At 38.1% G+C, this 116,603-nt stretch overlaps 1 protein-coding gene and 1 long non-coding RNA gene across 3 annotated transcripts in view; one reads left to right on the top strand and one right to left on the bottom strand.

The window, feature by feature from the left end:
- LOC125255144 overlaps window positions 1–9,017 on the top strand; it is a 10,931-nt gene extending 1,914 nt beyond the window's left edge. Inside the window, exon 2 of the long non-coding RNA XR_007181842.1 lies at window positions 7,792–9,017. This is a non-coding gene — a long non-coding RNA (uncharacterized LOC125255144). The remainder of the gene's footprint in view (window positions 1–7,791) is intronic.
- Window positions 9,018–51,980: 42,963 nt separating this feature from the next.
- Window positions 51,981–115,864, bottom strand: tbkbp1 (TBK1 binding protein 1). Of its 2 annotated transcripts, XM_048170736.1 has the most exons (11): window positions 115,587–115,864; window positions 95,853–95,949; window positions 83,431–83,672; window positions 75,169–75,294; window positions 72,177–72,281; window positions 71,372–71,516; window positions 66,166–66,365; window positions 65,111–65,172; window positions 61,288–61,403; window positions 56,839–57,632; window positions 51,981–54,395 (listed from the first exon to the last, which is right to left on the bottom strand). In XM_048170736.1, the coding sequence occupies exons 3-11, from the start codon at window positions 83,653–83,655 to the stop codon at window positions 54,264–54,266; spliced, it is 1,905 nt and encodes a 634-aa protein (XP_048026693.1). In that variant the 5' UTR covers window positions 83,656–83,672; window positions 95,853–95,949; window positions 115,587–115,864; the 3' UTR covers window positions 51,981–54,263. The 2 variants fall into 2 exon arrangements, with proteins under 2 accessions (XP_048026693.1, XP_048026694.1); XM_048170737.1 differs by lacking the exon at window positions 95,853–95,949 and having other exon boundaries at window positions 115,587–115,863.
- Window positions 115,865–116,603: the final 739 nt, after the last annotated feature.

Raw genomic sequence — 116,603 nt, 5'->3', positions numbered from 1 at the left:
CTAACCTCAATACATTTGTTACCATAATCTTTGTTAACATTAGTTAATGAAAATACAGTTATTCATTGTTTGTTCATATTAGATCACAGTGCAATGCATTAAATAATGTTAAAACAAGGTTTTGACAATGTTTTTGGTAAATGTTGAAATTAACATTAAAAAAAAGATTAATAAATGCCGTACAAGTGCAGTTCATTATGTTAATAATGAACCTTATTGTTAAGTATTACCATAATCGCAATACCACGTTCTGCCAACATACAAACATACATTACACCCACAATCACACCCACACCCACACACACACCCACACCCACACCCACACACACATACACACACACACACACACACACACACACACACACACACACACACACACACACACACACACACACACACACACACACACACACAGGTTCACTATCCATGTAGGGACTCTCCATAGACGTAATGGTTTCTATTCCGTACAAACTGTATATTCTATACCCTAACCGTACCCCTAAACCTACCCATCACAGAAAACTTTCGGCACTTTTACATTTTCAAAAAAAAAAAAAACCCATTATTTAGTATGTTTATTAATCCATCTCCCCCATGGGGACTGCGGCTGGTCCCCACAATGTAGGTGATCTCAGGTTTTACTATCCTTGTGGAGACCATGTGGTCCCCACAATGTAATATAAACCTGTACACACACACTCAGTATCCCCCCCAGTGCAGGTATGACACAATTGCCTCTCCGCACTGTCATTCCTGTAATTCCACTTCCTGTGTCTCTCCTAGCAAGGTGAATTCACAAGGTCACCAGCTAAACTCATTTATGTTGACACCTCGGATGATAGCGTATTGTCCCCAGTGACGCGTTCACCAGGCCGGGCTGGTATACTCTCCACCTGCCCTGTGGGAGCAACCGCCACCTTTTAGGCCTTAGTTAAGCTGATCTCCCGCAGGCGACGTTCACCACGAAAGTACAGAACACAAATGGTGTGCAGAAACAGCCCTCATCTACTGTATCAGCAATTAAACAAATCACACTACGCACACAACACACTGCCCTGCAGTCTTTTAAGCATTTACACAAAGTTGGCCAAAGTTGGCGCAGTTGTCACAGATGGCAGTTCTCTGTTCACAGTGTGTGGGAGGAGAGACTATATACGTATGCACAACTTTCTCTATGTAGCTGTGTATGCAAAAGTTGTAGCAATAACATGAGAGTATAAGACAATCAAATTATCCACTTGTTATTTGCTGAATATTGCACTTCAGTATTGTATTGTACAAGACCAGCAGCAAAGATTTTTATGAGGTCATATTCGTATCTGTGGTCAGAGAGTGTTACGATGTAAATGATATGACCCGGATCTGACTTAATTTTAGGGGAGATTTGACGAGATACGTTAAGATAATCAAATCTCTCTTGAAATCATGTCTTTTCAGTTGATGCTCAATCAGAGAGAAAGATTGCTAGATTTCTTTATCACACTTCTTCTTCCTGCAGTTTCAGGGTTAGAGAGTTTTCATGTGGTGGGGTAATGTAGTGAAGTGTAATTCTGACTCATCCTGTGCTAATGCTTTTTCTATACATCTGAGATTTTCCATCAGTAAAGTTGATCTTTGAAGCAATATACCTTCATCTAAATGCACCTGTGATCAGTTTCTGTCTGTGGTCTTTCTTTCCACAACAGCGTATGACTCTCGTCTCAGTGTTACGGAGGGGAGAGTAGGGTGTAGGGACTAGTCGGACGCCCCATGGAAACTTGAGTGTGCCTAATGCGCTTATGAACCCAGACCATGACTGCACTTCATCAGTCATGTTATACAGTCGGTACCCATGTTGTCAAACTAGCACTTGTTAAATGTCAAATCTCACTTCCTTTTCCTATTTACTTCATTTTGGACTTACTCTAAGTCATAACAACAAATACTTTAGATACCTAACCCTAAATAGTAATTTTTGGTCTTTAGGAAAAAAAAAAAAAAAAAAAAAAAAAAAAAAAAAAAATATATATATATATATATATATATATATATATATATATATATATATATATATATTCTCTTCTTCTTTTATAATTGTGTTGAATAGTAAAGAACATTTTGTTTATTTGGGCCAATGACATGACGTGCATATTATTATTATTTTTTTTGTGTGTGTCCAAGTGCGTTATTTCCTTTTAAAATAATTTGATAAATTCATGACATATCACTTTATTCTATAAAACCTATTTAGTTTGAAGTCATTTTTAGTACATTTAGTACATTTTATGTTTTGTTATCTTAAACCCCCAAAATGTCAGGTGGTGCAACTGTCGAAACAAATTAAGATTAAGAAAACTATTTAAAACTGTGTCTTAATAATAATAAAAATAATTAAAAACTATATACTATGACATCATTTTAGGTTTAAAAACTTTCATATAAGGAAATTTTATAAATATCAGTAGTTTTAAAGCTGTTGGGATACTTGAAAACTAGCAATTTACATTCTCAAATGTCAGGGTGGCACAACTGCAAACATGGCACTTTTATTATGAATTGACAAGGTAATAACAGTAAACATAAAAATGCATCATCCAGAACTGCTAATTTCAAGCATGGATAGGTACATTTTCCATGTCAGGTGGTAAAACTACTAATTTGGTTATACCACCTGACATGAAAACAGTCAAAAAATGAATTTAAACACTTTAAAAATGTTATTTAACAACTGAAACTTACTTAAACACATTGTTCATAACTCAAAAATATGCATTACATCAGTTTTGAAAAGTTTTTTTAAAAAAAAACACCTTTTTTGAAGTTTTATTTGTCAATGACCCATTTAGAAATTTGTAAAATTTGTAAATTCTCTTTTTGATAAATAAATAAATAATGATTTCTTATTCTTATGTTTCTTCATTTGTTGGATAGCAAAGAACAAACATTTTGTTTATAAACATTAAAATATCAATTAAAGTGGTATTTTAGGAATTTAAAGTAAAATAAAATAAAGTAAATGACCTTGCAGTGTGACTGTCAACTTTATGAACTCTGACATATCAAAATGTATCAAAATGACGAATGTGGTTAGAACTTTTTCATTTATTAGTATCTAATGTGGGCCTGTTTTATAAAATTAGTCATCATTAATTTACATATTACCCTATAAATGTAAAAAAAGACAACATTGTTGTTACAATTTTTTTAATCTTGTGGAGTTACCGAAAACATATATTTCTAAATTGGTAATTATGTGGGGATCCTTGAAAAAAAAAAAAAAAAAAAAAAATTACTAATCAGGACCCCAACAGGAAGTACTGTAAGTAAAATACATTCAAACTTGAGCTTTACATCCTACTACTAATTAATTCTGTAATATGTATGTTTAAATACTTTCAGTCTTGCAGTATGACACATCCACATAATAGAAAGAGGTATTTTCCTATTAATAACCACAAAATAAAACCAGTAAAAAACTTGTTTTTTTGTAGCATGTAGGAAACAATGTGTCAAAATTGTCATGTGGTGTGACAAAACTATAAACAACATTTTAAAAAACTATAATAATATTATAATTATTGTGCCTGCAATTTTACGAGTTCACATTTTTTAGCTGACAGACTATATTAAAGATTTTTAATTTTAAAATTTAATTGGTCACACTGCAGGACTATTTAAACGAACTAATACAGTCAAAAAGTTGCTTTAAATGATGAACCGTTACAGCATCTAAAATGCTTTCCTTAAACAAAAACATTAATTTTAGCTTAAATCTTTTTAGCTTAAAAAACAGTTGATTTCCCATTAGCAATGTTGAATGATACTCTATTGCACTTTCAGATGGTGATACTTAATTCATTTGTGATTTTATCATGAACTCCAAAGAGAATACATTGTCTAAATGGTGTTCTTTGTGCGTGAATATGTGGAGGTGGATGAGGACATGAGTACAACATGTCTAATAATCACTGTGTGAATAGTTCTGATTAGAGAGACTTAGCAGCATATGTTTCTTCAAGTCAGGCCTTCCTGTCAGGCACGGGGACCTAATTAACGCAACATATGCTTATTTGAATCCCCACTTTGGGTGTGAAAGAAGGCTTTTGGGAGGCACCACCGCTGTGAACGCGGGCAGGGGGATCGTTGGAACGGTGAGGAAAGGTGGCAGAATTAAAAGGTGTAGAGAGAGAGCGTTAGAGGAGTGAGAGACAGACAACTAGAGTGAAGTAGAAGAAGAGAGCGAAGAAGGTAGCACTTAGTGCTCTGCGGAATTCTCACCCGATATCACATGATCTCCCAGAGAAGTGCAAATGTATTCCACTGCAACCCTAGAAACAAACAAGCTGCCACTTCCTTCGTTTATAATTAGCTGGTAATCAATGCTGAGTCTCTTGGAAAGGGGAGAAGACTTGTCCATAAGGTCTTTCAATCAGCAATTTTGCGAATTATGTCCCTAAGTCTTACCCCACACGTGTGGAGAATCATTCTGTTAAACACCTACTTTTGTAACATCACAATAAAGGCGGATGCATCCATCAAAAGGGATTTTCCGCATGTACATTCATTTTTGAATGTGCATCTGCTGTTGTTGTGGGGTTTGCTTTCCCCAACCAGCCTCTGAACCCTGTGTCACCTCCATAAACGCAGAGACTGCGTGCAAGCTTGAGGCGCTAAGTTGTAGATTGTTAAACATGGAGAGACCCACATGCAGACGTATCCAGGGCTCCAGACGTGACCTTTATACTGAAAGTGTTCTTGGAGACAAAAAAATAAATAAATAAAAAAAGAGACATCTTAGTAAAAATATTGTTTGTGTGTGCATCAGTTCTGATACTCAAGAACTGAGTTCTGCTTTCTGTTATTTTCAAATAATTCCATTCTTTCTTTTTTAAATGATAATGATTTCACCTTTTATGATGCTGAAATATATATATATATATAAATTGTACAATTTGTAGTCAGTTACTGATTCCAAATTACATGACAAAAATTGTAGTTAGTAACATAATCCATTACATTACAGATTTAAGGTAATATAATCAGAGTACTTTTTGATTACTTTTAGATTACTTGTAACTTATCACATTGATTTGAATAGGATAATCTTGTGCCATATTGATATAAAAATACAAGAAGAAAGAAAATATATTCCATTCCAACAACATGAAGTGCATTAAACATCACATTATGTCAGGGTTTCCCAGACTGGGGTTCGTGATCATAAATCATAAACATTTAAGATTAAAATAATAATTTTAAAATAAAAACAAAACACTTACTAAAAAAGATTTAAAAAATGATTTGTTTACCTGCTTGTAGTAGGGAGAATCAGTGAATTATGAATAATTTACTGCCATTGTGAGAATAACCTGTAATCAAGTAATTAGTTAAAAAAAAAAGTAACTGTATAGTCTGATTATAAGTATTTTAAAATGTAATATAATGTAATTACAAATACTTCATTTTTGGAATCTGATTACGTATTCCAGATTACATGTAATCAGTTACTACTCAGAACTGTATACTGTATATATATTTTTTGTGTTAACTAAGCCCTTAATGCATTTTCTTTGTGTTGTTGGGTCAGTCCTAGAGCTCTTCCTGGCTGATTTTAGGAGAAAAATTGGACGTCTCCAACATATTACTTAGACGCCGAGAGAAAACCACAGCCAAATATGGGGAAGAGACAAATTAAAAATTACATTGAAAATTATACTAAAGATTTGGGAAAAAGGGATAAACATAGTGGTTGAGACAGCCCTGTGGTGAACCCGAGGTCGAGGACCAAATTAACTGAGTGCGGACTGGAGGGTCAGTCCTGGAGCTCTTCCTGGCCGATTTTAGGTGAAAGTGACATCCAACCGATTATTTAGGCACCGATGGGTGGTAATGCCAATGATCCACTGCATGTTTCTGGCTATTGTTATGCAAGGGTACTGTTTAAACGCACAACTGCAATGTAAACCCTAACATTCAAAATAATTGGTTTGAGTAGGACAAACTTGAATTGAGTTGTCAAATTAACTTTTATGAGTATTTAGCACTTTCTTTTACTTTCAAGTTCACAGAACTGATATATTTTAAGTAAACCAAAATGTTTAATTGTTTAGAGTTTATGAACTTATTTCTTTTAAAGGTCCCGTTCTTCGTGATCCCATGTTTCAAACTTTAGTTAGTGTGTAATGTTGTTGTTAGAGTATAAATAAAATCTGTAAAATTTTAAAGCTCAAAGTTCAATGCCAAGTGAGATATTTTATTTAAAAGAAGTCGCCTACATCGAACGGCCAGTTTGGACTACATCCCTCTACTTCCTTCTTTAATGACGTCACTAAAACAGTTTTTTGACTAACCTCCGCCCACAGGAATACACAAGAGTTGCGTTTGTAGAGTGTGTTTGTCGCCATGTCGTCGAAACGCTGTTATTTTCATCCCGCAGTCCAATCACCGGGTCTGATTCCGGCTCAAATTGATAGGGTAAAATTAAAGACATGTTTACAATAACACTGAGCGCATGCATCTCCACGTTATGGTAAGAGGCGTGACCTTTCTGGGCAAGGTTCGCTAAGCTGCTGTCGAATCACAACACAGGAACCGCTGGCACAATCAGAACTCGTTACGTATTTCTGAAGGAGGGACTTCATAAGGAAGTCATCAGCCCGTTTTTATGACAGTGGAAACAGCGGTATACAGATAAGTAAATTATGTGAAAAATACTGTGTTTTTTTACACGCGAAACATGAACACATGTTATATTGCACACTATAAACACAATCAAAGCTTAAAAAAACCACGAAAAATGGGACCTTTAATTTAGACGAACTTAAGTTTAACTGGAACTGGGCTGGGATTTCTATTTCCCAGCATGCAAAAGGAAGAGTAAATGCTAAAATTAAGTGTTATATATATATATATATATATATATATATATATATATTTTTTTTTTTTTTTTTTTTTTTTTTTTTTGTGGAACATTAATGGTAAGTGGGAGATTTAGCAGTGATTAATGTTTTGTTATGCTAATTTAGAAGAATTTCTGTTAATGTGGGTTTTTGGAGTTATGGTGACAAGTGGTGCATGTGGCTTGGTTTGAGAGCAAATATGTTAAATGCTTTACATTGCTGTATTCATTCAACAAGTGCTATACCATGCTATTGTTAACATGTTAGCAAATTAGCATTTTCTGAATTAGCTAGCTAAGTTTACACTAATAAAAATGTTTACATTGAGATTACATGACAGTTTCAAGTTAAATGTATGAATTAGTGTACTCAAACATTTCAAGTTAAGAACAATTAAAACACATGAGTACAAAATAAAAACCTACAATTTCTGCTTACTTAAACTTTGAATTTCTTCTTCAACTGAATTTTTTGGAGTTTAGCCTACAATTCAGGTTTACAGTGTACCTGACAAATATTCTGACTGAAACTCTCTGACTCTTCCATCCAGATTTTATTGTCTTTTATTGTTATTTTTATTTCTTATGCATTCCATTTTTATTCTTATGTATTTGTTTCCTTTCATGTAAAGCAGTATGAAATGTGCTATATAAATAAACTTGCCTTATTGTGAATGATTCATTGTTACTTGCATAATTTTTAATCAAAATACAATAACTTGCTCTGAAACCAATTTTCTCTCCCTTTGACAACATAAACCATGCAGGCTACGGGATAATGTTAAGCAATAGCCAAATAACTGTTTAGCAGACACACATTGAATCTGGCTCCACTTCACTTAAAATTAAGCTATTATGGAAGGCAAATTGCATTAACTTAAAAAAAATAACTGCACATTTTCATGTCATTTCAGCATTTCATCAGGAATGCTGACGCAGTGAATGATGGGGAAGGAGCAGCACACCCTGAACATGTAGTATGAGGTCCACCGGTCTGGACTGAGAAGGTGAGGAGGGGTCCTGCAGACGAAATGCCAAGCTTATCTATTCTTCAGACAGTTTAGGACCTGCGTTTGACAGAAGAAGACAGCTGTGCTCTTCCACATTCCTCTGGCTTGCTCTGCAGGCCCCAAATGATCGGCCCCCCAAAGCATGGCTTTCTCTTATTGGCAGAAGGAGCGTACAGTCCGCTTTCCCTTCCATCACTCCCCAATGTCAGAAACGGGCCCCCCACTGTCGCCCACTTGGCGAACATTAAGAAATCATCACCGCTGTCAGGACTACTGTCAGACAGGGGTCATCGCATGTAATGCAGAATCAGCAGCCTCTTGGGAACCGACCAGCAGGACCGTTTGGAGAAAGCTGACTCTTAAAGATGTTAAAAACCGCATGAGATCTGACGTGCCCCACCGCATCTGCTCTGACTGAAATCATGAATGAGCAATAGTGTGTGTCTCTGTCTGTATCTGTTGGCACATAGCCTGGAAAAAGTATGTGGGCCAGTGTCAAGTCTCATTTTCGTTGGTGAGCCGTGACACCCATAAATCACTGCAAAAGCCCATTAAATCCACTTTTGTATATGGTCTGTAACAAGGCAATACGAGCAGGAGTTTTGTATCTTAATACATGTGGGGAGGGACTGACAGGAGGAAAACAGGACAGAGAGATAGTGTGGAAAAAGACATCAGCCCTTATAGAAACGGATTGTTGCTGGGCAATGTGCAAGCAAATGACTGTAAGGATAGAACTAAAGACACGTAAAATTTGAGTAACACAAACTCCTAGGCAGAAAAAAAACACTTCTGATGCAGTTTCATGCATTTTTTTTTCAACTGCTTACACACAATTACTGAAACCTGACACTCAAACACCAGAACCACACGCCAAATCTGCAAAACCATACACTAATTCTTGGCCTTTGACTCAGTTTTCAATTTCATAAATCACTTTTTTGCAAAACACAACACACAATTCGCTAAAACACAAAAATCTAACAGGAAGTATCTTGATTTCCTTTTTCAAACACAATCATTGTTTCTGTCCAACTACACATGGTTGATGTATTTCTTCTTCCTTCGTACTGTGTGATACTATATTCACAACCACAAATGCTTACAGTAAAAAAATAAGTTTGGTTTCATTCTTGTTTACCGTGAATTTTTCAACATCTCTCTGCCAATTACTTTCAATCTTGTATAGAAATGTACATAGGAGCTCATGAGAGCTTTAGGTTTTGAATAACTGTGTATATGATATATCCAAAAATAGAATATCATGTGATATTTTGAATGCAGTGTTTCATTTTGCAAGAGATGTGAGGCATTCTGAGATATTCTGAGGAATTTATATATATATATAATTTTAATAAATATTATATTATATTGGTATTGTATTGTATAATATTATACATATTGTATAATATTGATTTTCTAATAATAATTATATCACATAATATGGATATATAATATCCATATAGGAAGATTTACTGAGCTAGCACTGAGCGGACAACACAGATGGTGAGCTGAAGTGAAATACATCTTACTCTCTGTTTTGACAGGCTTATGACAGGTTAAAGGGAAGTCGTAAGTGGTATGGAAAATTCACAGGAATGATTTGACCAATCAAAACTGTTTACTGTTAACCGGCACATACTGTGCATAACATTTGTTTATTTATTTATTTATTTAAAGGCTGATAAAGAGTTATGCTATAAGATTTTATGAAAAAAACCCCAAATCTGTAAAAAAAATTGTATTTAAAAATATCTTTCCAACCATTTAACTTGATTGTACAAGTCTTAAAAGTTTCAGTTGTGCAGTTGTGTTAGCAACATGTTTCTTCAAGTCAGCCATTTTTGTCATTCGTTTAACTCCCAGCACAACATATTTATCACTACAGGTTGTGACTTAATTTCACTTCAATATTTAAGGTTTAATGTGTTCAATTTCATTGGGTTGGATTTTCTTTATAGAGTACAACATTTTTTACATGCAGTCAGTGTAGATAGCATATTTCCCCCTCAAAATCATTACAAATTTTGACAGATTTATGAGCAACTGAGGGTGTGGTTGTTTTTTTCCTGTTGTGACCCTGGACTTCGGTTTCAATGTAGCCTCTGATATTGACCCTTCAGTCCTGCATGGTGACACACTTGGCACAGGTTTGAATCCTACCACATTTGGACTGGATCAGACACCCTTTGGCAGAGCAAGTGCAGGATATTTAGTCCACATCCAGGAAGGATCACTGTGGGAAAACAGACCTTCAGAGAACACAGTGATGCATTTAGGGCTTCAGAAAAAGGAGCATATCCTGTAGTGACACATGCATCTTCATCTGCCTTTGTCTTTTGTGTTGCTTTTTGTGATTTGTTCAACACATTATTCAAATATACAGTATATATGTGAAAATCTAAAATAATTAATACTAATATATTATGTTTTAATATTAATAGTCCACCTAGAAAATGTAAATTCACAAAAGAAGATATTTTGAAGAATGCTGGTAAACCAGTTTCGATTCCCATTGACTTTCAACAAAAAAAATACCATGGAAGTCAATGGAAACCAAAACTGTTTTCTCCAAAACAGAAGAGGTAATTTGCAAAAACCGCCACAAACGCACAGTATTCAGGCCAGATGACAAGGCTGCTAGTCACTTCAAAAAGACCCACTAGCTGAGGGGAGTTTCGTCTAAGCTGACTAAAAAGTGATAGAGGATTTATAATTTTGACTCCTGCAAGTCCTTGTACACCATGCTGAACCCTTGGTTGTCCTAATTCATTTTTAAGGCAAATGAAACCCAGTTAAAACCCAGTTGTTCTACGCAAGTAAAAGTAAAAATATTTTATAATAAAAAAACAAAAAACAAACAAAAATAGAATATATATCATATTAAAAATAATACTATTCACAAAAAGTTTCAAAGTTTCTTTCATCTCGTTTTACTTTCTGTGCTGGAGGGCCTGATTCTTAAATTACTGTAATAATGTTCCGATTGATTGAATGATTGACAGACCGAGACATGCACAATGATGAATGACTTAATTTAGGGATGATGAGCAAAACGAGTGATGGACAGGTGCCCTTTCTGCCTGTGAAGCCATATAAAGTGCAAAGGACTTAGGCATAAAGACCAGGGCAGGACCTTCATGATGGCGTATGCTCCGAGTACGAAGGCAAAAGCGTGCGGAGGGGGTGTGTTACTCAATTCACCCTCTAGGATTTGGCCATGGTCATTCCTGCTTTTAAACTGTGGCATGAAGCAGACATTGATGTGTGTGTGTGTGTGTGTGTGTAGGCGTGCATAATTTACAGTATTTGTGTGCCTGTGAGTGGCAGCAGGAAGAGGGGGCTCAGCTTGAGGCTGGCCGACACCAGCGCTAAGAGGTTGGGGGTGGTGGGTGTCATGGAGGCTTTAAGCGGCCTTCCATGTGACAACAGCTTGCCAACCAGAGGTCTTGCCTGAGCTCTCTTCTATTTCTAATTCATCTGGTTTTATCAGAACCAATCATTTGAATCATTTATTTTTAGTGGGATATGGTCTCTCTGCGCTGCTTCCCCAGGGAATGGCTCTCAGCGGCCTGCTAATGAGTGTCAATCTGCTGGCTTCGCCAATTTTATGACAGACACCTCGTCTGACAAACGCAGGGCTACAGTCAACATGCATCATTCCTTCTGACACCGAGCTGAGTTGTGGTGTCACGCTCTTTCAGATGCTCTGAGAGAGCGTTTCACTTTTGTTGTGAGGATGTTTGTGAAGCGCGTTGAGGTCAGAGCGTCTTTTAGATTCCTTGTGTCAAAATGTACTTTCAAAGAAACTGTGAAAGATTAGTGTTTATCAGACAGTCTGTCGAGATGTTTTTGTAGGTCTTGTGCTTTATAAGTAACTTACAAAGATGGTTTGTAATGATGTTTTAAGATATACATGAAAGGATTATGGGTGGTTTGGCATGTGTGTGTAGTCTGTGCACCTACTTAACCATATTTTGGGGACAGATCTGTACCCCGAAGTGAGCTAAATCTGACAAAACCTCATTTTGGGGACGTCCTCATTTGTAAAAACATTATAAAAATAAACCAAATAAACTTTTTTTGGCTACACTTTATTTTAAGGTGTCTTTGTTACACTGTAATTATACATTTAAGTACTGAGCAATATTAAGTAACTAAATGTACTTACTATAGGATTAGGATTAGGGTTTGGTTTGGTTTAGGGTTAGTTGTTATATATATATATATATATATATATATATATATATATATATATATGTATAAAGGTTAGGTTAAAGGTACAATATGTAAGATTTTTTTTATTAAAATGTCCAAAAACCACTAGAACAGTGTTATATATTTTGTTGACTTGTGTACTTACATTATCCCAGATGTTTCCAAGAATGTTTAAATCCAGAGAAATAAGCAATTTTAACCAGAACACGAGCTGTGTCCGTGCGTCGCCTATCACTGACATCATACCTGCGTTACCCACGATTTCCGTGGAAACCAACACCAAAGATGCTTTTAATATATTATATGTTTTATTAGACAAGGGAACAACTGTTTGGATCAACCTGATCTCACAGCAATTTGTACGTATTTTACGAGGTGGCTAATTCGTACGAATTCATGCGACCTCACTCGTACAATTTCTTACGTTTTTTGCTAAATCGTACGTATTTTACGAGTTACCAAATTCGTATGAATTCGTACGAATGACCTACTCCTAACCCCGCCCCTCAACCTACCCGTCAATGGGGTTTAGACAAATCGTATGAATTCGTACGAATGAAGTCGTACGAATTCGTATTAATTTGCCACCTCGCAAAATACATACAAATTGGTCGTGAGATAGTGTAAACTAATCATTGTTATATAGCTAAACACTGTTAGTCTTATTGTTTGAATCTCATTTCCTTGATTTTCCAATACCATGTTTTATTTTAACTAATGTTAATAATCTCATCCATGAACATGATTTCTGCCCAAGCGAGTCCCGTCGGATTCTTTTCCGTGGCTGTGAGTTGAAGACGACATCTCCCATGATTCCACACTCAATCTCAGCGTTATCAAGCTACGCCTTTGTTTTGAATGGGCGACCTCTAGTGGCGAAAATTTACATATTGTGCCTTTAAGTAATCTATTTTCTATGAATAAGACTTACGATTAATTAGCTGCTATAAATAACTAGAAGAATACCAAAGTGCCATAAATGGTAAAATTCTTTGCGTTAAAACCAGCGTGCTTATGATTTTGAAAATACATTAATATACAGTAATATGATAAGAAATACCAGTAAATAACAATACATTTACATTTACATTTATTCATTTGGCAGACGCTTTTATCCAAAGCGACTTACAAGTGAGGAATACAACAAGCGAGTCGTCATGACGAGGCAAATAGACAAGAAGTGCTCATAATACAAGTTATAGGCAGTGCTCAGATTATCCTAAGCTACAATAGAGAGGGATTAGAGGAAGTGAAAGGATAGGAGTAAGAAGTTTTTTTTTTTTTTTTTTTAAGATGAGGTTAAGTGCTCACGAAAGAGATGGGTTTTCAGCTGTCTTTTGAATATTGCCAGGGATTCCGCATTCCGGATGGAGGCAGGAAGATCGTTCCACCAGCAAGGAACAGTGAACGAGAACGTTCTGGAAAGTGTTATATAGGTGTTATATATAAGTGTTATATAAGTGTTATATACAATACCATTATCAAGCAGTAAAACAAGCTTTGTACAGCTAAAAATAAATGGAAATGATTGACACCGGAAGCTTCGCACATTCATGTTGCAAATGGCCAAGACAGCCATCTTGAAGAGATCATTTCATTTTGAGCTGTTCAGTAATTGGTGACCTGCTGTCATTACACTGACAAAAAGCTTCAATACTGCTTATGATTTCCTGAACCAGACAGCAAGGCTTGAGACAAACTGTGATAACTTTTCTCATGTGGTTTTGCTGGTAAAGTAAACAAGACGCTTGTTGGAGGCTGCACCTGTCAGTTTACTTTACATAAGTTCACGCAAAGACCTATATCAGAGGAACAGCTAGCGTTTAGCGATTGAATCAATCAATCAATCAATCAATCAATCAATCAATCAATCAATCAATCTTGTCAGTTTACTTTACATTATGTTCATGCAAAGACCTATATCAGAGGAACAGCTAGCGTTTAGCGATTGAATCAATCAATCAATGAATCAATCAATGAATCAATCAATGAATCAATCAATGAATCAATCAATTAATTAATCAATCAATCAATCTTGTCAGTTTACTTTACATTATGTTCACGCAAAGACCTATATCAGAGGAACAGCTAGTGTTTAGCGATTGAATCAATGAATCAATCAATGAATCAATCAATGAATCAATCAATGAATCAATCAATGAATCAATCAATTAATTAATCAATCAATCAATCAATCAATCAATCAATCAATCAATCAACCAATCAACCAATCTTGTCAGTTTACTTTACATTATGTTCACGCAAAGACCTATATCAGAGGAACAGCTAGCGTTTAGCGATTGATTGAATCAATCAATCAATCAATCAATCAATCAATCAATCAATCAATCTTGTCAGTTTACTTTACATTATGTTCACGCAAAGACATATATCAGAGGAACAGCTAGCGTTTAGCGATTGAATCAATCAATCAATCAATCAATCAATCAATTAATCAATCAATCTTGTCAGTTTACTTTACATTATGTTCACGCAAAGACCTATATCAGAGGAACAGCTAGCGTTTAGCGATTGAATCAATCAATCAATCAATCAATCAATCAATCAATCAATCAATCAATCAATCAATCAATCAATCAATCAATGAATCAATCAATCAACCAATCTTGTCAGTTTACTTTACATTATGTTCACACAAAGACCTATATCAGAGGAACAGCTAGCGTTTAGCGATTGAATCAATCAATCAATCAATCAACCAATCTTGTCAGTTTACTTTACATTATGTTCACACAAAGACCTATATCAAAGGAACAGCTAGCGTTTAGTGATTGAATCAATCAATCAATCAATCAATCAATCAATTAATCAATCAATCAATCAATCAATCAATCAATCAATCAATCAATCAATCTTGTCAGTTTACTTTACATTATGTTCACGCAAAGACCTATATCAGAGGAACAGCTATCGTTTAGCGATTGAATCAATCAATCAATCAATCTTGTCAGTTTACTTTACATTATGTTCACACAAAGACCTATATCAGAGGAACAGCTAGCGTTTAGCGATTGAATCAATCAGTCAGTCAGTCAGTCAATTAAATGCTCTGATATTGTTTTCATATTGGAAAGAGTTTACATGCAGTTAATATAATATAATATACTTATTTATGCAATATTATTTATGCAATATGATTCATATTATCATTTTTATAATATACATATATTTTATTTTTCAGACAATTTTATTTGAACAATAAAACAGACATAGAGAAAAAGCATATATCAGTTTTATATATGTATTTTTGTATGTTCATGTATTATTATTAGAAAACCAGACCAGTTTCACATATAGTGTGTATTTTTCATATTTGTCAATTTGGGAATTGCAAACTTTATATTTTTGTTTTATATTTTGGTATTTCTATTATCCTCTTGTTAAAAAATGGCATCACATGCATTTTGTAGTCATACACAAGGTGACATTTAAGGTGCCCCACTAAAAGCACAACCGTCTCCCCCAATTAAAATAATCCAGAACCGCTACTGAATCATCATGTAACACTGTGCATGTGCGTCTCTCTGCATGTATTTTGACCCTGGTGCACCTGGGCAGCTGTGTCTGTGTCAGAGTCTGCATGGCCACAAGTGGACGGATACATTTTGTCCGTTTACATATCCTTGTTCCCGGGGTTCTTGGGAGAGTTCAATTTTCTAGTAACTCAGCAGACGTCACAGAGCTATTCTGGCCGGCCAGTTGTGACAGCCGGCCAGCAACAGCAACGCCAGGGCAGGAATGCTGCTGGGGGGAGGGTGGTTGCTGATCTTGTCAGAGGAAGTGGAGACGAGGGCTCTCCCATTTCAGGGGGTGGGGTGTAGAGTTTGGGAGAAGGAGTGTAGCAGTGGCTCTCTGGAGAGACGAGGAAGAAAGGGAACAGGCACAGGAAGAGGGGTGGGCAAGGAATTTGAGTTTGGTGCCAGCCGAGCCAGGCCTCTGGCATGCTGCATTCCTAAAGATCAACACAACGGTGTTTCCTTTCAGCTCCCCTGCCTGCGAACCCCTTCAGCTACTCTACAACACAACCTCACACACAAACACACACACTTGCCTTTCTTGTCTTGTAAGCCTAATTAGGGTCGTTATATGCTGCAGCCAATTTTCCATGGACGTCTCACCGCATGTTATGATTAATAACCACGTACACACATTTTTTTTGAGGGTTTTATATGTGTTCAATTTTTATAGTGTCCTTGCATTAAATGAAATTCATAAAAAAGTATTATTATTTATTATAATCAGTGAAGTTATTTCAGATGAGGTGTCATTCCTGCATATTTAGCAGATTCAGTATTTTATTTGTTTATTATAATAATTTTGTTTGTTGCATATGATTGTGACTAAGAAATCTCTGGTCATGTATTTCTTGCAATGCGGGGTTCAAGAGGTTAAAATGCTTGCTGCTGGCAGACTGTTTGGCAGCGGGTGTAAATTAAGAGGGTCAAGACCCTGTTAAGGGATCCTACAGGGTAGTGATAAGTGCAGGCATGCTGGGTCAATATTCAGTGCCGAAGCTTGACTCGTCAAGTCAACTGGTCTGATTTTACTTTTGAATCACACAATAGAGCAGCCTCTCCCAAGAACTCAACTGTCCTTAATGAGAATAAAATGTCATATAATCATGAAATTAGCTATGGCTTGTATTGCTGATGTACCATCAAACAGAATGACCTTTGATCGCAGGTTTGGCCAGTAATCACAAGAAACACTGTCAACTCAATTTCAGCCTGCAACACAGTGCAAAAATTCACCAAGCACACACATTATATTGTTATTATTATAGTAACAATAATAATAATACATATTATTATTATTATTATTATTATTACTATATTTACAGGCAGGAAAGGCAACCCTCATATATCTGCTATTATTTTGCCATTAATTTTCTCCAGGCTTTTTAAATAATTCTTCAGATGAGAGTTTTGACTCTCAGAGGTGAATCACATTACAAACTTTGATTTGAAGCAAAACAGTATAGAGTGCAAAAGTCGGGTTCCAGAAAAAAAACATTAATTTTCTCCATAGGGAAATTGATTTTTAATGATAACTTATAAACGTATAAAGACTGCCTTACTGTGAGCTACGAGGTTGTTAATTAATAGTGTAAAATAAGTTATGTAGTTATTATTTAGTTTTAAAATAATTGTGTTTAACAGTGGGATTTGTGGTGAACACCATTACTCATTATGCTGTACAGAAAATTCCACCAATTAAAACAAGGTAAATGCGCCAAAAGATCTCTTTAGCTCCGCCCACTCTCACGAACCACTGCAAATGATGTAATCGAGTCAGTCTCCCTACAAAATGTATCCCTACAATACCTTTATCAGCTTTATTTACAAATTTTGCCTTACAACATCAAAGTAATGAAAGAAAAAGGCAAGTTCTGAAAATGAATAAAAAACTGAAAAACTAGAATTACAAGGTTGGAAAAGTCATCAGTCCCCTGATTTAATACTTTGTAGAACCACCTTTTGCTTTAATTACAGCTATTAATTTTTGGATATGTCTGTACTAGCTTTGCACACATCCTCTTCGAGTCCATCCACAGATTTTCTATCGGATTTAAGTCACACATGGACATTCACCTTCCTTTCCTTAAGCCATTGCATTGTTCTTTTGGCGGTATGCTTAGGATCATTGTCATGTTGGAAGGTGAATGACTTGCCCATCTTCAGCTGTCTAGCAGAGCGATGCAGGTTTTCCTCAGGAATTTGGATGTACCTGGCAGCATCCATTTTCCCTTCAATCCTGATCAATTGCCCAGTCCCCGCTGAAGAGAAACACCCCAGCAACATAATGCTGCCACAGTAAGGTATGGTGTGTTTTGGGTGCTGTGCTGTGTTTGCTTTTTGCCAAATATAGAGCTGAAAGAAAGAAGCCTTTCCTGAAAAGGTGCCACACTCAGTCTTGATTTTGCTGTGCAAAAACACACCTGGAAGACTCTGATGCCATCTGAGACCATCTAAATTTACTTTTTTGGACTGACCTCCAAGCGCTATGTTTGGCAAAAAGCAAACACAGCACAGCACCCAAACACACCATACCTTACTGTGAAGCATGGTGGTGGCAGCATTATGTTGCTGGGGTGTTTCTCTTCAGCAGGGACTGGGCGATTGGTTAGGATAATGGATGCAGCCAAGTACATCCAAATTCTTGAGGAAAACCTGTGTCCCTCTTCTAGACAGCTGAAGATTGGCAGGTCATTCACCTTCCAACACAACAATGTTCCTAAGTATACTACCAAAAGAACAATGCAATGGCTTAAGGAAAGGAAGGTGAATGTCCATGTGTGGCCAAGTCAGAGCCCTGACTTAAATCCGATAGAAAATATGTAGATGGACTTGAAGAGAGCAGTCCATTGCCGCTCACCACGGAATTTGACTGAACTTGAGCAATTCTGCGAGGAAGAATGGGCAAATATTCCCCAATCTAGGTGTGCAAAGCTAGTACAGACATATTCAAAAAGATTAATTGCTATAATTAAAGCAAAAGGTAACTCTCAAAGTATTAAATCAGGGGACTGATGACTTTTCCAACCCTGTTATTCTAGTTTTTCAGTTTTTTGTAAATTTTGTAAATAAAGATGAAAACATTTTTGGAATGGATTTTGATTTCAGGCTGTACACTGTAAAAAATGACCGTGATTTTAACAGTAAAAGACTGTAAAAATGCTGCGGTGAAAAACTGTCAATTGGTTTACAGAAAGTTTCCGTACTATATACGGTGAATAACTGTAATAGATCTAACGGTACATTTAATGTAATTTTACGGTAAAATACCGTTAAATTCACCATTTTTGGAAGTGAAAAATAACAATTCATTGTAAAATTTACAGTGAAAAACCGTAAATTGACATTCCCATAATTCCCTGCGTGACACTTCACATTTGATATATTTTCGTTGAAATAACTCTTCTTAGTTTTTCTCATTTTTTTCTAATCAGTTATGTACATTAGGGTTTTATGTTACATCTAATGTTGTTAAATTAATGATTATTGCATTTTTAAAATTTCATGCATGTTACCATGATGGTGTTTAGTGTGTGTGTGAATGACACTGTGTGCACCTTCTATATATTAGTATTGTCCTCCTCAGCTTGTGGAAAAGCTGCTTGTGATGAACTTTGATTCATCATGTGACTCTTATCTCCACTGTGTTTGGTGATTGTCAGTGTATTATAAAGGTACAAAACAGATATTAGTACTTCATTAGGTTGGTAAATTAACATTATATCAGTTAATGAAATACGTTATTTTACCGTAAATTTAACAGATTTATTTTTTACGGTAAAGTTCTGGCAACCACAGCTGCCGTTTTTTTACCGTAAATTTTACTGGGATTTTTTTTACAGTGTACAACAAATATAGTAACTATTTCAAAGGGGTATGATGATTTTCTATAGGCACTGTATATAATCAACATTTTTAAATGCGTACAGATTTTCAAATACTTTTTTGCTATCAAAGTTTGTAATGTTATGATTCACCTTGTAGCTGGTTGGCTTGGTTCATGTCATAACGTTTTAACGAAGACTTTTCTGAAAGCCCTATGGGAGAAACGAATGGAAAAAATTCAATTTGAGAATCATAAATATACTTTTTGTATTTTGTTGTTTTACCTCATGAGGTATTTTAAGTGATGCTACATCACAAAACAATTGACTGTGCATCATTGATTCTAATAACATATATTTGAAGTTTGCTAAAAAATATTCCAGTATAAAAATATAGAAGTTATTTGGGAGTTATTTAACCATAATCCCATCTGAAGAATTTTCTATCCATTCGCCGTGAGCTTTGATTGCAACCGCCCTTGACAAATGGAGGTTATCAAGATGTAAAACAAACAAAAACAAATGTATTATTAAAGTCAATGTCAGTTATGTGCACAATGCCTAATCACACTTGATGAGCTTATCAGTCTAATTAAGTCTTCTGTTGCTGTTTTGACATATTTACAGACCCTCATGGGAATTCTGACTGAGGTGTGTTTTGCAGCACCTCAGATGTACAACACACCTGAAGAAGGTGCTGACAGGAGTTTGCATCCTTCTGCATAACACACGGCAGCTGTGCTGAGGGAAGGTGAGGAAAGACTGTGCTAATTTGAGGGCTGTTAGTCTGCATGAGACCAGACTGCAAGCTGCATGGCCATGTTCACAGACACTGGTGACAAGAGCATGAGTGAATAAGTCTTGCTTATGATGAACATGGTCTTTTAGCTTGTGCCTCGGTGACAAACTTTTTGTATCTACATTACCAGTTAAAAGTTGAATTTATCTTTCTCATGAATTCTGAAATTAGTATATTATAAAATGTATTATTACTGTACAGATTTCTTTAAAAAGAATATATATATACATTTACATATAATTTTTGAAACGTATAGTAATAATTAAAATATTAAAAAATATTATATATGATAATATATATTATAATATATAAAATATACAATATATAATATATAATAAAAATATATAATATATTTTTTATATAAATTTTATTAGTAATAATTAAAATATTAAAAAATAATGATTCATTTTAATCAATATTTATTATTTTTTGTTATTATATGTACAAAATTGTAATAATAATAATAATGGATAAAGATTTCTTCTTATGCTTTGAGAATCTAAAATATAATGTAATTATTTAAATTTGTTTAACATTTTTGGTCATTATAAAATTCTCATACTTTCATGTATTCTGTATTAGTTTACTATTATTCTAAATGTGGAATAGGTACGGAAGAGGATTAGGGCCAAGCAATAATAAAAAAATAAAACCATCTCGAGATTAAAGTTGTTAAATTTCAAGAAAAAACTCGTTAAATTTCGAGAAAAAAGTCGAAATAAAATGTTGAGAATAAACTCATTAAATTACGAGAAAAAACTCGATAAATTTCAAGAAAAAAGTCGAGATAAAATGTTGAGAATAAACTCATTAAATTTCGAGAAAAAACTCGTTAAATTTCAAGAAAAAAGTCGAAATAAAATGTTGAGAATAAACTCATTAAATTTCGAGAAAAAACTCGTTAAATTTCAAGAAAAAAGTCGAGATAAAATGTTGAGAATAAACTCGTTAAATTACGAGAAAAAAGTCGTTCAATTATGAGAACAAATTCGTTAAATTATGAGAAAAATGTTGTTAAATTTCGAGAAAAAAGTCAAGATAAAATGTTGAGAATAAACTTGTTAAAATATGAGAAAAAAGTCGTTAAATTACGAGAACAAATTCGTTAAATTACGAATTTGTTCTATAATTTAACGACTTTTTTCTCGTAATTTAATGACTTTATTCTCAACATTTTATCTCAACTTTTTTTCTCGAAATTTAACGACTTTTTTTCTCATAATTTAACGAATTTGTTCTCATAATCTAACGACTTTTTTCTTGTAATTTAATGACTTTATTCTCAACATTTTATCTCAACTTTTTTCTCGAAATTTAATGACTTTTTTTCTCATAATTTAACGAATTTGTTCTCATAATCTAACGACTTTTTTCTCGTAATTTAATGACTTTATTCTCAACATTTTATCTTGACTTTTTTCTTGAAATTTAACGAGTTTTTTCCTCATAATTTAATTACTTTATTCCCAACATTTTATTTCGACTTTTTTCTCAAAATGTAATGAGTTTTTTCTCGAAACTTAACAACTTTAATCTCGAGATGGTTTTATTTTTTTATTATTGCTTGGCCCTAACCCTCTTCCGTAAATAGGGGTCACTTTGACTGGTAATGTTTGACTGTGACTGTGTGTGTGTGTGTGTGTGTGTGTGTGTGTGTGTGTGGTCCCCAAATGTCCCCACAAAGTGTATGGTAAAGGATACATTACTAGTCAAAGTGACTCCTACTGATTATTAATTTTTGACCTTGTCATGTTTTTGGTCCCCAAGAGGAAAACACCTTATAAATCATACTAAATTATGTTTTTTGAAAATGAAAAAATGCAGAAAGCTTTCTGGGAGGGTTGTATTTGGGTAGGGCTATGGTTAGGGGATGTACAGTATAAAAATCATTATGTCTATGGAAAGTCCCCATAAAACATGGAAACCCAACATGTGTGTGATCATAAAATGCAATTTCAAAGTGTACTTTCCTGTGTGTGCAACATGAATCCCATTGTGCTCCTGTGCATGAGTGGAGTTTCTTTAGTGAGAAACCTGTGTGTTTATGTGTCATGTAATATTGGACTTGTCTTGCAATACGTGTTTTGATATGTGTGTGTCTTTGTGCTTGTGTGTCTGCATGTGTCAGATTCCTGTCCTGTGTGTATGTGAGTGTACATGTTCTTGCTTTTGTGTGTGTGTTTGCTCTGTCGGCTCAGGTTATGTTGATGCTGAATGCCCACTCCTCGAGGGACTGCAGGCCTGCAGGGCGGTCTTTCTCTCATCAGCAGCATTAGGGTCCGGTGCATGATGGGTGCTGACCCCTGGGAGGGCCATAACCAACCTAAGCTCTCCTCCTGGCACCACTCACTCACACTGTGCGTTACATAGATGGCAAGCAGGCTTCTTTTTAAGCTGTTTTGAAACTGGCTCCATACACTAGTTGAGGTGGAGAGCTGAGAGAGGTCTGAGCAGAAAAGGCCTTATAGTGACCAAGCTGTTGGTAAATATTTTAGTGATTTCATAACATTTCTATAGCCACAGTAGTGTACCATGGAGGCCCTTTTTGATTTTTATCTTGTACTAAATAGTAACAAAAATACTTTCTTAAATGCCTGTTTGTCAGAATTGAGGTTGATTTAAGGTAATATTGTGTAATGTTTGGAGTCAGGAAGATTTTTTGGTAACACTTTACAAAGGTCCCAATACTTAAGGTTAGTTAATGCATTAACTAACATCAGCTAACAATGAGGAATACACTTGTTAGAATATTTATTTATCTTTGTTAAAGTGATAGTTCACCCAAAAATGAAAACTCTGTTATCATTTGCTCACCCTCAAGTTGTTCCAAACCTGTATAAATTTTTCTTTTTCAACAAAAAAGAAGATATTTTGAAGAATGTCAGTAAAAAAAACAGTTGATTGGCCTCATTGACTTCCATAGTATTTTTTTCCATACTATGGAAATTACTAACTAAATCAATACTTAACTTAACTTAGCTGTATAATGACACTACTGGCTTGATAGAGTGGCTTTACAGCAGAATTTGAATTTGTTACAATTGTGAAGCTGCCGTGAAACAATCTATATTGTATAAAGCGCTTTAGAAATACAGATGACTTTCTGATTTGGCTTGTATGCACATTCAGTATGTGTGTGTATATGTATGTATGTATGAAAGAGAGAGCGCGAGAACTGTGTTTAGAAATTCAAACTGAGTTTGTGCTGGCAGTTTTGCAGACTTGATCTAAAGATTAGGCATATGAGTGAATGGTTTCACTGCGTGGGCCTCAAGTACCACTTTTACTGTCTAAGCAATTTTAAAAATCTGTAATAAACAAAGTTACATTATAGATAACAGTTATTTTAAACTGTAATAATAATTCACACTATATTATTAAGTTCTGACTCAAAACTGAGATAACAGAACTGCAGTACAAGTGACAAATTTGAACGCTTACACCTATAATATACACAGAAATGTAATATTTGGATATAAATGGATCTTTTTAGATCATTTCAGAAAAAGAACAATTTATTTCCTTTTGAACAAAGATTACAAAAACTAATGAGTACTAATAAATCGTCCACAATAAGACCACACTATAAACCCGAACACTCAAATATTACTGAAAGTTCATTGTACTTAATAGAAAAAATGTTTGAGTTCCCAGCATGCTTTTTGCATTAGACTGAAGAGAATAAATGTTGAAATTAAGTGCTATTTTGTGTGTTTTTGCACAAGATTAATGTAGGGAGAGATGTTTTGCATTTGATCTTATGTTGTTATGTTGGCATATAGAGGTTTCTGCTATGTTGCAGTTTTACAAGGGTTACCAATGTGGTGAACAGTAGAACATGTGGTTAGGTGGACTGCAACATTTGAAGACTATATACGGCATGTTGAGTACATGCAAATGTATAGTGATAGTCTCTTTGCTAGTTATATTGACACAAGTGCCTTGTGTAATTGTAAAAGATTTGAGTTAACATGATGTTTATGCAATCAAATTTTATGAATTAGCTTAGTCAACATTTCAATTAATTTACATGTTTGTAGTACAAAATCAAAATTTTAAGTTCTACTTACTTAATCTTGGCGTTTGTAAGCTTAAAATATTAGAGGCAACTGATCAGTTGCCTCAATTTTTTTTAGTTCGGCCAACTTGAATGTGCATTAAGATTTGAATTAGCGCACACGTCTTAAATTTCATATTTTTTAAATCTTATTTGACTGATGCGTTTGAGATGATTTCCTTACCTGTGCTTGGGCCTAAGGTGAGACTTAAGGCCTGATGGCAGAGTGACCATTACAATGGAACCGACAGTAAAGCAAGGAAAGCCTGGAAATGTGAAGTGACAAAGGGTGCCCTTTGTGTATGAACTGATGGGGTGGAGGGCTGACAAGGTGCTCCCTCTAGGGGTTAACCTTCCAGTCCGGATCAACTGCTAAATCTAGGTCAGAAAAAAGAGGGGGAGGGTGTGTTACAGGGATGGTGAAGAGCAAAGAGGGACGTGTTGAGGAAACGGTGATTAAGATGAGGGCGAATAGGGCATGTTAAGTATTTGGGTTGCCTTAAAGTGCCTCTATTATGCTTTTTCGAATATTACCTTTCATGCATTGTGTAATATAGCTGTTTGTGAATGTAAAATATCTACAAAGTTTTAAAGATCAAAGTGCCTGGTTATTGTCTCCTAAAAGAAAGCATCGATTCTAAACTGCCGAAATGAGTCGTCAGCAATTCCAGTCTCACTTTCTGTTACATAACTATGTAACAATGTTACAAGATTGCATAATACCAGCTTATGGTCCTTATTGGCTGCCCACTAACAACGTCTACTTTGACCCGCCCTAGTTGTAGCTAAGGTCTGGAAGAGTTTGGTCCCTATTGTCGACATGTCAAGAAGACGCTGTTTTCAACGAAAGCAAATCTGCATGCGCTTCAAAATGGAACTCGTGCTGGCATCGATACAGTAACACCGACGCCATTGTTACTGTTTGTATCACCGTGAATACAAGTGTTCCGGAAGCCTCCGGAGCTGAAATTCAGATATTGTAATATGCGTTTTGTGTCCGACATGCACTGTAAACGGTCGACCAATCACAACAGATGTGCCGTCTGACCAATCAGAGCAGAGTAGGCTCTCAGAAAGGAGTTTAGAGAGACTAAATATTCAAGCAAACCATTTCCAGACTCTTTGACAAATGAGGTGATGTCCAATGCATATTATGAGAAAACTAAAGTGTTTTTTGACCTTGTATGCATGTAAAACTGTTGTAGACCGCCAAAACAAAATTAGGAACCTTTAAAATAGTGTAATAGGGGCACTTTGCAGGAGGTGTTAATGGTCAGTTGAAGGTTGACCTTCACCCTTCATGACATATTTTATTTTCTGTTACACTAAATATACACAAATTAATGTCACTATAAGTTCTAAAGCCTAAATTACTTTGCAGTAGGTGTGCAGTATCAATTGCAGCTCTGCTGTAGCCTATGGAGCATCTCGGCTCATACTGAGAAAGCAGATGAGGCAGAAGACAAAACAATACCACTATTAGTTTAAGGGCCCTATTTGGCATCACTCAGACAGAAGTTATGGTAGAGCACTAGAGGAAGCCACAGCTGGGTTCCTCCACACACAGTGACAGTCATCTGGCTCTTACACTCATTACACTGGCTCTGATAGGGACACACTAACAGTCTTCTCACATTCATCACAAATGAGCTAAACCACTATGCTTAAAAGAATTGTTCACCAAAAAAAGGGGTATTTTCTTAAAAAAAAAATTATTTTTGTGTACCACGGAAATAACAATAGCAGGTTTGAAATAGAGTAAATAATGACAAATTAAGTTGTTGGGTGAACTGTTCCTTTAAATGTTCAGCATGAGCTGGGATAGTTCACCTAAAAATGAAAATGCTGTCATCATTTACTCATCATTCACTTCAAAATCTTGACATTTGTCATAGTTTTCATTGGCTGTTCTTAAGGTGTGGTCACATTCACTGTTGTTCAGCAAATTTTCACAGCCGAAATTGAGTTGTTTCAATAGGAATCTGTTCAATAGGAATCTGGATTTGCTTGACGGTAAAAGACAGATTTTACATCAGGTTGAAGTTAGTCACATGAATTTGCTGTATTGACACACAGAAAGCTGCTTGCTTTGAATGTGACTTCTGTGTGAGATGAGCTTCATTCATTGAGAATAGACAATGGATCTTTTTTGCAAGCGAATTTTCGCTAATGTGGCTGCACCTTTAAGAGTTTGAGACATTTTGAAAAAGGTATCACTACTTGAAAACAGTAATGTTTGCATGCCCATTCTTGTCATGGATATCATGTGAGCAGAGGAGAACAATAGCTTTGTTTCCATCCAAAGTTGTGAATATTGTAAAATTGGAATATCGCATCAAACATTTGCGAATAAAGAAGCATTTCCATCCCACGTGTTCAAGGGAAAAAAATCACCACTTCCTGGGAAACAGGCATAAAATATCTGTAATAAAAATGGAAGTTGCTGCAATTGGGAAAGCCACTGTGCCTTTTTTCCCCCACTACATCATAAGTGACTTGAGTCTCAGAGCGCCCAGACGAAATGCAATAATTCGGGATGCAATATTTGGGAATGCAATCATGTGAGACACTTCTGGGAGGTCATTATACCAAATCATTCTGATGACAGACGGTTCAGGCATTTCAGAATGATGAAACCAACATTTGAGATGCTGTGCAATGAAACAAGTCCAGTTATCCAATCACATCCACTGTTGAGACAAAGTCAGGTGAGTTCCTTCTTGGCCATCGAGGGATTAATTCGGCAAAAGTGTTTCCAACGTAGTTTATGCACGTCTTAACGGATAAAAAAAATTATTTATAATTTTGGAATAGATTTATAGGTTATATTTCTATAATTTCATGACATGTTTGTGGTTCTCTGATGTTGATTAATGGCAATAGTTAAAAAGAGAAGAGAAGCTGTAGTGTCAGTAGGAAATATCAGTTTACATTTCCAAACATTCCTTTTGCCATTAATTGTAATAATCTAGTGAGATTTTTGTATACACAAGAAGTCTGACAACAGCTGTTATGCTCCACATGAAGGTATACTGTTTATGCACAGAAAACTCATTGAAAGAAAGAATTATGAAAAACATCAACAGGTTCTACCAAGACTCATGGTGACAAGAGGTCACAAATTCCAGGACTGATGCATTTTGCTCTCTGTTCTGGGCATTTAATTTTGATGGTGATTGTTGTTGTGGTTTACCTCTTGGTAATGTGTTCTCTATGCTTTCCACTAGCATTTTAGCACAAACTGACCCTTACATTCTATTAATTAAAATTAGCATCCATCCCCTTAGCATTGACTTGTTACGTCAGATAGAATCAACTTTGTGTCAGCAGGCCTGAGGGTCTCTGGCCCTAACGAGCCCAAGATCCTAATTAGGGACAGAAGAACTGAAGGGGGGCAGAGGGCCAGAGAGGGTCCTGCTGGGATGAGCATGGCCACGAGGCTCGCGGTATTTATACTTCACGCACCTATGGTACACATGGTGTGGGTGAGACCAGAATGGAACTGGACCCAGGCAGTGCCTCACACCCCAGCCATCACAACCACTATCAGTCCAGATGGGAGGACAGAGAGAGAGAGGACAAGAGAGAAAGAGAGAGGGGGAGAGAATGGTGGGAGGATGTTTTAAAATGAGAACAAAGAAAAAACACTGGGGTCACAGAGGAAGTGAGACAAAAACTGGACCAAGAAACAGACAAACTTAAGAAATAGACCAAAGGTTGCTGTTTTGGAATAGACGTGTCTATTGATATCAGTGTGGCTAGGCAGAGGAAACAAACTTTTTAGTTCCTTCCTTCATTTATAATGTGTTCATCTCTTTAAATGGTCAAATTAAAAATCAAGAAATCAAATAAAGTTTCACCCCCAAATTCACTTATTGTTGACTTTCTTCTGTGAAACACAATAGTTTATCAAAATGTCTGACCTACTCTTTATTCATGCAATGAATGTAGATGTCAATTCATACAACCAGAAGCTGTCAAGCTCCAAAATAAATAAATAAATAAATAAATAAATACCACAACCACCAAAAGTCTTATTTAACTGCATTTGTAGCAATGTTACTTTACATCATAATATAAATAATAATTAATAATAATAATCTTTACAAACAAATACCTTGGTTATAAGCACATATAATATATGTGATTGAGACTAAATTTTGAAGATCATATGATCAGCCATCAAACACTGAACTGGACTACATCCAAAAAGCAACAGTGTGAACACAAAGAGGTCTGAGACCACATTCCTACTTAAAAGGGACCTATTATGCCCCTTTAGATGTAAAATAAGTCTCTGATGTCCCCAGAGTGTGTATTTGAAGTTTTAGCTCAAAATACAGCACAGATAATTTTTTTATAACATGTTAAAATTGCCACTTTTTGGAGTTGAGCAAAAACACGCCATTTTAGTGTGTGTCCCTTTAAATGCAAATGAGCTGTTTCTCCTGGCTTAAGAGGGTGGAGCTTCAAGAGCTGATGCTCCGAGCTCCGGTGACAGTACAATCTCACGCACTAATAATGTAAGAAACTCTCCGTAGTCTGAAAATGATGCCTAAAGAGCCAGAGAATATATGCTGCGTAGAGATATACACTTAATTGCGGTTACAACTCATGTTGTCATCTTGCTTTTATCCACTAGTACAAGCCTGTTGTATCGGACCCCGTTTGAATAATAGCCAAACTTTACTGATGAGCTTTATGAAGTTTATTGTACATCACACAAAACAAATCACCATAAGAGCTGAATAAAACAGTACAAGAAGGGCGCATTAAAGTCTTTTATCTATAAACTCACTCTCCCTTGTATTATCATCAACATACACAGCGAATTACACAAAAACAAATATATACAGACCTTATGCCTTTTCGTGGTGCTTAACAAACCAGTAATCACTATATGTGTAAAACAATGCTGATGGACCATAATAAAGTGCGCGCTCTCCCTTTCTGCCATGACCAGTATCGCTCCGGAGAGGATCACAAACAGTTTGTACTGATCCATCCTTGAGTAATAACTTCAACCACTGTGTTCTCAGTGACTCAGATGGTGGGAGTCTATGGAGCCTCGTATGTTCATTGGTACATCCAACAACAGAAACATTTGTAATGTTTTTTTGGCACAGACATTGTATATCTCTAGCTGATACAGCGAGTCAACAGAAATGGCGGACTCTGTGCTTCTCACTTATGGTGTCTATGCTAACAGGGCAGATCATCACCAGTCATAGGCGGGGTTTCCCTACTCTTACGTATGAGTAGGGGGAAATATAAAACAGCATGTTTTGAGACATTGAAAATGATAAATGGGGATTATAAAAAACGTATTGGGTGGATTTTTACCATTATAGGCTGGTTGTTTACACACTGTGAACACACATCTGTGTTCAAACCAAGTGTGACACACGAGTCCTGAAAAGTGAAGCCAAAGCGTCTTGATCGCCCCAAGGTAGCTGGAAGTAGTATAGGTCATAAACCCCACCCCTCCTTGTATTCCAATGGGACATGAGACAAACTAAACAATTAAATTACACTTCAAATATTTTTTTCCAGAGACAATTTCTGTCATTTTAGGCAGTTATTTTTTATCATGCTGGTGTTAGTTCAAGCGTTCGTTCTTTAATAAAGTTTGGTTTTAGGTAGGGTGTGAAGTCATGATTGACAGCTGAGGTTGACAGCTTCTCTGAGTGAAGTAGTCACTGAGAATTTTCACGAGGTGATTGGAGTTTTAACTTTAGTTTCTACATTTCCATAACTGTTTATTTCACACCAACATAATGAGTTGTTGTGAGTTTGGGTATCGTGGCTCCACTTCATGCTCACTACTGCGCAGACTCAGGCTCCAAGTTCACTATGCGCAGACTCGAGACACAAGATATCAGCGCCATATTGGCACACTGATGGCTTCAGTTACTACAATAGAAGAAAGTGAAAGTGCGTCGTCCATCTTTTTTTTTTACAGTCTATTATTCAAACACCTTATAAAAGTGAATTTTGCATAATAGGTCCCCTTTAAGTAGACCCAAAAATCTGAGTCCTCTTTCAGGGACAGTGTGATCGTGGAGAGAACTGGGTCCTTTTTCACTTGGTTCACCTCTTGGTCCACTTAAAGGAGTGTTTTTCTTTTAAAGAGGACTCAAGTACGTAAACACATGCGATTAGTGCTTAATATTCTTTGTCTTTTGAAGTCCCATAATTGTTTTGTTTGAGGAACAGACTAAACAGACTTTATCTGCTGAAAATATTGCCTGAAAAATCCTTCTTTTCATGCATTTATATGTATTTACATATGTATATTCTATTTTTGTTTTATATAATATATATAAACTACTGTATCTCCTGTGTGTGTTTCTAAGAATTTGTAATATTAATTAAAAATAGTGAATATATAAGTATTTTTTCTTACTTGTTTGCAGCTCATTCATTTTGTTGCAGCAACATTTCTCTGTGTATCCCTATCTGTGATGTTGAATGAGGCCTTTAATGTGTTCGTGTCATCTCATCTTTTAATATGCGCAGGCAAGTGTTAACTCTGAATGTGACAAATCCTTTTGCCTCAGCTGAGTGGCTCTCGGCCCAGGCAATAGGATGGCTGGTGATGTGGGTTCTTCCAACAGGAGCAGACGGGCCAGATGAAGCAGGGAATATGAGCCTAGGACCTGAAAAGACATGTGTCAGTAACACGGGGGGTGACATGAGGCGACACCCTCTGGTCCAGTAGATGTTAAGCCTCTATGAAGGTCTCAGCCTGAATGAATGAGGCTGAGGGATCTTTTGGACATTGCAGCTGATGGCAGAAGACATCTCTAAATCTCCCTTGCTGGTGTTTTCTGACTCAATCAGGCATGTAAGAGGCACCAATGTGGCAGGGTTTGGTGTAGAAGCTTGCTTTCAGGGGAAGGAAAGAAAAGTTTTTACCACCCAATTTCTTATGAACTCTCTTCCCTTCACCCGTCCCTTTTTTGGCACCCTTTTATTGTCTTTCTTGTTTCATTTAATGTCACTCCTTCCTGTCCTTGTTCTCTCTCATCTATTGTGACTCATTCTATATAGTTTTTTTTCTAATTAAATGCAACATTCATTACAAATGAAAATATTAATCATACCAATTAAAGTCTAAATAGCATTAATTACAGTAACTTTCCATAATGACCAAATTAAAAAGATATTTCAGTTAATAATAGTGGAGCGTCATGCTCACATGCTGCTGTTATTTCTAAATTGTTGTTTGTCCAGATATTTGGAATGAGGAGGTTATTGTTTAATAAAACTTTGTAGAATTTAAATATTAAAAGATAATGCTGAACTTGTGTAGTTATTGTATTCCTGAATTCAAAACCAATTAGTAATATGTCACCCTAGCAAAGGCTGATCAATTGGTAATGACAGAGATGGAACATTGCCTGTTCAGTCAGTCATTTTGAAGTTTCATTTGTTAATAAACAACTATGGAAAGTGGAGGAAGACGCAATGGGGGCTGCTATCATTCTAGAGACCCTATTTGGGTGGAGGTGGTGCAAAAGCCCCTTCTGTGGTGGCAAAATTAACTTCCACAATAACACATCCATCACCACCTTTACTCAGTGTTTCCAGAGATCACACCCACCCTTACCGTTAGTAAATGACCAGCACCGCCTCTGTAGGTCCAGCGGATTAGAAATTATATAGACATTTTATAAAGTCAATTCAAATGCATAATCTGCCTTCATGTACTTATCAGTGAATGACAAATGAGAAATAAATCACATGAAATTATAAGCTTTGACACAAAGTTGTGTGAAAACACCAGAAAATATACGATGGATTGATTGATAAGTGTGAAAAAAAGAGAGAGCTAACAGTTACATGGTGAATTTGAATATTATATGATAGACATTATTAAAGCTTAGATGGATAATCTATCTATCTATCTATCTATCTAAAAACGGAACTGGTGTAGGACATACAGCGTAAGCTTTTTGAAGAATACGGAATGGCGGAACCACTTGCAAGGCGATCGTTTGTGTTTATAAAGCATATAGTTGTATTTTTTTTAGAAAATGACAGATCGTTTAGCTAGATAAGCCCCTAATTCCTCGTCTGGTATCATTTAAAGCCATTTGAAGATGCACTGAAACTGTAATTTTGACCTTCAACAGTGGAGTCCATTGAAGTCCACTATAAGGAGAATAATCCTGGAATGTTTTCATCAAAACCCTTAATTTCTTTTCGAGTGAAGAAAGAATGACATAGACATCTTGGATGACACGGGGGTGAGTAAATTGTCAGGAAATTTTCATTTGAAAGTGGACTAATCCTTTAAATTCAAGCTATTTTAAAGGGGACCTATGCCCATTTTTACAAGATTTAATTTAAGTCTCAGGTGTCCCCAGAATGTGTCTGTGACGTTTCAGCTTAAAATATCTCACAGATCATTTATAAATCCATGTTGTAAATACCCATTTCTGACTACAGTCAAGGACAGGCTGTTTTCGTGCATGTGCCTTTAAATGCAAATGAGCTTCTGTGCCCCGCCCCCTCTCTACTATCACAGTTCCTGCCTCAATCGGATTCTCTGCCAAATATCAACAAGACATCTGCTTGGTTTTGATTAACATCTATATCGCGATCGCTCTCACATATGGCATATTTCTTTCATCATTAAAGTTTATTATTTCCACGCGTTTTAAAGCTAAATCAGTGTGTTCATCTGTGTGTTCACGGTTCACGCGGAGAGCGGCGCGGCGCGTCTTGGACGGTGAGAGCGTCGAGGAGAGTTGAAATCAGGTTAACTTTATGGTAATGAGCTATGACGCGGTTCGGCGGCAACCAATTGGAATGTAGTGGTCCTCGCTTGAGAGGCTTCCGATTGGTTGACGCGACTTGTCATTGACCCTCCCGTCGGCGGCGGTTTGAACGAACAGTACAGCGTTGTTGGCAGGGCGGCCAAGGCGATTGTTGACGCTCTCGCCGGCGGCGGTGTGAACGCACGGTAATGGATCGTTTTCTGAGCGCACTTATCTGAAGCGCACACACACAGACAGCTGTCAGACGTCAAGTCTCGTGAGTGACTTCTCTTTCACATATTTTGTTTTGTTTAAACTGTCAAATACACACAAGGTTCTGTCAAAAAGACACACATTCACATAAACACAGTCAGTTATGTCGTGTATGAACGTAAATAGCAGGCACAGAAATCGTATGTGTATATTAGATCTGTGGCTCATTCCCTTCAAAAATAAAACTAATCCACTGCGTTCAGCGGCTCAGATGTCAGTAAATGAAGACTGTTATGTTCACTCTTACATCTAACAACAAAACATCTCAATTACTTACCAGACATTGTTGTCGCTACAGCTGCTCAAGCGCGGAGAAAATGGCGGACAGCGTACAGCTCTCTGAGGGCGGAAACTATGGTAATGCAGGACTGTAGGCGTTTCTCAATGTCAAGGATACTTCCTTGGCAGGACTGGTCCTTCCAAGTCACTTCCTTCAGAGGCTAGGCGAGGCTCCTCTTTAGCATTCGGAGAACACGTAAATGGAACAGACTAGCAAGTGCACGTCATTGCGTCATTACGTCAGTGAAAAGGTCTAAAAAAGACGAGAAAGTTATGAATAACGCTGTGAATGGTATAATGGTATAACATCAACGTTAAATTACTTTGGACAACTTAACTAGTTATTTATAAAAGAAATGCCGGTGACGGCAACCAAGCTAACAATTGTTAAATGACGGTCCGGTTCAGTTAGCCATCAATAACGTAATTTGTATTTGTATCATTTATAATATCAATACGGTAGTAATTTGTACTGGCATTTAAACTTTAAACTTTATTTATCTGACATATTTACTACAGATATAACAAATGTTTAGTAATGTAAATATACTTACATTTGAAAGCATATTGCCCGCTAACGTTCGACATTTTTTTTTAAAATTTTTTTGAACAAGATCACAAAGCTGCGTGCATAGGATTGTGGGTGATTTGAGAGCGCGAAGAGCGCGAAGGCTACACATATGCATCCTTTCCTGTATATGAGATATTTTTCAAACGAAGGACTCAGTCCTTGTTTGAAATTCCGAGGATCCTCGACATTGGAACAGGCTTCGACGGATGTCGATGACGTAGCATCCTCGAAATTCTGGCTTCCGAGGATCCTTCCTTGACATTGAGAAACGCCTTGTCAGTCAGCGGTCTTGGGTGGGGCCTGTGGCTAATATGACGTCACATTAGCACCATGGCTGAAAACAAGTCACTGGGAGACACTGCTTATGATTTATTTATTTTTTTAAAAAAAGGAGTGGGTGGATTTTTATCACTATAATGTGGTTGTGTACACACACTTCCAACACACATTTATGTCCAAACTCCATGCAAAAGTGAATTTTGCATAATAGGTCCTCTTTAAGACATGAATAAAAAAATTTGACAGGAAAAAAAAGCATTTAAATATGTCATTTTGGCAATCAAAGATGAGTTTTAAGGGATAAAATGATTGACTACAGGGGGACTTTAAGAATGTAAATTTTTCTTTTAGGTGTTGGTATTCAAGGGGTGTTAAGTTTCATGTCCAGTCATTCTGATCTGCTAAAAAATCATACGCTTAAAAAAATAGATGTCTATGTCACATCTTCAAATAGATATCTAAGTAAATATGTGTGTCTGGCATGTGTTACTGCCTGAATGGCTGCTATAGGACCTCCTGTTTGCCAGCCAGATCTCTCAACATAAGTGCTCTAATTGCTCAGAAAATTACATCCAATGCTAATTACAACTGACATAGCCTGGCAGTACAGTGACATTGTGATGCCTCCTATCTTCCCTCCCTCCGTTTCTCCTCTCCTTCTCCAGATCCCTTTCCTACACCGTGTCATTCCCTGGTGACCGCAGCAATGCCCCTGGTGACCGCCTGCTGCCCTCTTCTTGTTGAAGCTGTCGAGTGCTGAGATGTCCCAAAGTTCAATCTTGTCATGCTCAGGCATCGCTTTCTGCCACCCTCTATCCATCAACCGAGCTGTTTGTGAACCATTATGATATGTGTGTGTCTGTGTGTACTCTCTGATGTGAATGCAATGTGCTCACAGCCCCAGCTGCATCACCCACCTGTTTTTTTTTACTCGCATTTCTGTGTGAATGAGTTTAAGACTTTGAATGTGTCCAGTTAGGGTCAATTTAATTGATTCAGTTCATCACAATAAATCATGAATCACAAATGAACTGAAATTGACCCCCCGAACCCTGGAGGGCCTATAGGAATATTTATGTGGATTGTGTGTGCGCTCGTGTCTGTGTGGAGGTCTCGCGTGCGTATGTGTATGCTCCGGCCCCTGCGGGCTGGGACGTGTCACCCCTTTGTCTCGTCACCGCTAATATGAACTTGAGCATCCAGGCGTGGAGCTGTGACAGATCGGCAGACAGCCCTGCCCCCTCACGCCTCTGCTCCCAGCATCCCTGCTACCACTGGCTCGCTTAATCTTAAATTAATTTCAGGTCAAAAACCAACCGTTCCCTGGCACCAGGCTATGATACCTCACCTGCCCACTGGGGATCACTGGAAGGAAGTGGAACGTCAGATTAACAAGATAACACATTGAGGACATGCGTGGGGATTATTTACAGCTGCGAGTCACGTTATCACCACATATGACTCCATTTTTCGATCTTTTAGAGAGTGTACGCGCACTACAATGTGATTAATAAAGAAACCTGTGAATCGGATGTGCGACGCTGTCAGTGAACACAAAATATTTGTGGCCTTTAAAAGTGACTCCCGATGCGTTAGGTCAGATGGTGTTGGAAGATGATGTTATTTGACGTTTTTCCACTCTTGACCTTTCCACTAATGTTACAGGAGATCTGTGGAGTGTTTCTGCTCAGTAGCAGTTCACGATTAGGCCTAGCATGCTGAGATCAGGGTCGGTAGCCTCACTGGCAGGTACTTAACCTTTTCACACCACTGATTCAAACACTATGAACTCTGATTTGGAGTAGTACACAGACCTTAAAAGTGCTTTTTCACAGAATTATTAGGTAAATCTATAGTAAACAATTTTTATTTAAATTTGTATTATTTTATAGTTTTTCTCAGTCGCTTTGGCACATTTTTCGAAACAGTCTTAAAGGATTAGTTCACTTTCAAATGAAAATTACCCCAAGCTTTACTCACCTTCTAGCCATCCTAGGTGTAGATTACTTTCTTCTTTCTGATGAACACAATCGGAGTTATATTCATAAACAGAGTGGTGCAGGTATGACGTCACTTTGTAGGCCAAAACATGGAAGCGAGTTAGCATTTTAGCACTTCCTGTTCCATCGTGCCGAATTCAATGTTTTTTTTTTAATGGGATTTTGGTTAAATGGCTGAAATAAGGTCTGTGGTGAACACAAGTTCAAGACACTTTCACGTTTTATTCTACGACATAAAATACATCAGTGATTTTTAAGCTGTTATGTGTCTTGAAAAAGGTGGTTGCTAACAAGTGGCTAAATGGGACTACAGAGGCTGTCGGCAATATTAAACGTCATCACAACAAACAGGTGAGCTCAATCCGCTTTTACAGCCTCATTGTGCTCATAATTGTGCTCTCATAATCTAGTCTAACTCCAACGTTCTGGGAAAATGTTTTTAGATAAAAACTGAAAGAGTTGTTGGAAGTTTAGTGATGGTGACATTAAAGTCGAGCGACCGTAATGAAGTTTGTTTTAGCCTACCTTTAGCTTTTTACTTCTGGTGACTGCATTTATGCTTCAAAATTCATAAAAGTTGTGTTCATCTGTGAAAATTATCTTGATGGACAAAACGTGCAAGTATCATAAACCTTTGTTGATCACAGAGATTGTTTTTTGCGATAATCCAAAAGCCTATGGAAAAATCCTAATGGAATTTTGTCGAGGGAACCAGTGTGATGCTAACTGCCGGTTGGCATATAAAGTGACGTCATACCTGCACCACTCTATATCCTGATGCATCAACTGGCAGGGATCAAAAAGTATGATCTGAAGAAAGTGTCTCCATCCACATCCATCCATCATAAACTTACTCCACACGGCTCCGGGTGGTTAATAAAGGCCTTCGATGCATTTGTGTTACAAAAATATCCATATTTAACAAGTTATGAAGTAAAATACGTAGCTTCCACCAGACCACCTTCCATATTCAAATTATGGAAAAAATGGAACCGGCATTGCGTCAGTTAAGCTGCGTTCACACCGAACGCGTCGGGGGCGTCTGAGGCGTCTGATTTACATGTTAAGTCAATGTAAACGCGTGTCTAGGTGTCCTGCGGCGCGAATCAAGCGTCTAGCGCGCCGCGAATTGAGCGTTTCACGCGGTTGACGCCCGAGTTGAAAAATCTGAACTTTGGCGTAAATTCGCGGCGCATTAACCAATCAGGGACTCTGCTTTGGTAGTAACGTGTTTATGATGTGATCAGTGGTGGAGACCAGAACAAAGATGTCGCTGTGTGTGGCCACCCTGAGCTCTATGATGTGTCATTATATTTTTATCGAGACAGGAATAAAAAGGACCTTGCCTGGAAGTGAATAAGCGAAGAAATCGGACAATCTGGTTAGTTGTAAAACTTTTTGCATGATTTTAGCCGTTGATACTAGCCCACCTTCTAGCTAGCAAAAGTCGGCCGGCATAACCGAGTTAAACTGCCGCTACAGGTTTCCAACTGACGAGATTATGTGTTTATTCAGAGGATCTGTGCAGAAAGAGATGAAAGCCCCTCCCATGATGCGAATTCGCGTCTGAACACACTTTGTTTAGACGCGCGAATTGAGCGAATTTTACACGCGTCTGAAGCGTCTGACTTCAAAATGTTCAAGCGTCCAACTAGATTCGTCTGGCGCGAATTTGACGCCCCAGACGCGTTCGGTGTGAACGCAGCATTAAGCTTTTCCGTAAGTTGAATAGGGAAGGCGTAGGACGTAGAGAACTGCGAGACTTTTACACTTTCTTCGTAAGTTGAACACGGAAGGCGGTCTGTCAAAAGTTAGATATTTTACTTCATAACTTAAATATGGATATGTATTTTTTTACACAAACGCATCGCTTCGCTTCAGAAGGCCTTTATTAACCCCCCAGAGCCGTGTGGAGTACGTTTATAATGGATGCATTTGACCAGTGTGGCTCACACGATGACAAAAACACTTTTTACAGCAGTCAACATTTGAAGTGGATCAAAACCTTTCATCAAAGTTGTCCTAAAACCTTTTTTGATCCACTTCAAAGAAAATGTTTAGATGTTTTTTTTAACCATGAAATATTTGTTATATACAGCACAAATGTCATGTTTTTTGTTTTGTTGTCTATACAATGCAAAATGTCAGTTTTGTCTAGTACGTAGGTATCAGTATATCACTAGGTAAAAATTGACAAGGAAAAGTCAACACTGTAGTACACAAAAAGAATTTGAACATTTGTATTTATACAGTGCATTTATTTTTGTAGAAATGTGTTACATTAATACATGGAAACTACTGAAACTACTGAAACTGTTATGTTTTCCCCTAACATCACCACCACCACATATTCTTACGTATATCATTCTTACATTGTTATACAACATATCTTCTTATTGCTCTTCCACAACAAGGAACTGCATGTGAATTCTCAGTTTACATGTACCATTTGTACAAAAATGAATGTACTGTATGAATACAGTACTGCTGTAGCTGTTGGTGGCAGTGATTGTGCTGGGCAAACTCCATATATATATGCTTCCAAACTTGATTGGTTGATTGTGATTTCTATTTCATTTCAATGGCAGGCCAATTTAGCATACATTACAAACATTCAGACATCTGAACTTATTGTTTTGAGAAAAAAAATCTCAATCAAGAATTGTGCCAAAGCGATTGAGAAAAACTAGAGAACGAATTAGTACAATGTGGCAACAATTTAATATTAATAAACCACAGCGACAAATTATTACAGTAAGTAGTGGGAGCGAATTCAAAGAATAAACTTCAAAGTTGTAGGTGTGCAGAAAAGTGGAATTATTATATTTTTCCATATTTCTTAAATGTGTTATGTATTTATTGTTTACTAAAACAGATGAAATAGAGTGTGACAACATATCATTTTCATTATGATGTTCGAAGTCTAATGTGAAAGCAACTTTGTAGTGACGCCTAAAGATGTGGATGAATTGTCATGCAATTTTATTTATTTTTTATCTTTTTTGAAAATCATCTTTTTAGGGTAGTGAGACAAGAAGTCAGCTACCTAAGCTTTCAGCGCAGCCATATCCTGTTCATTGTGATGTCCAAGGTTGAACCTTGTACTGACACCTAGAGATGAATTGAAGTGGATGAATTGTCATGCGAAAATTTTTTGTAGAAATCATCTTTTTTTGTAGTCAGGCATGATTAACTTATTCAATATGGACAAGTGTCCAATAACAGAGGGTTACAAAAATAAAGTGAGCAGTATTTTGCTGATCATGTGATCTCAACATGTTTACCCCTACAAATCGACCTACTCCATGTAAAATAAAACAGCTTTTATTAGGCTACATTTATATATATATATATATATATATATATATATATATATATATATATATATATATATATATATATATATATAACAGTACAGTTCAGTTATTTGTTTTTTTATTTTTTTTGGTAATAGGGGGAAAGAGGTGGGGGGAGTTGAATTAGATGTACAGAATTTGATTGTTGATTTAATTTGATTGTACAGAAATCATGTCTAGGAATTAATCACGTTTTGATTTGTATGTTTGTGTGTGTGTTTATAGCTGCCTGACTGGGCAGTTGATGTCAAGCTGATGTGGAGTGACAGTGGGCGCCCTGTCTGGCAGGCCCAGAGTGCGGGCCACCATATTGCCTGGCTCCCCAGGGAGGACAGATCAGCATGCCAGCCTTGCCAGAAAGTGCTAATAGGCGCAACACGTCTTACTTTCACACATTAAGGCGAGCAAAGGGTGACAGATCAGAGCTGTGATACTGCCGCATGGAAAAAAAGGGCTGCGCCACCCGTTTTCCATGCGGCAACAGCTAATGATGAGCGCTGCTAAGTTGCGCTACATGTCCGCCGAACATTAAATTGAAATGCATCCTGACAAATATGGCTGTGATACCAGTCTCAGGAGTAAATAAAGCTAACTTACAAAAACACCTGGCTGATTGCAAAAAGTTTTTAAAATTAGAGCAAATGTGGATTTATTAAAAATGTTCATAATTTTATATTGTAATGCCGTTTTTCAGCAGTCATGACTGGGGGAGCGTGAGTCACTCTTCCTGTTAGTGGAAACTCATGGTCACGCTAACTCTTCTTTACACGTACTAGTAAGTGTGCCACCAACAAGGAAAGAGGGTTTGTGCAAAAACCACATAACTTGCAAGGTGACACCGCAAAGCCTAATGAAAACACGATGGTTTCCACAGATATTGATTTCATCTATGGACCCGACCTCTAATCTACATCAGAAACCATAGATATAGGGGTTTAAGGTCAAAAAACGGTGCACTGACATGCGAATGTGAAATAATGTTGGCACCTGATATGTGTTTGGCGGATATTGCAAATCAGAGACACACATACTACAATATAACCCTAAAATCTCTTTGATGAGGTCATATTGTTGCCAGAAAAATGGGGTCATCTGGGCAAAGGTTTGAGCATGAGGAGGTTTCTTTCATTTAAGTTCATTGTGCAATATTTCCGACATGAAATGTGCCATAAAAATGTAACACATTGCAAAAAGCAGAGGAGTAAAGAGTACCTGAAAACCATAGTTGGGTAAAAGTGAAAATGACTCCATTACAAGTTACAAGTCACCAATTCCACAACAACTTGAGTAAAAGTCTTAGAGTATCTGATTTTATCAGTACATGAGTATTTTACTCATATGGAATGTAGGCTCAAAGATGCACTAGTCCTCAACACCTAAGACACATGCCAGGGAAACACAAGAAACAGTTGATTTGTGAGAAGAGCAATCATATTTATTTTCTATAATCAAAATAAAACCGAACACCTCAACATTTCAATAAAACAATGTCGACACAACAGCCTCTTAAACTTCTAGACGATCGAATCTCATTTAAACTCAAGTTCTCAAAAAGAGCAAAAGTAAATCAATGTAACATAAATAAAATAATGTTAAGTAAATTTAAAAAGTCAAAGCCTTCTTGCCCTGGACGTGTCAGTTTCGGTCTCATCGGTGGCTGCAGTCATGTCCTCATCTCGTATATAAAACACTAGCGATTTACAAAAATCCCTGTAAAAAATACGGTAGCAACATTTGAGGTTTTACGGGACAGCACTTAGTTTACTGTCTATTTTACAGTTCAAAACCGTATAATTTAATATACGGTAGCAACATTTTTGGTTTTACAGATTTAACTTAAAGCTGCAGTCCGGAAGTTTTGCCTCTTTGTCACCATCTCTGTTTGAAACCTGCAATTGCAGTTATATGTGGAATTATTTATGTGCGTTGTGCATTGACACAACTGCGTACGGATGAATCTAATGTTTGCCGTCAATCACCGCATCGGTGTGGATACTGTACTTCAGAAACACAGATTCTACATCTTGGAAGTATGACCAAAATAAGAATTTTCACCGGAAAATGTCATCTGAACAAGTAACGTCTGACACTTTTGTTCTGACCAACTGAGGAAAAAAGCATTAGGCCTACAATAAATCCCGCTGCCAATGGTGATTAAATCTAACGATCGCTTAGCTCGGATCATGCCAAACCGTGCAAATTATTATTACTGTTATACTTTGTTCTCAAACTGTTAATGTTAGCAACATCAGCATTGCGCGTATGTGTATTAGCGTTATCTGTAGATTTAAACTCCACAGTCTTATGCTTTTGACTACTGGTGAATCTCCCGTTGTCACTGATGATTGTCATTTGGATCTTTCTGGATTACAATCAAAATGATAAGTTTAATTATTTCAGCTGCTGTGAGAAAACTCTATAAATGATCCGCTACAAGCAGCATCCTCACATGATATAGCTTTCCTTTCTGTTTACAGACGTGACGTAATGACGCAAAGACGAACGGCTACATGCTCGAATTTCCTGCATAAACCCACCAGTACCGCTCTTATTATAAAACATTATTACAAGCTTACCGTTGTTAATCGAGCTAAGGTAAGGAGATAGATTTGAACACTGGCTGGTTATGTACTTGCTCAAAAAATTGATTTTCGATAATTTTTAACCAAAAAAGTTACAGACTGCAGCTTTAAAGGGATAGTTCACCCAAAAATGAAAATTTGATATTTATCTGCTTACCCCCAGTGCATCCAAGATGTAGGTGACTTTTTTTCTTCAGTCGAACGCAAATTATGATTTTTAACTGCAACCGCTGCCGTCTGTCAGTCAAATAATAGCAGTAGATGGGAACTTCAACTATAACAGTAAATAAAACTTGCTTAGACAAATCAAAATTAAAACCTGCGGCTCGTGACGACACATTAATGTCCTAAGACACGAAACGATAGGTTTGTGCGAGAAACCGAACATTATTTATATAATTTTTACCTCTAATACACCACTATGTCCAACTTCGTTCAGCTTCCTGTTAGTGAGGTCAAAAAACGCGTTCTGGTGACGGAAGTGATGTCTCGCCCATATACTTCAATGAGCGCGAGACATCACTTCCGTTGTCAGAGCGCGATCAGACCTCACTAGCCGGAAGCTGAACGGAGTTGGACATAGTGGTGTATTAGAGGTAAAAAATTATATAAATACTGTTCGGTTTCTCGCACAAACCGATCGTTTTGTGTCTTAGGACATCAATGTGCCGTCACAAGCCACAGGGTTTAATTTGGATTTGTCTATGGAAGTTTTTTCGACTCTTATTGTTCAAGTTCCCAATCATTGCTATTATTTGACTGACAGATGGCAGCGGTTGCAGTTAAAAATCATAATTTGCGTTCGACTGAAGAAAAAAAGTCATCTACATCTTGGATGCCCTGGGGGTAAGCAGATAAACATCAAATTTTCATTTTTGGGTGAACTATCCCTTTAAATGTACAGTAAAACATGTATTTCATTAACTGATATAATGTTAATTTATTGAAGTACTAATATCTGTTTTGTACCTTTGTAATACACTGATAACACCAATAACAAACAGTGGTGAGAAAGTCACAAGACGAATCAAAGCTCATCACAAGCAGATTTTCCACAAGCTGAGGACAATACTAATATATAGAAGGTGCTCAATATCATTCACACAAACACTAAACACCATCATGGTAACACACATGAAATTTTAAAAATGCAATAAACATTCATTTAACATTAAATATAACATAAAACCCTAACATACATAACTGATTAGAAAAAACTGAGAAAAACAAAGAAACAGCTATTTCAACGAAAATACATCAAATGTGAAGTGTCACACACGGAATTGTGGGAATGTCAATTTACGGTTTTTCACTGTAAATTATACAATTACTTGTTATTTTTCACTTCCAAAAACTGTAAATTTAACGGTATTTTACTGTACAATTACATGTATGGTTAGATCAATTACAGTTATTTATTAACTTTCTGTAAACCAATTAACTGTTTTTCACTGTAGCATTTTACAGTCTTTTACTGTTTCACGAGTTTGTTTCCTCATAAAATCTTTAAGATAATAAGGTTAAGCGTATTGGGCTTGCTGTCCGCTGTGGAGGGGCTCGAGGAAGCAGCTTCAACTCGAGCTTGGATATACCCCTCAGGGACTACTAGTGCCTGGAAGAGGAGTATGATAGATGAGATGCCTAAATTATGTGGTGGAGTTGGAGAGGTGGAGGGATATCGAAACAACTGATGCCAGAGCAGGGTGAGTAGCTGCTTATATACTCTGGTCGTTAATTGAAAGATTAGATGGGTTCACTCCTCCCGAAATTACGTAGTGAACTTAACTAAAATCACGATCATTTTTTTTTTTTTACAGTGAAATGCACTCGCATTCATGTAGCTTTGTTGACAAGTGAGTTTCGGTGAGTAAAAAAACACACAAGATGTAGTACTTACAGTGCCTTAGATAGTGCTTCCTTTGTAGCAGAAATAAACTGCTGCAGAAAAAGTTAGGTGCCATGCAAAATGTCATGAGTAATTGCATTGTTCACTGCAAATGTAGTGGAGTATGAGTACATAAACTTGTTCAAAAGTGTAGTCAAGTTGCTGAAATCTTTGATACTCAGTAAAACTAGAGTAGCCAAAACAATACTCAAGTACAGTAACTTTTATTTTTACCCCATTGGCAGGTATTTTCTTCTTGTTTTAAGCATAAACTCATCTCATTTTGATAATATTTTCAGAAAAAAAAACTTTATTTCTTAATTTCTTATATCATTTTGCTTCTCAAGTAAATTTTATATGGTTGATATTTGTACTGGAAAATTACACACAAATACTTAGACACTTTTTGCAGTGCATTGCATAGTACTGATTCAATTTAATACAAGCTGTATACAGAAGATGTGTTGTTTTTTAAGCAAATCAGGAAAGACTTAAAATTATATCTTTAAACGGCTCTCTTGCCACTGTTGTGTTTAGTTGTGTAATTGAGGTCAAGAGAACATCAGTCATGGATGAATAATTGATTCTAAAAACAATTGACTCAGTTATCAATAACAGATTACTCCCTGTCATTAACTCTACACACTACACTTGTTCTTTATACTTTTTACTGACATTTTCCTGTCACGGGGCCAGAGATGCAGGAAAGTGTTACTCTTGTCTTCATTTCAGTGTAAAATCCTACTAAATAAACTCACACCCTGACTAACGCTACCCTGTTGCCCTCTTCTTTCCCATTTCCCTCCTCTTGCCCCTCTCCATCCCTCTTGCCCAGGGCCACGCTGTGCTTGCTGAAGCGTTATGTTGTAAGAGTGGTAGTGCGTGTCCCGTCATCAATAGGAGTGAGTTACATAGGTCAGCAGTTCAAACGCAGTTCACAGCTTCATGCTCTGTGTCGATGCCTGACTCTGCCCTGACTGGCCCATTGCTCCAACAAATTCACTTCTGCTCCCCGCTGTTTGATCTCTGCCCTGGTTGATCCTTTGTTTAGCGTATATACAACTTCATTTTGTTTTATATGCAGGAAATATGGGCATGTATCTAATTCACTGTTGTTACGCGGTAGGCTACGTGATTTTACGGATAACAGTATGGATAAAAGTCTATCTATCTATCTATCTATCTATCTATCTATCTATCTATCTATCTATCTATCTATCTATCTATCTATCTATCTATCTATCTATCTATCTATCTATCTATCTATCTATCTATCTATCTATCTATCATCTGATATACATTTACTACATATTGGAGTATTGAAGTGTCACTGTTCTGTGTGTTGCACATGGAATGTGAAAGAGCTCATTCTTGTGATCTTCCTGGCCATCTAGTGGATAATGTGGGATACACAGGGATACAAAGGCGAATGAGATTAAGAGTGAGATGTGATATCATGTTGCTAACTTAAAATGCTTCACTAACGCTTAGAATGCTAAACCAAAATGTGAACTAGACCCTGAGACCAGTTCACACGACAGTCTTTAAATATGATTGGTATTGTTATCTTTAGTTCTCTGTATTGCGCTATTAAGGAAACAGTTAGATGTACAGCAATAAAGGTAGGTAGCGTGTGGTCACTACTATAGCTTTATTTGACCATGGCTACCAGCTCAAAGCCCAATAGCAAAAAACAAAATATGCATTGTATTTTATAGCTCTTATGCATTTTCAAATTTCTTTTCATTTTTAGGCATACTGCATTGTGTATGAACATTTGCATAAAAAGGACCCCAAAAGCTCTAGAAGAAGAACTTTTTGAGGCCCTGAGATGGAACAGTTAGATTGTCAAGCAAAACAATCAAGCCAATTTGACCCCAAGGTTTCATACAAGGAAGTAATAATTTTTTCTTCAGATGTAACATTTACACTTTTTGTCTCTTCTATGAAATAATAGGCACCTCAGTTGAGATAAATGTCATGAGAGAGTAACACACCCCCTTTTAATTTACAGGCTTGGCTATTTCAACAGCCCCCATTACTAGTAGGTGTATACAACATTTTAGTGTTCTAGCAAGACAATATATTTATGTTAGACTGGGTAAACCCAGCCTGATCTGCCGGCGATTTGATTTCGCCCGGCAACTCAGTCTGGAAACCCGTACATTCATTTCTACTGCTTCTGTTACACTTTTGCGGGAACCAATCACAGACTGGCTTATCCACCTTGCTCGCTATTGGCGGGTATAACACGATGACGATAGAGAAGCGACGGCAAGCACGACCGCAAATCCAATTCCTTTTAACCTCTCGACAATGCTGAATGACTTCTTTAGTTTAGCAAACAAATCGCTCGAGTGGGTGTAAATACCACTCACTTTCATGTTTTTTTTTTTTTTTTTTGCACAACCTGCAAAAATCGCTCGATGCCATTGCTGCTTCTGCAAACCGCTGATCAATGCTACAAACCAATTCAAACTAAATCTGTCTGGAGTTTTCACGTCGCTCTGCAAAGTACGTCACCCGGATCGTTGATCTGATTAGTTGAAGGACTATCCAATTGCGCGAATAATGCTCATTGATCACGCCTCTTGTGCAGTAGAAAATACATACAGACTCCCCAGACCAATGTTCAATTTTAAATTGAGCTTGGTCTGGTGATAGCCAGACAATAATCATGTGGGATCCATAAAGAAATTATTAACTGTATCGAGGTGTGGAATAACTGATTTGAAAAAAGCCCAGATTTTTACAAGATGCAACAACAAATATAGGACCAACTCCCTATTAATTCCCTATTAAATGTTCAACAAGCACATATGGATGTTTTTTGATGTCCACATACAGTACTTTTGACCATGTTCACAAAAGGTTCTGTTCTGAAACTTAATGGGTTCTTGCAGGCGCTTCATATCTTTTAGGGGTTCCCATCATGGATCATTTTATGGATTAAATTTTAAATTTTAATTAAATTGTATGAAAAGTCATTTTGTGGAAGGCCTTAACAAATGTGTGAAGATGACATCAGTACCAGAAGGATGTGTTAACCGCTAATGCCGATCATGTTGTTTCTATTGTATTTTCTCAAGAACTTCAGACAAATGGAGAAAAAACTCCACAGCTATAAATACTTTTATTTTCTTTAAAATATTGCTACAGTATTATGGGGTAAATACTCTCACAAAATTTTAAAAACAATAGGGGAATCTTATGAACTTTCCCCAAAGCAAATTTGTTCTTATTGTAATATTAAAAAATTAATTATGATTCATAAATTCAAATTAATTATACTTCATAAATCAACTTGGCTTTGAATTCCCCTTGTGCTTTAGTTTTAATTAATACCCCTAAATCCTAACTTTGACCTATATCTGGTGAAATGTTTGAGGTGGGGGCATTTGTGATGTGTGTTTGTGTGAGTGTGTCACAGAAAGAAAAGCAAAGAGAGAGAGAAACAGAGAAAGAGAAAAGGAGGAAGAAGAGAGAGAAAGAGAGAGTATCGAGCTCTTCACGGAGAGCATGTGGTTTTGAGCGGATGGGCGGGCCATCCTGTGAACTTGAGAGAAGTGCATCTCTCACTGAAAGAGTAAGCATGTGGCACAGAAATGACACAAAGGGTCGGAAGTGGGGTGGGGGAATTAGAGGAAAACAGACGAGAGTTTTAAAAAGTGCTTTGAGAAAACCATCTCTATTGTTACTATGAATTCAATGAATATATACAGCATGAGGGTCTCTTTACATGACACCGTTTTCAACTAAAAAAGAAAACTTTTGGTGCGTTTTGGCCATTCATTTATACGACAATTAAGAGGCTGAAAACACAAACTTTTGAAAACAGGTTTCTAAGGGTCTGTTTACACGAAACCATTTTCAACTAATAACGTTTTGGGCATTCATTTCTACAACAATGGTGTTTTGGGGGCCCTAAAATGCCCTCTTTGAAAGCATCTTTGAAAGTGGCTTCAAAGTGCAAGTTTTTGAAAACAATACCATTATCGTCTCAAAAACGCAAATTTGTGAAAACAGTATACTGATGAGACAAAACATTGTCCACCTGCCTAATATGCTGTTAGTCCACTCTACAAGACCTCTGAAGGTGTCCTGTGGTATCTGACCACCGTGGATTGAACTTGTTGGTCCAGCACATCCCACAGATGCTCAAATGGATTGAGATCTGGGGAATTTGGAGGCCACAGCAACATGTTTAATTCTTCATCATGTTCCTCAAACAGTGTGGCGGGGTGCATTATCCTGCTTAAAGAGGCCACTTCCACCAGGGAATACCATTGTCATGAAGCTGTACCTGGTCTACAACAATGGTTAGGTAGGTAGTACATGTTCAATTTACACCCAGCAGAACATTACCCAGAGCATCACACTCCCTCTATCCAACAGTGCATCACTTCTCCCGGTAACAAGGCTGTCAACGTGATGTAAAAGAAAACGGGATTCATCTGACCAGGTTATTGTCTTCCACTTCTCCAAGGTCTGGTTTCGATGCTTGAGTGCTTGTTGCAAGTGCTTTCGATGGTGGACAGGTTTCATCATAGGCACCCTGATTGCTCTGCCACTAAATTCTCACAACTGCTTCTCTTTCTTGTGAATGAAGCTCAGGAGGCAGAGTCCCAGAAATCAAAATAAGACTTTATTGGACAAAGCAACAACGCCGAGACGCCTGCATGGCATCTGACCATCTCACTCACAACTCACACATTTACAGTTTTAACCAATGATCTCATTTGCAGGTGCTCTCCTCCCATTTCTCTTTCTGTAATCTCCCTGACACGTTTGTCACAGTTACTTCATTAACTGGCCTGTTCTCTTTGTAAGGGTGGCTGACTGACAACTAGTCTACATCAAAAACATTTTTTGATTGTCCCACAAAATAATTATTCAGTGATTTTGCCTCTTTATTTTTATCAAGAGAACATGTTGAAAGACACATAAACCAAAAAAGCAACTTAGTATCAGTGCAGAATCCAACTGCAAACTTCAGCTAAAATCCCATTCTTTCCTCTGTGTCTTCTCTCACAGTCATGTAGGCCATGAAGCCTTCAAAACACATCTGGCTTTTATAGTATTCAAACTCAATTGCTTTCTATAGGATGAATTTAATATTTCCTCATTTCCTTATGTCGTTTTAGAGATACTCTGACCCAGTTGCCTTGCCATAACAATTTGGCCCTTGTCAAAGTCGCTCAGATCTTTATTCCTGTCCATTTCTCCTGCATCCAACACAGTGATTACAAGAACTGATTGTTAATCTACCCAGAACTTAATATGTTGCCTTGATAGAAGATAATCAACGATATTCACTTCACCTGTGACTAGTCATAATGTCTTGGTTCAAAGGTTCATATATACTGTATATATATATCTATATATGAACAAAAATGGTGCACTAAATGTGGTTCAATGACTTGTAATCTAGGGGAACTACCTCTTTAAAGGTGCTATATAGTACCTTTGTCAAATGGTGCTATACAGAACCATACGAGTTGATTGAGAACTTTACTTTCAGAATGCTTCAGTCACAAAACATGAAGATATAGCCTAATTATCTGACTACATAACACAAAGCGGTTAATATATATAATTTGCCTTTTTTATTGTGACAATTTCGGTATATAGCTGACTTCACAAACACCTACTGTCGAGCCTCTTATCAGATTACTGTCATTCAAATACTGTACAGCCAATCACCACTTCTTAGCTTTCTTTCATCCTCCAATTGTATTCCTCCTTCCAAATAATTTAAACTGCAACTTACAGCTCTCAGTATCCGATCTTGTTGCATCCCATCACCACCCCATTCTCCTCATATTTTAGATGTTACTCCACTCTCATATGTTTGCTATGAATGGGAATTTACTACAATGGCAAAAACTGTTTTGAATCACTTTTTTTTCTTTTCTGAGGTCAAAAAGTCTTGTGTGGGGGCCTTATAGAGGGGCCTTGGGGGGAACCACATTATCTTCAGGAAATACACTGTATTGTAATGTCTTTTTAATCCTTTCCCCAACTAAACTAAGAGACTAAGAGAGAGTTAGAGTGGTGTTTCCCAACCCTGTTCCTGGAGGCAAACCAACAGTACACATTTTGAATGTCTCCCTTATCTGAACCATATATTTCTGGTCTTGGAGTTTCTACTAATGAACTGATGAGTTGAATCAGGTGTGTTTGATTAGGAAGATTAGGAAAATGTGTACTGTTAGTGTGCCTCCAGGAACAGGGTTGGGAAACACTGAGTTAGAGAACCTTTAAAGGTTCCCTAGAATTAAAAATTGAATTTATCTTGGCATAGTTAAATAACAAAAGTTCAGTACATGGAAAAGACATACAGTGAGTCTCAAACTCCATTGTTTCCTCCTTCTTATGTAAATCTCATTTGTTTAAAAGACCTCAGAAGAACAGGCGAATCTCAACATAACACCGACTGTTATGTAACAGTCGGGGTGTACACCCCCAATATTTGCATATGCCAGCCCATGTTCAAGGCATTTGACAAGGGCAGAACGTCTGGATGTGCACAGCAGAATCATCAGGTAAGCAAGCAAGGACAACAGCGAAAAATGGCAGATGGAGCAATAATAACTGACATGATCCATGATATCATGATATTTTTAATGATATTTGTAAATTGTCTTTCTAAATGTTTCGTTAGCATGTTGCTAATGTACTGTTAAATGTGGTTAAAGTTACCATCGTTTCTACTGTATTCACAGAGACAAGACTGTCGTTATTTTCATTTTTTAAACACTTGCAGTCTGTATAATGCATAAACACTACTTCATTCTTTATAAATCTCTCCAACAGTGTGTAATGTTAGCTTTAGCCACGAAGCACAGCCTCAAACTCATTCAGAATCAAATGTAAACATCCAAATAAATACCATACTTACACGATTAGACATGCTGCATGACGAACACTTTGTAAAGATCCATTTTGAGGGTTATATTAGCTGTGTGAACTTTGTTTATGCTGTTTAAGGCAGTCGGGAGCTCCGGGGACGGAGAGCACGAGAATTTAAACGGGCCGCAACCTGAATCGGCGCATAGTTAATAATGCCTCAAAATAGGCAGTTAAAAAAATGAATAAAAAAAATCTATGGGGTAATTTGAGCTGAAACTTCACAGACACATTCAGGGGACACTTTAGACTTATATTACATCTTTTAAAAAGACGTTTTACGGCACCTTTAAAGAACTATACAAGGGCTTAACAGGTTCTTTTTATGGCAGTGGTGCTATATACACCTTAACCACCCCAAAGAATTGCCGAAGAACCATACTGGGCTTAACAGGTTCTATATATTGTAGAGGTGCTATATAGCACCTCAACCACCCCAAAGTATCACTGAAGAACCAAAATGTGTGTGTATATATATATATATATATATATGTGTGTGTGTGTGTGTGTGTGTGTTTTAATGTCACTGCATAAACAAAATATGCAATAAACAATTTTTTTAAAAGCATAAGCACGTTTTTCAACAAACATTTCTACTAAATTGTGTGCTCTACACATAACAGAAAATGAATACTCCAATGTGTTATGATATTCACAGTATTGTTTTATGAGGATAGATCATTTGAAAACATGATTATGATTTACTGTATATTAAATATAATATTCCGCTGTTTAAAAAAGAAACAAATAATGACACTCAATCAGTGCATGTTCCAGTTTATTATTTACAGAAGAATTTTTGACACAATATGCATTCATTTTCAATGTTCTTTTTTTTTTTATTTCGTTCTTTACAGTATCTTGTTGCTATGACAAAATATCTCTACCTCATTATTGTCCTCTTAGCTCTTTAATAGATTTGGCGAGTTGTCACATTGTCCCTGTGGAGGTTAGTCCTGTATGGTCAAGGAGCCATATTCACAAAGTTTTATCCCCTGAGTTATTTAAGAATATCACAAAAAAGTCACACACCAAACTACAGGGCAAAAGAGAGACCATATACTTTGCGCATCCAGAAAAGCATTCAGTTGGCTATGAGAAAAACACTGTCTTGAGGAGAAAGGAAACAGCAATAGCTCTTTAAATAACTCCTGAGCGAATCTTTGTGAATAGTGGCTGAAGTTTAACTTTGTTCTACTCTGCATGTTTGGGGACAAGGGTGCAAGACAAGCTATATATGGAAATAATGTGTGATTATGCAGAAATGGATCGTCTTTAGCTGCGACTTTCCACGTCTGCACACAACCCATTAAAAATGTTTTTCTACATGTTCCAGTTTCGCACCATATTTCAACATAATATGCTGAAATGGTGAAGTGGTTATCATGTGAAAAGAAATGAAAAAATAAGCTGTGTCTTTGGTTGTATTGATGGTATTTCAGTTTATCCACACTTGTTTGTTAGTCTTTCATGGAATATTTAATGGTGACATCATAGACGACTCATATTTACAACATCCGTGAGGGTATTTTCCAGAATATTAACGGTTACCACATAAAATTAGACGACCAATTGGATGAAACCTCCTCCACCCAGTTATTTGACAGACAGCGTACAGCTTCTCATTTTGCTCTTCGCTATATTTGGCTTTGTAATTTTGCACATGTGCACCAGCGATGACTTCTTTGTTCCACTTTCCCATTTTAGTTCCTCTGTATTTGGGTTAGTAGCATATCCAGTGCCCTCAATTTAATAAAGTCTGCAGAATCAGGGAAAGTCGCAAAAAGAAGACTTTTAAACAGTATATGGTACACCTGGAAGAATAGGGAATAGTAAGATGGTTACCTAATTCAACTGGGTGGCTTTATTGTTTGAATTGTAACAATACAAATCTTTAATTAGCAGTTCCAGTGTTTTTCTTTTAATCTTCAGCAATCCATTTACTCTTATCGGAGCTTGCAAAATGCATATCTATATTATATAGCTGAATTTACAGGTTAATACATATAATTGGCTTTAAATACAGGTAAACATTTACAGTACATTTAAAAAAAAAAAAAAACTGATAAAACCAATCGCACTCTGTGATGTGATCAGAAGAATATATTATTTTGTCAAAGCAATTTTTCTGAAGTAATTTACATCAAAAAGATCAAAAACCATCCTACAGAAATCACAGTATTACTGTCTTTAGAAGCAACAGTAACTGGTGTTTTGTCAGTGGTTGGTAAAACTGTTTGCCCAGAGCTGCAATCATTTTGTATATTATGAGCAGAAATTCTTTAAGACTGTCTTTATAGGGAAGAAAAAAATCTTCCCTTTTTGTACAGCCAAACACCCCGGAAGACAAACAAAATAGATTGTGATTGTGAATTTACAGATAATTACAATTAATCCTGTTTTGTTAAAGGGAAGTCCTGCCAAACTAAGATATATAAGGGCAAAACCCTGGAGTATTAAAAAATAAATGATATCTATAAGGTTTTTTGCCTTAGTGTTAGTAATATTGGTAAAGGTAAACTGGATATTAAGTGCTTATATAAAGTGCTGAAATTCAAATGATGCAGCCATTGGCCATGTGTCTAATATTCCCTCATATTCATCCTGTATAGTTCCCTCATATAACTCAGTTCTCTTTAATATGGCCCACAAAGTACATTCTGTGACCACGTCGAAGGGTAAATAATGCAAATAATCATGGGAACAGTAGCTAAAAGCTTAAATGAGAGCCTTAATATTGCAATATGTTTCTTTTGGAGAGTGAGTTTGGTTTTGTGTATGTAATTTCTGATGATGTTCAAAATAGAAAGTTACCAATTTCAAGAAAGTAGAGTTAAAAAGAAGTGAGATATAGAGATATATGAGCCTTTCACACCATATCTGAGCTGTGTTGTTTATCATTGATATCCGTTTCACTTAAATTGTGAGACTGGCCACAGGTGCATTGCCTACATTCTGTCTGAAGGCACCCAGCTAAAAATACCGGGAGCAAAGAATGAATGTAACTGCGGAACAACGGAAGGTCATGGTGTGGCTGTGGGTGTCAGATCTTGCTGTTCTCCAGGTGCGAGTCAATGTGCTTGATCAAGGCATCATCGGGGTAACCAACAGGGAAGATTAGCTGGCACAACGGGCAGCTCCTGACGTCACCCTCCTCCTCGGTCTCCATCCACAGCTGTAAAGGGCACAGTGATTTGTTTGACAGCCATAATGTTTCAAATCCACCAATAAAATTGTACAATAAAGGTGAAATGTGTATTTTATTCAATGTTAAAATATCTTCTTTCCCAGCTTGATTGGCACAAACAAAAGATTGATTTCCCTGAAATGGGTAAACAATTGCTGCATCCCAATACGCATATATCCATCCTAAATAGTATTTAAAATTAGAATTAGCGTGTTCCAAATCATAGTGTTGAAATGAGTATTCCAAAGATACCTGGATGGTCTACTTAGAATCCGAAGTGCAGATCAAAGTGCACACTCTAATGGCTAATATTGCGCGTTGGATTCGATTAGAACTACAAACATGAATAAAAAGTGTTAAAAACTACAAACATGGCAGATTTGCGAGAGTGATCATTAAGCAGAGCGGTTTCAGATAAAGGGGTTTGAGTGATTAATAATCAGTATCTAACGCGATGAAAATATATTTATTAAATGTAATACACATTATATTTCATCTGCAACAGCATTGTTAACTTTTATAATGATGTGTTTGGTCATTAAGTTTAAAATGCATCATTATGCAAACATGAGAAGTGTTCTCTGCATGAAAGGCCCATGACTGGCAGATCAATGTGCAACTACATTTCTCTACGAAATGGTAGGAAATAAAATTTAATTGTGACAAGATGATTGACAGGGCAGCTTAAACGGTTACAGGTTGCGCATAACTAAAGACGCAATTATGACTAATTATACTACGGGGGCTGTCAAATGCTCGAATCTGATTGGTTGAGCAACGTTCTAAGGTGTGCAATTATTTTCAGGGAAACGCACGGCTAAAGTAGCAGAGCTTGACCTCGTTACAATTCCATATCACTTCGCCAAATCATTCCAGTTATTTCAAAAGGTCCTTACAGCCTATAACAGCAAAAGAAACAAAACTCACAACGACACCGACCAAGCAAATAAATATAGTAAACTATAAGATAAAAACGACAAATTAGTGTCACAAAATACGTTTTATTGTGTCCTGAAAACGCATACTCTCTCTGTCTCTATCTTTCAAATGTACACACGTACTGTATAACGTTAGTATGGACACACACGAACACAGAAACGTTTTGTCAGCGCTGCTCTGACGAATTAATAAGTCAAATGACTCACCAGCGAGGTAATAACTGTGCGATTCTTGAGGTAGATAAACTTATAGTTTCGTTTCGCTATTAGTAGAGACAATGCTGCCGTAAAAGAGGCACAGATACTCAGGTAGGCTAATTCACATATGCTCATTCTCTCTCTCTCTCAAGTACGTTAATAACTGTATCAATAGTATTTTTCTGCTATCAAGGCTCAGTCCCTCGTTACAAGTTCTGAAATGACGTTTTGGAATTAGCAACGGAGGCTTGGGATGAGATGCGTAAGAAATTAGTCCCACACACAAGAGTGTTTTAGGGACAAAAACCTGACAAATGTCTTGAAATACACCACTGAAACAGTGTCTTGAGTTGTGGTAACCGTAGTATAAGCAGAATAATTGACTCCGGGCCATTGAATTCTTAGAAAATAATGCACACCCGCTTCGCGTCGTGGCCACATTACCACCTCCAGTGTGCATTATTTTCTAAGTATTCAATGGCCTGTCGTCAGTAATTCCTTACGTAGTATGTCCCAAAGACATGCTCTTCTGATACACATTCAAAAGTATGAACTTTTTCTTCACAAAACAGTACATACTTTTAGGGCATAGTATAAATTGGCGAATTGGGCAGCAGCAAATGTCTCTCTGTGGAACTTTCAAGACATTTCAGTGTTTATTAGAGCAGCCAGAAAGTGCAACATCATCAGTTCTAATTTAAATGTAATTGGCCACACCCCACATGAAGTTCAAAAACTAAGCCAAAGCATTATGAATTTTGATTATGAATACTGCAGGAATCCATTCTAAAAACATAAATTTGTAATTCTGTTTGGTTACGCAAATGGTGCAGAAATTACACACTTCACCTTTATGTTGTTCTCAACATAGGCTCATTGGAAAAATGTGCCTCTACCTAAACCCCAAAACCATACCTATGTATAAAGTAGTGGCAGTAAAATACCAACAACTTTTATTCCTTTTCACACAGATTATGATTACAGGGGCAGATTATCAATTAATATCAATTCATTTTACGTTGTACTTTGCACAATAATGTGTTATGATCTCAAAACACTTTGCATGGTTTGTAAATTGATACATTTTAATGTTTGCATCACATAACCAGCTCCATGTGTCTGGCTTTTTTGACATAGTAAACTTGCTCAGTAGCTCACCTGGTACATAATTGCACTTGCAATGCGTCACGAAACGTGCAAGAAGCAATGTAATATCATTTTGCAGAAATGTTGCCACAGGCACGTTTTTCCAATGACCCTGGGTTGGTTATTCTGGCCACTGATTTACTACTCACGTTGATGGATGGCCACGACTGGGCGTGCTCTGCATGCAGGTATCCAGGTGGGTGGCAGCTTAGGGTGTTGGGACGGGAAGGAATGGGGAAAGCTGAACAAGAGGCGGGGCCTCTGCTGCTCGATGAGGGGCTCGACACCCCCAGTGTTCGCGGTGGACTGATGGGATGAGGGCAGGACCACTCCTCCTCATCCTCTGATGACTGCGGAGGCTGTGGGGAAGAATGCAGAGGTGCTGGGCTGGGCTGAGGCTCGAAATGCAAGTGGGACACATCCGAGTGGTGGAAGGACAGCTCCCTGGACAGCCGTGGAGATTCAGCCAATCCCCCATCACCTCCAACCCCGGACTGAGAGCCCTGTCTTTGAACTAACATGTGCTGGCTTCCTCCATGTTGCTGTTGTTGTTGCTGCTGCTGCTGCTGTTGCTGCTGCTGCTTGTGGTAGCTGTCGACATACGGTCGAGGTTTCGGCAGGGTGGACACCGGGTCCAGAGTGAACCGTGGCGGCCGTTGATAAGCCGACGGATCGGCTACTTCAGAGTAACTGCGTCTTCCCTGGAAACTGGCCCTCAGGTGGTGCGAAGTGGGCCTGCAAGAATAGGATGCGGGGCCGTCGCTGAGCTCAGGCAGAGGTGAGCGACGGTGCATGTCCGGAGAGAGACGCTGCAGGATAGGGGAGCGCCGCTGGGGCACAGGGGAGTGACGCTGTTGGATGGGGGAATGACGCTGTTGGATAGGGGAATGCCGCTGCGGAACGGGCGAATGCCTCTGGTGAGGGACAGGAGAGTGGCGCTGAACTAGAAGAGGAACACAAAAGTGAAAAAAAGCTCTATAGATTAAATATAAATTGTAAGACATGACATGTTTAAACATACGCTGGATAAATCCTCCTAAAAGTCAGCATGAGATGAAATTTCACCCTACTGTTTTCTAAATCCATGTTATTGATCTGGATATGTTTTTATGTTATGTGGATTGTTACTTCCATTTCATCGGCAATATCAAAAATAATGAAGACGAGACAAAAAATGTGAAACATTACGATATTTAAGCAATTTCAATTAAAGCATACTATTGCTATATACTAGGGGTGTAACGATACCTTCACGTCACGATTCGATACATATCACGATACTATGGAGTCAAATTAATGCCTTAAAGTTTTGCACAAAAATAAAGTTTTGCAAAACAAAAAAAAGAATTGAGCAATAAAAAAATGTTTTGCAAACAAAAATAAAGAATTGCAAAGGAAAATAAAGTATTGAGCGGAAAAAAATAAGTTTTGCAAACAAAAATAAATTTCAAAATAAAATAAAGTAGTGCAAAAATAAAAATATAATCAATTACAAAAATCAATGACAGCTGTAATCCTATTTTATCTTTGCCACATATTTTTCATGCTCAAACCTACTAAATCATTTGCAACGCTCATTTTATTCTGCGTTTCAGTCAAGCGTGCGCTCACGATACCGGTTTTCCTTTGCGCTGCACTTTTCTGTGCGGTTCTCTTTATGGCACTGGTTTGACATGGGGGTGGAGTCAAGAAACGGGGGCACGCCCCGCAAAATGCATTAGAGGGCAATGTAATCGGCGACAGGTGAAATAATTCTTTGACATGGTTAAAAATAATGAATGGTTTGTTTTTGTTGGTTTGTTTAGCATATGTTGTCGCCGATTACGACCCCCTCCAATGCATTTCGTATAGTAATATGACTCTGTCTCACTGCCTGTATCCACTTTTGTGTCCTTAAACATTCGTTTTTTGGGGTCGACAGCTTATAAAAACTTATTTCTGGGTTTTTTAGCTTGTTAGCTGTACACCTAACAAGCTAAATGTATTTTTTTCTGCTCAATACTTTATTTTTCCTTTGCAATTCTTTATTTTTGTTTGCAAAACATTTTTTTATTGCTCAATTCTTTTTTTTGTTTTGCAAAACTTTATTTTTGTGCAAAACTTTAAGGCATTAATTTGACTCCATACGATACTGAACTCACGATACGATATTATTGCGATACTCCAAGACTCCAAGATCTTACTGTTGATTAAAATGCTAAATTTGATATTATATTGGGGGTGGAAATGCATAGGCTTAGTGCTGGTAACCCAATGCACAGGACAATGGTGACACCAGAGTAAAAATATTCATGATTCTGAAGCTGAAAAAACAGAATTATTTTAGACGAATATGCTTGCACTGTGTCACTGACTAGATATATTTAAAAAAATGTAGGCCGTTATTATAATGTAGGCCAGAATACATTATATTCAACATTATATATAGTAGTTTAATGTAATACTGACACTAAAACTCTGTAAACTTGAATTTTTTTCTTCACACAGTAATTTTCATTTTGCGTGAACTATACGCAATACATATTGTCACTATATTGTGATACGATATATTGTAACACCCCTATTATATACTATTACTATTGCGAAAATATGCAGTTTTTTTAATAATAAAAGTATAGAAAGTATTTGACAATTTCAAATAATTCAGTCATAGTCAATAATGTCAAGAATTGACCTATATGCACGAGCTGATGAATTAACTAAACACATCCTACACATATGAGATTAATCAGATTTTTATACACAACATAAACTAGTCAGAATGCGCAAGTCACATTGTGATTACGCACTTTCAATAACAACTCACTAAAATATGGGAAATTACATGAAGTTTCTGTTAAAATTATATGGTTAAATTCATGTATGAATATTTGGTTAAACGAAAGGTGGCACAGTTCCTTTTATTACCGGAAGAATATCTTGAAAGGCACACAGTCTCTAATGGACAGATAGACGTCTGTAATGACTTCCTCTTTCCCCTCACATTTCCTCTTTGAGATATTTCCATATTGTTTTCCTGTGCATTCACACCAGCACCTGTGGTAGGCTACTTCTACACAAATTTCTGACTAGCAGCGGGCACACAAGATCTTGTACAGAAGATGCATCTGCCTCTCAATAAGAAGTCTAACGTGCATATACTGAACTTCCTGCAATCGTGAGATTGCAATCAGCTATTTAGAGAAATCAGTCTATCTATGAATCAGTAGGGTTTTTTTCCCTCTCTATCCGCTTCTGCTTTTTTGGTCTGGTTTCCTATATCAAATGGGTTTTTGTGGTTGAGTGCAGAGGTGCTAAAAAGATAAGAGGGGAGTTGTTTATGTTCTCAGACTTTAAAGAAGACACTCAACGTAAGAGGCGATCAAAACGTCAGCAAAAATATTCCTTGTGGAATACATCTAGAGCAAACAAGCATGAAGTGCTAAAAAAAGTTGATTCAATTATAAAAGAGGTTAATTAAAGTATGAAAATATGATTATTTGCTAAATCAGGTCTTAACACTACATGGCAAAACGATTGAGCATCAGTATGGTTAGATTGGTAGTCGATGTTTCAAATCATCCCGAAAGACTTAATTGAGTGCATGGGTGCCACATATGGGAATATATTGGGAAAAAATTTAGAGAAATTAAATTAGTGATTTCCTCTTTGCAGCCATTTAAATGGGCTTCATCCAATTTTTGGATCTTGCACCCCATCAAGCCAGTTAATTCATTCCACAGCAGACCTCTTTCTACTGTACATAAAATAGACAAAACTGTAATTACAAGTTGTCTATGTAATGTTGGCTGTATAGAATATAGAACTGTGTAAAATATAATTATAGTTGTTCAAATCTATATGGGACCCACGCTGGCAAAATGAGTCGAAAATCGCACGGGCTAATTACAAGCTACAGGCAAAACAAGTCAAAAATGCTGATTTTGGTAAGCCCTCATCTAGTGATCCAAATGCTTCAAATAGCAATTAAACATCTAAAAGTATCTTTATTTGTATGTTTTCCGAGAGGAGTACCTTTCCTTTGACCTTGAAAAATGCAGTTTTTCTCTGCTCGAGTCTCAACGACTTCCGCTTCCCTCAGCACAACTTTGGTATTGTTGTAAAGCACAGCATTACAAATTTGTAAATATTCATAGCGTATTTTTGATGGCATGAGTCTGAACCAATGAAATGTGATTTTCAAACACACGCTGATGTGAACAAATTGATCTTGCTCGTGCTGACTGACAGATCCGAAGGCTGCGCATCTCGATATACACGTATACACAGATTTCCACAGTACTTCAAAATATTGAAGTAAATATTGAAAAAAAGTTGAATATGTATATTTTCCTTAAGATAGCTGGTTTTGACGAGGTGTGTGCCAAATTAGGTGTTATTAACAGGGATTTTGTTTTGGAACCTTCAGAAACTTTAACTCGATTTTTCACAAAATTGACTTTGCTGATTCCAACAAAACATACATGAGAGATTGTGAAAATAACAATAACTCATTTTTGAAAATTCGCCAATTGCGACTCATTTTGCCTGCATGGGTCACATACGTCTCTGAATGAATGTATAAAATGGATGCTATAGGGCGACCCTCGTCCTCGCACCTGGGCTCGCAGGCTCCTGTGAGGCCTTCCGCAATATCTCGGTCTGTTTCGAGGTCAGAGCCTGTAACTTGCCCAACTCCTCTGTTAGCTCAGTATAGGCCAAAGCCAGATTGACTCTGTAGAGAGAACAGGAGAAAGAGATAATGAGAAAGAGTTTTAGTATTATAACCACCCTTGAATCAAGTTTAACCAGTTTCTAAATGCCCTGAAACGTCATCACTGCCATATTCTTGCTATGTAAATTAGACTCACACTGTAAATTGCACTTATTTACAAAACTAAACATTATTTACCAAGTGCAATAAACATCATGCTATTACCACCTGCTAACCAGCTGAGATGGAACTGCACTGGATCTAAACTGCACATTGCTGCATAACTGAAAATGACAATAAAAATATATAAGCACTATTTCCTCAGCACATAAAAGGAATAATAAGATGACATGCTTCAGCACATAACATGTTTATGACAGTTGGTAACACTATTTAACTGCGATATGTGTCGCTCCACCAGTGAGAACATAACGCATGACTGAGAAAAACAGCGAAAACAGAAAACAGTGTAGTTTCAAATCATCTGACTCTGCAGTCACTCACCATGACAACCAAATTTCTAAAAAGTCACAGTCATCACAAAAATTGGCAAATGATTTCCTATATAACTGTGCTAGTCTCTCGTATCACTCCATTCGGTCTATAGCGGTCTATTCCTTCATACATTATAAACTAACTTTAACTCATAATCAATATTGAATGACCATTTATTTATTTATTTAAATGACAAATACTCATTTCTTAAGCAATCAGTCTGTCATTATCAATAATTAAATGGAATAAAATAAATCAGGGTGGTTTATTTTGCAGTAATGACTGGCCAAATGTTCATTACCTCTTGCAAACCTTTTGATAAATTGATACTCATTTAACAAAAATTTGATTAGATACTGTATTGAAATTATCTTGTTTACTCAAAAGATAACTGATTCAAATACTAAATAAGCCTGACACAGATGAGTGATACATTTGTGATAATCATCAAAAAGTAAGTTTTATGGTAAAACATGGCAGCTAACTTTGATGCAAGGAAACAGAAACAGTCATCAGATGCACTTTATCTGATTTGGCGCTGACCAAATTCACAAAAACCTCTGGAGCTTTATTATAAAAAGACTCATCGTTTTGGAGATGGTGTCAGATATATCAGGAGAGACATTTCAGTTTTACACTTCAGAGGGCACGTGAGACCACTCACTTTTTTAAACCTGCTTACATTCGCATGAATTTGAGAACCACAGAGAAGTATATGGTACATGTAACCATCATGCTGTTTGAATTTGTACTTTTCAAGTCAACTTCATTATGAGTGCCATTTTTCATATTTATAATGATTAAAAAATAAAAAATAAAAAAGCTAATCTAATCTTCACTGCAAATTTGAAAACAATTTATTACCACTTTGACTATGTTATGTCACTTTACTGCATATTTTAATTAATTGCAAATGACAACAATGACTAAAAATAAAAATAAAAAAATATGAAGAGGGTCAAACAGGAGGGGCCAAAACTAATGATGAAGTTCATTGCATTTTATTAAAATGAATAAAATGAGTCAGCTGCCACTAAAGCGGTCTGGTGCAAGGTCACATCTAGTCAATTTTCTCTCTCGGTTAGTGGAGGACTAAAGCTCTCTGCCTCTTTCTCAGTCCCACACACACACACACACACACACATGCAAATTGCCATATGGCCCAAAGATATCTGAATAAGAGAGATCCAGCAGCATAGTTGCATAATCATGCCTTGTATCTGTTTATATTGAGACTACTTAATACCAAATAACAAACCTCAGTATAAGCAAAGTATTGGATACCCAGCTTTAATTCGTATTCACAGACCACAGATCAAAAGAAACCACAGGCCAGTTGGTTTTAACCAGCTCGCACCACCACCAGTGATCTGCAAAGTTTTCATCTGTTGCTGGCCATTGAGCCATAGCATTGGATATTCTTACCGTTCTGCTCATTATGTCCTTCATTTGGCCCTCTGGGCTCCTGAGCATCCAGTCAGGCTTGGCAGCCATAGTACTTAGCGGTAGTGAGTTGCCTTTCTCTTCCATCATTACAGACGCATGAGCAACAACTCAACTCTCCAAGTGTCATCCTCATTTGATAGACACTATCTATCAAAGAGGTATTTACAGCAGATTTAGATGATGTGCAACACTTTTTTTCTCACCTCCACACGCGCACGCTCGCTCACACACACACACACACACACACACACACACACACACACACACACACACACACACACACACACGCATCTACAGTATGAATCTTATGAAGCTGCCTATGAAAGCATCACCTCTTGGACTGTGAACTGAAAATATTTTTTTCAATGTTTTTTTCCCTATTAACATATGAAATGAAACAAAAGTCAGTCTATCTATCTATAATATAATAGATGTAATATATGTAAAGGTAAAATCACAACCCTTGAAGTATGAAAAAGTGCTTTTGTTGAGCAGCTGCAGTACTATTCAGTACTATATAAGTACAAAAAGAAAAAAAAAAGTTTGAGTGGGAGGATGTGTATGCGTATATTTGTGAATATTGATGATGATGATCTAGTGTGGGAGGAATGGGTATGTGGGTTGCTTGAGCGATGTCTGACCTTTGCTCTGAAACTAGCATCTATAATATTCATCTTCTTTATGCTAACAAATGTCAGCTCTATGTATTTATCTTCTATTTTTCAGCAAAACTTCAATTTAAAGCAGCCATATAACTTAATCAACATAGCCCACACTGCAGATAATAAATACTTTGTAATCAGGAACAAATAAGGACATTGCCCCAAAGAGCATTATTAAAAATAACGGCAAAACATCCATCTCAACCCTTCGAATCAATATCTTTGGGTAAATAAGGCATTACCTGATATCAAATCAAACAAGAAAGTCAGCAAATACAAGCTAATTGCCAGCTATCTTTGATACACACCACCCACCCACCAACCCATATATATTTTATTTAACCCATAGCAGCTAAGTAAATTTATCTGACAATCCATCAATATTACCTAAATGTGTCCATATTCAATTTCAAATATTTATTACAAACTAGATCAATACCAAAAGTGAACATTAAAATCTAAAATTTATTCTTAAAAAAGAAAAAAACATATAAAACACACATATAAGAAAAACCGAGGGATGCCAATTTCAATTAAATTTACCAGAATATTGTGGAATTTCTTCAAACTACAGATCTTATTTGCATCTCTTTTAGAATCGGTGGCTAAGAAAATGAAAACAAATCTAGCTTTTTTCCCCCAATAAACCCCTCCATCAGAAAACAACACAAAACATCAAAAACTACCAGCATAAGAATATCTGAGTAACTGCAAGTAAGATTTTGGCCGTTTTCTGTTAAATCACGACTTTTACAAGAACCATCAGTTCAAACAGAGAGGGGGAGTAGAGTGTGAAACTGTGAGGTGCAAAGAGACGTAGGCATTACTGTGACCTTCCTTTCCAAGATTCCCCATTTCACTTAAACACAGGTTACTTTCAGTGCACCTGTATTCTTTTCAACATCAGTTAGACTTTAAACCATTTCTGTGTGATTGTGAAAGTGATCTGGAGGCTTGCCAATAGCTATATTGCCCTCTACTGGCCAACACATTTAAAGGAAACTAGCCATGCAATTGCAGCAAATAACAGAGCAGCAAAATCTAATGAAATACATTTACAAAAGCAGTAACTTAAATGTTAATATTCACAGCTGTGGTCTTTTAATCAAGGAAGAAGCCACTTACTGTTCATCTCCAACTTTCTTTATCCACTCCACATCACACTGTCCACATGTTGAGCTCACCTCCTGTGCAAAAGAGAGTCATATCAGGCTTTGTGCTTTCTGTATATTACCTATGTGCAATATGAACTATATGTGAATGTGAAATTCATGTTCAAGAGTTTGGGGTCGGTAAGATTTCTCTCTTATACTCACCAAGGATGCATTTATTTGATCATAAAGTCAGTTAAAACAGTAATATTGTGACATATTATTACAATTTAAATTACATTTATGTTTTTAATATACTTTAGAATGTAATTTATTCTTGTGATGGCAATGCTGAATTTTCAGCATCATTACTCCAGTCTTCAGTGTCACGTGATCCTTCAGAAGTCCTTCTAATATGCTGATTTGCTGCTCAAGAAACATTTCTTCTTCTTATGTTTATAAAACACTTTTGTTGATTCATATTTTTATGCAATGTAATGCATCCTTGATAAATAAAAGTATTAATTTCTTCCAAAGAAATCTGAAGTCCAAGTTTATGAAAGCATGAAAGGTCACGTCACTGCTAGATCTGAGACAAATTTCAAAGGCAAAATTCAGCTATATGCTATAATTGAAAGTACAATTTTTTTAATTGAATTTTGATTGTTTTAATATTACTTATCAGTTTTCTTTGAATCTGAGAATAGTTGAGACAAAACAGCACAGATCAGTCAAAGAGACTTGCTTCTCTTGGAAAAAAAGGTTCTTATATAGAACCTTAAAGGGTTCTGTCAGGCACTTCATATATAGATCCTATTAGGCGTTTCCATCATAGGATCCTTTTATGGATTTAGTTTAAAAAAAAAAAAATTTGGTTTTAAGCAGCTTGTAAACATACTTTATCACTAGAAAAAATTGACATTTCTCTTTATTTAGAACCTTTTTGGCATAAGGGGTTATTTAAAATTGAGTCAAGAACCCTATAAGTTTCTATATAGAACCCCATTGAAGACTGTGATTTTGGTCAAAACTCAATTTTAACATTATGTAGTTCTTATGTCAGTCTTTAAGCATGTGCATGTCACTGACCCTCTGTCTCTGGTTGCTTTGCAATTCTCTCAGCTCTTCCCGTAATCTCTCGCATTCCGCTTTTAGCTCCTCCTCCCTCTGACACGCCCCCTGAGCCTCGTGCCGTGCCCCCTCTAGCTCCGCCTCCAGGCGCTGTAATTTGAGGTCAGAGAGGGTGTCCAGACTTCGGGAGCTCTGTAGGGTCATGGGGCAGTCTAGCACTTGGGATGGACAATTATTATGATTAGATAAGCCAAGTATTGCATCAGTGAATAAAAATCAACATCCGTCATGTGCCTTTTACTGCTAGAACAGCAGAATATGTAGCCTTTAAGGGGATAGTTATCCTATGATTTACTCACCCTCAAGACATCCTAGGTGTATATGACTATCTTTTTTCAGATGAACACAATTGGAAATATTTAAAATATGGCTCCAGGGGGTTAATGGCCTTCTGAAGTGATGGGTTTTTGTAAGAAAAATGTCCATATTTAAATCTTTATAAAGTAAAATAACTAGCTTCCGCCAGACGACTGTACACATACTGCACAAGTCGACTTGCGCCAAATGAGTAACCCCTGAAGTGATGTATGACGCAGGATGTAGGAGTAGCATAAGCTTAGACGCCTCTCTCGGTTTAAACAAATATGGCTGGGCAACAAACTCAAGCTTTTCTTCTCTTATATCGAAATCCTCTGACATTTCTCTTTAAAATTTATTGTTTTAGACTTCTATTCATGAGTTTTGCTTTGCTCCTCTGTGCTTTCGTGTTCGTCATAGTGTCATGCGTGGGGTCAGGGCCACAAATCGATGCGTACGACCGTCTGCTGGAAGCTAGTTATTTTACTTTATAAAGTTTTAAATATGGATTTTTTTCTTACAAAAACCCATCGCTTCAGTAGGCCTTTTTTAACTCCCTGGAGCCATATTGATTATTTTTTATGATGGATGGATGCACTTTTTGGGGCCTCAAAACACATCCCACCCAGTGTGAGATTTTCAAATCTTAAGTTATTAAAGAATTAGATGGAACAAAAAAATAGATGGAACATCAAAGGCTGAAATTATCCACCAATCTTCCCAAAATATAAGTAAAGTTTGCACTAAGGTAGGGTTAAATCACAGAAAAACGTCAAGTATAATGTTTAATGAATATCGATATATTGCTGGTATTCCTCAGAAGAACATGGGATGTTGCAGACAAATTGTCCGAAAGCATGTCTTTGAAGCAACACAATGGAATCAATTCAGTGGAATCAGTTCAATGGAAAGGATTCCGGAAGAGAATACAATGCTGAATAAAGTCATAGTTTTTGTTATTTTTGGACCAAAATGTATTTTCGATGCTTCAAAAACTTCTAACTAACCCACTGATGTCACATGGACTACTTTGATTATGTTTTTATTACCTTTCTGGACATGGACAGTCTACCGTACACATTTTCAATGGAGGGACAGAAAGCTCTTGGACTAAATCTAAAATATCTTAAACTGTGTTCCGAAGATGAACGGAGGTCTTACGGGTTTGGAACGACATGAGGGTGAGTCATTAATGACATCATTTTCATTTTTGGGTGAACTAACCCTTTAAGCAAGTCCAACAAATATACCTCTCTACGCTATGTAATGGGAATTCTCTCCTTCATCAGCCAATGGAAGCAGATGGCAACTTACAAATATCTGGACAGGAGGTTTGGTTGCCACCCTAGGGCCAACATTGTTAACAGGGCAGAAATCCAACCTAAAGTCCCCCTACACGCATCCTTTACTCCATGTAGCTCTGAAACCTTGAAGATGGAGAATACAAGACTGAACTATTTCCTGTCAAAGCGTCCTGCTCCTCACCCCCGGCGTGGGCACTGTGATTCAGCAGCTCACAGAAAAGCAGTCCTTGAGCCAGCAGCTATTGTGACAGTTCAGCAATAAGCAAGCAGAAAACACACACCCCTGCACGCCTACATCTCACACCAAAATCACAGTGAAATGGATTTTTATTCTTTCTTTTTTTCATATTTGCATGTAATATTTGTATTCATGAGTGCAGACAAAATTGACATCATTCTTGTATTATTTTCTGACAGGGTTACAGAACATCTCTGTTGCGTTATTTACATAAATACATAATTTGCTTGAGTTCTCTGGGTTTATTTGACTGCTGCTGAGTGCCTATGAGTTTGACTGAAATGTTTTAGATCCCTGAAAGGGGTCACAAGGGAAAGGTATGACCTTCTTCTCGAAAATAAGCTTTCCATTTAGTTACATAGTCTCTTTGTGTTGAGTCTTTCCTGAGCAAAAAAAAAAAAAGACAGTGAAAGGAAAGAGAGAAAGGAAGAGGGGAATGAGGTAAAAGGAGAGAGATGCAACACAACACTGCCATCAGGGGAAAAAACAAAGAGGACAACAGGACCGATGCTTGGCCTGTTTGAAGTCCTTCATAGGAGATGGGCTCTTTGAAAAAACAAAATTAGGCTAGATTGAAAACTGGACATAAATTGAGAAGCATATATAATGAAAAAGGACACTTCAAAGACCCCAATACACAATATGACAATATGTTGTTGGAGCTGAATACAAATGAAGCAGGCATATAAAATGACAAATAATGAACAAGATCTTATGCTGATTAACAACTCTAATAGGAAATATGGCAAAACACTAAGCTTTTAATTCTCTTAACCACAAATTATTGGTTGGGAAATTAGCAAAATATATGCAAATGCACTGCTTAAAAAGCTATAGCTGTCTCAGAAAAACATCAAAGACAGAAAGAAGTTTTTGGCAGAATATTGGAAGTTGTGTGTGGAGTGATGAATCACTACGAAACACGAGTTGCATGGTGATGCTCTAGAGCGCTGTCTTCGAAAATCTGCTGAGAAATATATAATAACTGCATCTCTAACACAGTGAAGCATGGAGGGAGAGGTGTCATTGTGTGGGGAGCTTTTTTAGTTGCTGGTATTGGTGAGCTACTTCACTCTAAAAAGTCATTTAATGCTTTTGGGTATAGGAGAATATTGCAGAATGGATTGATTCCCACAAATGAAAAGTTGTTATATAACAATATGTAATACATGTTATAGTCCATCAGGCTCATGTTTTGGCCACATATGGGTCTCACATTAAACTAAAACAAACTGGGAGACATTTGTTTTAACTACTCATTAACTGTTTGAAGCCATTAACATTGAGTGGAACAACACTGACTCTTCATCCTGTAAAAGGCTGTCTGGATAGGCTGTTCTGTGGTATGCTACTTTATCTACAGTATTTGTGCAATTCTTGCTAATTTCCTGACCAGTGATTTGTGATTAAAATGGTTAAGACCATTAAAGAATTAGTTCACCCAAAAATGAAAATTCTGTCATTAATTATTCACCCTCATGTCGTTCCAAACCTGTAAGACCTTTGTTCATCTTCGGAACACAAATTATGATATTTTTGATGAAATCCGAGAGCTGTCTGACTCCTCCATAGACAGCAATTTAATTACCACTTTCAAGGCCCAGAAAGCTACTAAAGACATCGTTAAAATAGTCCACATGACTACAGCGGTTCAACCTTAATTTAATGAAGCCACGAGAATACTTTTTGTGCGCAAAAACAAAACAAGGCTCAGTATTGGCCAACGCTGTTTACGTGAGCAGCACGACGCATGCGTGTGATGTTGATGCAGGAGCCAGCCAATAATGAGTCAGCGTTCTGACATAAAACCTGGAAGCGCTGAATGTAAACAGCGTAGGAGACCGACAAGGAAGAGAAGAAATTGTTGAATAAAGTCATTATTTTTATTTTGTTTTTGCGCACAAAAAGTATTCTCGTCGCTTCATAAAATTAAAGGTGCCGTAGAATTTTTAAAAGATGTAATATAATGTCCCCTGAATGTTTTAACTGCCTATTTTGGGGCATCATTAAATATGAGCCGATTTAGGCTGCCGCCCCTTTAAATGCTCACGCTCCCCGCCCACGGAGCTCGCGCTTGCCTTTAACAGCATAAACAAAGTTCACACAGCTAATATAACCCTCAAAATGGATCTTTACAAAGTGTTCGTCATGCATGCTGCATGCATACATCGGATTATGTGAGTATTGTATTTATTTGGATGTTTACATTTGATTCTGAATGAGTTTGAGGCTATGCTCCGTGGCTAACGGCTAATGCTACACTGTTGGAGAGATTTATAAAGAATGAAGTTGTGTTTATGAATTATACAGACTGCAAGTGTTTAAAAATGAAAATAACGACGGCTCTTGTCTCCGTGAATACAGTAAGAAACGATGGTAACTTTAACCACATTTAACAGTACATTAGCAACATGCTAACGAAACATTTAGAAAGACAATTTACAAATATCACTAAAAATATCATGATATCATGGATCATGTCAGTTATTATTGCTCTATCTGCCATTTTTCGCTATTGTTCTTGCTTGCTTACCTAGTCTGATGATTCAGCTGTGCAAATCAAGACGTCCTGCCCTTGTCTGATGCTTGAACATGAGCTGGCATATGCAAATATTGGGGGCGTACATATTAATGAGCCCGACTGTTACGTAACAGTCGGTGTTATGTTGAGATTCGCCTGTTCTTCAGAGGTCTTTTAAACAAATGAGATTTATATAAGAAGGAGGAAACAACGGTGTTTGAGACTCACTGTATGTCATTTCCATGTACTGAACTCTTGTTATTCAACTATGCCAAGATAAATTCAATTTTTAATTCTAGGGCACCTTTAAGGTTGAACCACTGTAGTCACATGGACTATTTTAATGATGTCTTTAGTACTTTTCTCAGCCTTGACAATGGTAATTAAATTGCTGTCTATGGAGGAGTCAGAGAGCTCTCGGATTTCATAAAAAAATATCTTAATTTGTGTTCCGAAGATGAACGAAGATCTTACAGGTTCGGACTGACATGAGGGTGAGTAATTAATGACAGAATTTTCATATCTGGGCAAACTAACCTTTTAAAAGTAAATATTCACTAAATATTTTGCCATTTTTTGTTTTGAAATAGATGTGACGTAAGATCATACAAATTGCAGTACTATCCGAATACACTAATTTTCATTCACTCATTTACTTGTATAGAGACCTACTTGTATATGACATTCACTATGTAGTGAATAGTGCTTGAGTGAACGAGTCAGCAGCAGTAGATCTGCATGTCCTAGAACACTGAGTGATTTCTAAATGAACATCTGCATGCATACACACAAATCAAAACTTACTATGCGGGTCAGGGCTGTGTAGTTGCAGATACTGCATGTCTTTGTTGTGTAGCTGTGTGTTGAGTTTGTGTAGAGAGCTCTCCCTCTGCCTCAGAGCCGACTCGAGACTGTGAATCCGCTCAACGTGTTTCTCCACCAGAGACGTCTGAGACCGGGAAAGAGTGAGAGAAGAAAGGGAAAAGAAGAGAGGGAAAGCGACAAAGATGAACGCAAAAGTAAAAGATTATAAAAGATTAAAACTGAAACACCAAAAGAGAAAGCACAGAGAGTAACACAGGCAAAGAGGGACTGATCAAAAGATAGACAAGGGCAAAGAGGCCATTATTTTAACCATGCAGATTCTTCCGACATTCACGTCCATGTGGAATTTTTGTCAGCAATAAAAGATGAGGACACGTAGATGTAACAGCTGATAGCTGGCTGAGTGTTTCGGAGAGGCAAACGGCACAGATGCTCAAAAGCTTGCATCATGCAATTTTCAAAACTTCACTCTTTTGGTCCCAGCCAAATCCAATCGAAGCCATTTGAGACCCATGTTTAAAACTTAGAACGCAAATGTGCATATATGATTACAGATATCCAGCATCATCCACTTATACAAGGGCTTGGCTGGGAAATATAAGAGACCAATTACATTCACACAGCCCTGTTAGGATGTACGCATAGTACAAGATTAATCAAGTGGACACCTGGTTGGATTAAAGCCTGAAGCACATGGAGAGGCTAATTATCGCAACTGCCCATCCGCTCGGCAGCCAAACTTAGCATGGATGTCGGGGAATGAATGTTTCAGAAGAGCTCTCACCATCTTGTCCAGGTCTCGCTGAAGGCTGGACTTCTCCATGTGGATCTTCTCATATGCCTGAATGACATCTTCAAGCTGCTCCTCTCGTTCTTTGCTCTTCTGAAGCTGTAGAACACACACACACCTAGTTTAATCCTCACAAAAATCTTTTTACATTTTCATCAAAACATTATTTAGTGTTTTTAATATGTGCTTTGAATTACAAGGACAGTTGGGCTGTCCTCAGGCTGTATAATGACAAGCTGTTGCAACATTTGGTATTAGGCAGGTGTAGTATAAAAATATACATATATATATATATATATATATATATATATATATATATATATATATATATATATATATATATATATATATCTCAATAATTTTGTCAGTTATTTCTTGTCACATTTCTTTTTTTACTGGCTTGTTTGTTACCATTATGGAATTTTTATGTTCCTAATAGGCCCATAATATCGGTTCTGCTGGAAGCTGAGACTTAAATCTTGCATTCAGTTTTTTTTATTTATTTATTTTTTATTCGCCACTGTTGAGATAGAGTGTCAATATAGATATGGAAGCAAGAGGCTTATGGACCCATTAACTATATTTCAATAATAACAGGTCTCAACTAAGGAAAAACAGCAAGCATTTCAGTAGTTCTGATTTAAACTTGCCCCACCACAAAAGAGCAAAAAAAAAAATTACCAATATATTTTACATTTACTAGAAATATTTTATGTGTGTGTGTGTTCTGTGTGTGCTTGATTTATGAGGACACAAATTTGAATAATGACATGGGTATTGCACTGGTATTATGACGTAAACAAGTTTTAATTTTAAGAGGACATTTCATGAGTCCTCATATTTAAAATACCATTAAAAACATACTAAACAATGTTTTATTAAAGATGTAAAAATGCAGAATGTTTTCTGTGATAGGTAGGTTTAGGGGTAGGGGGATGTACAGTTTGTACAGTATAAAAACCGTTACGCCTATGGAATGTCCTTACTAAGATAGCAAAACAAACCTGTGTGTATATATATATATATATATATATATATATATATATATATATATATATATATATATATATATATGGAGTAGACTTTACATAGTGCTTGACTCTTGTATTGTCAATACAAGATCTTGACCAAAAAATGATACACCTCTTGAAAATGTTGTGATGTTGTTTCCATTAAGAGGTGCATCAAGTTTTGGTCAAGATCTTGTACTGACAATGCAAGAGTCGAGCACACTGTAAAGTCTACTCCAGCACATCCTAAAGACTTTCAATTAATTTAAGGTCTGGACTCAAGCCCAAAGTATACTTCATTTTTAACACGTATGCGAAGAGGTTAGAAAGTACCTTCATTTGTACAACTCTAGCATGAAAGAATACAAAGATGTTTACATGGGTTACTTTGCAAGGCTGTGCGTTTGTCTGAAGTATACTATGGGCTTAAAGGGTTGGTTCACACAAAAATGAAAATTCTGTCATTAATTACACACCCTCACCCTCGTTCCACATCCGTAAGACCTTCGTTCATCTTCGGAATGCAAATTAAGATCTTTTTGATGAAGTCTGAGAGGTTTCTGTCCCTCCATAGAGATCCAACGCAACTACCACTCCAAGGTCCAGAAAGGTAGGAAAATTAAAGTACTCCATGTGACTCCAGTGGCTTCAACTCAGTTTTATGAAGTGACATGAGTGCTTTATGTGTGCAAAAAAAACATAATTTACCACTTTATTTACAAAATAATATTATCCAAAGCGTGTTCACCTCTCAGACTTCATCAAAAAGATCTTAATTTGTGTTCTGAAGATGAACAAAGGTCTTACGGATGTGGACGACACAAGTGTGAATAATTAACAACAGAATTTTCATTTTTGGGCAAACTAATCCTTTAAGAGGTGCCAATTCATGTGTGAAAATGACAAATCAGCAACATAAAACCAAAGTTTATGTTTACAAGGCAAAAACATGGATGTACAAGATCAACAAAATGTAAGCTTTTGAGTGGCGAAAGGGCAAGAGACTGTTCTGTCAACTGGTCATGCTGCATACAAGTTTCAAATTCTGACAAATTGCTTGTTGCTGGAAACTGGTAAGGACATGGTGTAAAAAAGAATAAAAACATTTATAGACACAGGGTGTTCTGCTTGATGTATATAAAAATGAAACAAACGCACTTGTGTTGTTGCCTGCACTTTCATTTAAATACAGACACATAAGCATCTACTTCAATTATCATATAACACACCTCTTTGCAGTGATCCTTTGGCTTCACAGATAATAGTAGCTTATTTTCAGAAAAAATAACAGAACAGGGTATTTACTTTCAATTGCACTGCATTAGATCTCAGCGATAGCTCATGACTGCAAAGCTGTTGGTGCTGGGAAAAAAAGTAAAGAATGAAACACAACAAGACACGAATCAAGGAGGAAGGCCACAGTCAAGCGAGGATAGAGTGAAAGAATAAGGAACGTACACACAAAGTACCACACGTCAGCAAAAGCGAGGGAGGTGTGGGAGAGAGAAGAACAGATGACAAAGAGAAATCTGGCTATTTGACGGAGAGAAGGCTGCTGGGTGGCTATGGAAACACATAGCAAGCATCATTAATTAATGAGACGCTTCGCCAGGCAATGAGCCGAGAGATGCAGAGAGAGAGAGTATGATCTTCCCATTTACACTCCACATCCCAGCCAGTCGGGAAAGACAACTGAGAGCGGGCTTCAGGCACACAAAACCGAACACTTCGTCATCTAAATTATGTAAGGCCTTTGTCATGAATGACTGGGCATTCGAAGTTGTCCTTCATTACCTACTAATCGTATTACCGTACCACTCTAATCTTTCAATTTTGTGATGCGTAATCCAGATTTACAACTCAATATAGCCAAATCACACTATAACACTATAAGAGATTGTTTGAAATTAGCAGAACAACAGATGAAATACAGTCCAGAAAGAGGAGGATGTGTGTATATGTGTTTGTCCTCTCACCTCGAGGGTAAGCATGTTGACTCTCTGTTGCAGACTGCCATTCTCTGACTGGAGCAGCGCTGTGTCTTTGGGCTCAAAGGAGCAGTAGGAGTTTCTGTCCTCTCCAAACTCACTTATCATGGGGAACTGCACACACACACATACACAAAAAGTGACACAAGGGTCATCACAGGTACAAACCGGCATTAAACAGAATCATTTATGGTTTAAAGGGTTAGGTCACCCAAAAATGAAAATAATGTCATTTACTACTTGTCGTTCTACACACGTAAGACCTTCGTTCATCTTCGGAACACAAATTAAGCTATTTTTGATGAAATCTGATGGCTCAGTGAGGCCACTATTGAGAGCAAAGCCACCGAACCTCTCAAGATCCATAAAGTTACTAAAAACATTTTTAAAACAGTTCATGAGAGTTCAGTGGTTCTACCTTAATATTATAAAGCGACGAGCATACTTTTTGTGCACCAAAAAAACATAACGACTTTTCAAAAATATCTTGTGATGGCCGATTTCAAAACACTGCTTCTGAGCATTACGAATCTTTTGTTTTGAATCAGTGATTCGGATCTCCTATCAAACGGCTAAACTGCTGAAATCACGTGACTTTGGCACTCTGAACCACTGATTCGATTCGTAAAGCTCTGAAGCAGTGTTCTGAAATTGGCCATCACTAGATATTATTGAAAAGTTTTTTTTGGCGCACAAAAAGTACTCTTGTCACTTTATAATATTAAAGGTAGAACCACAGTACTTGCATGAACTGTTTTAAATTTGTTTTTAGTACCTTTATGGATCTTGAGAGGTTTAGTGGTTTTGCTCTCAATAGAGGCCTCACTGAGCCATCGTATTTCATTAAAAATATCTTAATTTGTGTGGAATGACATGAGGGTGAGTAATCAATGACAGAATTTTCATTTTTGGATGAACTAACCCTTTGATAAACAGTTGTACCACTTTTGGCACAAAAACCAGCATCATATTCACTAACCACCAATAATCTGGTGTAACCGGGCAATATCTGCACTGGTTGAACTATGAGTATTTAAATGAATTCATTCGCTGCTTTTGCATTACCCTTCAAATTGCGCAAATTGCAATTGCGAACTGAAAATACGGCAAATGGAAATATGTCAATTTCGCAAAAACTCCCATATATTGTAAAAAAAAATGTTTATGCTCGCGTGAGGTGGTTTTTCAGGCCACTCAAAAAAGGATTTTTTTTTCTCACATTTACAGGTCACCTAGCATACGTAAAAGTCGATCATTCTTTAAAGGTGCCCTCGAATGAAAAATTTAATTTATCTTGGCATAGTTGAATAACAAGAGTTCAGTACATGAAAATTACATACAGTGAGTCTCAAACTCCATTGTTTCCTCCTTCTTATATAAATCTCATTTGTTTAAAAGACCTCCAAAGAACAGGCGAATCTCAACATAACACTGACTGTTACGTAACAGTCGGGGTGTACGCCCCCAATATTTGCATATGCCAGCCCATGTTCCCAACATTATGAAAGGCATTAGACAAGGGCAGCCAGTATTAACGTCTGGATCTGTGCACAGCCGAATCATCAGACTAGGTAAGCAAGCAAGAACAATAGCGAAAAATGGCAGATGGAGCAATAATAACTGACATGATCCATGATAACATGATATTTTTAGTGATATTTGTAAACTGTCTTTCTAAATGTTTCGTTAGCATGTTGCTAATGTACTGTTAAATGTGGTTAAAGTTACCATCGTTTCTTACTGTATTCACGGAGACAAGAGCCGTCGCTATTTTCATTTTTAAACACTTGCAGTCTGTATAACGCATAAACACAACTTCATTCTTTATAAATCTCTCCAACAGTGTAGCATTAGCCATTAGCCACGGAGCATAGCCTCAAATTCATTCATAATCAAATGTAAACAATATAACAGTATACAATACTCACATAATCCGAGGCATGCATGATGAACACTTTGTAAAGATCCATTTGAGGGTTATATTGGCTGTGTAAACTTTTTCAGGCACTGTTTAAGGCAAGCGCGAGCTCCGTGGGCAGGGAGCGAGAGATTTAAAGGGGCCGCACAGCATAAATCGGCTCATATTTAATGATGCCCCAAAATAGGCAGTTAAAAAAATGAATGAAAAAAAATCTATGGGGTATTTTGAGCTGAAACTTCACAGACACATTCAGGGGACACCTTAGACTTATATTACATCTTGTAAAAAAACGTTCGATGGCACCTTAGAGATGGTGCGGTATGTTTGGACAGAAGACAGGACAGAGTTCTTTGATAAAAGACAAAAGTATTACAGGAATACTGGATTCTAAACAACAAAGAAATGCCATAATTTATCAAGACCTTGAAGCAGATGGCTGGGATAAACACCCAGAAACACCTCATACGTGGCTGCTCCCAAGTATAAGGGGCTTTCTTTGCCATTAATGCTTGGATAACATGCCTACATCTCCTTTGATTAAAAATAATGGCTAGTGCAGTGGCTGCAATATACTTAAACCTAATAACATCTATTGCCATGATTTTTGGAATGACTTATCACGAGAGGAAAAAATTAAGTTTTAGTCGCATAACATCAGTTAATGGTAGTTAACTGAATAGTAGTTTTTTATCGACATTTAGAAAATATCGCAAAAGGTTTGCGCAAATCTGTAATGGAAAGCCATCTTTTCAGCACAAATATGCATTTTGTCTATGCAAATGAGGTGTAGGGGTTTAACATTGTGCAGAAATCAGTAGGCAAACAATTTTTTTTAAACAGATGTTTGTGAAAATTCTCTAGTAATTTAAAATGATGGAGAAAAGCATTGGACATATATCTAGATGCAATGTATCACATGCAATGAAGCGCATTTGTTGTTACTCTCTTACTTTCTCTTTCCTTTCCTATAAAACAAAGCCAAAAGCCAAAAATAAATAAATTAATAAATGAGAGAAAATGTACACTATCATTCAAAAGTTTATGTTCAGTAAGATTTTTCTTTCTTTCTTTTTCTTTCTTTCTCTTTCTTTCTTTCTTTGTTACTTTTATTCAGCAAGGATGAATTAAATCGATTAAAAGTGACAGTAAAGACATTACAATTTTACAAAAGATTTATATTTCAAAAGAACAGCAGTTATTTGCAGTTACTTTCTATTCATCAGTAATCCTTATAATTCTAATATATCATTCTGCATATTAGAATGATTTCTGAAGGATCATGTGACACTAAAGACCGAAGTAATGGCTGCTGAAAATTCAATTTTTGCCATCACAGGAATACATTATATTTTAAATTGTAATAAAAATCACAGTTTTTACTGTAATATTGTGAAATTTTGTTTGGTTAAATAATTGCATCCTTGGTGATAAAATCTTACCAACCCCAAGCTTTTGAACAATAGTGTATGGCAACACTGATTTTTTTTTTTTTTTCATCTGCAATTTAGCAGTATATGATTAGGCATACCAAAACATATGTAAAACCAGTGAGATATTAGTTATGGTGTTTTAGGTAATTGCCAGGACATACATTATACATACACACTATATATATGTCAGTAGATGCTGTGTGCTTTTATGTGCTGGATCTCATATATTTTTACTCCTACGAGCTTTGAGAGCTGTGTGCATTTGTTCCCCACATTTAGCCCTTTACTAGGCAGTGAGCCATAGTGAACGCAGAACCCTGAAGGCGCTCTCTCTCTCTTTCTCTCGCCTTCTGCAAAAACAGCTGTTCTTCAGAGGCTAGCCATCGTTGGTGCGTATACATGCATATGTTTGGGGAGGGCCAAACCAAAAAGCTTTAAAGATATCCAATCTGGAGCATCTCCAACCTGCAGCTCCCCAGAGGCCTGGAAGCTGCCCAACCTACCTAGTCGTACCCAAAGATCACATCAAATGAACCAGCTGCTCACTCTGTTGAGTAGGTTACTGCACAGCATAAGCATTGTGCTCCTGATTTGTAATCAAAGGAAGATAAACATTCTCATTCTCTAGAAAAAATAAATCTCATGTGAATAACAATCACGTGTTCACGTTTAAAAATTAATAGAGACGTGATCTACTTTCCTAACAATCAAGCGATCTAAACAGCATCAGGAGCATCTTGTATTGTGTGTACAAGTGGCTTTGTGTGTTTTATGTGGACGCTTGACATGCTAATTACAGAGAGCATGCACACTTGTTTATGTACAGCTCGGCTCACGTGTCAGCTGGCCTATAAATAAAGCTCTTTCATACATGAAGCAGGCACAGCTCTTAATGAGTGCTGTCATGGCACAGTCATTAATCAAATCAATGTTATATGTTTAGCATAAACTCTGACAACAGCTTATATTAGCATTCAGCTGCTGAACTCACAAAGATCACTATTATTTCACAAGAAAACTGTAAAGCAACTCCAAAATAGTTCAATAAAACATTTGGCATCTACCAGCATCAAGTAGGTTTGCTTGACACATGAAGTGGTTAGTTTATTTATTGCTTTATGCTCTTTATCAGTGTTTTCTGCTGTGCAGCAGGTAACCATTTTATCACTTGCTATATGTGTCCACTCTGTTCTACTCTAATTAAATGCCCTATATAGTATGTCTGTGACCATGTCACCGTCTCTGCATTAATGTGAGATAAGGCAGCGAGGTGGAAAAGGTTTCCTAACAAGGATGTCTAAACCCTACTTTTGACTGGATGATTATGTCATATATATTTGACAATAGCTAAAACATTCTTAAGCATCTTTATACTGTGGTATAGTAAAAACTAATTTGACAGGCAATGCCATTTGAACATGACTCATTTTGAAATTTTAATTAGCTTAATTAGGCTTAACAGACTATTTTATCTACAGTTGCATCCAACTATTCATATTCTATTCTATTATTCTAATCTATTCTATTATTATATTCTATCATGTAAGCTTTTTGAGAATTTTTTTTTTTTTTTTAATGTAAATGTGATGTAACCTGATGTAAATTCATTTTTTGTACTTTAAAGCATAAGGCATAAGAATGCGTCACTGTGTTTAGTGGAAATGATGAATTACTGACTCGGCCTGATGGACAGATGATGAGCGGGCGCCTCACGAGGCTCTGCTGTATTGCATACTTAAGTTTAAAATCAGTGCTGTCTAAAGTCAAACAGACAGTAAAGAGGATTTTTTTAAAACTTCTAAGGACTCAAAGACTTCTTTTCATAACAAGCTGCCAACGAGGTTATTACGGACACCTTCAATACACTTGTTTAATATATTGAAGGTGTCCATAATAGCGCTAAGTGCCATTTTGTATCTCGTTTACTTTTAGACTATGTATTGTATAATTTGCTGATGTGTTTGTACCATGTTCATTTACGAATGCAGTGCTTTTACGGCATAAAGCATAAGAAAAATAAACACCCGTTTCAAGGAACACACCTGTGTCTGTGTTGTTGTGAAGAGAGCTATACTGAGACCACATTAAAAATCTGGGATTTCTTTCATTTAAACCTGGAAATAAGCAGTCAGTTTTAAAGAAGAAATGTAATAATTGTAATTTAAAATTCTGCACTATTTCTAGGTCACTAATCAAAAGTTTTTTTGTGCTTCCACTAAAGCACAATATGCTTTTTGGATCATTCTCAAATCAAGCTGGATAATCAGGCTTTACACAAACTTGTGGAGTTCATGCTGTTCAAGTGCTGCTGTCATTAAAGCAAATGGGAAAAAGAAATACTGTTTCAGAAAGAACTTCTGAAATAGTGGGTCTTTGTGATTTGTTACTTTTGATATGAAACAAAGTCTCAGCTTTTGAAATCTCTCAATTTTAGAACGAAATTCAGAGTTTTGACCCTCTTTAAAGGTGCCCAGAATCAAAATTTGAATTTACGTCGGCATAGTTAAATAACAAGAGTTCAGTACATGGAAAAGACATACATTGAGTTTCAAACCCCATTGCTTCCTCCTTCTTATGTAAATCTCATTTGTTTAAAAGACTTCTGGAAAACACGCGGATCTCAACATAACACCGACTGTTACGTAACAGTCGGGATCATTAACATGTATGACCCCAATATTTGCATATATGCCAGCCCATGTTCAAGGCATTAGACAAGGAAAGGCAGTATTAACGTCTGGATCTGTGCACAGACAAGGTAAGCCAGCAAGAACAACAGCGAAAAATGGCAGATGGAGCAATAATAACTGACATGATCCATGATAGCATGATATTTTTAGTGATATTTGTAAATTGTCTTTCTAAATGTTTCGTTAGCATGTTGCTAATGTACTGTTAAATGTGGTTAAAGTTACCATCGTTTCTTACTGTATTCACGGAGACAAGAGCCGTCGCTATTTTCATTTTTAAACACTTGCAGTCTGTATAATGCATAAACACATCTTCATTCTTTATAAATCTCTCCAACAGTGTAGCATTAGCCGTTAGCCACAGAGCATAGCCTCAAACTCATACAGAATCAAATGTAAACATCAAAATAAACACTTTACTCACATAATTCGAAGCATGCATACAGCATGCATAACGAACATCTTGTAAAGATCCATTTGAGGGTTATATTAGCTGTGTGAACTTTGTAAATGCACTGTAATATAGTCGAGAGCTCGTGTGGCAGGGAGCAGGCGAATTAAAGGGGCGGCGCGCTGCCAAAATCAGTGTATAGTTAATGATGCCCCAAAATAGGCAGTTAAAAAAATTTATTAAAAAAAATCTATGGGGTATTTTGAGCTGAAACTTAACAGACACATTCAGGGGACACCTTAGACTTATATTACATCTTGTGAAAAAGCATTCTTGGGCACCTTTAATGTTGCATGACAGGTCCCTGTATCTGACTCAGTTCAGTGGCAGTTTAATGCTCATGAATCAATCATCTCTTACGCTTCAATATATAGCATGAAATAAACATGAATAAACTTCAGAAGGTACGTTGAAAGAATGTAACGTGTCATGTAATATCTCAATCGTGAAAAGACAATCAATAAATCAGCTTGTATGTTACGTAATGTTGCATTTACCTCAGGAAAGCCATTCAATGCCCATAAACTCGTTAGTTAGGTAGAAAAAAAATATTCTAGAGAGGAACATTTTGCTAGATATATGCATTGTCTTCATTATTTAATGTACCCTATGTTTGAATACATTTTTCAAGTTATACAGCCACAGTTTAAATGCTTATATTTCAATATATCATTGAAAAAGTTGATATAAAAACAATACATTTTTCTATATAACTTGGTTGATTGTTGATTATTGAAAAAAAAAAAAAATTAATTTATTGATTATTAAATAAACTTTAAAGGGCTAGTTCACCCAAAAATGAAATTTCTGTCATTACTCACCCTCATGTCGTCCCAAACCCCATAAGACCTTCGTTCATCTTCGGAACACAAATTAAGATATTTTTGATGAAATCCGAGAGGTATCTGAAACACATATAGGCAGCAATGTCAATGTACCTTTTGAGGTCCAGAAAGGTATTAAAGACATTGTTAAAATGGTCCATGTGACTACAGTGGTTCAACCTTAATGTTATAAAGTGACAAGAATAGTTTTTGTGCAAAAAAACAGAACAAAAATAATGACTTTATTTAACAATTTGAACTGTTGTCATGCGCATTTGACGTAGTGAACGCAGTGCAGAGCTTCCGTGTTTACATCCGAACGCCAGCTCAGTATTGGCCGACGCTATACACGTGAGCAGCAGGATGCATGGGTGTGATGCTGATGCAGAGCCGGCCAATAACGAGTCCGCATTTGGAGGTAGAACAAGCTCTGCGCTGCATTCACTACGTAAACCGCGTATGACAACAGTCATTATTTTTGTTTTACTATTCTTGTCACTTCATAATATTAAGGTTGAACCACTGTAGTCACGTTGACTATTTTAACGATGTCTTTACTACCTTTCTGGACCTCAAAAGGTGCAATGAGGTTGCTGCCTATGTGTGGTTCAGAAACCCTCATCAATTTCATCAAAAATATCTTAATTTGTGTTCCGAAGATAAATGAAGGTCAGAAATGCCAGAAATGTCATTTTTGGGCGAACTAAACCTTTAATTTCGGTTTCAGTAAAAAATTAATTTTGTTTAATCACTTGTAACATTATACATTTTGAGTGTTTTAATCATTAAAATGGTCTGCTTGCATATAAAGTTAGTGGAAGTACAATAAACTACAAACCCAAGTACAACTGGCCAGCCAGTTACACCACCGGCCGACATCTAAGGTGGCCTCTGCTGATATCTTAGGCTAAAGGATCTTTGATGCGTTTTGTACCTTTATCTCGTAAATCTTGAGTTTCCTTTTGATGTCTGCATTTTCTCGCTCAAGGCCAGCCAGTCGAGTCTTAATGTCCTGGTAGGCGCTGATGAGGGCGAAGTGGGAGGCAGAGTACATATCCTCTGATAAGGGAGAGCTGGACCAGCCCACCCCGCAGCCATCTTCTTTCAGACCCTCGTTACCCCCCAGCAGGCCCAACTGGCCACCGAAGAGAGACTCCATGACTCCTGATCCTCAACCTGTGAGATGCGAGAGAGAAAGAGGAAGGTTGTTTATGTGAATCAAAAATGAGAGCTAATCAGCCTTGGGACGTTCGTTCTTTCATCTTGAACATAATTTTTCACTTCTTCTCATCACTTCTTCAACGGTTTTGTTATTGTGCATGCTCTTCCCTTTATAAGCTCCACTTCACCTTCACTCAGGATAATTATTTCCTTTCTCAACTACGCTTCTCATTAGTATTGACATCCACGCCACAAACCACCAAACCGCACCAAGCAAAAGCATCTTTACTGAAGGCCAAGGTTGTTTTCGTTCTCAACCACATGCCATTTAGCTTCTCTGGATATGTTTGGTCCTTTTTTTGGGGACAATGTGGACCGACAACAGTCAATGAGACGTCATCAATTATTCAGGAAGACAAAGGCTACAGACACTTAAAAGAGCTGAGCGGCATGACCTGATTCAAGTACACGTTGTGCAGCTAAGAGGATGACATCACCACCTAGCAACAGTCACTGAGATCACATGTGTAGCTGCCATTTATTACAAGCTTCTACAGGATCAGCAAATTTTGTGAATACAGCATGGTGATGACAATAAATTTGCTGGAGAGAAAAACAGGCGCTTCAAAAATCTGCTATCATTTTAATTTTTTATTGATAGGGTACACATAAACTGTGTTCCGAAACCTAATGAGCTGCCTAGCTGTCTTCTTTAAGGCAGCATCCTAACTGAAATGAAACCTCTTAAGTGACAGATTTGGAGCGCTCTACATAGGCAGCAACTCTGTGCGTCATATAAATAGTGCTCCTCACACAAACCACACAGGAGATATGACTCACAATTGATGGCAATTGTTTGCTGTTAGCATGTTGCTAAGCTAACAATGTGATACATAGTTCATGCAAATGTTGTGTATGGGCCTACTTATAAATGTAATTGGCCCATTTGTTATTAGACTGAAATATTTTTTATCCATAATTTTCAGTATTGATTATATACAGTGATATAAATATATTATTTCCAAACAAGATTTCTAATGCTAACATTACTAATAAGCCGATATTTATTTTTATGGTGTGGCTGATAACTAATACATGTCCAATCCATTATAACATTTTAAAAGAAGACACTTTTGCTCACCAAAATTACATTTATTTGATCAAAAATAGAGTAAAAACAGTAATATTGTGAAATATTATATATATATATATATATATATATATATATATATATATATATATATATATATATATATATATATATATATATATATACAGTACAGTCCAAAAGTTTGGAACCACTAAGATTTTTAATGTTTTTAAAAGAAGTTTCGTCTGCTCACCAAGGCTACATTTATTTAATTAAAAATACAGTAAAAACAGTAATATTGTGAAATATTATTACAATTTAAAATAACTGTTTTCTATTTGAATATATTTGACAAAGTAATTTATTCCTGTGATGCAAAGCTGAATTTTCAGCATCGTTACTCCAGTCTTCAGTGTCACATGATCCTTCAGAAATCATTCTAATATGCTGATTTGCTGCTCAATAAACATTTATGATTATTTTCAATGTTGAAAACAGTTGTATACTTTTTTTTCAGGATTCCTTGATGAATAGAAAGTTCAAAAGAACAGCATTTATCTGTAATACAAAGCTTCTGTAGCATTATACACTACCGTTCAAAAGTTTGGGGTCAGTAAGAATTTTTATTTTTATTTTTTTGAAAAGAAATTAAAGAAATTAATACTTTTATTCAGCAAGGATGCATTAAATCAATCAAAAGTGGCAGTAAAGACATTTATAATGTTACAAAAGATTAGATTTCAGATAAACACTGTTCCCTTTCAGTCGGTCACGTTCGACGTACGTCAGTAGTGACCGACGAATTGGGATATCGCTAGAGAGCCCCTATCAGCTTCGAGAAGACTAAAACAAGCCAATGAACATTGGCGTGCGATATTTGCATAACGCACCCCTCCCCATCCGGGGCATATAAAAGGGGGAGGAGATGCAATCGCACTCTGTCTTTCGCTTCGGAGCCAAGCTTTGGTGTCCTACGGCTGGGAAGATCTTCAAAAAAGAAGAAAAACAGCACTCTTACCGTGTTTGGCGCTACGACACTGCAGCGAGTCCACGAGCTTCCGGGTCCGGGCAGCAACATCGGCTGTGAGACAGCGTTCCGCTGTAATCCCAACATTGTTTGGTCTGCGATTTGGCCGGGTCCTGTGTGTGTGTGTTTTACACACTTCGTGACACTCCCTGTGTGTCTCATTCACAAAGAGCTGTGAGTTCCCCCTCTATTAGACTTTACAGACGAACCCTGCATCTGGGGAGATGGCATTTCGTCTGTGCGCTACTGGATGTGGTCGTTCCCTGGTCCCTGCTGATGGGCACAATCGCTGTATCACGTGCTTGGGCGTTCAGCACGCTGAGGCCGCGTTTGTAGATGGTTCATGTTCTCATTGTGGGAACATGACTATCGCGGTGCTGAGGTCGAGACTTTCGTTCCTTGGTTCTCAGGGAGCGGGGGTCCCCTCCCCTATGCCCCGTGCGGCCGTTTTCTCTGGCTTCGGTCGGAGTGACGGTTCGTCGGCGTGTAGGCAGGGTGACTTGAGGGTCACGGTTAGGGCTTCCCCGCCGAGCGTTGCTCCGCGGGCCCCTGCCGCCTCTACAGCACCGCAGCCAGTGGTGTTACCGCCGTGTCATGCTGGGCCCTCTTCGGAGCGTCCAGTATTGTCCTTCGGTGCACCTGCGGAGGACCAGATGTCGATCACGGTATCGGAAGGCGAGCACGAGTCCTCGGGAGAGGATGACTCGGCTGAGCCCCCGTCTCATGGCGTGGCGGCTGTGGCCGAGTCGGATCCTGAGTTGATGGCTGTGCTTTCCCGGGCAGCCGAGAGCGTCGGGCTCGCGTGGAACCCTCCACCCTGTCCCGGCCCCTCTCGGCTTGACGATTGGTACCTCGGGGCGGGCCGCGCTGGTCCTCAGCGTCCCGCCCCGATGCCTTTCTTCCCGGAGGTGCACGACGAGGTGACCAGGTCTTGGCGGACGCCGTATAGTGTTCGTTCGAGACCAGGCCCCTCGTCCGCCTTCACCACCCTGGATGGCGGTGAGGCTAAAGGCTATACGGGGATCCCTCCAGTCGAACGGTCTGTAGCGATGCAGTTGTGCCCTACGGCCGCCGGCTGGCGTGGTGACCCACGCCTTCCGTCCCGGGCCTGTAAGTTTTCTTCCTCTCTGACGGAGAAGGCTTATAGAGCTTGTGGGCAGGCCGCCTCCGCCCTGCATGCCATGGCCCTTTTGCAAGTATACCAGGCAAAAGCGTTATCGGAGATGCCGCAGGGTGGTCTTGACCAACATCTGTTGGGGGAGTTGCGCGCTGCCACCGATCTCGCCCTCCGGGCGACTAAAGTGACAGCACGCTCCGTTGGTCAAGCGATGGCTACTATGGTAGTCCAGCAGCGCCATCTATGGCTAAACCTGGCTGACATGAGGGAAGCCGATAAATATCGGTTCCTGGACTCCCCCGTGTCCCAGGCTGGCCTATTCGGCGACGCGGTGGAGAGCTTCGCCCAACAGTTCTCCGCTGCCCAGAAGCAGGCTGAGGCAATTAAACACGTCTTGCCCCGCCGGCCCGCTGCTGCCTCCACCCCGCCGGCGGCGCAACCTCAGCCTGCTCGTCGCCGAGGGCGCCCACCCGCGTCGTCCTCCACCCCTGCTAAGTTGGCCAAGCAGCAGCCTCCACCAGCCAAACAGCAGGGAGCCGGCGCCGGCCGGGGCGCCCAGCCCGCTCAAGCCAAGCCAGGTGGCAAGAGGTCGAGGAAGTCGCGATCCTGAAGCGGGCGACCTGGAGGAGGAAGTTGCAGCTCTTCGGGGGGGATTCCATCTGCCCCTCCACTCCCGGGGGAGGGCCGGGAGAAACTTGTTGTGTCTGTCCCGCCGCTGGCTCTCCGGAGTCCAGCGGTACCCACCTTTTCACAGAAAGAGCTGTTTCCCTTCCATCCTCCAGGTCACAAGAGGGCGCGGTTGTCAGGACCCGGGGCTCTGCCTCGGTGTCCGCAGCCCCCTCTCATTTCGCCAGTGGGGGGCGCCCCGATGGTGCAGGCCGTACCACGTGTACTGTCTCCCATCGGTGCTGTCACCCCGCAGAATCTGACTCCACTTCGGGCCGCTGCGCTGTCCGAGTCGAGTCCCAGTATTCTGCCTCGCTGCCCCACTTCCGGTGCACCTGTGGTGCCCTTGGTCCCGCTCGTTCGGTGTCTGGAAGCCTGGTTAGCGCTTCCCAGCCCGTCCCGCTGGCTCATCCGCACTATCAGGCTCGGCTATGCGATTCAGTTCGCCCGGCGTCCCCCGGTGTTCAGAGGTGTCCACTACACTCAGGTGTCACTGGACAGTGCTCCTGTTCTTCGGGCGGAGATTGCTGTCCTCCTGGCGAAGGGTGCAATCGAGCCGGTCCCTCCAGCCGTTATGAAGTCAGGGTTTTACAGTCCCTACTTCATTGTACCGAAGAAAGGAGGTGGGTTACGGCCAATCTTGGATCTGCGAGTCCTGAATCGGTCCCTTCACAGGCTGCCGTTCAAGATGTTGACGCAGAAACGCATTTTTCAATGCATCCGTCCCCAAGATTGGTTCGCAGCAATAGACCTGAAGGACGCTTACTTTCATGTCTCGATTCTGCCTCGTCACAGACCCTTCCTACGGTTTGCGTTCGAGGGTCGGGCATATCAGTACAAAGTCCTGCCCTTCGGGCTGGCCCTGTCTCCCCGCGTCTTTACGAAGGTTGCGGAGGCGGCCATTGTTCCCCTCAAGGAACAAGGCGTTCGTATTCTCAACTATCTCGACGACTGGCTTATTCTAGCCAGTTCGCGGGAGCAGTTGTGCGAACACAGGGATCTGGTGTTGGCTCACCTCAGCCGGTTGGGTCTTCGGGTCAACTGGGACAAGAGCAAACTCTCCCCCGGGCAGAGGATCTCTTATCTCGGTATGGAACTGGACTCGGTCGCCCTGACTGCGCAACTCACAGAGGAGCGCGTCCAGTCGGTGTTGAACTGCCTGAGTGCGCTCAAGTGCAGGACAGCGGCCCCACTGAAAATGTTTCAGAGGCTCCTGGGGCATATGGCATCCGCAGCCGCAGTCACGCCGCTCGGATTGCTTCATATGAGGCCGCTCCAACACTGGCTCCACGGCCGGGTCCCGAGATGGGCGTGGCAACGCGGCACGTTCCGTGTTTCTGTGACACTGAGCTGCCGCCGTGCCCTCACTCGATGGTCAGACCCCTCGTTCCTGCGGGCAGGAGTTCCCCTCGAACAGGTGTCCAGGCATGCTGTGGTTCACACAGACGCCTCGACCTCAGGGTGGGGCGCCACGTACAACGGGCATGCAGCCTCAGGTCTTTGGACGGGGCCTCAGCTGCATTGGCATATCAATTGCCTCGAGTTGCTGGCAGTTCGTCTTGCGCTGAGCCGCTTCAAGGAGCTGTTGTCAGGCAAGCACGTTCTAGTCCGCTCAGACAACATCGCGACCGTAGCGTACATCAATCATCAAGGTGGTCTACGCTCCCGCCGCATGTCGCAACTCGCCCGCCATCTCTTGTTATGGGGTCAGAAGCATCTGAGGTCGCTTCGTGCCATTCATGTCCCGGGTGTGCTCAACCGTGCAGCCGACGAGCTCTCACGGCAGCCTCCACTTGCGGGCGAATGGAGACTCCATCCCCAGGTGGTCCAGCTGATTTGGCATTACTTCGGCGAGGCTCAGATAGATCTGTTTGCCTCCCAGGAGAATGCTCAGTGCCAGTGGTTCTATTCCCTGACCGCAGGTACCCTCGGCACGGATGCACTGGCACACAGTTGGCCCCGGGGTCTTCGCAAGTATGCGTTTCCCCCAGTGAGCCTTCTTACTCAACTCTTGTGCAAGCTCAGGGAGGATGGGGAGCAGGTCTTGCTGGTGGCCCCTTATTGGCCCACCCGGACTTGGTTTTCGGACCTGATGCTCCTCACGACAGCCCCTCCCTGGCCCATTCCTCTGAGGAAGGATCTTCTGACTCAGAGAGGGGGCACCCTGTGGCACCCGCGTCCCGACCTGTGGAACCTCCACGTGTGGTCCCTGGACGGGATGCGGAGGTTCTAAGTGATCTCCCGCAAGCGGTTGTAGACACTATCACTTCCGCAAGAGCTCCTTCCACTAGGAGTCTCTATGCGTTGAAGTGGAACCTGTTCGTTGACTGGTGCTCTTCTCACCAAGAAGACCCCCGATCATGCTCGGTCAGATCCGTGCTTTCCTTCCTGCAGGAGGGCCTGGAGCGAAGGCTGTCTCCCTCCACCCTCAAAGTGTATGTTGCCGCCATTGCCGCACATCACGATGCAGTTGATGGGAAGTCCTTGGGGAAGCACGATCTGGTCGTCAGGTTCCTGAGGGGAGCGAGGAGACTGAATCCGCCTCGTCCCCCCTCCATACCCTCTTGGGATCTCTCCTTAGTTCTTTCATCCCTTCGGCGTCATCCCTTCGAGCCCTTGCAATCAGTCGAGTTAAAAGTACTGTCCCTTAAGACCGTCCTCCTGGTTGCATTGGCCTCACTCAAGAGGGTAGGGGACCTGCATGCATTTTCGGTCGACGAATCGTGCCTGGAATTCGGGCCTGGTGATTCTCACGTTATCTTGAGACCCCGGCCTGGATATGTGCCCAAGGTTCCTACCACTCCCTTCAGAGATCAGGTAGTGAACCTGCAAGCGCTGCCTTCGGAGGAGGCAGACCCAGCCCTGGCTTTGCTCTGTCCAGTCCGCGCTCTGCGCGTTTACGTGGATAGAACTCGAAGCTTCAGGACCTCAGAGCAGCTCTTTGTCTGTTACGGAGGCCAGCAGAAAGGGAAGGCTGTCTCCAAGCAGAGGATGGCCCACTGGATTGTGGATGCCATCGCCCTGGCTTATGATTCCCAGGGCGTGCCTTGCCCGTTCGGGTTGAGAGCCCACTCCACCAGAGGAGTGGCCTCTTCCTGGGCGTTGGCTCAGGGCGCCTCGCTGACAGATATCTGTAGAGCTGCGGGCTGGGCGACACCAAACACGTTTGCTAGGTTTTATAGCTTACGTGTGGAACCGGTTTCTTCCCGTGTACTCGCTTCCACGAGCCGGTAGACGCGTTGAACCTGTTCTATGTGTCGGCTTGCAATGCCATTCCCGCCCTCTGGGCTGGATACGTGCATCTTTGACTCCAGTCGTGTTCCCCGATCGGTGAACCCTGTCGAGTTCCTCCGCCTCCCCTTTCGGCTCGGACATTGCGGAGTGTCTGATGCCAGACCAACATCCATCTTCGATGTTGTCTGTTGGTTGGGTTCCATATGTTGTATCCCTCTAGGTGAGTGACTCCATATGTGTATTGTCCACGGTTACTCCCTACGGTGAGCCCGTGTCTTCCCCTTAGCAGAGTTTCTGCTGTCACCTGCCAGATGAGTCTCCCCCTACTCAGGTGGAGCCATCCCAGGGACTCATATGCGTTCTGCCCTTCGGGCCAGGCCATATGTTCCACGTAAATTCCTTCCCCACTGGGTGGGTAGTGGCTCCGCAGCGCCCCCCTACGGGTTCGCTTCCCCAGTGTAGTCTAGTTTACTTAGTGGGTATATCGGAACAGCAGTAGACTTCCCGGCGTAAGCTCGCCCCCTTCACCGTCCCAATTGGTGCGACGGGCGGCTGAGCTTGCGCTGGGCACTGGAAGGGGTTCGTAACTGTGGCGTTTTATTTGGGATCCCAATTCGTCGGTCACTACTGACGTACGTCGAACGTGACCGACTGAAAGGGAACGTCTCGGTTACGTATGTAACCCTCGTTCCCTGAAGGAGGGAACGGAGACGTACGTCCCGTCGCCACAGTTTCTGTACCCTCGCTGTTGTGCGGACACCAGTTGTCTCCTCAGCGAAAAACAGAGTGCGATTGCATCTCCTCCCCCTTTTATATGCCCCGGATGGGGAGGGGTGCGTTATGCAAATATCGCACGCCAATGTTCATTGGCTTGTTTTAGTCTTCTCGAAGCTGATAGGGGCTCTCTAGCGATATCCCAATTCGTCGGTCACTACTGACGTACGTCTCCGTTCCCTCCTTCAGGGAACGAGGGTTACATACGTAACCGAGACGTTCTTTTGAACTTTCTATTCATCAAATAATCCTGAAAAAAAATATTGTACACAAATATTTTGTACAATTGTACACATTAAATGTTTCTTGAGCAGCAGATCAGCATATTAGAATGATTTCTGAAGGATCATGTGACACTGAAGACTGGAGTAATGATGCTGAAAATTCCATCACAGGAATAAATTACTTTGTCAAATATATTCAAATAGAAAACAGTTATTTTAAATTGTAATAATATTTCACAATATTACTGTTTTTACTGTATTTTTAATTAAATAAATGTAGCCTTGGTGAGCAGACGAAACTTCTTTTAAAAACATAAAAAATCTTAGTGGTTCCAAACTTGTATGTACTGTATACTAAAAAGAAATTTTCCGTGATGCAAATTTTCATTAGCTATTACTCCAGTCTTCACTGTCACATGATCCTTCAGAAATTATTCTAATATGCAGCTTTGGTGCTCAAGAAACATTTATTATTATTATCAATGTTGAAACAAGTGCTGCTTAGTATTTTTGTGGAAACCGTGATACATATTTCAGAATTCCTTGATGAATAGAAAATGCACTGTCACTTTTGATTAGTTTAATGCATCTTTGCTGAATAAAAGTATTAATTTCTAAATTGAAAACTAAAAACTAAATTGTTTACGTAATTTTAAGTGAATGTTAGATGACGGCAAAGATAAACTAAGAATAGTAAAATGAGAAACATACAATATCTGATTTAAAAATATTTAAATATATTTTTATATAACTAAAAAAGATTATTAGTTTTATATATTATATTTTTTATATAATTTATAACAATATATTTTTATTATATTTTATTATTAATTATAATATTGGCCGATATTATACGAACAGCTTCTGCATTGGAAGCCCAAGATGACCCGAGTAGGAATTTCTCTTGGTTCTGAAACCAAGAGAAACAACAGAAGTATACGAACTGCTCAAAGACATGAGCTTGACTTGAATGCATGATGTGAGATGTCAGACATCCATGTTTGTAGAGGTCTAGCTCTATTAGTCCCCTGTGTATTGCCTTCATGCCCTTCAGTTCCCAGAGCCCACTGTTCACACCATGATGAATCGCTCCAGTGCCATCAACAACACTCATTCACACTAGACAGCACTGCCTCAACAACAAGTCAGGACACAAACATGGATAGAAACATGGAGTAAGCAGAAAAAAAAGCAACATCTTCACAGTAAACCGTTTAGTAAGATAATATGGATATGCGTGCAGCATCAGGTTGGCCATCTGATGCAGCACGGAGGTGTGAGGAGATTTTACTGCACACAAAATGAGTCAGATGCTTCTTACTTAGTGAGATATTTTTGGTCATTTGCGTACCAATGTTACAAAAAACGTACAGAGAAGCCTTGGACCTCTTCCTTGGTGTTCTCTTACTCTCTCTCTTTCTCTCTATCCTTCAGGGTAATCCAGAAAAACACCCACTCACATCAATACATTTGCTTAGGCATGGATAAGCAGCATGACCATGGGGGAGAGATTGCTGTTCTGATGAAGGTGTGAATGTGTGTAGGTGGAAGAATATCACTTTAGAGACATTCCAACCCACTACATTAATACAAGTGTGTTCTCGCTCAGGGCTTCTCTGTGTGCTGATAAGGAGTTGCAGCACAATGTACTTATCTCATGTGATGTCTGTTATTGCAAACATATTGAAGTGTCATGCCTATAGATTTATATCTCTGATAATAAAGTTGCATGATTATTGTAGTAAAAATATGTTTAGCTAAAACGCAGCATTGCACATTTCCCCCCCTGTGGAAGAAGCTATGAAAATGTCAATACTGCTCTTTTTCATACAATAAAATAGCATTCACTGCCTGTCAAATTCGGCTGCAATTTTGCTTGGTTTATAAAAAAATAAAAATATATGTTCTTTTATTAAAATACATATTTCTACAAATAATAAATATAAATATTAAGAAATAAAATACTTACAAATTTATTTCTTAATTGTTTTTTTTTTTTTTTTTACATTACAATTCGTTTCTGTAGTCTAATTAGAAGTATTTTAAAATGTAATGTAATCTAATTAATTTTTGGGAATCTGATTACATAATCAAGATTAGGCCTACATATAATCAGTTACCCAGCACTGCAACTAGGATTTCAAACTGGGTCTCCTTGCTTAGTCACCATGATTTTGCCAAGTAAGACATGTTCCTGAATCAATATATTTTGTTGATCCTGGAATAACATTCCTGTCTGAAAATGTAGTGCTAACCCCCATCCCTACCCCTAAACCTAACCCTAGCCATAACTTATCCCTAAAATCAGAGAGAAATGATAGGTGAATATGAATGGTGCAGAAACCCCTAACCCTTGTTGTAAGCCTAAACTGTAAACTTGTCCCTCAAATTTGATTAGTTGATTGGAACGTTGTTCCAGGATCAACAAAAGCCACATTTCCACTGAAATTACCTGGAACAATTCATCCCAGGAACTTTTTCCCCCCAGGCGTGTTGCTGTCTGCGTTTCCATCACGGTCTAAAGTACTGTGAAGATTAGTCCGGTGATGTACGGACGTTCACAACTTTCCAGTTCCCGCTGGATTTCGTCCTCCGCATATAAGCTTAATAAAACCTGAACCTCGTCGTTAGTCCATCGGTAGTTTTTAAACTCCATTGTTGATTCGAATAACAAACAACTCTTACTGCATGCACCGCAACAAACTTTTAAAAATGGTGGTTGAAATAAAACGCTGCGTGAACTCAACCCCAAGTCTCACCCCCGAAGGTTCTTGAAAAAATACTACCTCGTGAGCAGGGACTTTCTGATGGGGGAATTTTTACCCGTAACTTCATTTAGACCCTGGTTCCTGCGGTCGAAACACACAGAGTATCATTCCAAAAACCATAGTTCCTGGGGAAAGTTGTTGTAGATGTTGTTCCAGGAACATGTTGTACTTGGTGAAATCACGTTCACACTCCAGGCTCACTGATCAAAACTTACTGATGGACAAACTTGCGTTACATAAGACAAGCTAATACATTGTTAAAATGTTTTTATTCCTGTCACTGGAGCCCCCTAAAACAAATAGGTGCATGATGCCCCTGCTTCCTATTGACAATCGTGTTGTTATTGCACAAACATACATCCGTCCCAGTCTCAGTGAAAACAAGAATTTTAAGCACATGGATTATAACATGGATCTGACAATTTGTCAGGGCTCAAAACCCTGGCAAGTGAAAACAGACAAATGGGACACTCTTTCCATGGCTAGCTCACCAGACATCTATCTTCCCATCTCACCTATTGTCTTTCTCTCCCCTGCACCTAATTTTGTGAACACTTACTCTCTGCGCACACCTATTAAGAATTCCACAGCTATCCTCCCTGCTTCATTAGAGCAATTACCACAGGAAGTCATTTGTTACCTGGGGCCTAGATGGCACTGGCACTGGCACAGACATGGACACACACTCTCTCTCACACACACACATTTCTACAGAGATTTTTTCAGCAACTCGTCTGCAGCTCATAATTATCAAATATTTTTTTTAAACCTAATGGAGACATAATGGCAATTTATAATTCCTGAATTTATATGTAGGCATATAATTTTCAGGCCTACAACGTGTACATTTTCATAAATGTGTAATGTTTGCAAAAACATTCATTTAGCATTTAAATGTGCTCATTGTAAAGTCACTAAAATCATTCTGAGATTGAAATGAACATTATTTGCCTTAATAATGTGGTGGGCATCACATTTGTTGGGATGATGCTAATGTTCAAACCAGATAGATCAGCACGTACACCCTCTGAATGATTTAATAATTTGTCAAACCATCCAAAATTTAGGAACGCCAGCATCCAACTCTCTTCTGCAGACAGTGCTATTGCATAATTTCTTTCAGTCACACTTGCTCATGAAATTGGCTGTCATCCTAAACATTTACCACAAGCCGCATGCAATTACAGACAGCAGGACACAGTCGTATCGGACTCAAGCCCATTTTGTCACGGGGTATCTGGCTCCTATAATGCACGTATCATGGTGCAGGCACACAAACAGACACACACACACACCTGTTATTTCAGTGGGGTGTTTATGTGTGTTTCTGGCATGCTTTGTGCCCCCTCAGTTGGTGGACGATTAGCAGGGCTGCAGGAGAAGTGTGACTGCCTGTGATAAAAAAAAAAATAAAAAAAAAATGACCACAGCGGTTCTACAGGTGTATCTTCACACACAAACACACACACAAGCAAAAATATGCCTACATAGACATCTATGCATCCTACACTTTATTGGAATAAACAGCCATAACACAAGCGTGACAAAATGTAATTGGATACAAGCGATGGGATGACAATACAAGAGCAAAAACACATATTTTAAAACCAAAAACACAATATATGCGCCAAAAAACATCCTTCATTGTTTGGCACATATTTAAAAAATAATGTCCAACAATTAAAAACATAACAATGCATGGCCAGTCAGTAGACAATATTTGGCCACAAAGTTATATAGAAAATTTTTATTAAAAAAATGTACTTTAAATTTTTTTTTTTTTTTTTTTTTACATTTAATAACTACAAATTAGCTATAATGTAACTTTCTGAACCAATTTAATTTATAATATTATCATTCTTAATATATCACAAAACATTAATATATCAACAAAACCTCATCTATTTTAGCCAGCTAGATTACGTTACCTTGGTAACATTTTAAATTCGCTGAATTCTGTAATCTTTAATGCTAAACATTTCACAGTAAAACCAAATGTTTAAGCTCGCAAGGAACACAAATTATATTTATGGGTCACTGACGAATAAGGTTTAATGATTATTGTAGTAAAAATATGTTTAGCTAAAACGCAGCATTGCACATTTCCCCCCCTGTGGAAGAAGCTATGAAAATGTCAATACTGCTCTTTTTCATACAATAAAATAGCATTCACTGCCTGTCAAATTCGGCTGCAAAAACATAATGGAGATACAATTAATTTTGAAGTTTTATTAAGTGTTAACAATGAGATTATGTGGTTTTTATAATCAATTAACATTGCTTTGGTCTTTTTTTTACAAGATTTTACAACCAAAAAAGTCATTTGGTTTAACCAAAATTTCAGTTTTACCGAATGACGATACAGGCTGATATCTAGCTAGCTAGCAAAAGGTCAATCAAACATTTTATATTTAGTACAAGTTTTTAAAATATTACAACATTTTCCATGTTTTATAGCGGATGTAACAAATGACCTGATGTTTCTGAACATGTATATGAGCAAGTGAAAACATGAATTTTCCAAATAGTTAAACGAGAGTTAGTTAATTTGCTTCATGACCATGTGGTCCTTTGCAGGTGTCTGAATGATGTCACACGATATTGACCGCATGACTTGATCCAAAATGGTCCCTTTATATTGGTTACTCCCAATGACATCAATGAAATTCATTTTTCCGGACATTCTTTCTCATAACAAAGCAACGACTTCTACACATAATTTTACCATTTTGCACTATGTTGATATATGATGTTATAAAATCATGCCAGAATAAAAAATATATACATTTATTACATTTTAAGATATTTTAATCACAAATTAATGGTTGTATTGGCCTTTGGACGGTTAAACCGAATGACCTTTTGACACTTCAAAATCTTTAAAATGCCTTTATATGTAGCAAAATATAATTAAAACCTTTTGGATTCGATAAAAGAGATCTAGTTGTACTAGCTTACATACTTTGGATGTCATATCTTTGTTTTTTTTATTATTACCATATATATGTATGTATACAACATATAGCCTAGCATACTGGGCTTGAAGTATTTGAATGCAAATTTTGAATATATGCTGAAAAAACCTGAAGGTAAATCCTTGATAAACTCTTTATAGAGTTTCACACTAGTAAAAATGTGTATTAAGGTGACAGAAATGGTGTATTGTGGCCATCTTTATTGTTGAGTCCTGATTAGTTACATTTGTAACATTATGACATGGTATCTCAGAAAAAAATTGTCATATTTTTGCTTTTCCTCCCAGTTTTAAGTTATTTAGTGGCTTTAGAAAGGCTAGCCTGAAAGCAAAACTTTTTTTTACAGTCAGAAATTTTTTCAGACTAATGTCATTTTTACTGAATCCAAGTTAGAAACAGACTCTCTGCGAGTAACTCACTATGCACTGGGCTACAGTATTGACCATATTGACAGTAAAACGCCTCCTTTGGAGTGAAGATTGGGCTGGCACAAGTTGGCACGAGCAGCAACACAACTGAGTGGGTGTTGCAGAGGGACTGTGGTTGAGCCTCGTGGGCAAATCAGAGCATGTACACGTGTATTTTTACCATGGAGTGGGAGTAAGGGAGATATTGATTCTACAACAGTCACAACTGCAAACTATGGGCTAATGTGCTCTTTTTGTTGTTCATAGCCAGGCTAGTATGTGGCATTCTCATGTAGAAGCACCAAATGCTCTAAAGAGGTTTGTCAACGTAAATGTGATATAGGTTTCTCACATTAAAACATTATGTTATGTAGCATGTATGAAATCCATAGAGGCCATTTGATTGAGTTTTAGCTGACAAATACAACAAATACATGTATGATGCATTCAGGGCAGCAGAATAGGAAAGTGAGCAGAGTGAAAGCAAGGTGGGTGCTGCATCTGTAGGTGGAACTGGAGATGGATGGTAGGAGAGAAAGAAAAAAAGATTCAGCTAAATTTCACAGCTCACTATATTGCACCTCTCCTTTCTCTCTTCCTAACTATCCTGCTCCTCATCATCCTATTTCTGGGTTTAGGTTTCACTCACACTCTGTCCATTCGTCCACTAATGTTTCCACCAGATTTTCTTCTTGAACCATTAACCAGCATAAATTCCACATTGGTCCAGACTAGTTTATGCTATAGCAGCACTATACCAGCTCTAACCTGCATAAACCAGCCTGGGCCAACATGGAATTCATGCTGGTTTATTCTAGTTAGAGTTGGTTTAGTGCTGGTCTAGCTAGTGGACAAGCATAGTCATGCTGTTCTCAAGCCAAACCATACTCCCACTTGCCATGCTGGTCCCCATACCTTTTGCTGATGACCAGCAATGCTGCATTTTTCAGCAGGGTTTTCTTCTTTAGCTGTTAGCCTCTATCTTTCTTTCCATTTTTGGTATGCAACTACAAACCCATCCCTTCCCTAGTATTAAAAGTTCAGCAAAACCTCCTAAAGATGAAATTTTACATAAGCCACTAATGATGCACTCAGTAATTTGTTCCTCATTAAAAGGTTTTACCCCTAAAGTCAAGAATAGTGCTTTTGAAAAATCATGTACACTCACAAGATGAATGAATCCATCCATCCATCCATCCATCCATGTGTCATCCACACATTTCTTTTTTTCCCCAAAAAATTGAAACACGGCTGTCATGATAGATTGACTGATAGACCGATAGATAGATAGATAGATAGATAGATAGATAGATAGATAGATAGATAGATAGATAGATAGATAGATAGATAGATAGATAGATAGATAGATAGATAGATAGTAGGGGTGTAACGGTACATATATTCGTCCAGAACTGTACGGTACAGGTGTCATGGTTCCGTGCATGCAGTCAAACAACGAATACAGTCAGTCACAAGTGATCCAAACTCCAATCCAGAAGGGGGCGCACACACAGTAATGGATTGAATCCTAAACATTTTTTTACCAGCATTAATGAACAATAATCACAATAAGCTCTGTGTTTTGTTACATTCGATAAGAAACAAAGTGTCATCATTCAAATTCTGTCCATTTTATCACGAAATTAAAACAATAAATGTAATTTTGACACTTTTTGATGTGGCGTAACAGATCGCTGTGTAGTCAGTTCAAGCAGCAGCAATATGACTTTCTTCTTTCTGATAAACACTCTCTGAGAATTTTTAATAAATATCCTGACGCATCCAAGCTTCATAATGCTGTATCATATGAGCTGAACAAAGTGCTTCCATCCACATCCATCCATCATAAACATACTCCACATGGCTCCGGGGGGTTAATAAAGGCCTTCTGAAGAGCATCGATGCATTTGCGTAAAAAATATATATCCATATTTAGCAAGTTATTAAGTAAAATATCTAGTTTCCGCCAGACCGCCTTCCATCAGTTAAGCTTTTTCTGTAAGTTGATTAGGGAAGGCGGTCTGGAGGAAGCTAGATAATATTACTTCATAACTTATTAAATATGCATTTTTTTTTTTTTACAGAAACTCATCGCTTCACTTCAGAAGGCCTTTATTAACCCCCTGGAGCTGTGTGAAGTACACGTTTATGATGGATGGATGTAGAGGGAAGCGTCAGGATATTTATTAAAATATCTCCGAGAGTGTTTATCAGAAAGAAGAAAGTCATATACACCTAGGTTGGTTTGAGGTTGAGTAAAGCTTGGGGTAATTTTCATTTGAAAGTGAACTAATCCTTTAATTAAACGCATCATATCTTGTGTAATCATATTTTAAATTAAAATTGAATGAATTTAAAGACAAAAACGGAGTTACTTAATGAACCGCCATTTTTGTGTACCGTTACACCCCTATTAGATAAATAGATAGATAAAGTAAATAGACAGACAGACTTATAGATTAGATTCAATATACATGTAAAAGTTATCCTTGAATAGGATGTGAGAAATGAAGATGGTGGGCAGAGGAAAGTTAAGTGAAGAACGCATGCAGCTCATGAGTACATTATTCAAAATGAATGTAATATATTCAGTACTGACATAAATAAAATGAGCTCCCCCCTCTCCACACCTGGCAGCGCCTCTGTGATGATACATAATCGATAACAGAAAACAGCACCCTGAGCGCTGCTCACTAGGTGTTCTAGTTCATTGTTCCGTCATATAGCAACTTCAGCAAAGAGGAGGGGCACGCGAAGAAATAAATTATCGGAAAACATTGGCTTGCACTTGCAGAATTCACTTTCTTCATATATGTGTGTGTCAGTTTTTCCGCTCTATGTATTGATGTATTACTGCATTACCAAAATGAAAGCTCTGAAGTTACCTTGGCAAGGACATTTAACACTTCCAGTGAATGTCTACAAAACATTCACACTGCAAATCAGGTTTCAGGGAGTATAGAGACGGAGAGAAAAGGAGGATGGAGTGAGGTAAGAAATAAACAATTGGCTCTGATTAAACTGGATGTTACAAAAAGGATGTTGTTGTCTCACACCCACACCAGTGAACCCTGCAGAGATGAACACATCGCAATGAATGCCTCAGAGACAATCGGAGGCAGGCAGGCGGGGTCTGACGTCACACGCACGCATGTGGAGAGAAGAGGTGATCAGCATCTGCTCTGTCATTATTTTCTCTCAGAGAAAAAGGAGGAATGTGAGGGGGCCTGGGGATGGCTGATCGTGCAACACTCCAAGAAACATGAAGATCAGAAACGATGCAACTCATGCTGTGATTGGAGAAGTGTGAGTGGCAGCATCATGATGTTACAGAAGCTATCTGATTCCCACGCACAGAAAACGCCTCAAAAAAAAAAAAAAAAAAAAAAAAATGAAACAGCCATTTCACAATACACACACGTGTGCATGCAAACAAACACCCACACATTCATAAACACATATAGATATACAGTAGATATATATAGTAGCCTGCATATGCCAAAACCAGATACTATTTTATCTGAGGAAAATGGCAAAATAGCGATTCAAGCTGTTCTATACTGAAATGTTTGAAACTTCACCATATAAATACTTTAACTGTGGTCCTGCAGTCCACTGTCCTGCCAAATTTAGCTTGACACTGTAAAAAATAAATCCAAAAAGAAAAAGTACTGGCAGCTAATTACACAGACATTAACTGGACATTTCCCTAAAACACCATGGAATGAAGTGCAAAATTCAAAATGTATTTCAAAAATAAATATGGAATATTTAGTTAAAGGTGATAGAGAGGATTTTTTCGTCGACTGAGAATTCAAAGACTGTTAGTGAGTTTTTTAAATGAGCGCATGCGTAAGAACAGCCCCCCTCCTTCACAGCTCACTTCAAAGGAACGCCTCCCAAAACTCATGCACTAGTATTGGAACACGAGTGTTTACCACCGGCATTCGCTGTGTCGTGTTTTTTGGATTCATTATGTCGGACTCACCGCAGGTAACTCATAATCTGCAGTTGTTACTCCTGTCTCCTGACAAAAACATTGCATGCGGCGCCTGTGGAGTGTGGAAATTTACTGGAGCGCGCAGCCGCGCTCGTCTCTCACAAGGAACGTCACGGCAGTGATTGACAAGCCAGAGGGCCAATCCGCGCACGTCTCTCACAAGGAACGTCACGGCAGTGATTGACAAGCCAGAGGGCCAATCGTTTACGCGATTGGCTGATGTTTTTAAGGCCCTACCTTGTGCACAGATGATGTATATTAATATTATTACTTTCAGTGCACCTAATAAATAGTCTTTTATCCGTTAGTAAAGACAGTTTCAAGTAATATTGCAAAAATGTATAAAACAAAACATCCTCTTTAGCACCTTTAAATTAATAATACAGTACATTGTGCCCTATTGAAAAATGAAAAATCTGATTATCTGTCTACTTCTGTACTATATAGGTGAAAAACAGTATGTCTGAATTCATAGTATTCATAAAACATTAGGCAAAAAGCACCCGGATGCCCTACTACTTCTGCAGAGATTCCTAAGTTTCCTAACTGTATTTCTTACACTGTATTGTGAAAAGTAACACAAATGACACCGTACGTCACACACATTCATACTTTTTTAATGGTCAAGAAGTTCATTTCTTGTCAAATGTAGAGCCTGCTCAGTCAGTATAAGATTTCGAAGTTTCGAACACAACTAAAGTCTTCAGGATTGCAGGCAGGTGTGTTTGATTACTGTCAGGACGAGGGGTTTGTAACTAGTGTGCACATTTAATTCTAGCCACAGAAAGACACCAAAGAAATTCAGAAATTAAAAGCATGCTGCATCACTTGACTTTTTAAACACCTTGATTTTTTTTAAACTACACCCCTGCAAGCTCAAATTCATCTGCCTCCATTTCTGATCATCTCAAAATCCACCCAACAATTCATGCATAGAAGTCCCCACTCTACATTTTTATCAACGTTAAATCGGGAAAGCCGCTGTGGCTCTTTTTTCCTACTTTATATAAAGGACTTTCATCACAGAGAGCACAGACGAAATGCAATAAACACTGTCATGTTATCTTGCGTTCAGATGCCGGGTGCTTGGAAATGCAATCATGTGAGACACTTCAGGGAGGGAATTAAACCAAATCATTTTGATGACAGACTTTGACTCAGGCATTTCAGAATGATCAAACCAACATTTGAGATGCTATGCATTTTTTTAGTTGCACATCGAGGGATTTATTCTGTAAATGTGTTTCCATAGTAGTTTATGCGCATGGCTTCTTATCGAATAAAAAATACGTTAAAATACATTTTTAGGCACATTTTTAGAATTTATGCGCATCTTGGAGTTTCCATCCAACATGTTTTTGCGATATCCCAAAAATGTGCATGAAAATATGTGAATGGAAACAGCTATTGTGAACTTTGAACTTGAACAGTTCACAATAAAAAAAATAGAGTAAAATTAAATTTAAAAAAATGAAAAATAACAAAATCAGAATACTGCTTGCCACATGCTTCCCGATATGCATCAGACCGAGACTGCGTTCAAACAACATTTAAACAACTCCTGGAGACATCCATTCTTTCCACCCCCTTATTGGCCAACTGCTAACAGTTAATAACCAACCTAGACTAATTGGAAATACCTAAATTTCTGCAAAACTCCAAAAACTTATCAATACTGTACATACAATTCACTGCAGATTCCAGTTGAAATTAAAGGTGATAGAGAGGATTTTTTCGTCGACTGAGAATCTAAAGACTGAGAATCCAAAGGAACACCTCCAAAAACTCGTGCACGAGTATTGGAACACGAGTGTTTACCACCGGCATTCGCTGTGTCGTGTTAGGGGATTCATTATGTCGGATTCACCGCAGGTAACTCATAATCTGCAGTTGTTACTCCTGACAAAAACATTGCATGCAGCGCCTGTGGAGTGTGGAAAGTTACTGGAGCGCGCAGCCGCGCTCGTCTCTCACAAGGAACATCATGGCAGTGATTGACAAGCTAGAGGGCCAATCCGCGCACGTCTCTCACAAGGAACGTCACAGCAGTGATTGACAAGCCAGAGGGCCATCATCGCATAAACGATTGGCTGATGTTTTTAAGGCCCTACCTCGTGCACAGATGATGTATATTGATATTATTCCTTTCAGTGCACCTAATAAATAGTCTTTTATCAGTTAGTAAAGACAGTTTCAAGTAATATTGCAAAAATGTATAAAACAAAACATCCTCTGTAGCACCTTTAAAACTAGAGCCAGTAAAATGCCAACAACTTTTGTTCCTTTTTACACAAATGATGATTACATGGACAGAATATCAATGAATAAAGACTTATAAATACTTGCAGTTATGTCTTCAAAATACTTTTTGCCATAGCTCACCTGGTACAGCGCTGCACTTGTGATGCGGAATGATCAGGTATGAGTCATGTGAAACATAAGTCATGATAAAAGAGCTCAAAGACTTGTGGAAGCAAGCTAAAATGGTGTATTAATCTCAAGTTTGCTTTTGTTAACACCATTGGTTATGTGTAGGGTATGGTTAAGTGTAGGTAATACGCTATTTTATGTGATAAAGTGCTAACCTTTCAGGGGCACTCACCAGATATTTCATTTCCTAACCGCAGAGATACCTACAACAATAAATGTAATAAACGTTTATCTGTTTCATATAAAACTGCATGAGCTTTTAATGCCATTCAATGGACAATGTAATATATAATTTAGCAGAAATGTTGCCATACATATTTCCAATTAGTCTGGGTTGCCAATACGTTTGCTAGTTTATTAGTGACATTTCTATGTGCTGGTGGTTGCAATATCCTTCATTCCCCCGATAGCATCTCTGTCAACAATGTGCACTGCCAGAGGGGCAGTGAGAAAGACTGAGGAAATGCTGTGGAAAAGTGGACTGTTATTTTTAGGGCCACCTAGGGGAATTATAGCAGTCCGGCACCAAGAGCAATGTAAGTGGGTAACCTGGTTTTCCTTGAGAGAGAAACACAATGAGAATATTTCCAGTGTGACGTCTAGCAAACACAAATTGTCACTGTCCTGCGTTTCTCTTCCTCGTACTTTCACCTCATTTTACTTCTGTCAATTTTCTCTCTCCTCTTATCTTGTTACTTCCTCCCTAGATTCATTTTTCACCCTAATGTGTGTCTCATAAACCCACCCTCCCCCGCTCTCTTTCCCCCCCACCCGCTCTTCTCGCTCTTTCTCGTTTATAGATACATAGATATATTACATTACGCCTCCATAGTAAGGCCTTGTGCTTTGTGTGGGCTACTGAAGTCATCACTTCACAGAACAATATCACTTTCACACAGGCACCCCATTAGCCAGGCGTTCTTTACTGATAATTGGAAAATCAAAAGCTTGGGTTTGCATGTACGACATCACAACCACAACATGGCATTATTGAGGGCAACAATGCTAAGCAACTCGGTAACACTTAGCAACTGCTTCCAGGGATACTGGTGAACCTTAAAAGGATTGGGTAGAAACCTGTTTGAATGAGTTTTAAAGGTCATGCAAGCAACAACACAATCCATACCTCCTGCAATGCAGTACAAAAGCACAAATAAAAGGCCTGGGATGGGTCAAGGTGGCTGACTAGTCAAAATTCATCTCTTTTAAAACACAAACACTAACAATATACACACACACACACAAAATTTATAAATTAAATAAAACATTAAATACATTTTTTTTTAACTTTCTATTCATCAAAGAATCCTGAAAATAAATTATCATGGTTTCTACTAAATATTAAGCAGCACAACAGTTTTCAACATTGATAATAATAATAAATGTTAATTGAGCAACAAATCAGCATATTTTAATTATTACAGAAGAATCATGTGACACTGAAGACTGGAGTAATGATGCTGAAAATTCAGCTTTGCCATCAGATGAATAAATTACATTTAAAAATATATTAAAATAGAAAACAGTTATTTTAAATTGTAATAATATTTTACAATATTACTGTTTTTACTGTATTTTTATCAAATAAATGCAGCCTTGGTGAGCATAAAAGATTTTTTTTTAAAAATCTTACCAAACCCAAACCTTGTTCAGACAGTTTTATTCCATTACATGAAGCTGTTTGTGTTTAAACCAGACACATGTAAAGGGCTTCCTTAAGAACTAATAACAAAGACTATAGAATAACACAAGACGTGTCACTCGTATTGTTTTGAATGGAAGAAAGTGAAACGCGCAATATGGCGGAATAAGTCCCGCCTTCAAAATAAGAGCCAATCTCCGACTGGTAAAGTCATTGCGTCACTGCAGCGGCCGTTAGAAGCACCGGTTTCTATAGAAACAGTCAGACGCGCGCCTCCGAAATGAGGCACAGAAGACACGCATTTAGGTCTGCGCATGCGCATTAGCTTGATCCAGCCTAAAAAATACAGTACTTTTGTCATGATTCAAGCGTTTGTAAAAAAAAATTATGACAGTTGTTGTCAGAATTCATTGGTGATTTCAAATATGAAATTTAATCGAAAGCTTGGCAAACAGCTTTGGAGAATTTGATGTTTCCCCATTCAAAGAGATAGGAGCTGCATTATGCCCAGGATGCCAGAGAGGCGTATCAAAGATGGCCGCCGAGTGAAATGACTTGTCTTAAAAGAACTTTGCTAATAATATTTGCAGAAACCCCGGATTATGAATTTTTTTTTAAATATATATTAGTATTTAGATTTATCTGTGGTATGTCATTCAAATGAAAAAGCAAACAGAGAGCAGTTACCATGGCTTACTTATGGCCAGCAATTCCCAGAGAGTGACTGTACTGCAGAGGAGGGAAGGTCATCACCTCTGATTCCAGTTATGTAAGATAAACGGAAATGCACTGTGGGGATATGGAGGGAAAATGACAGAGCACAACAAACAAGGACTATCAGAGAAAGACAAAATGGGTAGGTAGATAAAGCAAGGAGAATAAAATGGAAAGAGAGGGGGAGTTAATACAGTATATCCGCAAGAGCGGAAGCGTTTTGAAAGAAAGAACACAAAAGGCACCTGTCTGTCCACCCAACCAACCACATCCAGAGGTCATTGTAAAGTACTGTTAATACCCTTTGACTCTTCCTACGTGATAAATTACTACCTACAAAGCAAAGGCATAGTGGGGAAACATTTGGTTGGGCTTCAATCAGATGACCGTAACCTTGCTATTGACCTGCATTCAGAGTGTGTGGACAAAGCATTGTCGTGACACGGTGATGAATGCAAACAGCAGGAACGGCATTAGGATGAGGGCAGAATGGAGATGTCATCTTTGAAAAATCACTCCATGTGCTTGACTCTGATATGTTGAAGTACTCACAAATGAGAAAAAACTGCTTCCTGCCAAGCAGCCGGGCCTTTGACAATCCGGCAATCAATCAATTTTGGCAGAAAAGCTTCAAACTGCATAAAAACAGCCTAACTCTTGACTAGAGGGATTTTTCTGCAGGCCTAACTGGGCCACTTGAGATTTTTACTTGTAACTTGTTTACTTGAACTAACATTTTATCTAGCCCATCTACAAATAGTAGCAGTAGTAACATGTGTCAGGAAAAACAAAACAAAACATAAGTTTATTATTGTTCATGCGCAATAAAAGCAATAAAGCAACTCCATGATATCTACACCGATCAGGCATAAGTAACATTATGACCACCTTCCTACTATTGTGTTGGTCCCCCTTTTGCTGCCAAAACAGCCCTGACCCATCGAGGCATGGACTCCACTAGGCCCCTGAAGGTGTGCTGTGGTATCTGGCACCACAATGTTAGCAGCGGATCCTTTAAGTCCTGTAAGTTGCGAGGTGGAGCCTCCATGGATCGGACTTGTTTGTTCAGCACATCCCACAGATGCTCGATTGGATTGAGATCTGGTGAGCCCAAGTCAACACCTCAAACTTTTTGCTTTGTGGCAGGGCACATTATCCTGCTGAAAGAGACCAAAGCCACCAGGGAATACTGTTTCCATGAAAGGGTGTACATGGTCTGAAACAATGCTTAGGTAGGTGGTACGTGTCAAAGTAAAGTCCAAATGGATGGCAGGACCCAAGGTTTCCCAGCAGAACATTGCCCAAAGCATCACACTGCCTCCGCTGGCTTGCCTTCTTTTCATAGTGCATCCTGGTGCCATGTGTTCCCCAGATAAGCGACGCACACACCTGGCCATCCACGTGATGTAAAGGAAAACATGATTCATCAGACCAGGCCTCCTTCTTCCATTGCTCCAAGGTCCAGTTCTGATGCTCACATGCCCACTAGTGGCGCATTCGGCGGTGGACAGGGGTCAGCATGGGCACCCTGACCCTTAACCAGCATGAATTTCTTGAGCAATTTGAGCTACAGTAGCTCATCTGTTGTATCGAACCACACAGGCTAGCCTTCGCTGAGCTTTGGCCGCCCATGACCCTGTCGCCGGTTCACCACTGTTGCTTCCTTGGACCACTTTTGATAGATACTGACAACTGCAGACTGGGAACACTCCACAAGAGCTGCAGTTTTGGAAATGCTCTGACCCAGTCGTCTAGCTATCACAATTTGGCCCTTGTCAAACTCGCTCAAATCCTTACGCTTGCCCATTTTTCCCGCTTCTAACATATCAACTTTGAGGACAAAATGTTCACTTGCTGCCTAATATATCCCAGCCACTAACAGGTGCCGTGATGAAGAGATAATCAGTGTTATTCACTTCATCTGTCAGTGGTCATAATGTTATGCCTGATTGGTGTATTAATTCATAAACATACTTTTGATGGAAAACAATGGCCTTTAACGGAGTTTTTTAAAAAGTTTTGTTAATATCTTCTAGACACTTCTCACTCAGACTCTCATCCAACTCAGGTATAATTATCCGCAATATAAAAAAGGTAGAGTTTCTTTATAGTAAAGTTACTTCATTGTAATTTTCATAAGGATCAATAACTAACCTTGAGGGATGCATGGTATATCAGTATCATATTAGCCATTTTTTTTTTTTTTTTAATTTATCAGTATTAGCTAATATTGGCTAATATATGTAATTGTGCCAGGTCATTTACAGTTTTTTAAAGGTCCCGTTTTTCGTGTTTTTTTGCAGCTTTGATTGTGTTTATAGTGTGCAATATAACATGTGTTCATGTTTCGCGTGTAAAAAAACACAGTATTTTTCACATAATTTACTTATCTGTATACCGCTGTTTCCACTGTCATAAAAACGGGCTGATGACTTCCTTGTTCTATGAAGTCCCTCCTTCAGAAATACGTAACGAGTTCTGATTGTGCCAGCTGTTCCTGTGTTGTGATTCGACAGCTCTGAGCGCACCGTGCCCGGAAAGTCACGCCTCTTACCATAACGTGGAGATGCACGCGCTCAGTGTTATTGTAAACATGTCTATCAATTTGAGCCGGAATCAGACCCGGTGATTGGACTGCGGGATGAAAATAACAGCGTTTCGACGACATGGCGACAAACACACTCTACAAACGCAACTCTTGTGTATTCCTGTGGGCGGAGGTTAGTCAAAAAACTGTTTTAGTGACGTCATTAAAGAAGGAAGTAGAGGGATGTAGTCCAAACTGGCCGTTCGATGTAGGCGACTTCTGTTAAATAAAATATCTCGCTTGGCATTGAACTTTGAGCTTTAAAATTTTACAGATTTTATTTATACTCTAACAACAACATTACACACTAACTAAAGTTTGAAACGTGGGATCACGAAGAACGGGACCTTTAAAATTACTTTTCATCGACCACTTACTTAAAATAAATATTTAATCACAACTAAATATTGAAAACATTGTTAAATGTAATCTTAGCTATTTTTTATACATTGATTTCAATGGCTTTAAACAAAATAGTATAAATTTTAACTGATAAATGAAGACACACACACACACAAACACACACACACATACACCTATCTATATAGATAAAGATTTGGATTGTTGTATCTCTAATCCAAATGTGACAACACCTCTCTAGCCTGACAGACCAAATGAAAGTTACATCAGCTGAAATACATTTTTTTTTTTTTTTTGTCACCTACAAGCCGTTTATTAGTCTGGCTATGGGTTAGATTCACAGTGCCAGACCATCACAGACAAGATAGCAAGAGAAGCCCCGATAACTATAAAAAGCATTTGACTACTTATTGCCAATTCATGCTCTGCACTTATAAACAGACCATCTTCAAGCAACCAGAGCATGTTTGTGATTCATGCGACAGCCAGAAAACTCTTGAAACCTGAAAAGAAGATCAAAAGGAACATTTTACCATCTGTTCTGTACTGAGGGACCTCAGGCTACTTTTTAAAAAAAAAAAAGAGAGAGAGAGAGAGAACGTGAACAAAAGACAGGAAGAAGGTGCTGAATTCTCTGACAGCTTTGTGAGAAGTGTCAAACGTCTGAAGGATGGAGAAAAAGCAACACATCACCTTGAGCTTAACGACTCTACGATTCTATTTCAGTTTTAATCTCGCCGTATCTCTCTGGCTTTCGCATCGGTTTGCGTGACCTGCCCAGGAGTTCATGAATATTCCATCCTGATGGAGAGCTCGTTGTGAGTTGCTATGGCCCACAAGCAAAAGTTTGCCAGGCTGCAAGTACCTTACATAAACATCTCCCTAAATTATGCATGGGAGGTATGAAAGAACTGGAGAAAGTAATGAAATCATACTGGTTTGGCCATGAATCATGATTATCTGTCCACAGGGAGCTGAAGTACTTTGTAAGTGTATTACAAGTGCGCATGCTGAAGTGATCGAGGGGAAAGTTTAATGTACAATTATGAGGAGCAAGATTTTACACCAAAGTGGGTGGGGCTAGCCAGTGTGATGTCGCAGATATAGAAACAGAGATTGACAAAATGTCCTCTCACTCGTCGCTTGTCAGGGTACATTAAAATGGTAGTGATTTTGTCACATCATTTCTAGTTAGTATGAAATCAAAACTCACAATTCTTTTTTTTCTGTTGATATGAAAAATCGGGTAGATTTAGCAATATAGCAGGTGTATGATGTATATTAAGATGTTATGATGAATCATATGCCTCTCTCCGCTGACGTTCTGAGATGTTCAAAGCGTTTGTAAGGATGCAGATTTTTAGAAGGCAGCTGTCTAACTCTGAGATGGCAAACGGGAACATGGTTTGTGTAACATTAGAAACACATTATTAGCTGTTTGATAACATAGTCAAGCAAAAGACTAATATTAATTACCGTTATGTGTCCGACGTTGTAAAGAGCGATACCTTTGTACAGCGTTTACCTCAGTAAGTTGACTGAGTTCATCTCTGAGCTGGCGTGAGCGAGTGGAGGAGGGGATAATTAGCATATTCATAGATCCACGTATACTAAATGAGTCAAGGGTGTAGAGTTATATCCAAGCTATTTTAATGCATGAAGACATTTTTTTCACAGGAAGAAGACGTTTAAAATATGTAATTTTGATGATCAAAAATTAGTTTTAAGGGATACAATTATTGATTACTTGCCCTAATCACATGAGATCACAGCAATAGCAAACGACAATAATCCAATCAATTCCTGATGGGCAAAATCAAGTCCTTTTTGCCGTTATTTAGCTCAATACTAAATTGTGCCATCTGCTTGTGTGAGAAAGATGTGGTAAAGGACTACACAGTCAGGTCTTTTTAGAGGAGACACAGGTTGTAAGGCTCATCTCTTGCCACTTACAAGTGACCCTCTTCAGAAATTCAGCCAATCGTGGATTCTCCTCCAAACTGATCCTTATTTTACACGCTTTCTGACCTGCTCACAGCTGGCTATTTTCTTACAGGTGAATAAAAAAAATAAATAAAGAAAATGCAGGGAATAAAAATAGTGTATCTTTTCACAGGTCTGACAAAAAGCCATTTCAAAGCAGCATAAATCATAATTACATGTTGCAACAATGAGAAACACGAGAAGTGCTTTGCGACTGGGAATAGCTGAGAGGCTAACGTGATTCACCTCCTAACGTCAGACCCTTAAATTAGCTCCTGCAGACAGTCTCCCACCAGGAAAAAAAGGCGGTGTTACTAATTAAGTGCACAATAATCAAGTCAAGACTCCAAACAGAGAGGAAAAGAATAAAAAAAAAGACAGGGCAGTTGTTGCAAAACAACAAAGTCCACTGTTATTTCTTCCTTTCAATGAATTCTTAAAACATGATGTAGTAAGCCATTCTACTTCGCTTTTCAATGCGCAGTGCATTTGAGAATGCATAATGCCTGTCAGGAGTGGGAATCATGCTTTTCAAAAACAAAGCTCAGAAGCTTTGTTTTGTGGCATGTTCAACACTGTGAGTGCAGTTTTGTTTTGTTAAATTGCAAATGAGTTTAGCAGACCTACTGTATGCAGCGATCAGAGACAACTTGTCAAAAAAACTATTATTTCCATTATCGTTAAACGCTAGCAGAATATCAATGTATCAGACAGCATCCTTTTACTGTACTGTCATTTCTGACTAAAACAATAACATGCTCAAAAGTTACATTATACATAACTGGCAGCTAGTTTCCAGAACTTATAAATACAGGTATAATGTTTCAGACATTACAAGATTAGATATAGGGTCATTAAATTATTAAATGTCATTAAATTAATTATCAAATTAAAAATATTATTAAAGGTGCCCTAGAATTAAAAATTGAATTTATCTTGGCATAGTTAAATAGCAAGAGTTCAGTACATGGAAATGACATACAGTAAGTCTCAAACTCCATTGTTTCCTCTTTCTTATATAAATCTCATTTGTTTAAAAGGCCTCCGACGAACAGGCGAATCTCAACTGTTACGATCATTAATATGTACGCTCCCAATATTTGCATATGCCAGCCCATGTTCAAGGCATTAGACAAGGGCAGAACGTCTGGATGTGCACAGCTGAATCATCAGACTAGGTAAGCAAGCAAGGACAACAGCGAAAAATGGCAGATGGAGCGATAATAACTGACATGATCTATGATATCTTGATATTTTTAGTGATAATTGTAAATTGTCTTTCTAAATGTTTCATTAGCATGTTGCTAATGTACTGTTAAATGTGGTTAAAGTTACCATCGTTTCTTACTGTATTCACGGAGACAAGAGCCGTCGCTATTTTCATTTTTAAACACTTGCAGTCTGTATAATTCATAAACACAACTTCATTCTTTATAAATCTCTCCAACAGTGTGTAATGTTAGCTTTATCCACGGAGCACCATCAAACTCATTCAGAATCAAATGTAAACATCCAAATAAATACCATACTTACACGATTAGACATACTGAATGACGAACACTTTGTAAAGATCCATTTTGAGGGTTATATTAGCTGTGTGAAATTTGTTTATGCACTGTTTAAGGCAAGCGCGAGCTCCGTGGGCGGGGGAGCACGAGAATTAAAGGGGCCGCAGCCTGAATCGGCTCATATTTAATGATGCCCCAAAATAGGCAGTTAAAAAAATTAATAAAAAAAAATCTATGGGGTATTTTGAGCTGAAACTTCACAGACACATTCAGGGGACACCTTAGACTTATATTATATCTTTTAAAAAGACATTCTACGGCACCTTTAATATGCCAACCTAGCACGGAAATGATACAATAATCATAAGGTGATATAAAATTAAAAGGTGATGTTAAAAAACATCCGTAACACTTCACAATAAGGTTCATTTGTTAACATTAGTTAATGTATTAACTAACCATGAGCAATACATTTGTTACTGTATTTGTTAATCTTTGTTAATGTTAGTTAATAAAAATACAGCAGTTCATGTTACTTCACAGTGCATTAACTAACATTAACAAATACATATATGAGGTTTCTTCATACTTCTAACAAAGAACGGCCTCTGCTTGTAATAAACCATACGACTACTACTACTACTTCTTCTTTGTGCGTATTCAACGTAGTGACGATGCAAGCTGCCTCTAAAAACACAAACGATTTAGAAGAAGAACAACATAGTAATGAAACGCGATCTGTTTGACTGCTTGACATGGAGGGGGGACCCGCAGTGTACTGTATGTAGATAGAAATGGCTCATTCTAAGGTAATAAAAACATAACGGTTCATTATATAAGGTCTTTATATTACTAAAAACATATGAATATATTATATTGCATTTCTGTCAATAGATGCTCCCAAATTTTACACATTGCACCTTTAAGGTCATATACTTTGTATTTTTGTACAATATTTTACAGTACAATTTACTGTATACGTATTGTCTTTCTCGTAATATATATTAATCAAATTTAACTTACAGCTTTTAAAGGGATAGTTCACCCCACAATAAAAATGCTGTCATCATTTACTCACCCTCAAGTGGTTCTAAAAAAGAATGTAACCAAACAGTTGCTGGCCACCATTGACTTCCATAGTATTTGTTTTCATACTATAGAAGTTAATTGAGGTAGCAACTGTTTGGTTACCAACATTCACAGAAATATCTTCTTTTGTGTTCAACAGAACAAAGAACTCATAATACATGTTTAGAATAATTTGAGAGTGAGTAAAAAATGACAGTTATATATATATTTTTGGGGTGAACTACAGTTGCATTTTTTACTAACATTTTTTTTACTACTATTTTTGTTCTGGATATTTAATAATAAAACTCTACCAATTCCGGGCATGTCATTCCTTTTCATCAAAGGTAAATCTTACATTTGTTATCCCCGTATGAGCGATCACACTCTTTAAAACGGTTCAGCACCTGGAGCTGTCCAGTGCATCGTTACAAACGACCTGAAAAAAACCTAAATATAAAATTATATATATAAACTAACAGTATTTGATCACTTTTTCAATAGTCGTTTAAAAATGAAAGACTATCAGTATTGGACAATTCAATGCATTAAGTGGGATTATATACCGATCCCTCGCCACATCAGCTCACTATAATGCGGTTGTGCAGGGACTATTGTTATTTCATTACACAACACAGCGAACATGCTGATGATACCAATGATATATTCATTCATGGCTAAAGTTTTCTATTTGCACACATTTTCCGACATATATCGATTTTAATGTATCATTAGGCAATCCTTATTAACCTAAATGACAAAAACTGTGTGTTGGAATGTCATCTTGAACATCATCCTTCATGCATGAGTGCTCTACAGTAAGGAAAAAGTTATTTATAGTGTTGTACGGGACAAACCACATCATCCACTGTTATTTCTCCCCGTAGGCTGGTTATTTTTTTAAATTCTACAATTAAATAAGGCAAATCTCACTGACCGCGTGAAATAAATCATTAAATATGATTTCCATGTTCGTTTAATCTCAATTCGCCGTGTTTCATAAAGATCCAATGCATTACAGAAATTTTTCTGTTGCATTTGACGATCTACTTGCAGCGGCTGAGGCTCAGCAATGCTGATGTCAAACCGCAAACGTCTCCTTTTGTTTCAAAAACTGCCCGTATTCATTTTATTTACACAAACGAAACGATGCTATATGAAAATATGTAAATGCATACTGAACATGCAATGCTTCCCGTGTCGGTTGCGTTGTATTTACACGGACGTTTGTAGAGCACTCTGTAAAACATGGCTGTGCGCTGTTTGCCACTGTAATGATGTAACCCGCACTGCAATACTCCGACCATACACACCAAAACACATATTACATGAAAAATAAGGAAAAAGGCACTCACTGTGATTCATAGATCCGTCCTCTGTTGACATGTCTTCAGTGAAGAGCCAGGCACCCCAGAAGTGCTGGTTAATTGTATGAGGCTGATGCCCGCTGCTGTTGTTGGTTCAGATGCTCTCAGTGAGGATCAGAGAGAGTTTGAGCGCCACTGCTGAAGATTCAATATAAAACATCATCGACACAGGCACTACAGCGATACCTAACCCTCATGTTCGGTTTAGAAGGGCTTTACTTCCTGGTTGTTTCGGGTCCTAGAGACTCCTCCTGTGTGAGTAGAAATAATATTAGTCATTATAGAGTATATTAACCTGTTATTTTCTCTTATAAAGCGTTTATATTTTCATCTGACCTAATTAAAAGCCACTATACAGATATTTATGAAGCTGCATTCATTTTACCACAAAGAAGAACATTATTTAATTTGGAATCAGCTTGACCCCAACAAGAACATGGTGTTGAAAAATACCGTAAAAAATAAGTCATATCACACAGGCATGAGTGCTGCATAATTGTGATTCATAGTGGCGCATATTCAGTTCAGCAGGATGAATATGTGGAATATGTGTTTTTATACAATAGTTTATACATTAAACAAGAAATTAAAGTTCCCCTATTATGCTATCTTAAAGGTTCCTACTTTTGCTCCAAGGTCAAAAAAACTATTTAATTTTCTTATAATATACATTGCACATCACCTAATAAGAGTCTGAAATGGTTTGTTCGAAGATTCAGTCTCTCTAAACCCCTCCTTTCCGCAAACCTACTCTGCTCTGATTGGTCAGACGGCCCAGTCTGATGTGATTGGTCTACTGATTACAGTGCGTGTCAGAAACGAAATGCCTCTTACCATATCTGATTTTCAGCTTCAGAGGCTTCCTCAGCGCTTGATACACAGTGATATGAACGATCAGTGATGGGGAAAGTTACTTATAAAAGTAATGCATTACAATATTGTGTTACTTCTTAAAAAAAAGTAACTAATTGTGTTACTTAGTTACTTTTTATGAAAAGTAATGTG

This window comes from Megalobrama amblycephala, linkage group LG20, assembly GCF_018812025.1.
Source record: "Megalobrama amblycephala isolate DHTTF-2021 linkage group LG20, ASM1881202v1, whole genome shotgun sequence".
Taxonomy (NCBI): Eukaryota; Metazoa; Chordata; class Actinopteri; order Cypriniformes; family Xenocyprididae; genus Megalobrama; species Megalobrama amblycephala.
This window is presented reverse-complemented; position numbering and strand designations above follow the sequence as displayed.

Excerpts from the sequence above, each read along its gene's own strand:
- tbkbp1 (XM_048170736.1), bottom strand. The coding sequence starts at position 83,655 with ATGGAGTCTCTCTTCGGTGGCCAGTTGGGCCTGCTGGGGGGTAACGAG. Across the intron at positions 72,282-75,168 it reads TCAACATGCTTACCCTCGAG|CTTCAGAAGAGCAAAGAACG; the intron begins GTGAGAGGACAA and ends TGTGTTCTACAG. Across the intron at positions 66,366-71,371 it reads ACACAGCCCTGACCCGCATA|TGCTAGACTGCCCCATGACC; the intron begins GTAAGTTTTGAT and ends GTCCATCCCAAG.